The following is a 144,179-nucleotide window of genomic DNA, read 5'->3' on the forward strand; positions in this document are numbered from 1 at the left end:
TTTTCTGCACACGTGGACACATGGATGAGGCCTATCAATCTCCAGCTAGTTGACTACCTGCCACTGTGATGCTCTAAGCACTGGATCTGTCACTCACTTTCCAAGGGGAAGAGAAGCCTCATTCATCCTGAATTATTTATGTATGGCAAATATCCTGGCACCCATCTGGCCAGACAATGAAGTTCAAGATTGGCTGCTCTACAGATCCAATAAGCAGCTTATATTCAGCTGCTGTAATAAAATTTCAAAATGACTGTTGGCCTAGCCCCAATAGGAATCTTTAATCAACTTATTAGAATGTATGAGAGACATATTTTGCTCATTAATCCAAGAGGAGTGGGTGGAATGAATTTGAGCAAAAAAGCAGAAATAGAAATAGAGGCTATTATCCGAAAATGTAGAATTCTGCAGTTCTGGGAAATAAATCTAATAAATAGATCTCATAGATCTGATTCAATTAAAATCAATATTTTTAATTGGACCCAGATTATTGCTTTTTTCCCCAAAAGTTATCACTGACAGTCATCATATACTTGGGGTTTAGATCATATATTACTCCCCAGTAAACCCAGTTTTTCTATAAATAACTGCTCAAATTAATTCTGGCTCTCTTACTACGTTTTTCGTGTGATAAAAATTTTGCAAGCATATTTGCCACACTGCACATTTTTTGTTAACTATCAGAAAAGTTATCTGTGCATCAGTGATGGGATTCAATTTTTTTTTACTACCAGTTCTGTGGGCATGGCTTGGTGGGCATGGCAGGGGAAGGATACTGTAAAATCTCCATCCAGAGGTGGTATTTGCTGGTTCTCCGAACTACTCAAAATTTCTGCTACCGGTTCTCCAGAACTGGTCAGAACCTGCTGAATACCACCTTTGCTGTGAATAGTTACATGCCTCTACAGCAGCTGTCCCTAACCTGAGAACTATTCAGATGGCTGGATTTCAGTTCCCAGCATTCTCCACCATGACTGTGTTATGGTGTTAGTGATAAAATAGGGGGATTTAAAATCCAGAGAGCTGGAGGGTTTCTATGGTGGGAGAACTGCTTTGCAACATCCTCTTCTTCTCTGATTTTCTATTTGATTTGAAATGTAGTAAATTTGAAGGGGAATTGGAATAGAATGCATGTAGTCCTCAATTTACAACAGTTCATATAATGACTGTTTAAAGTTACAACGGTATTGAAAAAAGTGAGTTATGACCATTTTTCACACTTGTGGCCATTGGTCACATGATCAAAATTCGGATGCTTGGCAACTGACTCATATTTATGATGGGTGCAATGTCAAAAGGGGTCATGTGACAAACAAAGTCAATGGGGGAGCCAAATTCACTTAACAATCATATTATTAACTTAACAACTTCAGTGATTCACTTAACAACTGTGGCAAGAAAGGTTGTAAAAAGTCACTTAACAAAGGTTTCACTTAGCAGCATACATTTTGGGCTCAATTGTGGTTGTAACTCGAGGACTACCTGTATGGGAGAACATGAGTATAAAAGAACTCCAAACGGGCACATTGAACTATACAAACTACTCACACTCTGTGGTAAAATATTAAGTTTTCACAATCTTAAGTTTACTGCATTGTGAATGTTTGATTAGCAAGGTACTTGGTCTGAGCCAATCAGGCAAGTTTTTATAGAGGGAGAACAGAAGGACCTTCTGTGTCCCAATAATCCTCCATATAGTGCTTCAAGAAGGTTTTCCTAAGCAAGCTGAAAATTGTTATGTTTGAGAGGTGGGAAAAGAAGGGCAGGTTGAGTATTTATGTTCCTGTCAGGTAGTATGCAAGTCTAAGGCTAGCATGCATCCATTTTAATAACTGTTGGGTGAACAATGTCTATGGAGATTTTCCGTCATCCAGGTCATGATTGTCCTAAAGGTGCTTTTGTCATGAGGCAACTGGACTTGCTGGTTTTTCTTTGAAGACGTTTTGCTTCTCATCCAAGAAGCTTCTTCAGCTCTGTTGGATGAACACAATGCAGTGAGTGGGAGAGACTTCTTATAGCAATAGCACTTAGACATACACTGCTCCACAGTGCTGTACAGTACTCTCTGAGTGGTTTACAAATGTCAGCATTTCCTCCAACAATGTGGGTCCTCATTTTACTGACCTTGGGAGAATGGAAGGCTAAGTCAACCTTGAACCGGTCAGGGTCAAACTCCTGGCTGTGGGCAAATTTAGCCTGCAATATTGCATTGTAACCACCAGGGTTCTTATCTGGGACTCAAGCTTTTTATTCCTGTACAAAAATTGCAATATGCTGATCATTAGGCAAGTATGCCTTTTATAGAACGATCTAGTTCTCCAATAATTGGAAAAGACATGTGTACCACATGTAATCAGCAAAGAGATGACTACCAATGACTACAAAATATCAAGCTATGCTTCCAAGGCCTATTGAGGGCAATGGAAGAAGGTAGTTTATTGGAGGCTACACTGAATAAATATGTATGATATTGCTGTATTATATTGCTGTATTATATTATATTATATTAAATCTGTATTATATATTTGTTTGTTTAATTTCTATAGCTACCCATCTCAATCCAATTCAATTCAAAATTATGTTCAGTCTGAAATACTTAATACTGCATTTTGGATAGACAGGTCATAAGAAGAAGTGAACAGCAGAACTTACATGTCTATATGGAACTTCAAAGGAGGTAGAATATAAATATAGAAAATAAAATAACTTGAATAATGGAAAACTTATTGTGTTAAAAATTTATTTAAAATTGGAAAATCATTTTTTAAACAGTTTCCTCTTTGTCAGTTGCAAAGCTCAAGGGCTTAACATTTAATGCTACAGAATTCTACCTTCTTCAATTCCTTTCAATTGATTTTGGAAGCATCACTTGATATTTTGCAATGGGGAATCTCTCAGGATTTATGTGTGGATGTTCTAATGAAAACTGACTTTGGCATCACAGGGCTACAATGCAATTAAGGATTCATGAGAACTCAACAGAGGGCGAGAGGGAGGAACCTGTTCAAATGTGGAATTAGTCACAAGGGAAACCCAGGCTATGCTTTGAATTTAAAATAAGTAAGATCTTGCTTGCTGAATTTGCCAGTTCTGGATATAAATATATTAAAAAGGTAAAAGTATCAGAGCAAAAAGGCAGTCCTACCCTATAGACCAATATTCTGTTCTGAAACAAAGACACCCTTTAGCTATTTAGCCCAACCATTTCATATACAGATTTTATTTCATTTGCTGTAATTCCAGTTGGTGCTAGCCTAACAATGGGGCTCTGTTTTTTTTAACATTTATACAGCTGCTCATTTGTAGGCTTTAATATTTTGCTTGGAAGAAAGTCTCCAAATAGTCATTACCATTTTTCACCTTAATAACTTTTTGCATTAACATGGTTAATGCAAAAAGCATGCCCTAAGGGGAATGGGGGCCAGGGTGAGGATAAAAGGGTTGCCAGTAAAGCTTTGTTTTATACATGCATGTATATAAATATACACACTAATGTATCACCAGCATTCTCATATTTAAATCTGATGGGCCTGGCAATGTACAATCACCAAGAAAGATGGATAGCCTGATTGGCATAACTGAAAGCTAATAATACCATGTTCTTGCTTAGGACTCTTTTTAGCCAATGGTATATACATTAAACACTGGCATACCTGAACAAACATAACTCATTCATGACAAGCTTGTTAAAATAAATAGCCTGATCTGTCAGGGACAAACGAAAATTGTGTATAGTTTCCTTTAATTCCTCTTGTTCTGCCTTCTCTAAAAGTCAAACAATTGTCCATGCAGAATGCCTAAATGTCTAGCTTTTTGTGAACTATATAACACAACACCTTTAACAAGAGATTCATTTCCCAGTCAGCTGTCACCTAGGAATTTTTCATTTTCTGACAGAAAGTCCATTTTCACTTGCTTTGGCATTTTCTCTAGTGTTCATCATTCACAGTCACTCAACCATTTTACATTGGAAATGAAGCATTAGCTATCTCCTATTACACCTAGCAAAAGTAGTTCTTTTATTACTTTATTGCCCATGTTCTAGCAGGGCATAACAGAAATGAAAGTGCCATCCAAGAATTAGCCTGCTTTTCTAGAAATCATATTATTGTAATAAAATGATTGAGATTACGAACTCAAAATTATTGAGATTAGATACATTCGATATAGCAAAGAAACCTACAGTATATATAGTGGCCATCAACATGATTTTTCTTTTGCTATCTAATCAAATTAGTGCTACTAGTTATTATTTTGTTTATACTGACTGTCAGAAATTGAGAAACTACAATATGAATATTGCTAACATACAATTCCAAAAAAAACCACATCAGTTGTATTCTAAGTCTTGTTACTATTTTACAAATGCTTTGTTAGTAACATTTACATCTTCCAATGTGAGAGATAAATAATAATTATAGGCTTACATCATTATAACTCTCATGGATGGATGGATGGATGGATAAATAGTTAGACAGACAGACAGATAATATGTTCATGCTTACATGGCCTGCCTCCTTTCCCTTCCAAAGTTATGCTTGCAAATTTCTTGGTCATATCATAATGAGCTCAAGATAGTGATGGAATGCAAATAAATCATAGAAGGAAGACACAAACAATTTATCAATTGCAATTTATGTTATCATGAAAGCAGTTGATCTACAGTTCTACTCAAAGCAACAAGTGTATGAGTATAAATGGCCTATAGCCTTTTTTAGATGGCTATCACATGCAGAGTCTTCACAACGGTGTGGCACAAATTCATCAAGCTATGATGCTACTTTTAAAACATTGGCTAAAATCTTTTGATTTAACCAGACTTCGGGGGATATTGCTCTTATTATTTTCAGATGTAACATGTGCTGCCATATTATTGTTTGCTTTTTAACTTTAATGGTTTTTATTCTTTTTTGAGATCCCTATTTTTAAATAATATTGAAAGCTACTTTGTCAACCTGTCATTAACTGAAATATTGTCTATGCATCATTAAAATAAAATATAATAAATCATACATAGGGTGCACTGTGGTAAGGCAAGAGAATGGCAAATATTCTGAATAGTTGAAATAAATGAACCAAGGCATGTCATAGAAGAAAGCAAATGGAATTGAAATGGAACCAGGCTGCTGATGTATAAAAGGTAACATATAAAAGGTGTCAAAGTTTTGAATTGAGAGGGCAGATGCCAAACAACCTCTGGTTCAGAATGGCACACACATTTCAGAATATAGTTTAAGGGCACGTATTGGAAGTGGTTTAACAAAACATCAGAAGATGAATAGGAAATCAGAATGCTGGCAAAACAGAGATAAATTGGGATATAGTCATTTCTGGATGCATATAAAAAGAACAGAGAAGATCAGATTAAGGAAATTGTTATTTTTTTATATCAAGCAGGTTATAAAAAGATGAAATACCAGATTCTTGCATAGTGAATTGCATCATGGGTGAAAGTAGCCTCTGACCACAGTATAAAGTAGATTTAGGAAGTTGTTATATCAATTTTATATCAATTGTGCTACTTTGATCTTGATGAAAAAACAATCAGGGAACATTAGTTAGGGGTAGGTTGACCAAATCAGGAAATCTACTCCTCAGGAAGGCTAATATCATTTGAGCCTTTTTTGCCTAGTTAAGAATTCCTGCATATTTCCATCTATTATTTACCTTACTTTCTACATAGAGACATAAAAATGAGAGTTTGTTGTAATGATAAGGGACTTCAACTACCTTCACTTAAGGCTTATTCTTACTGCTCAATTGCAAGAGAACAGACAAATCACTGCTTCTGGAGTGTAGAAATGAATAATGTCACTCTCTGCTAATCAAAATGACTTTGGGACATGTTTTCCACTTAACTTCCAAAGTACACTTCTACTCTACACATGTTTATTATGAATGTCATTGTCTATATGGGCTAGAGCAGGTGTGTCCAACCATTTGCTTAGCCTGGGATACATTGAATGAAGAGGAATTGTCTTAGGTCTCAGGATGCATATAAAATATATGCTATAGTTAATGTATATAAATAAACTTCTTGTATTTTTTTTATATTTTTATGTGGGACCACATTACTAGCTGTCCAAGGCAACTTATGGCCTGTGGATATGCCTAGCCTAGAACAGCTAAGCTCAATTGTTTATTGTCTATTTTGTAGAGGAACAGCTACTTCTTCAACTAAGTCAATGCTTACAATTATTTGTTAGTGTTTTATCTCACTTTTATTATTTTATGAGTAATACATACTCCTACTTTCTCCTATTTTCCCTACAACAACAAACCTATGAAGTAGGTTGGGCTCATGCTTAAGGTGGAACTAGAACTCTCACTAACCTGATTTCCAGCATCTTAACCTGTACACCAAACTGGCTTTTTGGTTAATTATCTTTTAGACTTCCCTTTACCTGGACTATTGTTAATAGACCATGCAATAACATGAGCTATTTGATTGTTGCCTCAAAAATCAAATGATGCTGGTTCAAAATCCAAGGAATTTTTTAATTACAATTTTACTTCCTTCCTTCCTTCCTCCAAATTTACAGTAACTTGAGATAGAAGGATGGATTTCATTCTTAGCTCCCTGTAAATAGCATACAGTAATCACTGTACATACTTTAATCTGAAATTTAGGAAATGGAAGTACCGGATATGAAGAAGGCTTGAAAAAAAAGAACAAAACAGCGGTACAGTATAGATTTAATTTTGAACCATGGAATTAAGACAAAGCTGGTTGATATTGTCTATCTTTGTTTGACAGCTTGAAGCTAAGTTGGTAAAGATTGATTGAACACAACAATTAAGCTCAGTCATGACGTCTACAAGGAAGGAATATAAACTATAAACTGAGCAAGATTATTGAACAAATTAATCAATAGGAGCTCTCTCAGAAAAACAAAATGTTTTGTGTTCAAATAACTTTAATTTATTTGGTTGCAGTGAAACCATCTGCAGACCATACACAGCACATGGTAACTAACTGAGTTGTTATAATATTTTTATAAAGAGAGACATGTCCTTCATCAAAGACAAAAAAACATATCTTTGAAATGCTTTGTGGTATTTATTCATCCAGTTGTCTACTCATCCAGTTAGATTGGGGCCTTTCCTTTCCTTCTTCCTTACATTTCTGCTCAAGAGGACATCTGATATTCTTAGTTGATATCTGTTTAAATAAAAAAAAATACATTCCCTTATGATGTCTTTTCTGCAGACTGACAAATAAAGTTGAATATATCCCATATTTATTAGTATAATTTATTATTTGCTTTAACATACACTTAGACAGAAACACCCTGATAAAGCATTTGTTCATGTAAATCCCATTATATCTTTGTGTAGCTGTCTAAATGGAATTGAGATTACCAATATCCCCCCTTCTTTAAAAAAATAAAATACGATTGATGAACTGTAATTAAGGTATAAATTATTTAAAGCCCATCTGCTGGTGTAAAACCTGGCAGGCAATTCAATTCTGGACAGACTCTAGGGAGACTTGGCAGAGAGCAGAGAAAGCAAGAATTATATGAAAAACTGAAAACAAGCTGGAGGGCTAAGATGCTGGCAATGTCTGGGTGAAAAGAGGACATTCTCAGCTGAATCATCTTTGCAGAAAGCCAGGTTGCACTGCTGTGAAGTTCTCTTATGATTGATTGTGGGCCATCAAAAGATTTTTGAATCCTAGTGGATAGGTAGATAGAGAAAACATAGATTTTCTCTACTATGATTTATCCCTAATCTGTTCTTCCAAATTCCCCAACAGTGCACTCATCATCACTATAACTAAGTTCATTCACCTTGCTGTTAGTCATTCTCTTCTTCTTTTTCCCAGGATTAGAACTTTTTTCCAGAGTCTTCACATAATATTTCTGAGGTAGGATCATTTCAGCGTGGCTATTTGTGCCTTGGGTGAGAAATCTGGGTTGATTTCTTTAATAATTTATAACATTGTTTTCATAGCTGTCTAAGGTGTTCTCAGGAGTCCCCTCCAACATCAAAGTTCAAAGGAGTCAATCCTCTTCCTATCCTGCTTTTTTAAAGTTCAACTTTCATTTCCATAGAGTATCACAGGAAATATCATGGCTTACACTAGTCTCATCTTTGTAGGGAAAGATATATTGTCTGATTTGAATACCTTTTCCAAGGCCTTCATGGCTGCTATAGCTGGAGGTAAACCCACTGTCCCTGACTGAGGACTGCAAATAGTGATCACATAACAGTCCACATAATTTCATGTAAATATATGAAATATAGGCTACAAAAAAGAGTTCTGCATTAATTATGTGAGAGAATTAAAACAAAACCATGGAAACATATCCTTTGGATTAATTATGTAGGATATCTCACACATTTTTAACAATGGTATTAAATTGATCCTGGTCATTTGTATCTCTGAGCTTTTCCTTTAGTTTTGTTGTTGTTATTATTATTACATGTAATAAATACCACATTGTACAATATTTGTACAATAAATACCACATTGTACAATATATGATTGATTATTACATTAATAGAATATTACCAGCAAGCCACATTTCAGATACAGACAAGTTTGCCATTAGTTAATTAATGAGTTCTACCCAGAAAATCCAGTTTTGCAACTTCTGAGCTTTCAAGAAATTGGAGACCACAAGGTCATTGGCCATTCTTTAATTTCAAGTGAAACCTGGCACCTTAGAAAAGTGTCTGGCTGAACTTACTTTTGAAGTAATTTTTGAACTTAAATTTTGAATTTTTGAAACTTAATTTTTGAAATTAAAGTAATTGAACCAGCACTTTCCACACTGGAGACTTTGAACACCAATATATACTCCTTTCCTCATTCTTATTATTCTTTTACAAAAGTCAGGAAAACATTGAAAACTCTTTCAGGGGTATTCAGAAGAAACTTGCAATGATTAGTGCTCTTTAAAGTATTTATCATCTCTAATATTTTCATCCCTTTCTGCCAAAGAATGCAGCACCTATCATTGTTTTTCCCAATATAGTCCATAAATTACTCATTTTTTTTCCTTTCGAACATCGAAGTGATTGGAATCAATAGCACTCACAAGCATATCAGGTCATTTTCAAATCTTAATCTCCAGAATCCAATCAGAACTGATTCTAATCTGCCACAAGACAATACCATTCTTTCAAGGACCTGCTGCCAGAAGCTATTCATACTCATTGGTTCTCATAACTAATCCTGCCTACAGGGAGTAAATGTTTCCATAATAATTCTACAAATCATGAATGGTCAGAAAAATATACCTTGCTTTATTTGATCATGAAAATATGATTAGTAACTTCAGATTCCTTAGACAATCTTCTAACTCAAGAACTAAGTTCAAGTTCAAGTTCAAACCTTTATTGTCAATGCACAACATGTGTACAATGACATTGAATGAGCCTCCATTGGTACAGCCCACACAAAACACAGAATACATCTCACAAAACACAGACTACATCTCAATAATAAAAGAAAATCCCTAAACCCAAGTAAGTAATAGAACTAGGCGCACATGTAGTAGCAAGTTAAAGATGATAGGAGTTGTAATCAAACATAGATAAGAAAAAGCAAATTTAGAATAATTGAGTTAGATTGCAAACTATTTGTGATGTGAAAAGTGTTCACATGATCAACATCCCTGTTAACACAGGAATTTGCAAAAATAAATAGAGGTCTCCGGTTTTTATATGCTATCAGAATTCATAGACAATTAGATATGAATGCTTGTAAGTTAAATAAGAGTGATGTTTATTATACAGCTTTAAAAATAAGCTATACCAGACTCCCATACAACTGGTTATAATAAAAAAGATAACATAATGAAAAACAGATAAAATGCAAACACAACTTAATATCAGTTGACAATAGTAGACAAAACTTATTTGGAAATAAATTCCAAATTTAACTTGGAATTTGTTCATCCCAAGTTAAACATTATTAAAATAGCTTGGAAAAGATATACATACATACATACATACATACATACATACACACAAATTATGTTAAGTACCAAGGAATGAGCCTGGAGAAAGTCTTCTGTAGATTATAGTGTTGTCTCTGAGGAAAAAGTTTTCACAGTTGCCACTTAAAGCAATTCAGGCAACAGCACACACAGAAAAAAAAAACCTCCAATAGACAAATTGAGGCAACTAACTGATCTATGAAGAGCATGCTTTAAATGTAGAGTGAAAATAATACCACACCTTGAACGAGCCTAGAAATGAATGAAAACGAAACAAAGGTATGCCATCACAATTCTACTTACTCCCATATCCAAAATGCATTTTAAAGATTTTACTTATTTACTTATAAAAGGCTCTAAAATGTTTGTTTGTCCACCATCAAAAATAAGAATTTGCTGTATAAGATGGTTACCCGAAGGAGATTGTCCAATAATATTGTTTTGTCGATTGCAAAATTATACAAACAGTAGTAGAAAACTTTGACCAGTATCATATCAATGTATAATTTTGCAGTATTGATACAGAATTTCTTTAAATGTTGCTTTAAAAAACATCTGAGAGTAATTCTGAATCTAAACTGGAGTAATATGTTAGATGCAGTATTGATCTGAACCAACACAGTCATATTTGCAATTGGGGGAAAATATGAGTAATTTGTGTAGACATCTTGTGAACATACTACTGCCGTGCTTAGTAAATGTCTACATTCTGTTTGAAGGATAAAAAAAAATCAAGCACTAAAGCTGATAATTATTTTGGTTCCTTGGGGAATGTGTATATTGTAATTAAAGTTATTTCTATTTTTAATGGATATCTTTGGATAAGTGATATCGTTAATAGGGTTACAAACCCTACAAATAGGGCTACATATGCTGCACACTCAAATGCAATCTGTTCATCTGAATCATAACAAATTTTCTGTTACTAATATTTTAAATTCTAATTTAAAACCCATATTAAAAATAATTAAGAACAAAATACATGCAGGAGATTTATAATGTTTTCAGGTTTGTGCATATATATTTGGAAATACAGGTTACAATATGAATGTCAGCTGATATATATTTTTGTGTGAAGCCATCCTGTTCTTAGAGTTAATACCCATTAATGTCATGTATAGAAAACAGCATGTGCAAACATTGTACAGTCTACTTTTAAAAAAAATTCTTTGACTACAAATAATTCTTTGTAGTCAGGATTACTTCTAAAAAAAAAACATCTGTTGACTGGAATGTACTATTAGATATGCAGGTGGGAACTTGCAGGTCAAAGTAGAAGGGGTTGTATGTAAAAAAGAAAAGAATCTAGTGATTAATCATATCCAAAAATTAACTTCTGGATTTTGCTCTCCTTAACCCAAATGAGTTGTGGATGCTTTGAATGATTTAAAAGACAGAAAGATATTTTGATAGATGGGCTAATGGTAGGTGAAGTTTAAGTTATCCAGGAAAGATAGTATCTTTATACTATGCTGTGAGGTTGACTTGGTTGAAAGACAGTAACTGTTCAAATTCATCCAGTGAGGTTTATAACTAAGTGGAGATTTGAACTTTATTCACAGATTTAATGAAAGAATCTAGTCACTGTAGTTCATCAGTTTTATTCATCACCACTGGGTCTATTAGTTATAGCTTAGATCAGGGGTGTCAAAACTCACGTCATCACATTGGTGTCACCTGATGTATAGGGACTTTTTTCCCCCTTCACTAAACTGGACATGGGTGTAGCCAGCGTGTGATGCATCCTGGCTGGGAGTTTGACAGCCTTGGCTTAGATCATTGTAACGGTTCCAGCAGCAGTTTTTTAAAGCGCACGTTGTGGTCCGTTTTACTCCCATTGGAAAAGTTGGGCGCAAGTTTTACCATGCCCCGCAATGTGGATGCTGCGTTTCTCGCCTGAGACATGGCAACTACCCCCCCCCTTGCTCCATAGCTTCTGGCTAAAGCTTTATCCTCACAATCCCCGGTTCAGTTCCACCCCAAGTGGTAATAATTGTAATACCTTCCTTTGGTTTTCCGCATGACCACCCTGTCCCCATAACAAACAACCCTTTTTTAGTGACAGTTCTTTTTTGCTTGTTGCGGAATGTACATGCATCATCGCTGTCTTTCTCTGGCCCCCTTCTGGCCACCCAAAGTAATACCCGCGCCAGCCTGTCTTTATTAGCTCTCGGGCAATGTCTGACGCGGTTAGTGGCAGGACCACATGGCCTGGCGCTCCAGAGTGAAATCGGGAAGGATGGCTCACATGCTCAAGGTGAAGGGCCACCAGTAGTTCTTTCCAGGCGACCATGGAGAGGTAGGAAGCAGATACCCCCACGTAGACCTTCCGGTATCCGTGGTTGGGGGGGGGGGGGGGGGGGCCCCCCCCCCCCGCCCCCGCCGCGGGGGGGGGGCCCGGGCGCCCCCCCCCCCCCCCCCCCCCCCGCCCCCCCCCCCCCCGCCCCCCCCCCCCCTCGGCAGACTCGGGGCTGACATCTTGGGAATTCTGAGATTGACATCATTGTGTCTTACGGATCCAAGGTGGCACCCGGCGCAAGCACTGTTTTCTTCCCCAACCCCCGGGCTCGCACCGGGCCCCGGCTGTTTCGGGCGCAGTCGGGGACCCCCCCCCCCCCGGCCGCCCCCCTCCCCCCCCATGGTATCGGTAACCAGGTCCCCGTGGTGTGTGGTGGGTTTCTCACCAGTTCACACCTGTTCACTAGAACCAGTTGTTAACATTCCCTAAGCAGTCTGGAGAACTGGTTGTTCGAAGAAATTACTGGTTTCTCCTAATCCTGTGATGGGAAGGCAGGAAGGAAACAGTGCAGAAACTGCTCTGGCCGACTCAATCCGTGCCGCGCCTTAACCAATCGCGACGCTGGGCTACGCAAGTATGTTAATTGACTTGTACAGAACATTCAGGAATATCAGGACCACATGGCCTGGAGCTCCAGAGTGAAAAGGAAGGATGGTCACATGCTTCAAGGTGAAGGGAGAGATCAAAAAAGGACTGAGGTGCTGAGAGTGCCTGGGTTTTATACCCTCTGTTAGGATTTGAATTTGAGCTTGTATTCTGATTGGTTGTCAGATACCCATGGGGCCATGAAGGGGCTGTCTGTTGGGAACTCTGTAGGCAACTCTGTAGGCTTGGTTGAGCCTTGCTGTATAATTATGCCCTTAAAAGGGCTTTTGGCAATTGTTATAGCTTTACCTGAAGATCTTTGTTATGTAAAGTATTCTGGCCCAGGCCTTAATGGCCCCCACATTAACAAAGGTGGGGGTGAGTTTCTGCTTCTGAGTTTCTAATCTTTTTAGAGGAAATATTCTGCCTTTTTAATATTCCTAAGCTATTTCAATTTTCTAGGAGACGGGTGGATGCAAAGTCAGTCTCCATCAGTGCAGGAACAAAGTACAAGATTTTGCAGTATTTTGGACAAGGAAGCAGATACTTCGTAGTCCTAGACATCAAGGCTGAAATCTAGGGAATTCTGAGAATTGAAATCCATGTGTCTTAAAGATACCAAGGTGGAAAAAACACTGTTTTAAGGTACATAAACAGGGGTGGGATTTTACCAGTTCACACCTATTCACTAGAACCAGTTGTTAACATTCTAAGCAGTTTGGAGAACTGGTTGTTAGAAGAAATTACTGGCCTAATCCTGTGAGGAAGGCAGGAAGGAAACATTCTGGTGTTGCTTACAGAAACTGCCTCTCCATTAACCCTTAATACATTCTTGGCAGGACTAGACTTCCTGTCTCAGGAACTTCTCTGGAGTTTTTTTCTCTTCCTTTGCTGGTACTTTGCTTGTGTGCAGTGACCATTCAAAGTTACAATGGCACTGAAAAAAGTGCCCATTTTTCACACTTACAACTGTTGCAGCATCCCCACAGTCATGAGAGGCCAGGTGAGGAGATGCGTGCCTCGATGTGAGTGATATTGAGTTGGCCATGCCCAGCCAATAACATGACCACCAAGCCACATCCACCCAGTCACATGACCACCAGGCTACACCCACCACTTAAGCCATGTCCACAGAACCAGTTGTTAAAAATTTTGAAACCCACCCCTGTACATAATAATAATACAATATGCAATTGGAAAGAGTGATTTTTTAAAATTCAATATAATGGAGAACTCTAAAGGTTGTGGCGAACCTCCTTTTAAAAAACCATTTTATCACTCAAAATTGATACAGTCTTGCACAGGAAACATTGCACTGAGAAAACAGGCATAGCTTCAGAGGAGGTATTCAGCAGGTTCTGACCAGTTCTGGAGAACCTGTAGCGGAAATTTTGGGTAATTCAGAGAACCAGCAAATACCACCTCTGACTGGAGATTTTACAGTAAAATCTCCAGTCAGAGGTGCCATGCCCACAGAACCAGTAGTAAAAGAAACTGAATCCCATGATTGCATAGCTTGCTATAATATTTTGCTGTTTTTTGAGTTATATTGGATATGCAAAATGTGATCACCACAGCAGTTGTTAACAGTTGAAGGAGAAGTGAAAAATAATTGTGTTGCTCTAATGCATGGAAAATGCACATAAAGCTAGTGAATGTTCAGAAGGTAACCAAATGCCATTAGTTGTGTTACAAGGGGAAAATATTCAAAAGTTGGATGATCCTAACACATTGAGTAATGATTTCCAGGCAAAGAGTCTGATTGCCACTCCCTTTATTCCCTTTCCTGATTTATCAAAAATTGGATATAACATAAAAATCTTATTCCAATTAAATTAAATTATTTGTGTTTCTTGCAGTCCCTTAAAACATGGTTTTGCCAGCTGATCTGGGCATCCTATTACACAGTGGAGCTTGCTAGTTCATATCATGATTACTGGTAGTCCTCAACTTACAACCATAATGGACTGCCTATTATGGTCCTAAGTCATAAAGCAGGACATCAAGTGCTTGAATTTTGCTATGTTTTTTGTGGTTGTTGTTAAGCAAACGTTGCTGTTGTTAAGCCAGCCCATATTTGCTATGGGGTTGGAAACTGGAAAGTAAACTGCTATGAAAACTGGAGGTAAATGCTGGTTTTCAGCAAAAATGTCATAAATCACAGTCACATAACTGTGGGACTTTGCAAATGGCCATAAGTGTGGGCCGTAAATGTGATTGCTCAATATATGTGCCACAAATGTGAATGCTCAAAATGTAGCTACAAGACTGCAGGGAACAGTTGGAACTTTCAAACCTGATCATAAATATGAATGGTCATAGAGCAAACTGTCATAAGTCAAGGACTACCTGTAATTGAAATGCACTCTTTTTATTATTATTATTTTCTCACCATATTGTTTATTTTTTTAAAAAAAATATTCTGGTTAAATTTGTAATGGTTTAAATGTATTTGGATCATTTTAATATGTACATCATCCAGAGTTACTATGTGTTATGGGTGGCTAGATAAATGTGATATATAAATATTTATGTGATATTATAAGCATAGCCACAAATGTGACATATAAATATAGCCACATGGGTGGCTATATCAATGTGATGAATAAATAAAATATGTTACCCAACCTTCTGGCTTAGAAATTGTTAAAAACATTCAAAAGCAAAGAACCATGCAAAAAGACATAAACAATGCAAAACAAAAGAACAAAGATTGCTGCTTAAACTCTATAATTCAAACTTTTCCAACCATTGTTTCCTTGTGTTTTAAGGGATTATAAGAAATCATTAATACATTTGCTTTTCATAATTAGCATTGCTTACATTGCTTACATGCATGTTATAATTAGGTATGTGCACCAGAGTAAAAATCATTACAGAATGTTTTCTGTCACAAGTCAGACAGAAATGGTCATTATTCTGCTAGTTATACTGCAAATAACATTGAATACCCACTGCTAAGTATTGTCCATATGAAATTGGCCAAAATTGAATTCACTCAGGTGACAGTGTCCAGTCAAGATTATTTGACTGAAAGTTCAGAGATGATTCATCTTCAGAAATCAAAATGGAGAACTCTGAGGAGGAAAATTCATTTCAACATGAAACAGCATCCTTCTAGGCATTAGATGTTATTGCAAAGAGAGACATGCTGATGTCTGCCGTCTTGAAATCTTGAGATGGTGCCTTGAGTAGAAAGCAATATTTTTCCTTGGCTGAAACAAAGCCCGAAGCCAAATGAGTCCTGTAATGACTAGGCTGACCTGAACATGCTAGGACTCACCAGGGCTGAATCTGTCACATAATCATGAAAAATATAGTTAATTATTTATATTTCAGACAGGAAGATAAATATCTTGTCTATCTGTTAATCTTTAGAATGGATTCGTCCTTGAATTATTATTTGGAGTCTGATTCCTGATGTTTGTTTTTTTAAAAAAAAACAAACATAAAATGTCTCTTTTTTGCAGGACTTTTATGAAGTTTTCTTTTCAGTGGCAGTATTCAGTTCCAGTTTAAATTATGGTAGCATTGGGATTAGAAAATTATTTAAATTGATTATTCCATTGTTATAATGTTAGCATTGATTTATATCATATTGTGAATTTCATTGTTTCTTTGCATTACAAAACAAGTAAAATACTATGATTAGTACTGTTGCTTATAAATGTGTACATGTGTGCACACATTTATAATTATATTGCTTATAAATTATAAATGTGTACATGTGTGCACACATTTATAATTAAGCCTGATTTACACATAATCATCCACAATATACATTCAACACAGAAAAAGACATATTCAAAATATTGTACAGCTGCTGGAGCCTTAAAGGTTTAGCAGGGCATAAGTAGATTGAATGAAGAGATGAGTGCTGACTGTGTTTCTTGGGCAAAAGACCAGGGTTTAGTCCACAACCTGCTACTGACAAGGAACTAGATGACCTGGCTTTAGAAGCATTCCAGCTAGGGCTACAGAAAAATATTCCTGCCCTCATAATCAAAAATGGATGGGTAGGTGGCTGGATCGGGGAATGACTGAGTGGATGACTAGAATAGTGGATAATAGGTAGATAATAAACCTACCTGAGTCAATATCAGACTAAGAATTCTGAAGTGAAGACCTGTATTATCAATTGACAAAGCCATAAGGCTATGTTATCTTCATTGATACACTCTGATAGAAATATGATAATAATTTATTATAAGACTATATAAAAGAGTCTTCAAATATATGAAGGGCAGGTGTCATCTGGAAGAGAGAATAAATTTATTCTCTATTGATCCAGTAGTCTGAAGGAGAATAGATGGGTTAAAACTATAAGGCAAGAAATTCAGCCTAAGTACAATGAGGAATTTCTTGTTGGTATGAGTTGCCATCTAATAAAACAGGTGGCCATCTGAAGTTGGGTGGTATGGTGGCTCAGTGGTTAAGATCTGGGCTTGTTGGCTGGATAGCTGGCAGCCCAGGTTCAAGACCCAAGCACCAGGTGAAGTGTAAGCTGTTGTCTTGATCCAGCTCCTGCCAACCAAGCAGTTCAAAAGCATCAAATGTGAATGGAAAAATAGGTATCACTTCAGTGGGAAGGCTCTGTGGTGTCAAGGTGACCATATCATTGCATAAATGTTTTTAGACAGTGTTGGCTCAATGGCATTGAAATGGAGATGAGCATTGTGCTTTATAATCAGCAACAATTAGCAGAATAAAATCTGCAGAGACTCCTTTACCTTTTTTAAAAACAAATTCTCCTTCACCGGATTTTTTTTTTTAACATAGGCTGGATGATCTTTTGCCCTGAGCAGGGTGTTGGCCAAGATGACTGCCAAAGTCTCTTCCAACTATATGATTCCACACTTCTCTGATTAGTGACAATAACTAATTAGTGGAACATCAGTAATGTCTGTATGAATTTTATTAATGCACTAATTCTATTAATAAGAGTTTGCCCTAACTTTGCATTTGGTATCATACAAATATTTATTCTATAACATTACTCTTTCTTGCCTGGTACAATTCAATCAACTGGAAATGGAAACAAATATGCATGTACATACACATATTTTCTTCTCTAGTACATTCAAAATAGTTAAATATATAAACATTTCAAACACTGAGTTAAGACCTGAACTGACCATAAAGAATTATATGTAATTATTTGTCCTTTGTTGTATAGTATATAATACTAATTGTGTTGGAAGGTCTATATGTTTATCTCTTCTTTGTGTTGCCATGGAATCTCTAAGAACAGGAAAAATAAGCTAATAAAGAACCAGTAATATATAGAGGAAAAGGATGCAACAGAAAGAGGAGAATCTGTAAATAACCCTTTTGAAATAGCCTAATACATCAACTTTTGCCTAGAAGAATATCCTGAAAAATGTATCTATATTCCAGGAAGATATGTTTTTCTCGTGCTTTCCAGCAGAGGGTGTAAATACATTCATTGCCTATATGCCTATGCATAACCATTAAGATTGTGAATATGAAATTGTTTTGTGATTTTTATCAGTTCTTCATCTGATTAAAGTCTATCTTCTCAGTGTGTAAGAGTGAAGCATTTAACGTGAATGTGCCTTGCCAATCTCATAATAGTCCATTTTTTCTTCCTCTTCCTCCTAAAATAGTAGTGTGTGCCTATGCTTGCATAGTAGTATGTAACCATGCTTGCATTACTTTTAAATGCACTATAATAGTTGTTGATTATTACTGAGAGATTAGACTCTTCTCTGAAAGTTTTAGTCTTACATGTAAACCAAAAATAAAAAAGATTATATTAGCCAGGGAATGCCTATTCTATTTTTTCACCATGGTCCTCAAAGATCTCTAAAGTCTTGTCGAGGTTCTACTTTAGATTGGAAATATGAGATAAGGGAGATATTTTAGTGTTATTTTTCTCTTTCCAAGTACTTATTTTAACAGGAATCATTACTTCTCTTTAGGGCAGATATACATTACCTGTCCTTTCCAGGAACAACTGTAGAAGAATAGTCAATCAAATTTCTCTTAGAGAAAAAAATATATATATATATATATATATATATATATATATATATATATATATATATATATATATATATATATATCATATACATATACATCATATACATATACATATATACATACATACATACATACATACATACATATATATATATATATATATATATATATATATATATATATATATATATATATGGTTAAAGAATCAATATTATCTTTGATCTTTTTTTTTCTCTGACATCTCTTAGCATTTCTATTCTCAAGAAAGCTTAAAATGCATAGCATTTAAAAAAATATAAGCATTCCATTAATATTATAGTGTATTGATTGGCTATTGATTTATTGAAATCCTAATACTGGTATAATATGATAGAATGAGAAAGTATATTGAGAGAGTATAATGAGAGAATATTTGGAGTGGAGGCATGGGTGGTGAGACATCTTATTGAATGGATTAATTTTGAAGGTCGTTCTTTGAAACTAATTGTTTCTCAAGCAACAAGATGAGCAAAAAGGCACAATCCACCTTCCTTTAGGAGTAGTTAACAATAGCAGAGATTTCAGCATCCCGCTGAGTATTGCAGCTATGCTTCTCTACTCCAGGGACTGTCATGTCAACAGCTCAAAGGTGTGTGTGTATTATGTGTGTGTATATATATATGTGTGTGTGTGTGCATATATGTGTGAGTGGATGTACTGTACTTTAATTACAATCAGCCTATTGAATTAAAAAAGTTGTAAGCTTTATGCTATGCATCACCACAAGATGTCTCATCTCTGTTATTACAAGAATGCAGATAAGAGTTTCAACTTCTGCCGCATATGATGGCTTTTTCTGGAAAGATTATTTCCATTTCCTCCTCTCCTTTATCTTTTTCACTACCTGGTCTATGGTTTTAGTAACAGGAAACAGAGGTTGGGGAGGGAGAGAAATTAGACATCTTGTAAACTCATTTACAAAAGGATTGTTATGTAAGCTATGCTACTTTTTACAAACCCTGAAAACTTGGCAGATGAAAAAAAAATGAATGAGATTGCTTTTTAATGAAATCTTTGCCATGAAGTGATAATCACCCTGTAGATTGTGTAGCCTCACGGCAACGGAAACAACACATCCTTGGGCTATTTTCCGTGCTGATGTTATTCCCTGGGAGTGGCTGTTGCCTTTTTTTTTTTAAGGGGAAGAAGACACAGGGTTGTGGTTGTTGTTTTAAAGATGAGCTGCAAATGTATTCCGATCAGTGTCCCAAGTGTAAATCAATAATTCATCCATCTGCATCTTCTCGTACTTTGCAGGCAATCCCTGCTAAATTAATGGTTGCATATGACAGAATGACTTCACCACATCTCTCCCAGGAGACTGGCTACATTGCTCTACAAATGACATATGGTCCCAGGGATGCTGGTGGCAGAAAAGCATTGCAAACTAATATTCAGCAGAGGCAGTACTGCCAAAAGAATGGAATTTTAAAATCTTCCCGATAAGAAGCTTCCTTCAGTGATAGCATGCCAACAGCTCCATGGCATCCACACTGATGGGCAGAAGATGTCCCTGGGCATCATTTCCAGCCTTATCTTCCAGATCCTTCATCTACCTAACAGGATTTCGGTTAAAATCAAGACTTAGGTTCTCCATTTTACCAGAATTCTAGAGTAGAGCTAGAAAATGGCAATATACCAACACTCCGTTTATATTACCCAGTACCAGTTGAGTTCTGCCATTGTCCATCCCAACAATGAACAGGTGTGTGTGCATGTGTGTGTGTGTGTGTGTGTCTGAAATTGGTGGCCCTATATATTTTGTACATACAGTGGAGGGATTCAACATTTTTTACTACCTTGGGACTTCCGGTTTGAGCTTCTTCAGCGACAGACCGAAACCTCGTTTCTCCGAAAAAAATATTTTTAACATTTATACAGATGAATTCATTACTTAAATTTACAGGTTTTTAACCCATTTCTTTGGCTTCATCTTTAAAAAAAGTCAGAAAATGTATCAGTGAAAGAGAGAAAAGAGTTGCATTGTTACAAGTATTGATTGGGAAAAAACCCCCAGCTCTTTATACATTTTAATTTTTAACTCTGTGGGGTGTAATCAATCTCTGAAAATAATTATTGAATTTGACATCTAAAGTTACTGATTTAATAAAAAGGTTAGATTTACAGCTTATTAATGTGGTTTGGAGTTATAAACAGGAAGAGTCTCCAATTTTTTAAGGAATCGGCTTTATTTTAAGGCCATCTTTATTTTCCCTTGGAAAGAGAGGCAAAATGAAGCAAACTGTACCTCAATAGCCACAGTACTATCAGTCACTTACATGTCTCATATATTACCCTGGTTACTGTGAACAATGTGTATTTTAATTCAGTTGTGACTATCTATATAGTTAGATTTAATAATATATAAATTATGGTTTGGACCATGTAATTTTGCAGGGTGATTGGAAAATGATTAGCCCACCATTGAACTACAACTTTTGAAAATTCAATATGATTCAAATTCTCCTGATTATAAAAGGAAAAAAAACTTAACTCAAGCTAACACCCCTCCAAAAAGCAGGGGGAGGAAAAACAGTGTAAAAAAAAGAAGGAACGATATGAAAGAAATCAAAAGATGCAGTGGCAGATTAAGGCTCACTGGTGCCCTAAGCACTGACAAACCTTGGTGTTAGGGCACCAGTGAGCCTCCTTTGTAACATACAAGATTTTTTTTTACAAATCTCCACTGTTTTTTTTTTCTTTCTCAACTTTGTGGTTCCCCCTTTGGGCCTGGTGCCCTAAGCACGTGCTTAGTCTGCTTAATGGTAATACACCAGTCAAAAGAAGCCAAATAAAACTAAAAGCAAACAAAACAGCAAGGTATCCAAGATATAATTAATACTTTACTATTTTTCTTCAATACTGAAATCTTAAATATGTGTGATGAATGTAGTGAGAAGGTCGATTCTGAGGAGGGGTTATGCATTGTGGAAGAGTAAGAAAACAACTCATCCCAGATATCAAGTGTGAAAGAAAGAGAGTAAAGACAGCCCCTCCCTTAATAGTTCATAGAATATATTGTTGATGCAGATAGTAGAGTCTTCATTCTTGCAACATTTTGTCTGTAGGTATAAAATAATAAAGAAATCAGTTTGGAAGAACTGCCATGTATCATTCTTGGACCTGACAATATGCATTTATATGAATATATATTTATACAAATCATTACCATTCAAATTGTAATACTGAGTTAAACCAGAGTTTGCAGAATCAACTTGACTAATCCTACCCTTCCATAAACAGAGTTAATCCAAGCTAATTCAGAGATTTGACAGAATCAACAGTTTCCAATCCTTGGCATGACTTCATTATAGACATAAATTTAGTTTACCAGATGAACTTGTATGAAAAGCGGGGTAGGGAGAGAGAGAGAAGTGAACAGAAGGCGGCAAATGTTTCTTCACATTTGCTTTATCTGATGATAACAGTGGTGAACTTTAATAATAGGGGTAATTCAGTGGTTAAGTCACTGGACTTATGGCTGGAAAGCTGGCAGTCCAGATTCAAGATCTGAGCACCACATGACAGAGTTAGGGTTCCTGTCCTAGCACCAGCTGTGCCAACCCAACAGCTCAAAAGTATGTAAATGAGATTAGATAAATAGGTACCACTTCAGTGTGAAGGTAGCAGCACTTCATGATGCCCCCTATAGTCAGCAATAACAAGGGACTCCTTTGTCCCTTTACCTTTACTTTAAATAATATTTACTCTGAAAATAGCTTTAATATTCTCAATATTTTGTTATTATTTTTTTAATACAATTATAAGGGGTGAAACTAAGTTTTTACGTTCCTCACATTTTTGAACTTACAGCATAACATTCTGCGTGAGTTTTTAGTACAATGAAAACAGTGTCAGTTGTATGAATGTTGGTGTCCTGCCTTCAGAAGCTGAAGACAGTTGATCCCTACAGACTTACTTAAATAACCACACAGAATATATATACATAAATAGACAGTTCTAATGAGGTGACAGTGGAACAAGCAGAAATGAAGATACTGTGATTAAGTTGAAAATTCCTTCCATGCTAATAATGCAAGATTACTTAGGAAATGTTTATACCAGCTTTTTTATAATTATCCAATCAATAGTTGTCGCTGAGAGGGAAAATGAAATTTCAGTTATCTATCCATAAATGATATAAAATTTTATTCTAATCAGATTATATTTTTAGTCTGAAATATTTTGGAGTGGATTAGCTGCTTAGCTTCTAATGAAACATACAATGGTGCAATTTTGTTACAGAGTATTAACATTTTGTTATATCTTGACATAAAATGTAATGAAGCTTCTATTAAGGTGTTAATTTGGTACTTGGATTGGAATGTGAGCTTGATTTTCACATTGCTTCAGAGCTAACACACACACCCCCTCCTTCCCTAAAAAAAGAAAGAAAAAAAACCCATGTTGTTATCTTTCTATGACAGGGCCTGAAATGATGATTTGATCTTTCAAATATAGAAGTTTCCTCTATGGCATTTCTTCTGCTTCCAGTATTTGTTTTCACTCTTTAGATCCCAGAAGAGAATTTCATTTTGATGTATAGATACTTTTCTGTCAGTGTTATTCAGCTGAATAGAAGTTGGTTTTTTAAAGTTTACCCATTGACATTTATTGTATTTTCACAATTCATGAGCCAGGAGGGTGGATATTTATTTATTTATTTTTGAAATGGCAAAGTCCATGCTGAAGGTACATTTGTATGCTGAAAGATATGATTTTGCACCGAAGATGAACAATGCCATGTGAAAAAAATATTACCAGATCATTCATTGTATGAGATGCTTTTTAGATATCACTAATGTTTCAAAACTATGAACTATGAAAGGCAGCACTTTGAATTCTGGCACACATACATAAACACACACACACACACACACACACACACACACCACACACAGAGTATATAAAATATTTGAAACCCTGCAGCCTCTTGGGAGCAAAAATGGGCTGTGGGGGGGGGCTATGCCGTACCCCCCATGCCCCGTTTTGGGCCTAGTAGGCCTCCCTGCAGCCTCCTGGGAGCACAAAAATGGGCCATGGAAGGGTGCGCCCCATTTTGGGCCTAGTTGGCCTCCCTGCACTTACATGGGAGCCAAAACAGGGTACGTGGGGACTCCTAGAAGTGGAGCGGAGGGGCCAGCCAGCAATTTAACAACCAATTCAGTTGAAGTGGTGTGAACCAGTTGAATCCCACCACTGCTTGAAACTTAGCTAATTAAGACCTACCTTTGGATCTAATGTGAAAAAAAATAAGACTAAGATGGACCTATATATCAAAAAAGAAAAATGGTGTGATAGAGGGGTGTCAAACTCACATTGTCACAGTGTCATCACATAATATATTGTGACTTTTTTCCCCTTTGCAAAACCGGGGGTGGCCAGTGCATGATGCATCCAGCCCACAAGTTTGACAGCCCTGGTGTGGTATGTTCCATCTTTCCCAATCTGTTGCCAACAAAGTAGTTTTGATACCCAACAGCTCATAACCCCAGAGGACTGGACCTATCCTGGGATAGGCATTTTTAGTTTTCCCATCACAAAATAAAGTGGGGTGCTTTTATTTCTCTCCCTGGGTTTTTTATTTTGTTTTGTTTTGCTTTTAAATGATTTTAACTCTAAAGATGAAAATACATAAGGAAATCTATGATATCACAATCTTTAGCACCTCCGTGGATAGATTTGAACAGCCAGGCCCTAGCCACCCACCAGATGGCCTTCTGCTTCTTTCCCCTCTCCTGGGTCATCATACCAACTTTCTAATATGTAATTCACACAATATGAAGCAAAGGCAAGGGGATTAGCTTACCAGGAAAAGTTAGTTTATTTCTAGATAACTCTGGACTTGCCTGGGGCATAATCTCACTCACTCTGGGCTATGTAAATGCATCATTTAGAGCAGTGGTTCTCAAAGTTGGTAATTTTCAGGTGTGTGGTCTTCAACTCCCAGAATTCCCAGCCACACATCTTAAAGTTGCCAAGTTTGAGAAACACTGATTTAGAGTTTTACCACATAAGTGGATAATGGAAATAATCAGTTTGGATTAGTGTTGTAGAGCGGCGGTTACAGAAGGGAGACGGAGCCAGGTTAAGCTAACATACTTTATTCAGTGAATAAAGGGTCGCCGCGGCTTCAGAGGCAATCTGACAGCCAGCTGGCGGCGACAGCTGATGCCGTTTGACAGCTCCCTTTTATAGCCAGCTGTCAAACGGCATCAGCCAATGGGAGCGATCGGCGCTCCCGCTCAGACGGCGGACCAGAAGGAGAACTGCAGGCAGGTTCTTAATACACAACACTCCTTCCCCCTGGTCGTGCGCATGCGTAGTCCTGTAGCCATAATGGCGGCCTTCATTCGCGGCTCGATCTCCGTGGCTCTGGAGTCTTGGCGGCTGCAGCACAGTCCCTTTTTTCTCCGGCGGTGCCAGGCGTCTGCGGAGGGTCGACGGCCATCCCGGACCTGCTATCTGGTGGCTGCTCCGGTGAGTTTTCATGCGGTGGACGGTTGGCTGGGAAGTCGGGCCTCTGGTAGACCGGGTAGTTCTGTGGGATGGCTGCGGCAGACGGCGAGTAGACCGGGTAGCTCGGCGGCTGGTTGTCCAGGCCTTCGGCGGCAGGCGAGGTCCAGCGTCTCCTGAGCTGGTCGATATGCCTTCTCCAGGTTCTCCCATCTTCCAGGAGGACTCTGTAAGACCTGGGCCCTGTAATAGAAACTATCCGCCCTGGCAGCCATAACGGGTGCCCTGCATAGTTCCTGGCATAAACCAGGTCTTGCAGTGCAAAGCCCCTGGCATGGCTGTCAGATGCCAGGGGTGTGCTGGGGGAGTAGTGGGGGTGCAACCTGTCCAGGGTGGTCCGGAGTCGCCTGCCCATCAAAAGTTCAGCAGGTGACTTGTTGGTTGCGGGGCATGGCGTGGCATGTTGCGTGAGTAGGTAAGTGGACAGCTTGGAGTGCCAGTCTGCCTGCCTCAGCTTGGCCAGAACTTCTTTGGCCGATCTAACAGCCCTCTCCACCATCCCATTACTAGCGGGGTGAAAGGGGGCTGTGAGGGCGTGTCTGATGCCCAGGTTGGCAGCGAAGATGGCAAATTCATTAGAGCTGAATTGAGGCCCGTTATCTGACACCAAGGTGTCTGGCAGTCCATGAGTAGCAAACAGTCTGGTCAAAACCCTTGTGATGGCTTGAGTTGTGGTGGAAGACAGCATGGCCACTTCAGTCCATTTGGAAAATGAGTCTACTACCACCAAGAATGTCTTCCCCAGCATGGGGCCAGCTAGGTCAATATGTAGCCTGGCCCAGGGTGCCCCCGCATCCTCCCATCTGGTGGGTGTAGCTATGGGTGGAGCTGCCCTTGTCGCCTGGCAGGCCTGGCATGCGTTGACCCAGCTGGCAATTTGGGCATCTAGTCCTGGCCACCAAACGTAGCTGCGGGCCAAAGCCTTCATCCTTACCATGCCCGGATGACCCTCGTGCAGTGCCCTTAGAACTGGTTCTTGCAAGGAGGCAGGAATGACCACCCTTGTCCCCCATAACAGACAGCCCTGAATTGCAGACAACTCCTGCTTGCGGTCCTAAAGGGGATTAAATCAGGGGCAAATTGTATATCAGGCCACCCCCTTCCCACCCAGTCCAGGACCTGGGAAATCAATGGATCTTTTTTTGAGTGCGCAGCAACATCCCCGGCTGAAAGTGGGAGGTCCAGTCCCGTGCACTCGAAGATTGCGTGGATGGGAGCTGGGTCCTCGACTGGTGTAGGCAGGGGGCACCTGCTGAGGGCATCTGCGTGGCTCAGGTTTATCCCAGGACGATGGATCAAGGTGTATGAATAAGCGGCCAAAAAAAGTGTCCATCTGGGGGAAAGTACCTGTGGGGTTTGTTTGTCACCAGCTAACAGTCCTAAGAGAGGTTTGTGGTCTGTTACCAGTTCAAAAAAATGGCCATAGAGAAACTCATGGAACTTTTTTACAGCAGCTACAGGTGCCAAAGCCTCCTTATCGATCTGGCTGTAATTTCTCTCAGCAGCAGAGAATGTTCTTGAAAAATAGGCAATGGGTGCCTCAGATCCATTTGAAAGTCTGTGGCTTAAAACTGCTCCTATCCCAAAAGGTGAGGCATCAGCGGCGAGTACTAGGGGCAAGTCCTTGTTAAATTGAACTAACACTGCGTTTGACGTTAAGAGAGACTTCACTGCCTGGAAAGCGTTGGCTTCTTTATGTCCCCAGTGCCAGGAGACCTCCTTGTCTAGGAGCCTATGTAGGGGCTCAGCTACAGAGGCTTTGTGGGGTAGGAAGGATGCATAAAAATTTAGGAGCCCTAAAAAGGCCTGTAATTCAGTTTTGTTAGAGGGAGTGGGTGCCTCGTGAATGGCCCTGACTTTACTTTCTATGGGGTGAATCCCAGAGGCATCAATTCGATAACCCAGGAAGTCTACTTGATTGGTAGCTATGGTGCATTTGTCTTTTTTCAATTTGAGCCCATTTAGTCTAAATCTGTCAAGAACAGACTTTACTCTGAGTAGCAGTTGTGCCTTGTTAGAGGCCGATACTAAAATGTCATCAAAGTATGGAACCACCCCGGGTAGGCCCTGGAGGATTCTTTCCATGAGTGATTGAAAAATGCCTGGGGCTACACTGACCCCAAACTGTAAACGTTTACATCTGAAAGCGCCCCTGTGTGTTACTATGGTTTGAAGGTCAGCAGTGTGCTGGTCCACAGGGAATTGTTGGTATGCCTGGGACATGTCCAATTTTGCAAAAACTATGCCTGGCTCAAATGTGTGAAGCAGGTGTTGAATAACAGGTACTGGGTATGCGCTAACTTGAAGGAAACGGTTGATGGACGTCTTATAGTCCGCGCAAATTCTCACGCTACCATCCTTTTTTAAAGGGGTGACTATGGGTGTTTCCCACTTTGCAAAATCTACCTGTTCCAAAACTCCTTGATTAATGAGTTTGTCTAGCTCAGCGTCTAATTTGGGCCTAATGGTGAAGGGAACCCTTCGAGGTTTCAAATGGATAGGGGTGGCTTGTGGACCCACATTGAAGGATATGGGAGTGCCCGTATAACAACCCAGGTCACTGCTGAAGACATCAGCGTAGTCATTAAAAAGGGCATCAACTTCAGAGTTTTTGACAGAGTGAATCCCTGTGATGTTAAGACCTAGGGCAGGGAACCAATCCAGTCCTAGCAAGCTAGGCAGGGCACCATCAACAACTACCAGTGGCAAGTAACCTCTAATGTTTTGGAATTGAATAAGGAATCTTCCCTTACCCAGGACTGGGATGGTCTTTCCCTGGTAGTCCCGAAGGTTCAGGTGGCAGGTAGTCAGCTTCCTCCTTGGGAACGATGGTAGAATCTTCTTCAGCGTGGACCATGCAATGATGGAGAGGGTTGACCCGGTGTCCACCTCTATGTGGCAGGGCTTATCTTCTAAAAGAAGAGAAACACTTATTTTGTTAGGGTTAGTGGAGAAACTGCCTGTGTGATAACAGGTGTAGCAGCTTTTTACTTGCCTTTGGGATGAGGCAGAGACTCGAGATCTTTGGAAGGGGGCTTGCTCAGCTTGACAAATTCTGGCTATATGCCCTTTCTTCTGGCAGTTCAGACAAATAGCATTTCTGAACCTGCAATTGGATGGTTAACCCCACAGCTTGTACAAGGGGGCTGTTGTTTGGTGAACTGGCTGTTGTTTCTCCTTGGTGGAGCTAAAGGTGTTCTGGGGCGTGTGAGGTGATTTACTTCTAATGGTTCTTCTATTTCCTCCTGGGATACCTCATCATAATGGACTGTAGCCTGCCCTTGTTTTGTGGTAGCTCCCTGAATCTCAGCTGCAGATATTTCTGATAGCTCAGCAGCCTGAGCTTCTTCAATGGCTAGGGATAGAGTTAGATCTTTCTTTGCTAACAGCCTTCTCTGGAGCTTCAAATCCCTAATTCCACCCACAATTTGGTCTAGTAGCATGTCCTCAAGGTAATCCCTGAACCCGCAGTGTATGGCAGCAGATCTTAGGGCTGCCATATATTGGCTCACGGTTTCCCCTTCAGCTTGAACCCTTCTCCTAAAAGCTAGCCTCCTAGCTATTTGAGAGGGTTTGGGGGAATAGTGATTGGACAAAATTTCTTTCAACTCTTCCCAGGGAATAGCCTTAATGGGTCGTGGGGATACTAGTGCTGAGGCAGTGTCGAAAACGGAAGCCCCACAGAAGCTTAAAAAATAAGACCTTTTCCTCAGGTCTGTAGCCCTAGACAAGTCTATGGCATTTAAAAAACATTCAAATCTGTTAATGTAAGATTCCCAAGTCTCTGTTCCCGGCTGGAAATGTGGGAAAGTCGGCGAAGATGCCATTGGAGTGGCAGAGTAGGTCTGCTAGGTGAGGAAAAATTAGAGGTCGCTTTTAGAAAAGCGTTTCTGGTAGCGCCTGTCAGCGGCGTTCGGCTCCTCAGCTGCGGAGCTTTGAAGTTCGCACTCTTTTGGAGAGTGCCGGCGGCGGTGACTTCAATCAGCACTTAGCGGCTTCAGCTCTTTCTCTGTGTGACTTCGGCTCAATTGTTTCGCCTGGACGTCTTTACTGCATCCCGCCCTCGTCGCCAGTGTTGTAGAGCGGCGGTTATAGAAGGGAGATGGAGCCAGGTTAAGCTAACATACTTTATTCATTGAATAAAGGGTCGCCGCGGCTTCAGAGGCAATCTGACAGCCAGCTGGCGGCGACAGCTGATGCCGTTTGACAGCTCCCTTTTATAGCCGGCTGTCAAACGGCATCAGCCAATGGGAGCGATCGGCGCTCCCGCTCAGACGGCGAACCAGAAGGAGAACTGCAGGCAGGTTCTTAATACACAACAATTAGGGTGGGATAATCAGCAAATAAACAAGGCCAATATATCTGATTCTGCTGTCAGCCATTTTGGAATTATCAAGGAAGCACAAACCTGGGCAGCATTTGGCCTGGTAGGTTACAGTGTGAGAACCAATGATGGGAGAAATGTTGGGAGGTTTCATTTATCAGAGTTCAATGCCTTGATATTCCACTGGAACTTGACATACAATGAATAGTTTGTTAGCATACAGAACACTTGAGAAATATGAATGTCTATTTTCCTTCCTAAAAATAAAACTTGAAAGAAATGGTCCTGGGTATTATCGTCCTGGGTAGTTTATGTGTGGCAATTCAGTTTTTGCAAAATGGTTAAGAACCAAATCATAGAAATCATGCTGAAAGAAAACACACAAATACTTTTTCTTTATATATAAAAGGATAAATAGAGCATTTATTAACACTTTTTTAGCAGCAACAAAAGTGACACAGTCCACATCTTTTCACAGCAAAAGCTATGGCCACATTTTACATCACCTTGAGGCACAAAGCAAAATATGTAATTGACTTTCCCCCCCCTCCAGATAAAAGTAGGGGTAAGTTTAGTACAAGAAGAGAACGAGGGGAGGGGGTAGGAAGAAGGAAGGACAAAGGAGGAAAAGGAGAAGATCCTTGAGTTGTATATTGCAGTAGCAGGGCCTTAAAATACTAGCACAATACAAGGAGCAGATCAAAAAACCCGAAAAGGCTTTTTAACATACAACACTAATCATTTCATTGGAGCTGGGAAATGGATACCTTTTTATAGCATTAAGTGGTCTAGTAGCAGAATGAAAATTTATTGTTGATTAATTTTGTCTGTTTTGCTTTTGTAAAATGTATTAACCCAAACTGTCTCAAGGATCTACTACAAGCTCAGTAGTGACAGTAACAAAGATTAAAAGATCATGCACTTAAAAGTACATGGCACTTATTGCTTGGTACACTAACATTACAATTCTTATTGAAGAACTTTCTAAGAATTACAAGACTTTGATCGGGAGCTCCACATTCCTGGAGCTCATTTACTCGGGCTTCCCTGGTCACTTCAATGGGAATGGCAGGTCCACACGCACACAACAGATGCACATATTCTGACTTGCTCCTCAACTGTAGCAAATATAAGCCTGCACATGCAAAAAGCTTGGTGGGCCTCCTAGAGATCTTTTCTGGTCTTGGGTTTCTGGACAAGACACAAAACTGCAATCCATACCCCACTGAAGCCAGTGCCCAATCTCTGATGGATTTTGAGAAATTAGAATTGCACTGTAAAAGTTACCCTTTTCTTCAACCCAGCCCCCGTGGCTTGCCACTTTGGGCTCATTATGGAAATGGCTGCTCCTACTCTGTGGTCCATTATAGTTCTATTGATTTGCAAGACAAATACATTTTATTTTAAAATTCAGAAATCTTTAAAATAGCACTATTTTCTATAATTATACAACATCTTCAATAAACTATGACTTTATTTATAGAATTGTGGCACAACCTCTGAAAATATGAAAAACTATCCAGAATTAAACAAATAATTATTTTCTTTTCCCTTTCTTGCATTTACTTTAAAAGGCTTTCAAATAAATACTTGTTTGTTTTAGGGCTATGTGTCTGCAGTATATTTTTCTTTGGATTTATCTGGGTGAACATAAGACTTATGGCCAGTAATTTATACAAACAATAACTATAAGAAATACTCTTTCTTCTTGCTTATTTATTCTACATAGAAGGTCAGACTAAATATATATATATATTACTGGTTGATAGCTATCAGGAAGAACTTGACACAAACAACTGATGTATTGGCCTTCAAATAACAAAAATGAAAAGTTTGTGCCTAAATGTTCAATAAAAGCAACCAATTAACAAAAATAAAATAGCCTGATAGTATATAATCACAATAAATAAACATTTTATTTCTAGACTGCTCTGTAAAATCCCAATTTAACTCTCTTTAAAGGACTTGAACTGGGGCTAAAATAGAAGTCTTACTCGATAAGAAATCCTTGATTTTGACCAACCATACATTTCTTACATTGTACCAAGTAAACCTCCACACAATCAATGTTTTATTCTCTTTCAATACAATATGTAAGTGCATTTTTAAATGATCAAGAAGTTTTGGCTTTCTAAGCTGAACATTTGATGTCCCAACTTGGATGGTAGTTGTGCTTTTCCTTAGTTTTGAGTCTTCCACTCATTTTATACTGCAAAGACTTAGTTTCCTGTGTAGTTTTGACCAGATAACCCTTAAAACTCTATAGAATGGAGACACCCAAATGGAAGTGATGAAATGTCACAAACTCATACAGATTGCACTTGAATGGTAGTATTTCTTGATTTTTATAGTAAGACCTTCTTGTCTGATATGTGCTTACATGTTTATGTCACATTTGTGTCCGTGGGTGTGGTGCACGCGTGCGTAAACAATCACAATGAATAAATCACAAACACTACAAAATATACCCAACATAGGCCTGTTATGAATAATCCTCTCCTTCCTTGTAACTATATGAGTCTTGTGCTTCTTCTTGTACAAATTCTTCTCTCTTCTCCCAGCCATCTGGCCAGCCACCATTAACCTGGGTCGTAGCACCATAAGATTTAGTGGTACCATAATTTACATAATTCTGAGTAATGTCCCCTGTTTCTTCATCAAGTTCATCTTCATGAATGAAGCCACATTTTTCTTCACTTGTCTGTTCAGGGTCTGCCCATGTTTGCTTTTCTCCTGAAGCAAATATCCCATAGAATATGACTCCACCATAATGGACCAAAGCAGCAATAAGAAAGACATACTGCCATTCTTCGCGTGTCTAGGACAAAAAAGATGGGGCCATCAGAATAGCATAGGAAGTTCAGGTTGCACTATCAAAATAGCTGTGAGGGATTCTTTTGGCTTATAATGGTTTTTATAGGAAGTATGGAACTGTACTTAATTATTGTACAAAGGAAGAAGAAAATGCACTTTAAAAAGTAAGGGGTAACAGCAACAACTAGCTTGAAAAACTTGAAAAATCTTAAGAGAAAATAAGGATAAAATTGTAGCTATATTTTAAAATAGAATACCCAAGCAATGTTATCCTTATTTCTCATCTTATTCACAGGATGGACTTTAATTAATATCATATGATGAAAAAGCTAGTAAGAATTTGCTTTTATTGTGGAATATAACATATGAACTTACATCATTTATACTTGTGACATGTGATAATGAATTTGATCAGATTGCACATGAATACTATTTTTTTCAAGGCTAATAATAACCAAAACTAATTTTTGAAACTGTAATGTAGCAAAACTTACTTTGTTTTTTGTCATTGCTCCAACAATTATAGGGCATACCATCCCAGACAATGTTCCAACTCCATTTGAAATCCCCATCAAGATACTGGCATACCTTGGAGCAATATCTAAATGATTGACATTGAATCCTGTAATATAAAATCATTCTTGTCAACAGAGTGATAGAAAAATAATACATCGCTAAATATTTGTTTTACTTAACATGGTTAGAACATTATTCATAGTAAACCTTGAGGTAATATTACATTCATTTAGATCCATATTCTTATATTCTTTCCAACTCAGTGAAATGTTGGAAATAAATTATAAGCATGAGCTCAGGATCTGTCTCTTTATCAGTAAGATAACACTGCAAAAATGGAAAGAACAGGACCAAAGCTGGCATAGTAGGAGAAGCTATAAAAAGAAAGATAGTGATGGATCTGGCAGGCAATGCAGAAAGCATCTCAGATACATGTGAATGAGAGACATAGTAAGATAGTGGCTAGAAATGCCATTCCTCCATAAGATCAATTATAAAGCCATTCCTTTATAACATCCAGAGCGGGGTATACACAGCTAACCCTATGCTTCCTGATACAAAATATATCCAGATGCAATATGAGGGTAAAACAGAAATATACACAATACAATGTGTTATTCATAAAGAAATGAAATAAAAAAATACAGATTACTTCCATGGTTAATATCCAGAGTATTCCATAAGTTTTCCCTAATTTGTCCTTTCTTTCTTTGTGTGTGTGTGTATGTGTGTGTGAGAGAGCACAATTACTTTCTGCAGTTGAACTAATTGTTTCATATGATGGAAGAAATTGGCCAAAGAAAATTTTGTCTGAAAGATAGTCCAGGGACAATAGAGAGATTGTGGCTTGAGAATTTGGTGACTGCTTTATTCAATGCCCACTTTATTCCTTCTAGTCAGCCACATGCACCAGAATGAAGTATGTACAGCCCAGCACATGCTTTCCGGCAGACATAGGCAGTAAGAGACACATGATGCATACCATATCCAGTTACAACATGTTTTCCTCATGCAGAGGAAAATACAGGGTTGTTTTCTATAATATTTTCTGTATATACAGGGTAATCTATGGTGATTGCTAGTAAAAGGGTTGGAAGAATTCCACAAGTTGGGCTCTGTATATATTTTTCACTTTATTTTGTATATTATATTACACTGATAAAAAATAACTTACCGGATATAGCAAATCCACTGAACCCCACAGCAAGAACAAGGAAGGAAATGGCCACACCTCTACTATGAGAATATCCAACTACCAAGAGAAGGGTTGCTTCCATTCCAAAGCCTTGGGAGAAATAATAATAACAAAAAGAAATCTTGATTGTTCTTTCAGAGCATTTAGTACAGCTAAGTAGCAGTACCTAGCCAGTCTTAGCTTATTTCGGAAAACTAAGCAGAGTAAATTTGGTTAGCACATAGAGGAGAAACTTCAGTAAATAATAGAGTTGTAGAATAGATTGGAAAGTCAAAAGGTGTTGGAAGAAGACCACGATAAACTACTTTTATATTGCTGCCAGGAAAAGTATATATACAATATATACAACCACTAAAATGAACTTAAAACAGAGAAAATAAAATTCATAGCAGACAAGAAATCATAAAAACCCTACATCTTCATCAAAACTGCCAGGGTAAGCTATCATATATAAACAGGCAGTAAACTCCACCCTTATTCATGCTGATTATGTTATCTAGCTGAGTAAATGAATGAAATGTCTGCAAGCAATTAGCCAAGCTGAAAGAATCCCAAAGATTCCCACCGTTCAGCCCATGAGCTACATATATTCTCTTCTCTCACTTGGTGAACCTCCATCTGTCAGATACTTTACTGAATACTACTACACTGAGCTTGGTTGGATTAAATTATCTTTATGATGTCTTCTAATTCTATGATTCTGTGTCCATGGATTCACCACAAGTGGAGCTTAACTGGAAAGGAATTTTGTTTACCTTAATCTAACTCTAACCCATAACTCTTTCTCCAGGATATTAATGAACAACAGTGGTGACTGACTACCATAGTCCAAGTATTAATCAAGGATTTTTGAAACTGCTTTTCTTGTTGAGTCGCTAGATCATATCCAATTCTTTTCAAGCCCATGGACCACAGCATGCCAACTTCTCCCCTCCCACTCATCCTCCACTGTCTCCCAGAGTTTACCCAAATTTATGTTCAGTGTTTGGTTATTTCAGTTATGCTAGTACTTCTATTTTACAACAGTTAGAAGCAAATCAATTTTGTACTCTATCAAAAACTAAGCAGAGTAAATTTTAGCCTATCAGCCTATTTCACAGGTGTCAAGCTCACTGCATCACATTGCTGTCACATGACATATCATGAGGTTTTTTTTCCCCTTTGCAGAGCTGGGGTGGGCATGGCCTGTATGTGACACATCCAGCCCATGGGCTGCCCTGGGTTATATGAACCTGTGGTAAATTTGATATTTTATACAGTGCAGTACTTGTAGGACATTCTAACAAGGCTTTTTAATAACAAGTAAACTTACCTCCACAGTTCATTATCTTCCTGACAGTTGTGGTTGAAAGAATTTGTTTGCTTCTTAGAAAGTCTGCAATTTGTCCCCCAATAGGCACAATAATGGTCATCACTAAATGTGGCAGTGCAGACAGCATTCCCACCTAAAATCATAAAATTTAATAAAAGAGGTCTAATAGAATAAATTGATTGTTGCGGGGAGGGGGGGAATTAGCAGATGAATAAGCTCGCAATAGTTCATTTAGTGACCGTTCAAAGTTACAACAGCTCTGAAAAATGTGATTTATGACTGTTTTTCACACATATGACAATTGCAGCATCCCCATGGTTGTGTGAACAACCTTTAAACAGTTGGCAACTGACTCATATTTATAAGAGTTGCAATGTCCTGGGATCATGCAACCAACTTTTGCAATCTTCTAACAAGCAAAGTCAAAGGGGAAGCCAGATTCATTTAACAAATGTGTTACTAACTTAACAATTGCATGATTCACTTATCAACTGTGTCAAGAAAGGTTGTAAAATGGGACAAAAACTCTTTTAACAATTGGCTCACTTAACAACAGAAACGTTGGACTCAGTTGTGGTTGTATGTTGAAGACTACCTACTCTATACTGCTAATGTTCAAATGTCTTGGATTATATAGATCATAATTTCCAGTCTGTATGGATCCTGGCACCAGTTTGAGGAAGGCTGGCTTTATAAACTTAAAGAAACTTTTAAAGGTACATTATCTTGATCACTTCTAATAAAATAAATGTCACCAGTATGGATATAAATTAGAAGTGGGTGTTTTGACAGTACAAAATAATATTTATAGCAACTCCAGCTACACATATTTTCTTAACAATAAATAAACAGCACATAATAGTGTCCTAGACCAAATATAAATTAGAACCCTTTCAGAATATCTGAAGTCAGCTTTTCAATGTTGATAAGATTGCAAATTGTTATTTAGGTCTTATCTCCCTGATGATCAATTTAGCAAAATATTTAATATGTACCTCTATCATTGCTATTCCCAGTATGTCCAAAAGATGAATTTGGTGCTGATGGAACTAAAAAAGGATTCATGATAGTAGGCAAGAAATTGAAGAAAAATATTTATGCAAAGAAATTGGAGCTGCCTCTGTTCTGCGTCTTAGCAGACTTTAAGACTACAATAGCAGCATTCTAAATAGCATTAGGCACCTGGATCTAGAGAGTTGACAGTTGAGAAATGATGAGGGAAATTAAATATTCTGCAAAGATTGAAAATGGAGGTAGGAGGTAGCATCATGCAATTGACAAAAGATCCCAGGTGATTATTTAAGGATAGGGTTAAAAGAGCTAAAGTTCAGGGGGATAGCAATAATCCTTGGACTTCTATTCTGATCCATAGTGTTTTACAGCCCTCTCTAAGCAAAGTCAGCAAATTGCACACAACAATATGGGTCCTCATTTTACCAACCATGGAAGGATGGAAGGCTGAGTCAACCTTGAACTGGTCAGAATCGAACTGCTGGCAGTTGGCAGAATTAGCCTGCAATACTGCATTCTAACCACTGCATCATCACAGCTCAGGGAATCAATTAATGTAGGGGTGTCAAACTCAAGGCCCACGGGTGAGATACGGCCCATGGGGTTCTTAGATCTGGCCCAAGGGGCCATGCTGAAAACAGCAAAGGACCAGCCCACAGTGCCTCTGCCATCAAAAATGGAGCTCAAGAGGACTGTGGATGGCCCTCCCAGGCTTTATTTTAGGCCATGAAGGCCTTCTATAGCCCTCTGCCAGTAAAACAGAGCTCAGGGGCTGTGTGTGGCCCCCGGGGCTCCATTTTCACTAGCAGAGGGCTGCAGGAGGCCATTGTGGCAGAAAACGGGACCCAGAGTGGCCATATGGCTCCCTTTTTTATGGAAGAGGGCTAGAAAAACAAACTAAAACTAAACAAAAGGAAAATGTTTCACCATTTGAGCATCCAAGAAGGGATAGGAAAGGAGAATGGGAAAGAGGAAAGAAAAAGATGGGAAGATGGGAAAAGAGCAAGGAAGGAAAAAGAAGGAAAGAGAGGAAGGAAGAAGAAAGGAGAAGGAAGAGAGAAGGAAAAGGAAGAAAAGAAAGTTACAAAGTTCTCAATTTCTGTTTTAATCACTATGATTGGATAATGCATGTTCATACCCATTCATTGTGCTACTCTCTGAGGAAAGCAAAATACACACACACACACACACACACACACACACACACACACACAGCACTACGCTATAGTTACCCACTTTTTTATTTTCTAAGATTTTCTCCGGCACCTATGAGAATCAGAAACACTGCTGAAAATACAGATTATGCTTAAGGATAATACTTTGCTTCACAGAAAGCTATCTTCTTGCTTGTTTATTTTTATTTACAATAATCTTTTTTTAAATGGTGGAATAAGAAGTCTGGTGATATTAAGGAAGATCCATATATTTTACGTTGAGGCCCAAGAACCTTTACATTATGCCAGTTCAAGTTTCTTTTAAAATAACATAAATTACCTTACTTATTTCAAATCCAAACACCTCTTCAAAGTAAGCAGGTTGACTAATTAGGAGCAGATAAAAAGTCCAACTTCTACAGAAATTTGCAACAATGATTGCATAGACAGGCATAGAAGTAAAAAATTTTCTCCATGGAGTCTTGAATTTCTGTAAATGAAGACAGCAGCTGGTTATTTTTTGGACATATTAGAGCAGGGATGTCAAACTGAAGGCCCACAGGCCAAATCTGGCCCATGGGGTACTTAAATCCAGCCACTGGAGCTGGCCTGGAGCTGTCAAAGGACTGGCCTGCAGTGCCTCTGGCAGCTAAAATGGACTGTGTGCACCCCACCCCCCGTCCTGCACCCCATTTTCCCCCTCCATGCCCTCGTGCAGCACTCTGCTGCTCAAAAATGGGCCAGAAACGGGCTGAAAATGGGCCAAAACCAGCCAGAAAACAGGCCAAAAATGGGCTGAATATGGGCCAGCAGAGTCTGCAGGCGGCCGTGGAGAGTGAAAACAAGGTGCAAGGGGGGGTGGACCCCCGCACCCTATTTTGGCCAGCAGGGTGCTGCAGGAGGCATCTGTCCCACCCCCTGTCCCTCACCATCCCTCCCCCCCATTGGCCCATGGAGGAGAACTACAATGCTGATCCAGCCCTCGAAGAAATCCAATTTGACACCCCTGTATTAGAGAATTCAAGCAATTCAAATTATTCTGCATTATTATTCTGCACACTTCCGTATTTGTGCTTTCTCACTTGAATGTGTAGAAAACAAACAGAAACTGTAAATTTGGAGAGACCACAGCTTACAGCACCATGAAGTACAAGTAATACGATAAAACTTGAAAAATTATGTTCCAATTTCCTCCCATTCTTTTTAAAACTAAATTTTGTAGTTTATTGACCCTATTTTTGTCATTCATCAGTGCAATCACATATATGTACACAGCACAAACAATCTGCCATGTTATTGTTAATATAATTTTTATTTATTTATTACATATGTGAATGGAAACACAATGAAAAACAAAAGAAAATCAGGGAAATAAATAGAATACATATTCTATTGTCTTATTTGGACTTTGATCATAATAAAGATTTGATTTGATTTGATCTGATATACATAATCACATATATAGTAGCAGAATCCCTAACTTGTCTATCTTATTATTTAACTTTTAACATTATTCTTGGTGTTATGTGATCTTTACCCTGAAGTGAGTGAGGACTGGAGTGAAAATCCAAAAGATGAGATTTAATATAGCAATTGAATTTAAAAAAAAACTATAACAAGATTAAGCGCTACATAGCTCAGTTAAAGCCATCTTCATTTTTAATAGTCTCTGACTTAGCTGGCAGCTTTTTCTTGAGGTCTGTACAGAAACAAACACAGTAGGTAAAATCCTTACTTCCATTGCTCCTAGAAGATTAGCACTCTCTCCAATACTTTCTTCTATGTATCTGCGCTCCTCATCTGTAATTGTAGGATGCGTTGCAGGGCTCTCATATGACACCAAAAGCCAAAACATGTACCAGACAATGCCAAAACTTCCTGTTGGATATAATAAGATGACAAATTGAAATGGAATTGAAATGGAAACCTCCTACACATGAAGCAAACATTGTTTTTTTTTTAAATCACCTGCTTGAAATGTTACCTTGGTTTTATCTAAACAGACCCTCTCTAAGTTTATGAATATATTTTAATTCTAGTTCAAATAGTATTTACCCCCCAAGGGACTAACCCTAAGAAAGTATGCAATTCCCAATGATTCTACTACTCTGCTAGAATGGGGTACAGTTGCAAAGTCTGATGTAGCCCTATAAAAGCAGTGATGTAAATCCTTCCTGATCACAGCTTTTTAAACAATAAATAAATAAAATAACCCTCTTCTTCTGTTAAGTTAAGCAAATGTGTCATATGTTCATTTCCTCACCATCACTTCCCAACATAAGTTCAATAGTTTTAGGCCTTTTCAGAAGATTCCATGAAATCTTCTGAGCCCAGCTGAAAAAAAATACCACCTTAAAAAGCTGAATAAAAATCCCTATCCAATTTGACGGATTCCTTGCACAAAATGAAAGGGAATACATAAAATAAAGGACAATGGGGTAAGCGCTGTCTTTCAGGTCTTATCTGTTTTGTCCTGACTCTTGAATCTTATAGTGAAGATGGAGAAGAATAAGAATTGTGGCCAAACCATGGGAGAAAAGGCAAAGAGCAGGTAAAAATAAATCTGATCCTTGGCATATCATCCACGTATGGAGGGAATTAGTTTGGAGGATTTTTTTTCATCTCTAGTTTCATTCTTCAAATCCACGTTTCATATCATTGCCCCTCTTAAAACAATATTAATTTAAAAATGGTCAAAACTTTGCAAAACCGAACATCTCTGAAAACACTTGGAACATTACTGGACTCTCAAGAGAACTTAGGAAATATTGCATGAAAGACATTTGGGAGGGAATGTTCAAATTACTGTAAAACATTCTTATGACTTCTAAAATGGATCATTCTTCATCTGGATTTATCTCAAATTTATAATAGTTAACCCTAACCCTAATCCTAGATGAAATGTTCCACCTACCAATTTTTTTTCCTAAATGCAATTGCTATCACAATTTTTCAGTTAAAAACCCACTTGACAGAAAACAGAAAAAGGACATTACAGAAAGGTCCTTTGTGCTCCCCTGCAGTTTGTTACTGAGAATTTTCTATGCCTTTTACAATAATTAACTTCATTTCCATAAAAATTATTCTAAACGAAGATCAGATTCGTGGATGGCAATTCAACCTGCCCTGAATTAAGTGCAACATGATTGAGTCACTGTCCTCATTTAGGTCAAATTTGACATTCTGAATAATTCCACTGTTTGGGGAATTGTATTTCTAGGCAATCTAATTTGTCCATTTTGAATGTTCTTTCAGTCTAAATTCTCCCAGAGCTTTTCTCCTCCTGTTTCTAATATATTTATATATAGTATTAGAACACAGCCATATTCTGAGTCATAATCTGGGGTCCCAAAACTGCTTTCAGCTGTCAAGCCTATCCTCCCCCAGTTTGTTCCAGGAAAAAATCAGAAGAACATTGAGGATGATGGACCCATAAGTAAGGGGTTGCCAAAAATCACCTTTCCTTGTTTCCCTGAATTTCAGAATATTGTTGGGTAGAGTGACATTGTTGGATAAGAACCTGAATGTATGCTTTATCCTTCCTCTAAAACAGTTGGATTATATTTATGATTTTTAACTTCCCTACATTTCTTTTCAAAAGCAAGATGGGAAGAGAAGATCATACCATACACATAGAACACAGAAGACCATCCTGTATATTGGACTAAAATCCCAGCCAATGGCATTGCAATGACTGCACCTGCATAGGATCCTAGAGAATAATAAAAACCATGAGTAAATTATAAACATCTATTGAAATGGCATCAAGTCTGAAATTTAATTTCCATCGGCATCTTGGATTTCTTCAGGGGACAGTGGCATCTCATATCTCATGATGTCATTATGCAAAACCATGAATTATGTGGTGTCATTGTGACTCCTATTGGGTGCCTTTGAAAGACATTTTTTCTAGTTTCTAAGAAAACTGTTCACTAATATCTTCTGGTCAAAATGACCACATGAATTATTTAGGTCATTCTTTCCTAATCAGTTTCCTTTCAAGCGTAAAAGAAGTTGAAAATAGATGAAATAACCTCTACAAATAATCTCACAATCTTCTTGTAATGTTACCAGATAATTAATTCATATAACCATGCTATAAATCCAGAAAAAAATGTAACCCAATAAACAGTAGCCATGAATACTTAACAAATTCTTTGGGGTCCACGTCTTTATTTGTTGAGTTGGAAACTGATGCAGTATTTTAATTATTATTGTTGTTGTTAATCAACCTCAATCCCATCTACTGAATGGAAGTGTCTTCATTAAAACTTATAGACCATAAAATATCATGGTTACCCGGTGCAAATTGATAGATAAATATATTTTTTTCCATTTAGGGCTTAGACTGATGGCCTCAAGGCACTCAGTTGTTTCTGTGACTAAAGGAAGAATATAACCTGCATCTTTCTGCATCTTAGCTACATACCACACCATCTTCAATGTGTTAATATGGTTGTCTATATGCTACACTTTGATCCTTTAATTTAATCTCACAGCTACAATGGTTTAACTTAATGTCATTTCCAGATCTGTAAATTAATGCTCACAAACTGGGAAAACACATTATTTTTCCACAATTCAGACTGATAAATCCAAACGTCCTCACCTGAATAAGATGTCTAACATTCAAGAATAAGTTTTCAAGTTCTTAACTTTTGTTCACACAACCAGAATGAGTCTACTCTAAATTGTCCTCTGTGGAAACAAAACTTACTCCACTCACTATGTCTGAATATTGATGATGAGCCACAGAAAGTTTATTTCAGTATATGTTAGAAAAAAGAGAATACAAAACAAGCGAAATAATGGAGATGTCACTTACCACAGAAAGATGTAGTGGCTAGTCTACTTCTCTCTAAAGGAGGAGCCCACTTGCTCCATATTCCATGGCAAGCTGGATAAGTTACACCCTGTGAAACAGGTTATTTAGTTTACAGATGCTACAACTGACATACAAATAAAAGGGTAAAACAAAAGGAGGAAATGTATTTATTGTTTATTTATTTATTTAACTTCTAGGCCACCCATTTCACCAAGTGGCTTACAATCTTTCAATAAAAATATCATATAAAACATTAAAATAATAAAGACCATAAATGCAGTTAATATTCAATTGACCAAGATGAAGAGAAAGGGAGCAAAGTGTGGATGAGGAGCAGGTGGGGTCTGTCTAATCTATTAACCATCCCCAAAATATACCCCCATCCCCATTGGAGCCCCAGGCTAGTTGGCAGAGTCAGATCTTCAAGCCCTTTTTCAAGGCCCAAAGGGTGAGTGCAGAAACGATAAGGCATAAAATCTGAGAGTATTTGTAGGTAGATCATACACTGAAAAAGATGGAAGAGTGAGGAATGTTGATTATGTGTGACATACGATATCCTGGAAATGTATAAATCCTTTTACAGTGATTTTCTGGAACTTGAGTCAATGTTCTTTGGGAGTTTTTTTCTCTTCTGATTCATTAATTTTATGCATTGCCCTGGCAATTCTTATAATAACATTTTTAACTTTAATCACTGTTTTTTATCTTCTTCTTTGATTGGTCACATGGATAAGGACAATCAATCAAAAACAATATACAAAATTAGATTATTAATACATGGTGATGTGCAAGGTGTGTCTCTTCTCTCTTTATCTTTTCACGCTGGCAAGAAGGGAGGTGAGAGCAAAAACAGGAAGAGAGCAGACAGCAATGGTAGCTAGGGGAACCAATAAGGCCTCTGACACCTCCACTTCCTGTGCAGAGGGCTGCTACATCTTTTTTGCAGAGAGGAGAAGTAATCAGAAACAAGAGTTCACCTTGCTTCTGTACAGCTCTTCTTGAGGCTCCATGCCCTGGCTACCAAATCCAGATGTCCACTAGACATGGCACCAAAGAGCTACAGAAAATTCCAACTCTTTGTTGCTATCTAGTGGTCGTACAGATTTGTGCAGTCCAGATAAAGCTGCCTCATTCTATGGGCCCACAGAATGAAAGAGTAGGAATGGACCTTAAAAGTAATATAATCCAGTCTGAATATCACATTGGCTTCTTAACTTCCCGTTCCTAGTTCATGGGTAACTTTTTGTTGCTATTTGCTGTGTTTTCTTGTAATCATTTACTTTTTACTTTTTCTCCTGCCTCCAGATTTTAAACAAACAAAAAGTCTTAAAAAGAGAGTCCATATTTGCACATCCCATTTATGCATCAAATACCTGACTATGCCAGGTAAATGCTTTCTATAGCTTTTGGGATATTTTAACTTTGGAAAAACATGTTTGGGGTTATTTTTCAATGTGAGTAAGGCTATAAAGCAGAGAGAAGAGACACACCTAAAGTAAGAGAGGCTGTGGCCAAAGTAAATTGGCTTGTGCATGTTCAGTAGCTCATCACATCCCACAGAAGCAGCACTCCCCTAAATGCCACTATTTTGGACACTTAATTTGAAGCTGCCCCTTTAAGATACTTGAAGATTCCAAGCTGAATAGGAAAGGCAGACAGAAGATAAAAGATACAGATAGTGTTGAGTTGGAGGCAGTCTGGGACCAGTTGCCCAGGGCAACGGGACTCCTGAAGTGTCTATAGGCATGGTTTCATTCATTCTTTTTATGCCATTGATAACCTCTCCCCCCACTTCAATAGGCAAGATGTTGGAACAAAGTATCACACTGAGGGACATAATAAAGAGAACCTGACTGGCAAAACAAGATGTCCATAGAAGAGTTTGCACTTCAGTTCCATACCTCAACCAAACCTTGCAGGATTCTAACAAAGATGACAAATCCAAAATGCACCCGAGCAGCAGATGGTATTAGCATATTGAGGGTAGATGTCAGTAGTATCGCTGCACCAAAGACCCTGAAAGAAATTAATGGAATTACTGAGAACTATCCATGAACGTTAGTAATCATGTTTACCTGGTATATAGATCTAACACAGGTAGTTCTTGTCTTATGACCACAATTGACCCTAACATTTCTGTTGCAAGAGTGAGAGAGTTGTTAAGTGAAGCAAATATTAAATATTTGCAAATATTAAAATATTTAAGCAAACTCAATTTTATGACTTTCCTTGCCACAGTCGTTAAGTGAATCTGACTTCCCCATTTGTTTGTCAGAAGGTGATCACTTGACTCCAGGACACTGCATCCATCATAAATATGACTCAATTGTCAAACATCTGAACTTTGATCACATGACTGTGAGGATGCTGCAACTGTCTTAAGTGTGAAAAATGGTCATAAGTAACATTTTTCAGTACTATTATAAATTTGAATGTTGGAAGTCAAGGACTACCTCTAGTTGATTCATGTTTATGTTCTCCGTAAGACATAGATGTTGGAACTGATCCAGGTTCAGTTCCAAACTTATCTCTAGAAATTGGGTGCATTTCTCAGCCTAATTTACTTCACAGCTTATTTGTGGATAAAATTAAAAATATGTTTTCCTGTGCACCAGGTGAAAAGAAAAGAATTTAAATTGGAAAAAAAAATACAATGCCCAAATTCAATTTCAAGCTGAAAATAATTGTTTCTTAAATAGATACAGAATAATTTGATATTAAATATTTAATATTTTCTGATGATCCCAGTTCCATCTTTATAGGAAACAAGTGTCTTCATAATTTAAAAAAAAAACCTGCAATAAGATTTTGAGTGGTAAGATCAATTACAGTACTAATGATTAGTTGGATTTTCTCTCAGTGAGAACATATAGATGACTTACAATAACTTTGTAATATTTTCTAGATTTACAATATATTCATATATACAACTGCTACAAAAGGCCCATTATATTCAGTTGGATTTCCTGTCCAGTCCAAAGCTATCAGAGGTGGTATACAGCAGGTTCTGACCAATTCTAGAGAACCAGTAGCAGAAATTTTGAGTAGTTCAGAGAACTGGCGAATACCACCTCTGACTGGCCCCACCCCCATCTATTCTCTGCCTCCTGAGTCCCAGCTGATTGGTGGGGCCTTCTTTTGTTGCTCTGCACAAGAGAACGGAACTAGAAAGCAGGTTAGTGGGGTGGGGAGGGAATGGGATTTTGCAGTAACCTTCCCCTGGAGTGGGGTGGGAATGGAGATTTTACAGTATCCTTCCCCTGCCATGCCCACCAAGCCAAGCCACGCCCACCAAGCCATGCCCACAGAACCGGTAGTAAAAATATTTGAATACCACCACTTAAAGTTTTGCCTTCTGGACCCCTACAGACAAATTAGCACACTCTATGAACCAAGAAGTTTCTATTCCTCTAATTTATAGCTCTTCCCAAAAATTATACCCACCAAATATATCTTCAGAGTGACTAAAAAACCATCAAAGCATTCCTTTTAGACATCAGTCTCTCCAGATAGATTAGACTGTCTATAGAGAAAAATATTTTTATTTTATTTTATTTGGTTTGTCAATTGCTTACAAGATAATAGGTATAAGTAAAAACATAGTTATGAATACATGGATACATATAAGAAAAATAAAAGAAATAATAGGACAGGGACGGTAGCCACGTTGGTGCACTTATGCATGCCCCCTACAGACCTCTTAGGAAAGGGGTGACATCAATAGTAGAAAGTCTAAGGTTAAAGTTTTTGGAGTTTGGGGAAGAAACCACAGAGTCAGGTTGAGTATTCCAGACATTGATCACTCTGTTGCTGAAGTTGTATTTCCTGCAATCAAGTTTGGTGCGATTAACCTTGAGTTTGTATCTATTGTTTGCTCTTGTGTTGCTATGGTTGAAGCTGAAGTATTCATTGACAGGTAGGACATTGCAATGTATGGTTTTATATACTATACTTAGATCGGACCGAAGGCGGAGTAGGTTTTCTAGGTCTAGAATTTCAAGTCTGGTGGCATAAGGTATTCTGCAACGAGTAGAGGAGTGGAGAACTCTTCTTGTGAAAATTTCTGGACTTTCTCAACTGTGTTAATATCAGATACGTAATGTGGGTTCCAGACTGATGAGCTGTATTCAAGTATTGGTCTAGCAAATGTTTTGTATGCTCTAGTTATTAGTGTAATATTACCAGAGAAAAAGCTACGTAAGATTAGGTTAACAACACTTCACGCCTTTTTGGCTATGTAGTTACAGTGGACACATAGATCATTAGAGATGAGTACTCCAAGATCCTTGACAGAGTTTGGATCATCAACAAGGTCTTGACTATTCAGCCTGTATTTTATTTTCTGTTTTTTTTTTGCCAATATGTAAGACAGAGCAGTTATTTGTTGAGATTTGAAGTTGCCATTTGTTTGACCATTCTGATACATAGTCGAGGTCTTTTTGAAGGGTAGCAGTATTGTCTGTGGTGTTGAATAGCTTTACATCATGAGCGAAAAGAACACAGTTGCTCTTAATATGATCACAGAGGTCATTTATGTAGAGTATGAAGAGAGTTGGTCCTAGAACACTGCTTTGGGGGACACCACTGTTGACAGGTACAGAATTTGATAGGACGCTCCCAATTTTGACCATTTGTTGTCTGTTTGACAGGAATGCTTCTATCCAGTTATGCAGGTGTCTCGATATACCATAAGATTTTAGTTTTAGGAGTAGTTTGTTCTGTACCACTGAATCAAAGGCTTTACAGAAGTCTATGTAGATTGCATCTATTGCTTTGCCCTGATCAAGTTGTGTAGTCCATATGTTTTTGCAGTGTAAGAGTTGCAGATTGCAGGATAGTTTTTTTCTGAAACCAAATTGTTTATTAGAGAGTAGGTTGTTTGTCTCTAAGTGGAGGGTAATGGATTGGTTAATAATTGATTCCATGACTTTACAGGTGACGCAGCATAAAGAGATTGGTCTGTAATTTTCAACTAGGCTGGGGTCTCCCTTTTTGAAGATGGGGATGACTGTGGCTTGTGACCATAGGTTAAGCAAACAGCTGGTCCTGAAAGATTTTTCGAAGATTATGCTTAGAGGTTCTGCTATGGCAGTGGATAGCTTTTTTAAGAAGTAGGCACATATTCCATCCAGTCCAAAAGATAGAGATGGTTTTAGATTGCGTAGTGCTTTTTCAACAATGTCTTCTGTAAAATCAATATGTATTAGATCATTGTAGTTGTCTATGGTTCAACTAGGAAATACTGGGCATGATCCATTGCTGTTTACAAATACTGAGCCAAAGAATGTGTTAAAGAGGTTGGCTTTAATAGTGTCGTCCTTTCAGGGGTGGGATGGACCATGAGTCTTTTAGTTTGTTGTTTACAAAATTGTAGTAAGTGCGGGTGGAATTGGTGCATAGAAGGTTTTCCTCTTGTTTAATGTGATAATTGGTGCATTCAGTCTTTATCTGGTGGCATAAATTTTTGTATCAGCTTTTGAAGTTGGCAACATGACCAGATTTGTTTTTCCACCAAAGTGATCTCTTTTTGGATTGAAGCTTCCTTATTGTTATGGGTATTCTGTTTTTTTCTGGTTTTTGGAGTTGTTTTTGGTACATATAGTTTGATGACTCTTTTGACTTCAAGTAAAAATATGTTGTAATGGTCTTCAACAGTATTGCATCCAGTGAATAGAAATTGCCAATCAAGGGATGAGAGGTTGTTGTCTATAAGATCATAGTTGCCTTTTTTGAAGTTATAATTGGGGATCACATCATTGTGTTGATTTTTGTGTGGATGTATGTTGAGAGAAAAGTCAATCATGTTGTGGTCACTGTTGGAAAAGGGTTCTTTAATTTGTATTCCGTAAATTGAATTCAAACTATTGCAGAAGATGAGATCAAGGCAGTTATTAAGTCTAGTATTGTTGGTTACTAGTTGTTCCAGTCCCAGGTTTGTTACAGCATAGTAGAAGGTTGCATGTATGGGTTCAGTTTTACATTCATTTAGGGTCCAGTTAATGTGAGGTAGTTTGAAGTCACCAAGAAAAATAAAAGTGTGTGGGCAGGATGTTGCCCATGTTAGTAGTGAATTTAGCTTGTTTACATGTTCGATGTTATAATCAGGTGTTCTGTAACATAGTAAGAATCGAAATGTGATATTTAAGGATAGTTCACAGATCATGGTCTCAGGAAGAGCAAGCTCCTGGGTAACTTAGATTTTTTTTAGATGTAAGGACTTTTTATAGAAGATAACAACACCACCTCCTCTATGGATTTCACGATCTGATCGGTAAACATGATAGTCTCTTACTGTGGTAATGGAGTCAGGGAGAGATGCATTGAGCCATGTTTCACAGACAAATATGATGTCGAATTTAGCCATATTTAGTAAGAGGAGAAATTCAGGTATTTTATTCACAAGGCTTCTTGCATTGAGTAGTTGGAATTGAAGTAGTTAGGGACATGCATGCCTAGTTTTGACTGATGGTGGGTTGGATGAGGTAGGGTTGGATGGGGAGTTGTGGGTTGTGTGACTTACTTTTGATACAATCAGCACAGTAGGCAATGTAGAGATCCTTCTCTCCATTGTCTAGACATCTTTTGAGTTCCTTGCGGAGTTCACAGGAGTAGATTTTTTGCAGTATGGATAAGTCTGGTCTTGAGCAAAGTTTTTTGTGGTTGGGATTGGTTTTTGCAATGGCGTTTATTGTATGAATGAATATGCATTTCTGGACTCATTTTTGTAAACAACTCTACAAAATTTTGAGGCCACCGAGCCATCATTGTATTTGGACTTAGGGCCATCTCTGGTTACTTTAATGATATCTTCAGGAGAGATGTTTGTTGTATTTGAGCTTATGATATTACGAACTTTGGTGATGTCATTTGATTCGTTGATGTCTTCAAGACCAAATAAGATGGCATTTGGACGTTTCTGATCATGTTCAATTACTAATCTACTAATCATTACCTTGATCAAATATCCTGAAGTATTTTAAAATCATCAGTTATAGAAAGGATGATAATTCATAATAATATTTTGGGAGCATGTGTTTAATCACTCATCATATAATTGTTCATTTGAGATTTATAGTTGAACACATCAAATTAAGATACATTGTATATATATATATAATCCAATATAAAAGTTTTGTCTATTGATGCTTGATCTCTAATGCTGACTTTGTATGTGGATGTCATCATCTAATCTTATCAGGCAGTGAAAATCTGAATGTGAAAATACCTTTCAAAAAGTGATTAGGAAAAAAAGTTGTGGACATGTTGTTTTGGAACAGGAAGCCATTTATTTCAAATCTGTTTTCCAGTGGAGAAAGTAAAAAGTTGCTACACAACCTTGAAAGATTCATCTATTTTGCTCAGCTGCTGTAATAAATGAATAAAAGAAGGAAAATGTTTTGCCTTCAGTAGGAAACACTAATCAGAGGATGCTGGCCACCAGAACAGATATTGCCACTTTGAGACTAAAATGGTGGTTTGTTTTAAATGATTAAGATTAAGGCAGGAAATAAGGACACATCACTAAGCATAGAGCACACCCTTCAGCACATGGCTTCCATGCATCTGTTATATACGTGAGAGGAGAGAGAAATGTCTGGTCTGAAAATAGAATTGATATTGTTTGAAAAAGACAGACAAATAATTCAAGGCAGCTGTGCGGGAAAAGGTCAGTTGGTCTATGGAGGATGATCCACTTGAATGGAACTCCGTTTTACTCTCTTATTATTAATACATCCCAGCAAACCTCTTTCTATATAAACAATCTCTCTTCCCACCCACCCCTCTCTTTCTCTTCTCTCTCTCTCTCAAGAAAAAGAAAAGGGAAAAAACACACAAAGGAGTGTGTGACAGACTGCATATACCTATGTTTAACACTTCCTCCTCAAATGTTTCCTGCATTTTTGTCCCTAGTCTGGCCTGAATACAATGTTTACTTTAATATATAGATCATATTTCCTGGACAATAAACTCTCCCTAAAATGTATGAGTGGCTGGTTTCCAAGTATTCTATTCTTAATACATTCATCCATATTCTTAAGAGCCTAAGAAACTGTCTTTGCATATATCTACTATTGACCTCACCCCTTTCCTAAGAGGTCTGTAGGGGCGTGCATAAGCGCACCATTGTGCCTACCGTCCCTGTCCTATTGTTTCTCTTATTCTTTTATTTTTCTTATATGTACCCATTTCATGTATTCACAACTATGTATACACTTATACTTATTATCTTGTAAACAATTGGCAAATCAAATAAATAAATAAATAAAACTATCAATATCACAATTGGGCTGAGTGTTAAAACATACACAGTCCTGCAGATATGCAAACACACCACTTATTTTAATAAGCAATTGTATAATCATAAAGGGAACATCAAAATTCAGTCAAGGATGCTTAAAATATCCTTGTTTTATTTTACGTGTTCCAGTTACTGGGGAAATAACACCCTTCATTTCATTTTCTTTCACTTTTCCATTTCACAGGTTTTTCACCTAAAAATCTGCCCAAACCACAAGCTTTGGTTCAGATTTCAACTCAGTGATTTAGAAAAACAGATCAGACTGGGTTTTGACTCCCACTTTCATTTTATTTAAGATCAAAGTCCAAAACTTGGTTTATTTGGTTTATTTAATTATTTTAAAGATTTATATGACCCTCCCCATTTAAAACAACCTTGAGCAGTTTACAACAGTGGTAAAACCCAAGAACTATAAAACTATAAAACTATAAAATAAAAAATAAAGCCATAAAATGATAAAAAAAAAAAAAAAAAAAACAGTGCCTTAAATTTCTCTCCAGGAAATTTCTAATGAACTCCAAAGTGTGGAGATACAATCCCTATAAAACATCATGCCATAAAGCAAAACTCCACAGTACTGACCTTCATGTGCTGAAAATAGGTAATGTAAAATTTAGATCAACTCCCAAGAAGAAGAAAAAGTTTAAAAAACATTTTAATAATTATTTTAAAATTGTATTCGACTTTCTCTTTTTTCATTGACTTTCCCAGGCTTTTTTTGTTTGGGGACTTCTTCAACAAAGAACAAAGATTTTTCTTGTTACAAACATTTTCACACAGAAGGGGAGGGGGAATTCACTTCAAATTATAACCTTTGCACCAACCTCTTACAAGTCATTCTGCAAACATTTTCATTTTTCCCAAAATGATACACAAGAATTTCAACAAGACAATCTTATTCATGTTAAAGCAAAATTCAACTTCATTAGATTCAGTGTTGGCTTCTTCTTATCAGTATGATGACAATCAATGCAGTTGTGGGACAGAATCCAAAAAAGAACATATGTAGCATTTAGAAAGCAGCAGAAAAATTCAATATCTTAGGAACATTTAAAGAGCCTTGCATAAATTATTGGTCAGCAGATGGAGCAATTGTTTAACTAAATTCTACTTTCAGAATATGTCCCTATCCTAACTAAAGGATTTACTTATCCTAAGCAAGTAACACTTTTAATTTAACTATTAAGTGGAATTTCCAATTTCCAACAGAAAAATATTTTTTCCTATTATGAAAGAATAATCAAGAAGAATTAATAATAATAATACAGGTAAATCTTGATTTATAACCACAATAAAGCCCAAAATTTCTGTTACTAAGGTAGACATTTGTTAAGTGAGCTTTGCCCTATTTAACAACCTTTCTAGCCACAGTTGTTAAGTGAATTACTCCAGTTTTTAAGTTAGTAAGTTAAAGGAATCTGGCTTCCCCATTGATTTTGCACGACCCAGGACACTGCAACCATCATTAATATGAGTCAGTTACCAAATGTCTGAATTTTGATCACATGACCATGGGGATGCCGCAACGGTCGTAAGTATGAAAAATGGTTATCAGTCACTTTTTTCAGTGCAGTTGTAACATTGAACACTCACTAAGTGAATTGTTGTAAGTCGAGGACTACCTATACCCGTGATGGTGAACCTATGCCACATGTGCCACAAGTGGCACGGAGAGACATTTGTGTCAGCATGCGAGCCACAGGCAAACTTACCTCACTGTGCATGTGCACGCCTCACAGGTGATTTTTCTGCTGATTTGAGGCTTTTTCAGCCTCCCAGAGGCTTGGAAAAAGCCTCTGCAAGGCTTTTCAGGACAAATAGGCCCGTTTCGTCACTTCCTGTATTACCGGAAATGACAAAACGGGCATATTATTCAGCCCGAAAAGCCTTGCAGAGGCTTTTTCCAAGCCTCTGGGAAGCCAAAAAAGGCCTCAAACCAGCAGAAAAATCAGCTGTGAGGCACAGTGCAGGTAAGGGGGTGGTTGAGGGGGGATTGCATGTGCATGTGCAGGGGGCGTGCACATTGCATTCTGGGTGCTAGCACACGAGCCCAAAAAGGTTAGCCACCACTGACCTATACAGTGAGAAACTGAAACCTCAGGATGGGAAGGCAACCTTTGACTCAGTATTGATTCTTGTTGGCTGCCTGGAGAAGTCTCTGCAGTCTTATTGGCCTGTTTTCAGAAGTGATTTGCTAGGGCTCCTTGCTAGAGCTGGAAGAAAGTGACTGGGCCAAGTTAGCTTTGTGCCTAAGGTAGGATTAAAACCCATTATTTCCTGGTTTCTAGCCTGATGCCTTACTACACCAAACTGACTCTTAAAACCTCAACAGTGCTAACAAAATGCAGAAAGTGGGTGGAAGTAAGTTATTAGATAAAGTCTAAACCATGCTTATAGTGTCCGTCTGTTATGTCAACTCAACCTTCTTCAGGAGTTAGTCACCTACTAAGTCTTCTTGTAGAGATAACTTACTTGGAAGCAATAGCTCTGAAAGATTTTAGGAAATAAAAAGTAGCGTCCATTGTTGTTTCCTTATTCTGGCATGTCAGATCTCCCTTGACCAGAGATGTTTTGAAAAATTAAGTGTTACATCATGTACATTTACTTAAAGATAAAGCCTCTGAGATCAACAGGAAAAAAAAAAATCCAAAAAGGTGTACTTAGTACCAAAATCTTATCTTCATGTGTGATAGGCAAGTTCCATTTATTTTATTCAAAGTTCCATCAAACTGGAAACAATTGTGATCTATCTGACAAGAATGTTAGGAGAATAACTATTATAACTATTAATAACTATATAATCACTATTTTTATATTATAGAATAATGGCTTCTGCATTATTATTATTCACAAAAATGTGAAATCCCAGCCAATTCTGCAGCTGATGTTGGCCTTTATAAGCACTGTGTTCTCTCCAACAACCTAGGATATCATAATGTATTAGCAGAGTATAAGTATGCATCCAAGCAGTGTGGCCTTTTGTAATTGGCAGATGGAAATTTAAAAAAAAATATTTATTTATTATACCTCATTATAACTACTCCTAATTATATTCCTTAAAGCATTGTATACCCTTCCTTGACTGAGGTCAGAATGCATATGCCTTGATTTGGATGGGCTACAAGTCCATAGTAAAGTTTCACATGATGCTGTAACAGTAAAGAACAGCTACTATATCAGGGGGTCCCAAAAACTAGGGAAGAAGCATCCTGTTAAGCCTGAATTTGGTTAGGTGGTGGATTCATATGAATTCAGTTTGAGTTCCTAATAAATTTGTTCTTTGAGGAATCGAAATGCCTTGGAGTTTATTTTATAATGTTTGCATTACTTGGAATCTGACACAGCCATGATTCTAAGACGGAATAGACACTGCCATGAGTGAGTATATCAACATTATATCCAGTAGTATTTGTGACATCCTTGCAGCTTTATGAGCTTGCAGACATTTCATTACCTGACTAGGTAACATCATGCCATGAGTGTGATTAAGAAAATACCAAGGAGGAAAACACCCCCACCCACCCACCCAAATTGGCAGGGCAAGCCAGTGTTTATAATCAGGGAGCAAACTCCACATTCATTCACATTGATGATGTTATATCTAGTTGGCTTATGAGAAATTTGCAATCAAGCTCAGAGATCAGTAAGGACTCCATAGTTCAGTCCTGAACTACATATATCCCCTTCTGTTAGAACGCTAATATTTACTGTAGGATACAATCCACAATAACAAAATCCCTACAGTACTTCACTTGGTAACTAAGATCCCTATGCTGACCCAATAATTTTAGAACCTGCTCACAACTACCCATCATTTTTCTAAATGCATTAAAGGGAAAGGACAGCCAAAAGGTTTTAGAAATGGATGTTTTGGGACTGACCCCATTAAATTTCATTCTCCCCCCCCTATTTTATATGTATGCAATCTATTGTCTGTCTGTCTATCTGTCTGTCTATCTATCTATCTATCATCTATCTATCTATCTATCTATCTATCTATCTATCTATCTATCTATCTATCTATCTATCTATCTATCTATCTATCATCTATCTATCATCTATTCTACTTATCTAATCTATTTATCTAGGGGGTTGTGGCTATAACTCAGAGATAAATCCCTGCAGATGAATATATATCCATCCCTCCCTCCCTCCCTCCCTCCCTCCCTTTCTCCATTACACATTTTATGAAGAAGAAAACCACTTTCTACATGCCATTGGGGAGGGATGGAGACATCTGGGTGCTTGTTCCTCTGATTAAAGCTTCTTTTAAACCGTTTTTCAAAGGATTAATATAGATTAACTGATTCCGTGGCTCTTGCTTTTAATCTAATAAAGGCTTGAATACATTATTATTTTTTGCAACACATCTGAGGCCTGCTTTTGTCAAACAAATCCCCCTCCATCCTAATCCCTTAGTGCATCATTAAGCTGTGAAAATGACTTCATCACCCATGACAGAAAATTGAAGCCCCCTCCCACACACAAGCCATATGGCAAGTGAGAGTTTTCAGCCCCCTCTGCCAGGAAGCTGAGGCACTGCTGGACCCAGGAACATCCTTTGGGCCTCACTTTTACAGCACTAGCCAAGGGCTGTGAAAAACCAAGCAACATATTTTGAAATCACTTCCCAAGCCAAGTCCATCAGCACCAGCCAAGCAGGGGCTTCAGAAGCCCATTTCCATGTACCACTAGCACCTTATCAGATAATACAGGCATCTCAAATGTGAACTGATCTACTGGATCCAAAGAAATGATTGATAGGTTTTTCTAGCCACTTTGTCATTGGGTCTGTTCTAATTTACAATTACAGTCAACACAAATAGCACTGATGTTTCTATCTCCTTGGATCAAATGCCAGGGAAAGAGAGTGTAGGTGATTTCTGTATAGGGCAGGAGAAGGCAATGTGATTCTCAGTCCAATCTTTCTAGCCTAATTTTCAAAACCTTTCCAGACATTTTGGAACAGAATTGAATCTAAGAATTTTAATTCTATTTAATTTTGACAATTTTTCTATTTAGCCATGGTAGAGCAGTGGTTAGAATGTAGTATTGCAGTCTAACGCTGCTTACTGCCAGGAGTTTGATCCTGACCAGCTCAAGGTCGACTCAGCCTTTCATCCTTCCAAAGTCAGTCAGATGAAAACCCAGATTGCTGGGAGCAATATGCTGACTCTGTCGACCGCTTATAAAGGGCTGTAAAGCACTGTGAAGCGGTGTATAAGTCTAAGTGCTATTGCTACTGCTAACCAAAAGTTTAACCTTCAAAACTTTATGCAGTCCAATGTTCTGGTAGGGGCCCTTTCATCCAGAGGCTAATATTGGTGCATTATTATGCTAGCACAGCAGCACAGAGTCAATGTCACAGGATAGAAACCATGGCAGATATAAAGATTAATTTTGCAATCCCAGCTTCAGCAAATGCAAGGTATCATAAAAGGGCAAGGACAGACTGATTGTCTGTCCTTGCCCTTTTATGATACCTTGCCATTACCCATACAAAGGAGGCACTAGTCAATACAAGAGGAACATATAATGTCACTCAGAACAAGGCACATATCACTCTATTTATAGCCAGACCATAACAAAGAGCCCAAATGCTTATACGTGTTCATAATGCAAAGGATGGCAAGCCAGCACAGAGTCTAACTACTGCTGTGACTTGAAATTCACAATTTTTGTGTATTATTTATCTAACTTGTTTCTATACTAAAAGGCATCCAATAACATGGCAATTTACAATACTAGTAACAATCAAATCATCATCATCATTGTTGTCGTCATCAATATATTTTACTTAACAGTATTCACCCATAATAAGCATGCAAACAAGAATACAAAACAACATATTGAAGTGTGGTATCAATACTGAAAGGTCAAAACAGTAGATTAGAACAGGACTTTGTGTGGGGAAAGCTAAAATGTAGGGAAAATAGTTCTTTTTAAGCAACATTTATTGAAGAAGGTGTTAGAACGTCTGGGAAAGAAAAAATGTATTGGATCAAGAGTTATTTTATTTGGAAATGTTCTCACTCTTTGTGACTTGGAGTTAGCATATTAAAACTATTACATATTGTGCCCTGGGGGGATATAGCTACAATTCCCACTATGACTCCACAAAACCAATTCCATCATCTTTGAATTCCTAAATATAGTATCATTGCTTTAATAGGAGAAAAATGACCCAGAAAATTCTAGAAACAACATGAAAATTGCATAGCCACAAAGAAGAAAATAAACACTGCGGTCCAAATTAGGTGATGACAAGCCCCTTTGCTTCCTTCCAGCCTCCTATTGACAATAGGACAATTCATAACCACTTCCTTGCCAAACATTGCCAATTTTCTGTTCATAAATTGGTTTGTTTATAAGATATAAATTAATGTCAGCCTCTCAAAATGGATCAGACTAGGACGCCAATGTCATGTGGGTCAGAACTATTTTCACAGTAAAGTTATAGTAACAGAATCTTGCAAGGCTAATATATCATTTCCTACCTCCCACCCCAACATATTTAATAAGGAGGAGCTTTTTAAAATATTTACACTACTTTCTTGGCCTAAACTCAGCTCCTTTAATCTGACCATCACCTTTATACTTGTCTCTTCACAGGCCTTGAATACTTTGTCCTTCAAGGCTGTTCTCTCTGTCCTTTCTACTAAATCAGCATCAATAGAATTAAATTCTCAATACAAAACCAAGCATTACATTAACAGTTAAAAGCTAAAAGCTTTGTGGAAGAACGTCTTTATTAACTTGCTAAATATTGGGAGAATAGGAAACAAAGGGTCAGGCCCAAGCTCAGAGTTGAGACAGCGAGATTCAATTAAGCTCAATGCTTTATTAGTTTACACCTAATGGATAAAATCTTGCCAAACTAAAGGTATAACTTTCTAACCTTACTTGATATATCCTGAGAGATTCTAGGATATGGTTACCCTAACTTCTGCCCCTTCCCCCAGCTCCATCCAGCTCAGGATTGTGCAGTCTCTTAATCTGGGCCTCTTTCTGGGAAAACTCTGTGTGGCCAAAGTCTCCCCCACTGCTCCTGCAGATGCACACTCCATCAAGCAAGGGCAGTTCCCTAGGGGAGAGCTTCTCACAGCCTGGGAGCCACACAGGAGAACGCTGTTTCTCACCTATTAGACAGCTTAAACTCTTGTAGCACATAAATCCACAGATGGTCCTCCCTTGTTCTCCTTTTTAACCAGAAAGATTCATAGCTGGAAAGGCAATCCTGCAGCTAATCAGGCTCGAGGCTATTTAGGATTTTCAATGATAGCCCCAAATACATCACATTGCAATAATCAAGGTAACCAAATATGTGGATAAATATTACTAAGTATAGCCTACTCACCAAGGGTCAGCTTGCACATTGGCATTCCTTGCCAAAGCCAGCTTTTGCAAATCTAATGACATTTGAGTTTTCAGGAATACTGTGAACCTGAAGCACATCAAAGATCACTCACCTAGATAGTCACCTATAGTCCCCTTTGCACCATATATTGGTTACCTCCTGATTGCAAGAACCAGAATTATTGTCCTCAAAGCCTAGTCCCATCAGATGGTCTAGTCCCATCAGATGTCTAGATCGAGTGTCAAACTTGATTTCACTGAGGGCTGCATTAGAGTTGTGTTTGACCTTGGGGGGGCAGGGAGCATGGCCAAGGTAGGCATGGCCAGCTCAATGTCACTCATGTTGGGGGTGCCTGTGGTGGCAGCCCGAGCACTCTACCAACAAAAACGGGCTCCTGAGCTCCATTTTCGGCTGCGATGGCCTCCTGCACCCCTCTGCCAGCAAAAATGGAGCTTTGGAGGGCCACACATTTTTGTTGGCAGAGGCACCATGGGCCAGTCCTTTGCTGTTTCCAGGGTGGCCCTGTGGGCCAGATCTAAGGACCCATGGGCTGGATCCGGGCCCTGGGCCTTGAGTTTGACACTGCTAGTCTAGATTCTAGAAGAACATCATGCCATTGATACTGAAAGGCACAGAAAGTTTCAAGAGAACTAGCAGGGCCACATTGCCTATAACTAGCTTCCAGTTTAGACCAGGCAGTCTCAGTACCAGAGCTCTGGGGAACGCCTGATCAAAATGGATCCAGAAAAAATCTATTTCTTTCAGTCTGGGTCTTGATTTCACTTCTGTTACTCAATACTATATAGAAGTAACAGTGCATATTCATATTCATTTTAAACCAAGAGGTCTAACCAATATATGGTAACTTGTGATAAAGCTGGAAGATATTGGTATTTGATTTTTTAAAAAGTTGTTCCAATATTTAAAAACACATACTAAATAATTATAATTTCAGTGGAAAGGGGAATTTAAGAAGACAATGAGCAGCTGAAGCAACACCTCTTTTAAAGTAGTCTCTATACAAGAGCAATTTCGCACTTGATGTAGTTTTTGAAAATCTGATTCAACAGTATGATAAATTCCACCATGATCCTAGAAGATGCCAGAAATATCAGAAACTGTTAAGTAGAGACTTTCACTGAAAACATTATACTTCTCAATATATTGTTTTAGGATTGTAATTTTAATCAGAAACTTACATTGATCCCAGAGTAAAGGAAGGAGAAATCAGTGTATGTAAGTGTTGGCAAACACATCAAAAGGACAATTTGGATGTCAATAACAAATAATAATACAGTAAAAGATTAATCCAACAGAAAATAAAATGTCCAAGCTACTGTAAATCACAACAAAATGAAAACAAACCAAAAGTAGAATATCCTCTCCCTTAATTACTTTTAACTCATCTTAACAAGCCAAAGTTAATTTATCTATATTCCTTAAACCCATTCATAAAATATCTAATAATGATTTTGGTTTTTGTGTATTCTTACTCGGAAAGGGTAGTGGTGCTATTTTATATGCCATTTTTGTCAGTTTCTTCCAAAAATTGCCCAGAAACAATAGCTGAAGACATTGCTGCTTTAAGAAACAAAACAAAAAAACAGAATAAACAGGGACCTGTAGCTTTATACACATAGGTATGTGAGGTATTGTCATTTTAAATACCACTAAAATGCATTTGTTGAAATTGTATTCATGGTCAAATCATGTTTCCCTTTCTGATTCAAGCTCATGAATTAGAAGAATCATCTAGGATACAGGCTTGAATCTGAACCTGCATTATTATTTGGGGACCCTCTTCTTTATAATGAAAATGCTCACACTTTCTTCCTCTTACTCGTCTCCTTTTAATGTATCTCCGAGTGGGCGTATTTGTGCTTTCTCATTTTGCCCTTTATTAGAATAGGTGGAGTCTGACTACCTACACAATCATGTCCTAACAATCTAGCAATAGCAAATACTGCCTACTACCAGCCAACTCTTGATGGTCCAGGACTTGCCTGTGCAATTATTATCTGACTTTTCAAATCCAAATCAAACCTTATTTAAACGCCAAGCTCTTCTGCTCATCAACCGATTCACGAAGTTTCAAATTATGCATCAACCCCCAACAATTTATTAAATGAAAATAATTCAACAATTATTATTTTAACTATTAATACTACAAAACCATGACCCCTTGGTCAGACTTATTGGTATTTGGGGGTGGATATATAGACTATTTGGGGGAACCCTGATTTAAATATATGAATCTCCATTTTTTCTATTGGTGTGCATTTGTTGCTGTGCCCTATTCTTCTCATTAGTATTCTGTGTTTTTCTTATAAAAACTAAAGTAATTCCAGATTAGAATTTGATTAATTTCTCCAAAATAAATGTTTTAATTACAGAAGGAAGGGAGGGAGGAATTGATTATTCTCACATGTTTTATGCAAAGTAAAAGATTCTATATTTTTGGAGAAAATATTTATGAATGTTGAATGAGTAAATTCACTAAGAGAACTTGAAAAAAAAAACCTTGGTGAATTAGTATTAGACTAATTAGTTCAGGACATATGTCTGAACTAATATGGTAATACTGTGGGATTTGCTCCCCTCTCCCTATTATTATTATGATTAAATGCAAAATTTTAGTCCTACTAATGGTTATTGTGTCTGTACTCAATGTGCTATGAGTGCACACACAGTAAGAAAAATAGATATAATTTTTCATATGCTAACCCTCATAAGAAAAAAGGCACAGCTTAAAAAGACACCAAGATTTATTAAACAGCTGCTGTTATACTCAATTAACATCACAGAAAAATGTGATCATTTATCTTTTTTGTACCCTTCTGCTTTTAAAAGTTTCACAACAATCAAGATTGGAATACTTCTTTAATAACTTATTTATTAACAATATGGTGCCTACTGAAACCACATGGGAACAAAGTAAGTTCATTGTCTTTGGGTCATGGCTGATTCTATAGATCTCAGCTGTGATCTGCATGGTCTTGGACAATGAGAATCATCTTTTCATGAATGGCTACTTGGCTGCATATGGAAGGACAAGAGAAACTTCTGATATATAGAAGATTGCAGCTGCAATAAATTGTTCATACATCTGGGTGCTCATAAGGGATCTCTGTAAAAGTAAAACAGCTATTTCTGGTTATTCTTTCTTTTTAGTTTCCATTCTTTCATTACTAGTCTATCTGGAGAGTCAATGTAGTTCATACAGCTGGGTGCTCTTTAGCCATCTCTGAGAAGATCCCTAGGAGAGGAAATGTAGTCAAACATAGTATTCACCTATACAGAGTTGCTGTGGAGTTTTTCCTGGATCTTCCATTAGTTCAGTCACAAATGTATTATTCTTTAATTTGAAAGAGAAATATATCATAGTTTTTTAACCAACAATAACAATGAATTAAACAGAGATCCAGGAAACCACTCATTAAAGTGAGAGGCCCCTCATCCTATTTTCTGATGTAGCATGTGAGTAACTACATTTCAGGTTTATGGGCTAACAGGATCCTTTCTCTAGAGTCTAGACCAGGGGTCTCCAAACTTGGCAACTTTAAGATTTGTGGACTTCAACTTCCAGAATTCCTCAACTAGTCATGCTGGCTGGGCAATTCTGGGAATTGAAGTCCACAAGTCTTAAAGTTGTCAAGTTTGAAGACTCCTGGTCTAGACTCTACACCTTCAACTACGGAAAATTTTCTGGGAATAAAACAGATGTTAAAGAGTTATTTCTGATATTAAGAACAAGACCTTATGTGGCCTTCTCAGTATTGTCTGTTCAGCATCTCTACTTCTTTTGTTGGTCAAGTGACTAACAGATGGAAGAGATGCAATATTTTTTGCTTTGCATAATGGTTTTCCCTCCCTAATGAGGAAAGATCTGTGTAGGAGATTTTGTTCTTGCAATCAAGAAATTGAAGTTTCTTGAGAATATCAATGTCTGGAGGCCTAAAGGATATCTGCAAGAATTCTAGGAAGAGAAATGTTAATCTACATCATTTTTCCCTGCCTGATTGACTGCTATACACAGGCAGTACATGTAAAATGTCTGATCACTGATGTTTTTATCATCAAATCCCAGTTTGTCTTTTCCACATAGCTTAACATAGGTGATCCATATACTTTGGCTAAGGTTTATATACATCTGCAAAGTACCATAAATTAACTGCAAAGGTAGCTGGAATTCTTTTCTCTACTGAAGTATTAGAAAGTCAGAAGAGACTGGAATTTCTCACAGGACTGCTTTAAAATTTATTTATTTTTTAAAAAAATTGGTATATTATTTTTGGTAGGCAAAATATTGCCTCAGGAGACCATCCCTTTCCTCACATGTCCCCAATCCCATTCAGTTCTCCCAACAGCACCAGGACTGACTGCATAACAAAATAATCATATTAATAATTATCTGCACAATAATGCTATTTTATTTCATATGTATTCCATTAGTACTTCTAGGTCTTTCTTAACTTTTTTTAAGAATAGAAACCTATACATACATTTTAAATAGGATTTATGCAGCCACTAAATTCACAAAATGTGACTCTAAGCAGCTAATGTAAGATCAGGAACAAGAGGGTTGAAACCAAACACTCATACATATATTAAACTCATTAAAATAACTGAAAATCAAGTTGGTAAATAATCTTGGGGAAGTTATGCAGAGAACCTTGGTAAAGTCTGAGGAAAAAAAGGCTGTGTGTGTGTGGGGGGGAGCAGGTTTAAACTTATCCTGTCTTAATTCCCTTTGGTATCTGAAGGAGGGAAGGAAAAATGCTCTCAGACTTTCAAGGTTCTTGAAAGTAGAGTTCTAATAGTTCTAATAGTAAAATCATTTTACTGTGATTCCAGTAGAGAGAAGTTCCCTGAGGACAGGCTCTAGCATGAGTCTGAAAGCTTGGAAGACTAAAACCCTGGTCCTGGTGGTCAACCCAAATTGGATCTTGCAATATTATCCTGGGACTTGTATATTTGCTTTCATTTGTCTAATAGTTCTCATTATGTCTAATTCCTGACCTGGCCTACCTTGAATGTGACAGCAAGTCACTGCAGGAGAAAGTCCCAAGCTGACCTTAGTTCAGGGGTGTCAAACTTGGGTCGTCATGGCATCATCATGTGATGTATCAGGACTTTTTTCCCCTTTGCTAAACCGGGCGCGGGTGGGGCCAGCACAGGATGCAACCGGGCTGTGGGCCACGAATTTGACAGCCCTGCCTTAGTTGATCTCAAAAAAGTTAAACAGATCACCTGGTTGATACTCAGTTAACAAGCTACTAGGAACTTCTAGGACTATAAGCTATAGGTATCCCACAACAATGAAACAAGATATAAATATCTTTTTCATAAAAACTATATGGATGTGTCCACCTATACCAGTAATCGAATTCAGTTTGAGAAGACTTTTCCTTCAACAAAAGCCTAGCTTCATCAAAATCTCATTTACATCTGAAAACCTACCTCTGAGATCCACACAAGAAAAAACTTAATTTGTAAAACTAAATTATAGTGGAATTAGAGTCGTACATATCCACAGCACAAAGATTTGAGATGTTTTTAAAGATATGCTTTATGTGCAAGCCATATTATTAGGAACTAATATTAAATTTTCTATTCCATTCCAACAGTATGAATGATTCATGGCCAATCATTCATACTGTTGTTCATAAAACACAATTACATATTCTGTAGTTGTGCTGATAATACAAAAGGATGGATATTTTACCTGGCAGTATAAGTTGTCCCCCCCCTCAAATACAGTGTTTACCTTTAAACTCAAAGGATGCTTAGGTAATAGAAGTTGGTAATCTTTTTTAGGTGGCAGAGCATCTTAAAAATTTTATTTTTTAAATATAATATATGAGCAGTTCATTTTAGGGAGTCCCCTCTTGTCCTTTGTCTACTGTATATGTAACTGAACCTGTAAATTGTACTATGATTTGCCATCATACTAGAGCCAAATTATCCATATCTTTAAATTTTGATATTGAATATTCCCTAGACAGTCTGCAAATATTTACTAAATAGTCCATATCTGTACTTAACAGCTACTATTTTACTTTTAAGATGGCTTTCAAAAGAGATTAGATAATATCAAACATATATTTCTCATAACATAGTACCTAATTTTTGGCATGGAATGGCATTTCATGTTTAAGTGTATGTGCAAATGATATGTTGCAACTGAAATCCAATGGCTTACAAAATAGTTTAGGCTTCAAACATATCATAAACTAAGAAAATCCAAAGTTCTTAAATATCATCCAAACTAAAGAAAAGACAAAATTTTGATTCCAAACTAATAGGATATAAGAAATTTTTGAATAGACTTTTATATGTGGTTAAATTGTTCCAGCTCTAAGCAGGGACATCTATATTCCCTTCTCAACAACATTATTTTTACGTTTTGTAGTTCAAGATTGCAGAACATTTTGCTGCCTTTTAAAAATGAAGGAAAATTATTTTTCTGGAATTTGTTAAGTGTTTTATTCCATCTTTCTTTCAAGAGCCCAAAGTGACACAAATAATTATGCTTTCTCCCATTTTTTTCTGCACAACAACCCTGTGAGACACATTTAGCTGAAAGAGGCCCAGTGTCAACCAGGAAGCTTTTGTGAATGTGGGTATCGATTTGTCTTCAATGCATGTATGGTTCTACTGGAGAAATATTTAATAGGGTCAAGATGTTGAGATCTCTTTAATTACAAATCTCAACAGAGATATGGCAAAGAAGGATTAAGGTAATCTTGGTTTTTGACATACTAGATAGATTGTTAAATTTGAGCTCAATGACCTTTATTTATATTACAAGCATGATCTCTGAACATACTGAATAAAGTGCAAAGAGACATAGAGTAGATCCTTATATGGTATACATATACTTACAGAGATCTTGCTGTCCGAGGCAGGGGTCTCCAAACTTGGCAACTTGAAGATTTGTAGACTTCAACTCCCAGAATTCTCCAGCTAGCTATGATAAAGTTGCCAAGTTTGGAGACCTCTGGTCTAAGGTTTTAGCTTGCTAATCCAATGGTATCTCCAAAATGCAAACCTGAAATGGCATCACTCACAATGCTATGAGCAAGAACTAGGAATGCATATTTAGTTCTTTTTTTCTAATAGGAATGACAACCTGTCAAAGACTCTCACATGGTTAATGCAAAGCAATGCAATAAATAGCACTTCAAAATGGGAACTAGCATATGGCTCTACTCTGTCTTCAGAGCTTTTCTTTATCTGCATGAAACTAGTGGGAAAGATCATCAGAAGAGCTGAACAGTATTATCATATGATATCCAAACCATAAGTCTATTACATCTTCAGTAATTATATGCCTTCCCTGGCTTGCAGTGGGCAAAGAATAACAATGTCTTATTAAAGGATGATACATTGAAACCCAGTTCAGATAAAACTAAGTTGCTTATTGTGAAGGTCACACACAGAGAGAACTGTTTGTTATGGATGAGATCATGGTCATGAAGGAGCAGGTATATATCCAAATCTTCAGCTTTCCCAAATGGAACTTTGATTGATTGGCCAACATTATCCCTTCTTGGAAGAAACCAGTTTTAAAACCATAATGCATTCATTAGAAACCACTACAAAGAACCTATATACAAAACTGAGCTTGTGCCAAATTTGGAAATGTATTTAATAAAAAACTTAACATCCCAGCTGGTTGTATTGGCTGACAACATCTTTTCAGATAGAAATAGAAATGCTTCCTTATTTTTAGAGCCTACTACCAGTACCTTCCCTGCTCTCCATCTTATTCACTGAAATAATTTGAGAAGGAAAGGTTGTGTCTACCCTCCATTCTTTTGAAATCATTTCCCAGTTGAGCTGGGAAGCATAATCTCTTTATTAAGTTTCTAAGGCTGCTAAAGCTATACTTCGCTTTTTTTAAGCTTTACAGAAGTAAATTCAAACTTGAAATGAGGAATGTACTGACTGTGAGAGCTATTAAACAGTGGAAGGACTTGTCTACAGGATTCATGGATGATCAGTCACTGGAGCTTTTCAAGCAAATGTTGGACAGTCTGGGATAATCTGAGATTTCTGTACAGTGCATTGAGTTGGACTAGAAGACCTCAACAATGCTGTCCAATCCTATGGTTCTATGACACATTTTTAAATGGACTTCTGCCTTTTTAAAAATTATTTTATTGCTGCTTTATATAGAATTTTTGATATTGCATGTTTAACTTTTGAATGTGATTTATTTTAAGCCCTCGAACAATATCAGAAATTGGCAGTATAATGTAACACTTGAAATGATTAAAAATAAATAGCAAAAAAAATTCATCCCCCTGAAGCATATTTCTCAGCAGATTCTATCCCTAAAGGAACTAATTTTATGATTTGGAAACTGTCAGAGAATGGATGAATCAGAGAAAAATCACCTTCTACAAACATGTTTCCAAACATACAGATATTCTGTGGTAGGATATGCATTGCAACTGTAAATCAACAGCATGGGTGATGATTTTCATGTCAGTTAGAATATGACTATGAAATACAATCTTATGAAAAGTTAAAAGCACTGATACTTAAATCCAAAACCTGCTTGCCAATAACTTGGGAATAATACAGTCAAACTAAATGTTCTCCAACATATGGATTAGAGTATGGAAAGTCTTGATGAAGATTATCTACTAGATGAGGTATATACTTCAATGAAGTATACTAATATTTTTAAAAATCTATTTTGAACAATGCTTAATTTTAAAGGAAAGACCTTAATTTCATTCTTGCACACAAATGCAATCCTTGTTGAACAAACAGGAGTTCTTACATTTGCACAGATGTGAATATGTTCTAACAAGCCATTCTCATTTTAATGAGATGTTAATATAGCAATAGTACTTGATATCAGACAATATGAGGTCCCTAAAATGTACACATTTCTAAAAATGTGTCATAATGTAATTAACTCTTCTTTTTGTAGCCCCAAAATATACTTATAGACAACTCACATAATAGTTGTCTTCTTTCAAGTGTTCAATTATTTATGAGGCAAAGCTTTTATAAATCTGGGGCTTTCACTACAGCAAGGCAGCTCTTCACTTATCTGTCAATAAAATGAATATTTTCAGGGCTCCTTCTTTGTCAAAAGCCCCAGAGAGAAATACCATGGTGAGAACAATTCAACACTACTAAACATATTTAAATGGATGCAGAATACAGAATAAAAGAGTTGGAAGGGACCTTGTAGATCATCTAGTCCAAATCCTGCTCAAGCAGGAGACCCTATACCATTTCTGACAAGTGGCTGTCCAGTCTCTTTTTGGAAACCTCCAGTGATGAAGCACCCACAACTTCGGAACTCAAGCTGTTCCATTGATCGATTGTTCTCACAATCAGAAAATGTCTCCTTATTTCTTGGTTGAATCTCTTGATCAGTTTCCATCCATTGCTCCTTATCTGGTCTTTGGGTGCTTTGAAAAATAGATTGTCCCCCTCCTCTCTGTGACAACCCCTCAAATATTGGAACACTGCTATCATGCCACCACTGGTGCTTCTCTTCACTAAACTAGACATGCCCAGTTCTTGCAACTGTTCTTCATATGTTTTAGCCTCCGGACCCCTGATAATCTTTTCTGCTCTTCTCTGCACTCTTTCTAGAGACTCAACATCTTTTTTATAGTGTGGTGACCAGAACTGGATGCACTTTCTAGGTGTGATCTTACTAAAGCTTTGTAGAGTGATACAACAAAGTTATTCATAACCATAATGTTATATTAAAAATATTATTATTCCTACTGAGTCAATATGCCTCAAGTTAATTAAATTTATATATAGATATTGCAACCATTCACTGGTCATTGCCAGTGTCAGCTGACCATACATCTGTGTTATGCAAACTAAAAAGAACAATTGGGTGACAAGACAGACAGTGATTCCCGAACAATAGGAGGATAAAAAGAATGTTCTATCATGCAGGGTATCCCAACCATTGTGTCAAAATGAAAACTCAGCCTAGTGAACCCTGCTATAAAGTACACAAAATAATATAGAATCTGTTGCTAGCTTTGGAATTATAGAATTAGACTTTTCTAGAATTAGAAAGAAAATGAATTAGAAAAATTGTACAGCTTGATTTAGAATGGCAGAATATTGACCAGTTCACAATGCTTTAAGGGACTGGAATAGCCCTTCCACAAACAACAGAAATTGGTGGATGGAATGGACTAAGATTAATGAGACCTCTCTCTGGAAAAAGAGGGGGATCATTTTCACTAATTTCTTCTTCCTGCAGTCAACCAGACCCCCTTTCTAGAAAGTTCCCTAACTCACAGAAACAACATGGAGTTACAGGCAGATGAAAGATGAAATAGAATATGTTTTTGTTTCTTTTCCTCCCCTATAATCCATTGAAAAATAGTGATTTGTAAAGTATTCTACTAAAACTTATTTATATCCTGTCCATCGTGGCTTATAGTTTGTGTTGCAAGCATTAGCTTGATGCCATTTGCCCACTAGCAATTTATGTCATCTCCTAGAATCATCTTATCATTATCATCCCAAAATATATCTTCAATTGTATTGAAAACAGGGTTTATTTCACCTCACTCTCAGCTGGATTATGCTATGAAAATTCTTTTATCATTTATGAGGGGAGAAAAATATCCTGAGACAAAAAAAAGACAATATATAAATAAATATATCTATTGGGGATTCTTCAGCAGAGTAGATATAATTGTATCGGGGGCTGAAGGCTACAAAGGGGAGAAATCAATACTGATAGAAGAAAATATGTGTAGCTCACGGTTGAACTGTGGAGAATTTTGTGCTCTCTGAATTTGGTTATTTTCTTGAAAATGTTTCATTATTAAGATAGATGACACCATCCATGCTACCTTGTCAGTGTTCGTAGGATTGCTCTTGGTGGTTCTTTGATTAGGCTGTTGTTTAGCTTGTTTTTCTGAGTTAGCGGTTCCTATATTGATGTACTGTTTACTTCATGATTGATGGTACAGTATTAATCTTGGTGTTAATATATGATCATCTGAGTATTGATTGCTGCTGAGGAGATATTTTGGTCTTTTTGTTTCCTTTTTGGCTTTTTGACTATCTCTTTCAAATGATATGCAGATGTTGTTTACCTCTATGTATCTGTTGATGGCTGATTTGTCTACATGGCAGGCTTCCAGAAATCCTCTAGTGCTTGGCTTGCTTGGCTTGGCATAGGTTACTCTCAGTTTTCCTGATGAAACTATAGCTAAGTCTGTCCATGTGTTGTGAAGTTGAGTTTTCATCAGTATTCTGTGATATTAGTATGTGTTCATGGATGCACTCTGCTAGACATTTGCTTGTTTGTCCAACATAGTGGCTGTTTCAGTCTTTACTTTGTATGTTGTAGAAGATGACTCTTATTTTTCCTTTGGGGCTGCTGGATCTTTTGCTTTACTTAGGATGTTTTGCGGGGCTTTAGTTACTGTGTGTGTTATGGTGATGCCATGTGGTTGTAATAGTCTGTTGGTGGTTTCTTAAATGTTTTTGATATATGGTAGCATTATTCTTTTCACAGCTTGGGTGGTTGTCTTGCAGTGGGCTGAGTGATCAGGCATTTTTTGATGAGGTTGTATAAAATGGGTATCCATTTTATTGGAAGATGTTGTATATGATCGGTTTCCTTTCCCTGGTGTCCAGGGTTGCTGCAATTTGTTTGTGCTCATCTAAATAGTTTGGTAATGAAACAGCTGTAAGAAAACAACTCACTCAGAGAACACCAAGCATTTCAGAAAAATCAGTGAAAATCACAACCTATATCCTCTCTCCATCGAGAGGATTCCAATTCTCTTTAATGAAAGAAGTAAGCATGGTATATAAAATCATACATTGCAATGTCCTACCTGTCAATGAATACTTCAGCTTCAACCATAACAACACAAGAGCACACAATAGATACAAACTCAAAGTAAACCGCACCAAACTTAATTGCAGGAAATACGACTTCAGCAATAGAGTGGTCAATGTCTGGAATACTCTACCCGACTCTGTAGTTTCTTCCCCAAACCCCAAAAACTTTAACCTTAGACTGTCTACTATTGACCTCACCCCTTTCCTAAGAGGTCTGTAGGGGGCGTGCATAAGCGCACCAACGTGCCTACTGTCCCTGTCCTATTGTTTCTCTTATTCTTTTATTTTTCTTATATGTACTCATTTCATGTATTCACAACTATGTATACATTTATACTTATTATCTTGTAAACAATTGGCAAATCAAATAAATAAATAAATAAATAAAAGTTGATCAATCGAGAGCCAACTCTGGATTCAACTCACTGCATGATTCATAGTATTCTTTAATTATTACATTTCACAGTCTTCTCAAGGATTCTTAAGACTGCTTACTGCCCTTTGTCCATCTTATGATCTGAGATGACCCAGTGAGGTTTCTAGTGAAAAGGGGATCTTAAACTGAATAACAGAGCCCTCCTGTAACTTTTGCTACTCATTGAGTTTGTTTTAATACTCCTGTTTTGTAAAATGTATAGCTGCTCTGAACATTATTTGTAAGTAGGATATAAATACAAACTCTGAGCATCCATCATGATAATTCTTCAAAGTTACAAAGAATGTTTTTTTTATATTTTAGACTTTTAATTTAGACTTTTAATTTAAACATTTTAAATTAAAGCAATGTACATTTAAGATGGTAGCTATAATTACACAGAAACAATAATAATAGCAGAACAGCCTTCTTAAACATAGGGGTTAGGCAAGAAAAAATACACATCTTATTTTTTAATTGAATTTAAACTATATATTCAATTAAAAATAAGAGAACCTTGCAAATTTCATTTGAAATAAACAATGAACTTTAAAGGCTTTAAAAGATGCATAGTTTTGTACAATTTCTGAAGCTGGTATTTCACTTCTGAGACTATTCTCACTTCTTCTTCAACATTCATCTTGGATCGGAATTTCCTCATCTAGCATCTGCCTTGAATGTTCCTGCTTATAGTGTGGGTGTAGTGTTCCATGCACCTTGGCATATTGTCATGCTCGCCACCTGAACATGGAAATGTCTTCAGACAATGTTGGCTCTGTTGGCCAAGAAAAGGAGATGAGCACCACCCCCTAGAGTCAGAAATGACTGGACAGGACAAACTTTTACCTACTGTGGGTAAATACAGTTATTACCCTGTAAATCCATGTTCCAGATTCTCCTATTTGCTTATCCAAGCAGAGTAGGAATTTGTTCTGCCAGAGTTGTCCAAGTCTAATGGTTTTGGTATGCAAACCAAAATCACTATCAAAACTTGTTTGTGGCTTTCTGCCTTGTTTGGACAAGCTAGCTTTGGTAAGAGCTTACAAACTGAGTGTAAATGATGACAAAGCAAAAGTAGAAACAGGACTACTAATAGTTGGGAACATATCAGCAAGAAGAAAATTCAGCTGCTCAAAATTCACCTTTTTATTTCATCTACCAACAATAATCTGGCCCTAATTTCATTTTAAATGGTGCAGTGGAGGTTTCTGATTGCTTTATAAAGTTGTTAAGTCTTCAACCCTTTGGATATTCCTCCCCATCTTGACTTTATTTATTACGTGCAATAAATATTGACTGGGTGGGTTGGCATTCCAATTTGTACAGCCAGGAATGGTGATGGATGTACTATATAACAGCAGTTACTGTACTATTCAGAAGCCAAGTAGAGTAAAAATGTTTTGAGAAGGGGATTCAGGAGTTCTAAAATATGAAATGAACATTGTCATTTCTGCAAGGCTATTAAAGCATCATTTTTGCTCCTTAAAGCCTCTTAAACTCTAAAAAAAAAAGTCCAGATTTTTTTATCCCATCCACTCTGATGACCCAAATGGATATTGTATATGGCCCCAACCTCTACTTTAACGTGCCCCCAATAAAAGCACTAAGCTCAAGGAGAGCAGCAATAAAGTTTGCTGTAGCATCCAAGCTTAACCTCTCCTGAAAAATGCCATCTTTATTATTTGTTCAAAGAGCTATATCCAACTCTCACTTTGAAGGAACAACCTGCCTTCCTCTCTATCCAGATACCATAGAAAGTTTCCAAGCTACAATGTATTCTTTTTCATCAAGACAGGTTCCCTATTGACTCCTTCCATACCATAGTGTTGTGTACCATGTGCAACCAAACACTTGTACGCGGTTCCAGAAGTTTATCCCTCTATATCCATGACTGGTGGAGGGAAGGATTCAAAAGAGGCAATGAGGCAAATGAGCATGCAATTAGTATTGAAGATGGGGGCTGGGATAAATGGATTGAGCATTACCCCATCAGATTAATGTTCTTGCTCTGCCTGGACAAATACTTATCTAGGCAGAATGGGAGCATATTCTGGCAAAGATCCTGGTTTGCGCATGCAAACCCTCTTGCCCATCAAATTTGCTTGTGAATACAGGAATCACAATCCAGTTTCAGAAATTTTACAACAGCCTTCTCCAACTTTACTTACTACCTTTCTTTGAAGTAAGAAAAAATTATATCTCTAATCTATCATCTATCTATCTATCTATCATCTATCTATCTATCTATCTATCTATCTATCTATCTATCTATCTATCTATCTATCTATCTATCTATCTATCTATCTATCTATCTATCTATCTATCTATCTATCTATCTATCTATCTATCTATCTATCTATCTATCTATCTATCTATCTATCTATCTATCTATCTATCTATCTATCTATCTATCTATATCATTTCTGTTATCTCTAGCTAGCTAGCTAGCTAGCTATTCCTATTTCTTAACTGCCCATTTTCCTTAGAGAGGGGCTCTGGGCAGTGTACAATATGTTTTTTGTAAAAGTTTTTTTTTTTTTTAAAAGACAAACACTAACAAACATAAAACATCAACATAAAACCATCTTCCAAAATACAGCATGTTGGTTGGTAAATTTCTTTTGTGCAATGTCATAATATCAACAGTCTTCCCCTTCCAAACTTATACTCATATTACATAAGTGAACTATACATATTATATTGTATTGTATTATTATTATATCATTATTAGACTCAATTATAAATTCACATATTTCTTACTGAGCAAATCTAAGTTTTAACAAATCTGAGAACATACAATTCATTTCATTATGTTCAGTTATATAATATCATTACATCATATTATCTTACATGTTATACTATTCCTTTTTATAATATAATTTACTTCTCTATTTTCTTGTCTAACCATTGATAAAATAAATCCCAAATTTTATAATATTCTTTATCTTCTCACTCTCTAATTGCTAGTGTCTGCAGTGTACAATATTTTGTTTGCTTGTTAAATTTATTGGCTGCCATAGTATCACAGGGTAACAATATATATGCATTATTTCAGCACTAGCACACATTAACTTCTCCATGTTGGATCTGAGATTTGCCTGTTCATGGGAATAAACATAGGAACCAATGTAATTGAGCCTACATTCCACAGTATAAGTGAATGACTGGAAAATAATTCAAAATAACAGAACTGAAATGGCCTTGAAAATCACCTAGCCCAGCTGTCTGGGCACCATCCTGATCTCAATTGTCAAAATTCCCCAAACTATATAATATGTGTTATGAGCTTTGCCATGTAGCTGAAAATTGAATAAGGCTGACCTACTCCAACATGGTGGTGAGGCTGGAACTAATCATAATACTGGATATATGAAATGTCCACAGTGCCAAATAACATATCTGTTAAGAGCGGGACTTCCAGGTATGACCTGGAAAGTCTCTTAAAACAACATATAATACAAAAGACCTTTTATTATTAGAAATTTTCACCTGGAATGCAGCCCTTCTTTCCATAAACTGTAAATTCTGGTAAATCCATTCATATGGGATTGTAATAGTGAGGAGCAAAAAAAAATACTTATTTTATTTAAAAGCATTTTTAATGCTGTAATCTAAAACATATATTAAAATGTGAATGCTTGGGGATTTTGCTAGGAAAATTTGGTGGACCTCCGCCTTTTCCTTATAGTTTTTTTCCTTTATAGTTACTCCATTTATCCATATCACATGGATAAATGTATCTTACATACTAAAATGCTTCCTTGTTTAGTCTTCTTATATGATACAATCAGAGAGGCTAGAAAGTCTGTCAAAATTTATTTTATATAGGAAATCATTGAAAAGAAAGAAACCTTACAGTATTCACCAGAACATGTATGTTTGAAGACACATATGCTTTTAGTAGTCAAATAACTGCCAAGAAAAACTACAGAAATAAAATATTAGGATTAGTGAGTATTTCATCAATGGAAGGTTGGTCTCCAGCTTGCAACCTTTCAAGAATTCAGAAAGTAGCAACTGAATCAAATTATATTCTTGCAACTGCACAAAAAAACTCTCATCAGGCCTTAATGCATTTATACAGGGTGGATGCTCCTCCAATTATATGGCTTTTTTTCCACCTTGTAATAAATGCGTCTAGATTGTAAGGAAATCCTTTTCAGATGTCATGTGGAGAAACCCGTATCTCAATTAATTTTTTTCTCACAAAGAGCATGTTATAGTAATTTTATTTCTGGCTCTAGGATTTGAAGCATAATAATAAAATGTGTAAATGTACAGGACAAAAGAAAAACTCTGAAAAACTTTTGAGAATAACACTCTTGGAAGTCGAAACATTGATTGCCATAGATCATGCATCCTAAGATATCTAAGATGAGAATATTATACCCTAAATTTGTCCTTAAAAGTATGTGTCATGATTATCAATAAATCTACTTTCCAGGAAAGATACTTAAATTTGACAACACTGTGGCATATTAGTACATGAAATAGTTGTTACTTTCAGGATGTATTGGGCATTCAAAGAGCTTTGATATTTAGGCATCATATATACTGTTATTCTATTTTACAGCACATAGATTTGAAAACAAGCCCCATTAATGCAGAAGCAGGACCTATTTCTCAAAAGCCATAGAATACATCCCCAGGGAAATATTTCTTTTTGTTTATTTGAAGAGTGACAAGTAAATTTGAATCAGTATAGACTTAAAACCAGTTCTGAGGCTGCATATAAAAGAATTGCTATAGAACACCAGTCTTATATATATTTATGTGTGTGTTTTTTCCCTGTCATACATACATACATACATACACATACAGAGAGAGAGAGAGAGACAGAGAGAGAGGGAGAAAGAGAGAAAGAGAGAGAGAGAGAAATGTGATTTAAATATGTCAATACATGATTTAAAATGCATGGATTCCTGAGTATTTTTTTTAATTAAATAAAAATAAACTAAATAAAAGATAGTACAATGACCAGCTTTAATCATGTGAATCCCACTCTAGCTGTCAAGTGCATTATTTATTACACTGTGTATTAGCTGTCATTTTCTGGTTATTTGTGGAGCAGCTGCTCCATGCTTTTCGTTGATTCCCCCAATCCCTAGTATTTACACATGAACACCATGGATCAGCCCCTTCCTGTGGTTCAATAATAGACCGCATGTTTGGCATGAAAATTGATTCCCAATATCTTCACTAGAATTAAGAATCAACGTGGTTGGAAATCTCTAGCAAGTAAGAATGTGGTCTGGCCAACGGTCTGTTTTTACATATGGAAGCTGTAAGCCTGTGGTGAGCTCTCTGGGGGAGTATAGTGCAATTACAGGGATGGGTCAGTCCATAACACCAATGTTAAAGCCCAAGTGCTGCTACCAAATAAGCCTGTGATACACAGTGAAAATTGTATAATCCTTGGAACTTAAAGAATACCAAAACAAGCGGTGCTATGCATCAGACCTACCTTTACAAGGCCAAGCAAACCAAGATTTTTTAATCTGTTCAGCACAGACTACAAATCAGCCGATAGGACAGAAACATAACAGAATTGTGAGCTGTATGTCTGGATGCATAAAATCCCCATAGAATCCCTTCCTCTTTACCTCCAAACTCTGATTTAATACAGTGTTTTTGTGTATCATACAGGAAACACAAAAGAATGGTGCAGTGGCCTAGAGGTGGAACTCTCGCCTCACAATCCAGTTCGATCCTAGGTAGTTCGATCCTAGGTAGAGGCAGATATTTATCTCTCTGGTCATGATGAGAATATATCTGCTGAATATAACTCTGCATTGGTGAAAGGAAGGGCATCCGGCCAGTAAATTCTCAGCTCCATTTAGTTGCCCACTCCAAGGAAAGGGTTTATGGGGTTGTTAAAAGAAGAGGATGATACAGGAAACACAAAACATTCAAGATGGTTTTCATATTCAGTTGCAAATATTAGCCAGACACAGTGTGCCTAGAGATGTATCGCTGAGGAATGTGCACTAGAATCAGCAAAATAGGAAAAGCTGAAGACCTTTCTAAAATAAACCCACATATGCAAAAGTATTGCTATTTTCCCACATGAAAGTTCCATATGCTCAGAATCATAGTGTTAAATGATCAGACAAGCTTAAGTAAATTTCAGATTTAAAAACTGCCATGTTGCATCGGAGCAATGCCTCATCAAATCCACTATTCTATTTTCACCAAAATTCTCATTGCAAACCTAGAAGCAGGACAAGACATTCTGTTCTCCTGCTTATATGTTCCAATAACTGACTTGAGAGCAACTTGCTTCAACTGCTGGATATAACACATATGTTTTCCAGTAGCCTTATTATCCTGCATTGATTTGTGTCTTTTAAAGCTATCCACATTCGGATGCCCAAGACCATCATCATTTATTCATTCTTCCAGACAGCCAATCAGTGCAAGAGACTGTGGGAGATTTGATTTTGCACTTGCCATCCTTCACCTTGGAACAAAAACAACATTTAAAAAAAATGCCATTGTGGTGTGGAAAGCAGCATCACCCACACACATTCCTTTATGCCTCCTTTTCACCTTACCCATGTATGAGGGGAGGTAGAAATTTATCTTTGCTGCAGATGTCAGTTTAAATACTTAACTATCTGATTATCTACCTTGGAGATACTTGGAAATAAATGTAACCCTCATAGGGTTTGCTGGCTGGGGCAACCAATGTTATCTATTGACACAAGATCCCTTCCCTGATCGGTGACTCTTGGCTCACACCCGATAAGCATATATGATATGTGAAGTTATATTTGCTGTGGTTATTTTAATACTTGACAATGCTTCACAGGTCAAATACTTACATTTAGCTACATTTTCTATTCAATGATCATTGTCTTAATTTGGAAGTAGCTATTTATATTTATAACATGTCATTAAGTATCATGGAGTCTTTGGCTAATATATTTATTTCTCTGCCCATCCATAGGTATTTATTATTGTGAAGAAGCATAAAAGCAGATGCTGGTCCTGGATTGGGGGTGGGTGGGTGAGGGATCCTGTTGTTTCCTGTCTTCCTTTGTAAGAATTTTGTTTTTATTATCCTTTTTAAAAAGCAATGAACAACAAACAATGAACATTTGTTGGATCAGAGGTTGTGCGTGCTGGCTGCAGGGAAGCTAATCTAGCAAAGATAAATTTCCAAATGTGGGGTCCCACATTACAGTCACAAACTGTTTTTGTAATAATATTTACATAAGTATTGCATTTCCCTGGCATCTAAATGCAAAACATGCACTGGAAGAATATGCATCCAGTTTGAAGGTCTTCAGTTTCTGTCCACATTATTCTCAATGAACAAATTTTAAATCTACATGTAATCATAGCTAAGTGTCACATTACTATGCAGTGATTTGCTCTCTATTGCTTTCATGTATTTATTCACTCATCAGCTGTCTGAACAGAAATCCACAGAAATGTATTTGGGCACGCCAACAACATGCCTTTGCATGCACAACATTAATATAAAAATACAAGGTTTTCATATTGACATGACTTATTTCTAGTAATACATAAGTATTAAATAAAAATATGAAAACCTAATAAGAATAAGAATGGACATTATTAAATTTTAAAGATTACTATGAGTGTCCGTAATTAAACTGATCATTTACATTTTCTACTACTTCTGTAATATTCTGTTCTAGCATAAATGCTCGTCTATGTATAACTCATACATGAATAATATTTAATTCCCATCACAATCACCATATAACCCTTTTCAATAAAACTGAGAAACAAGGGCACTGCAGCTCATTAATGGCATAATTGATTTCAAATGATTTAACTGATTTATTTATGCATCATAGATTAAATATTTGCATATCTAAACAGGTTTTAATCAAAGCTGCCCATTGTGATAAAGTATTTATTTTTGTAAGAGAAATTTGCTTACATAACTTTCAGCTTTCTATAATAGATTTCTATTTTTTTTAATTCAGTCAAACCTGTTACATAGTACTGTATTTTTTAAAAAATTAGATGCTATTATCTTTTTTGGATATTGTCCATTTTATTGAATTTCTATCAACTACTATATTGTTTAAAAAAGGTAAGTTGGGAAATCTATGAATTATGGTGCTGAGCCGGAGATCTTGAGTGACACTGGATTTAAATATTTTGCAGTCCTTACAAATAAAAGGCTTATCCTCTTTTTCTGATCAATGAGAAGAAGAAAAAAAAACCTCCCATCCAAATTGTGTATGTTCTTCACTTGGATGTGCTCATTAAAAAAAAAAATTACATAAGATACAAAACTGCTTTGATTCTGCCCAAGCTGATGTAAGAGCCGCATTGGCCCAACAATGACAGACTGTAGGTGCCTTGAATGACTCTGCTAGGATTTTATTGCCCTCAAAGACATAATTATCATTATTTTCCTATTAACCCCGAGACTGAACGGGCTAATAAGAGAGAAATCCTCAGACAGGTTCCGGAATGTATCTTACCCCATTGTGTTGGGTAAATAACATGGCATTATCCAAAAAGGCTGCAATTAGAGTAGAATTGAAAACCCTCTTGTGGCGGTTTTTCTAGCCGTGAAAACGAGCTCTTTTGAAATCAGCCTGAGGAAGAAAATAGCCACCACAGTCTGGCTTCGTCTGAAACAGAGCTGCTACCCGGCTGCCTCCCAAGCAGATCCTTTCTCTACTTCAGCCTCATCTGCCTTGCCCAGGGAAGGTCTCTGGTATTTGCACACTGCACATTGTAGTGTAAAGGTGTCCCTACAGTTCTTTGTTCATTGCACATCTACCTCAGAAAAATGCCCCCATGACGCCACTATTTTTGCTGTGTAGGAACTCCTCCACTTACTATAATAATTATAATAATTGTAATAATTGATAATAATAATAATTGAGCCCAAAATTTATGTTGCTAAGTGGAACATTTGTCAATAGCACTTAGCAATAGCACTTAGATTTATGCACCGCTTTACAGCCCTCTCTAAGCCGTTTTACAAAGTCAGCCTATTTCCCCCAACAATCTAAAATGGTAAACAATCTTTACCATTTAAACTCATTTTAAGTGAGTTTGGCCCCCATTTTATGATCTTTCTTCCCAGACCTGTTAAGTAAACCATTACAGTTGTTCAGTTAGTAATGAGTTTAGATAGATTCAGATTCAGATTAACAGAGTTGGAAGGGACCTTGGAGGTCATCTAGTCCAATCCCCTGACCAAGCAGGAGACCCTACACCATTTCTGACAGGTGGCAGTCCCATCTCTTCTTGAAAGCCTCCAGTGATGAAGCTCCCACAACTTCTGAAGGCAAAAGCTGTCCCATTGGTTGGTTGTTCTCACTCATTCTCAATGGAAGGATTTAAAGCAGGAGAAAGTTACCAAGTCATCATGTCTAGGGCAGGAACCTTGGGTGAGAGTGACCATGTCATACTAGAATTCAACATAACACAAACACAAGCAACAGAACATAATGACACCAGAGTCTTGGATTTTAAAAGAGCTGATTTCAATAAACTCAGAGAGACCTTGGAAAAGATTCCATGGATGAAAATCCTAAAGGGGAAAACAACTCAAGAATCTTGGGAAACTCTAAAAAGTATGATCATAGAAGCCCAGACCAGCACAATACCACTGAGAAAGAAAAACAAGAAATCCAAGAAGAAACCAGCATGGCTACACAAAGATCTCTTTGGCAAATTGAAAGGAAAAAAGGACAAGTACAAAAAATGGAAAGAAGGACATACAACTAAGGCAGAATATCAGCAGATAGCCAGAATCTGCAAAAACGAAGTCAGGATAGCAAAGGCTCAGAACGAACAAAGACTTGCAACAAAAGTCAAAGATAATAAAAAAAAAGTTTCTTCCAACATATAAATAACAAGAAAAAAAATCAAGGAAACAGTCGGTCCACTAAAGAGAGAAGATGGCAAGGAAGTAACAGGCAACAGAGAGAAAGCAGAACTGCTTAACTCATTCTTTGCATCTGTCTTCATGCAAAAAGAAACTATAGCTCAATCCACCAAAAACAAAACTGTAAAAGACAGACCAGAAATAAAAGTTAAAATAAGCAAAAAAATAGTAAGAGAACACCTGTCTGATCTTGATGAAAACAAATCACCGGGGCCTGATGGATTACATCCCAGAGTTTTAAAGGAACTGGCAGAGGTCATCTCAGAACCACTGCACCATATCTTTCAAAAATCCTGGAGCACCAGGGAACTACCAGAGGACTGGAAAAGAGCTGATGTGGTTCCCATCTTCAAAAAAAAAAGCGCGGGGGGTGGGGGGGAAACAGACCTAGGAAACTATAGACCAATCAGCCTAACATCAATACCCGGGAAGATACTGGAAAAGATAATAAAAAAACAGATCTGCCAACATCTAGAAACAAGTAAAGTAATAGCTAGCAGTCAGCATGGGTTTGTTAAAAACAGATCATGCCAAACCAATCTTATTTCATTTTTCAATATAGTGACTAAATTAGTAGACCAGCAAAATACTATGGACATAATATATTTAGATTTCAGCAAGGCATTTGATAAAGTAGACCACAACCTACTTCTTAGTAAGCTAGAAAAAAGTGGAGTAGATAGCACCACCACTAGATGGATTCGCAACTGGCTGGCAAACCGTACTCAACGAGTAGTCCTTAATGGGTCTAAGTCTACATGGAGGGAAGTAAGCAGTGGGGTGCCACAAGGTTCCATCTTAGGTCCAGTACTCTTCAATATCTTCATTAATGACTTAGATGAGGGAATAGAAGGGGAACTTACCAAATCTGCAGATGATACTAAGCTGGCAGGAATAGCTAACACCCAAGAAGATAGGCTCAAGATCCAGATGGATCTTGGCAGACTAGAACACTGGGCTGTATCTAATAAAATGAAATTCAATATAGAGAAAAGTAAAGTCCTACACTTAGGCAAGAAAAACCAAAAGTACACATATAGACTGGGTGAAACCAGGCTCAATAGCAGTAACTGTGAGAGGGATCTTGGAGTCTTAGTGGACAACCAGCTAAATATGAGCCAGCAGTGTGCAGCAGCAGCCAAAAAAGCTAATGCAATCCCAAATTGTATTAACAGAGGGATACAATCAAGATCAAGAGAAGTATTAATACCACTCTATAAAGCCTTAGTAAGACCACACCTAGAGTACTGCATCCAGTTTTGGTCACCACATTATAAAAAAGATGTTGAGTCTCTAGAAAAAGTACAGAGAAGAGCAACCAGGATGATTAGGGGACTGGAGGCTAAAACACACAATGAACAGTTGCAGGAACTGGGCTTAGATAGTCTAGTAAAGAGAAGGACCAGGGGAGACATGATAGCGGTCTTCCAATATTTGAGGGCTGCCACAGGGAGGAAGGGGTCAAACTATTTTCTAAAGCGCCTGTAGGCCAGACAAGGAATAATGGATGGAAACTGAACAAGGAGAGATTTAACCTGGAAATAAGGAGAAACTTTCTGACAGTGAAAACAATCAACCAATGGAACAGCTTGCCCTTGGAAGTTGTGGGAGCACCATCACTTGAGACCTTCAAGAAGAGATTGGACTGCCATTTGTCAGAAATGGTGTAGGGTCTCCCGCTTGGGTGGGGGGTTGGACTAGATGACCTACAAGATCCCTTCCAACTCTGATTATCTGTATCTGTATTATCTGTAGGGCTGGTGATCTTCCCCGCACCCCAACTGGGGGAAGGGGGACCGGGGGGGGATTTGGGGGAGAGAAAGTTAGTTAAAGCAAATCTGGTTTCTCCTATTGACTTTGCTTGTCAGAAGGTCACATAAGCTGATCACATGACCCTGGGACACTGCAACTCTCATAAATATAAACTAATTCCCAAGTTAATTTGACCATGTGACCAAAGGGATGCGGCCACGGTTGGCTGCAAGTGTGAAAAATGGTCATCAGTCCATTTTTTTCCAGCACTGTTGTAATATTGGTCACTCAATGAACCATGGTAAGTCAAGGACTACCTGTACGAAGTTCCTACTGTTTAAAAGGATGGTCCTCTCTACCAACTACAGGTAGTCTGTGGCTTAGCAACCATTCAAAGTTACAACAGGACTTTAAAAGGTGACTGATGACCATTTTTCACACTTACGACCATGGCAGCATCCCCTTGATCACGTGATTTACATTTGGATGCTTGACAACTGATGCACAGACGGTTGCAGTGTCTCCGGAGTTGTCACCTTCTGACAAGCAAAGTCAAGGAGGAAAACCAGATTCGCTCAACGACTGTGTTAGTAATTTAACAACTGCAGTCATTCACTTAAGAAACGTGGCAAGAAAAGGGGCAAAACAGGGGCAAAACTAAACAAATTTCCCACTTGGGGGCTCAATTGTGAGCACAAGTTGAGGGCTGCTTGTATCAGCTCTTTTCCTTACAAAGGGTCCCATTCAGAGCCTCGGTGGCGCAGTGGTTCGAGTGCAGTACTGCAAGCTACTCCTACTGCAATTTGGCAGATCAAATCTCCCCAGGTTCAAGGTTGACTCAGCCTTCCAACCTTCCGAGGTGGGTAAAATGAGGACCCAGATCATTGAGGGAAATATGCTGACTCTGTAAACCGCCTAGGGAGGGCTATAAAGCGGTATATAAGTCTAAGTGCTATTGCTATTCACTGAAAGAGCAGAGAAAAGCAGAAGCTGGATACCCAAGCTTGCTGCCACTTTAAGAGTACTGACCTCTTGCCTACAGCTGCCTACTCAGTCGGCAGATGCTGTTATTACTACTGCTCTTCAGGGCCCTCTTAACAGCATTATGGGCCCTGGGCAAAGCAGCGTACTGGGGCCCTTACAACAACGAAGCCATACAGTTGTTGTATTTATATGATACAAAGTGCATTGAAAGGTTAACAACATACACAGATTAGTACGGCCCCCTATGCTCGTGGGGCCTGTGGACAAGTTTCCATCAGGCCCAATGCTGCTCTTCCATCCCCCCGCTGAAGATTTAAACGAAAGAGGAGAATTACACATTAAAGGAAAACAAAAAACAAAAAAACAGGCCACCGGGGCTCTCCCCGCTTTAAGCTTTCCTGAACCAGGCGAGAACACGGTCGATTGAAAGCCCTTCCTAGAAACATACACATATACTGCTGCGGCCAGGAGGAACGTCGATACGATGCGATTCTCAGCTACCCTCAGCGTCTTAGCAGGACTGCTGGGCAGCTCCTTTTCTCTCCCCTCCCCACGTCCGTACTGCGCCACCAAAAGGCAGCCAAGGAAGCGCTCCATCCCTGATCGCGTGCCAATCACGCAGGCTTGGCCCCCAAAGTTTTAATTCCTCCTCAGAGGAGCGAAGGGACCATCCAATTGGAGAACCCACCAATAGGACGAGCGTTTTCCCCGCCCAGCTTCCCAACGAGGGAGGGCGGCAAATAAGGTGTTCTCCTTAGCAAACAGACGGTGGAGGGAAACCTCATTTCGACGGCGAAATAGACTTCAGCACCGATTAACCAAGAATGTTGGTTCAGTGACAGGCGATGCTATTATGTCTGAACTGCAAAAAAAAAAAAAAAAAAATACCCGGAAGCTTTCTTTCTTTCTTTTTTATTGTGTACACTATGGTATTGGGAAATAGCTCAGATCTGGGAACCTAATTAAACCATAGATAAATTCACCAGACACACGCTTGTCTTTTGAATACAGTATCGTTCTCAATGTGGAAGGCACAGGCTGCTGAGTGATGGCTCTCGTCGGGGAAATTAATAGAGAAGAATGCTATTCTCAAATCAAAATTTCCCGTAGATAAGCTCGTCCGGCCATCCTGGTGTTTTCTTGCCAAAATAAGGGGCTCGAGCTATGAGCACAGACACCCCCGCGCTTAGAAAGACACCAATGAGTTATTTTAGATAATATGTCTCTCTCCATCGTAAGAAATTGCAATGTTTAAGTTCGTCTGTCTTAGAAATTCAGTCGGAGCATTGGATCACTTTAGCAAAACAACTTACATTGTAATTTCTGAATAGCTTGCAAGAACAAATGGGCTTCTGCTTTGCAGGCATATATATATACATACACACACACACACATACACACGTGTGTGTGTGTGTGTATGTATATATATGTATATGTATGTATATATATTAACCTTATCGTTACTTGGAGATTCACACTTACATCAGATTTCGGATACAAATTACAGATTATTTGCTCTAAAACATTATCGTTGCATGGCTCAATCATCCAGGTCATGGTTTTCCCAAGTATTTTTTTCCCCTTTCCAAAAAGCAATTGGACTTTCTTGATGTTTTCTTCGAAAAACGTTTCGCTTCTTATCCAAGAACTGAAGCAGCTTCCTGGATGGAAAGTGAAACATTTTCAAAGAAAACACCAAGAAAGTCCTGCTGCCTCCCTAATATATATATTTTTATTTATTATATATGTATGTATGTATGTATGTATGTATGTATGTATGTATGTATGTATGTATGTATGTATGTATATAATCTTTGATTTATCACTGTACGTCGCAGTGCGTCCGTTTCTACCTCGTCACACCTCCTCCTTCGCCACGCTCCTTCAACCCATCGTGTTTTCCTCTTTCCAATTAACAATTTGCACCACTTAGAATGTGTTCTCGTAGCACGCTTCCCTACAAGTTTTGCTTGTTTAGGATTTTTTTTTCACCTACCCAATTTTCTAGGGTGGCGCGACGTAGTGAAGGATGAATTCATCACGAGTTCGGTCTGTGAGTCAGGGCGTCGTGATAACGCCACGTATGAAACCTCCCACCCGAGTGTATGACCTTAGTAGACGTACCCACGAAAGGGGTAAAATGCAGCTGGCGAAGCTTCGGCGTGGGCAGCGGCGGATTAAGGCTCACTGGTGCCCCTAAGCACTGACCAATCTTGGCGCCCCCCTCCCTCCTTCGTACATACTGTACAAAGGAAGCCATGTTCTCAACTTTGTGGTGCCCCCTTTGGGCCTGGTGCCCTAAGCAAGTGCTTAGTCTGCTTAACGGTTAAAGACACCACTGGGCGTGGGTGTCAAGGAAACCACGACAGGATCAGCTGACAATGGCGGGTTTCGCTTTGCAAGTTGAAGTGGTTTCCTTGTTAATGAAGTTCCCGGGCCTCAAGAGGGCCGCCTGCCCTTCAGTCTTACGGGAGGAGACTTCTTTCTTTCTTTTGCTTTAGGAAAAGCCCGGTCCCTCAAGGCAGAGCCTTTTCGAGACTCCCTCCCTCTTGGCCGTCCTCTACCGCGGGCACTGAGGCTGGCGAAAGAGCGGCGCTAGGACCTCTGACTTCCTTCCTTCCTTCCTTCCTTAATGAGCAGCGGGCAAGCGCGGCTCGACAGCGGCTGAGCACGTTCTGCGCCCAGAATCCTCGCAGGATCTAATTAACAGGTAGCTTCGCTCCCTGGGTGCCTGAAACCTCTTGCCAGACACCATAGAAACGAAGCCTTAAGACCCCCGCGCCATCTGCACGCTTTCCTTTCTTTCTGCAAAAACCCTCGGAAGTCACTTTCTCTTCCTCCTGGCTCGTACAGAAAAGCGGCCCATTCACTCTTTTTCGCTTGGCCACTAAATAATACCGTGGCTGCTTTTTAATGGGAGAGAGAGAGAAAGAGAGTCTCTTTTGTTCTTGTTGTTTTGAAAGCGGAGATAATTAACAATAAAAACACTCGAGCCGGCCTCAGTGATAGTCAGAAAGATCTACTACTAGGGTAATAACCTGTGATTTAAAAAAAATAAAATAAAAATAGAATCATCCCTCTCTAAGCAACTTATGATCAAGAGAAAATCCAGGTAGAGAGACAGGTGAAATGGTCCAACAAGCAGAGAGGGGTTAAACATAAAAGCCTATTCGATAATCAGCTACAAAAAGCAGCGATAATATGCCATTTTAGAAGCACAACAATAGATTTTATATTTGGATTATACATCTGTATTCGGATAATAGTAATAGCAGCAACATTTAAGAAGAGCAGCAAAAGCCTAATGGTTTGAAAACAAGGCTTTGTTAATCAAAACCAAGCCAGCCCATTCTGGGCTGGCCACTCCAGAGACGATCGATACCGCGGTATTTTAAGTCCCGCCCTCTCTCTCTCTCTCTCTCTCTGTGTGTGTGTGTGTGTGTGTGTGTGTGTGTGTGGTTGGTGTGGAGCGGCTTAGAGAACGGGCCACAGAGAACCCCTGGATTAAAATGCGGGAACACCGTAACGGTGACCTTTCGAGAACAAAACTAAAGGCCGACCAGTGACTTGAAGCAGAGCCAACGTCCAAACTAACGGGCTCAGAAGTGGAAACGTACTGGCATATAGCTTACTTGGGAACGATCCCATCGAATAAAATGGTACTTTTGGCCAGCCGACATTAAAGACCAAAGAACGGAATTCCTGCCCTTTGAATTAATTGTTCAACAGAAGAGGGGATTTCAAAACAGTGGCCGACTGGCCCGAGCAATTTATTATTGTTATTGTTATTGTTATTGTTATTGTTATTGTTATTGTTGTTAGTTATTGTTGTTATTGTTGTTATTATTAATTGTTATTAATTTTTTAGTAGTAGTAGTAGTAGTAGTAGTAGTAGTAGTAGTAGTAGTAGAAGTAGAAGTAGAAGTAGAAGTAGAAGTAGTAGTATTCAGAGGGCAGAAGTCCCGCCCTTGTTTCGTACTGGTTCCCTGGTTGCTCTTAACAGCGTACAGCCAGGGAGAAGCGATGGTCCTTCAGGAAAAAATGAAAACTCAACTTGTTTGCTTCTCTCTTCTCGTAAGGAACGCGGCGATTCTAAGGCAATCATTTTGCTCCGCCCCCTGTGCGCAAAGCAGAACCGGCAAATAAGCTCAAGTTGGCACCCTGTGGGATTGCGCACCCGTCGGGGGCGAGGAGGGGGAGCTGGCTAGCCACCACCACCACCACCAAAACGCACGCACACACACACACACACACAGTGTAGTGTGAGCAAGACTACATTGACTTCCACACCGCACCCGGAGAAGAGAGAGATGTTGGCTGCTGCGCTTACCTGTTAGCTGCCAGCCTGGATGAGATATAGCCCCCGGGGATCTGCGTGATTATATACCCCCAGAAGAAGGAGCCGTGGATCAATCCAACTGTTTCTGGGTCCCAGTTGAACTTCGCTTTCTTCCGAAGCGATAAAAGGAAAGAGAGGGAAGAGAGAAAGAGGGTTGGTGGTGAAAAATAACAACCAACGGGCTAAATCAAAGCATTTCTAAAGAGAGGTCGGGGCGAGGCGGGGAATCCACCTCCGCGGAACTATCCGCGGCTGTCTGCCGTAACCACATATAAGCTGTTGTCCCTTTATTCTGCTATGTTTGAACAAATATCCCAAGTCGTTTGTCTCTTTTTATTAATGGACGGGTTGTACCAGAAATAGAGTCGTCAGGATAGGATACTAAGAGCCCCCGCGACTGTGATAATTGTAATTGATTCCTGTCTGTTGACTTATTTATTTGGTAACCTTCCGGGAGGTGTGTGTGTGTGGGGGGGGGAGAGACGGGTCTTTATGACACATCCAATTCTGACTAGGCTGACCGATCAACAGACCAATATATATACACCGAATCGGCTGTGATCCTCCGCTGAAAGCAAAGACCACACAAGGTTACACCAGCTGAGCAATCGCTCGGCCTGAGCCAAAACCAAACGACGGAGACTTGTCTTGCCATTTATCGACTCGGTTCTCTTCTTGACGGATCGGGAGAGATCATTGGAGAATCTCAGATATTTATACTCAACATAATTATTCCTGCCTTCCTGGAGAAAATGTTTGCTTGAGGTCAAGATTGTACCTTGATTGTACCTCTATCCCTGGGCTTTTCCTTCTACCACCCCAACGCTCTGAGGTTAAGGACCTCTTGCTGTAGGTTATCTGGAATTCACCATATCTTAATAAAGGTTCCCTCCCCGCCCCCGATTCTATGTGTGTGTGTGTGTGTGTGTGTGTGTGTGTATCTCGAGAAATCTTTAAGATTTCCCAACATTTTCCAGGCCTTTTCGATGTTTCGTTTTTTTAGGTGAATGAGTTTTCGTAATCATTATTATCGACCTGATAGAGTAGATGGGCCGAGATAATAGGTACATCCTTGTCCCACATCGATTTTAGAGCGAGGTAGGTCCATAAGATATCCAGGCGTCAGGTTTAGCACCTGGGGCGCCTCTAATTCAAGTAAGTATGGCGTGGTGGTGGTGGTGGCGATTGCTAGAGCGAGGCCGCCCCTTTTACAAGGATACGGTCTACCTTTCAATCCACAAGCGGTGCAATCCTGCGGAATACACACACACACACAAAACCTCGATGGAAGTACCATTTTAACCACTGGAACTTCAATCAACACTCCCTGAATGGGGGAAAGAGCTGAATTTTCATTTTAGGGGAGAAGACTGAGGTCTCCTTTGGATCGCGCTCGACTCCTGATGGCTTCATGGACCCGGCCGTGCAGATTGAATGGCAACGGCGGAAATGGCGATTTGTCATTATCTTCTCCCAGATGATTCGGTTGCCTTTTTGTATTCTAGCCTACAGTCCTGGGAATTCCGGCTCTTTCCCCTCCTCTCACTCAGCACCTGCGATTCCATTCCAGGCAGTCTATTCCAAGCTTGGAAAATGGATCGCTATCCTTGAAGAAGAGAAAGGGCCTTTGGACTGTGGCCAAAACGCCGGGTCCACGAGGCCATCAGAAGCCGACTTGAGTTCGAGGGACGTTTTCACTTTTTCGTTTTCTTTATTTTGGTCTTCTGCGGTAGAATTTGCAGGCTTAGTGGAGTGTCAGGGGGCGAAGATGGAGGTCTCAACAGTTACTTAAGATTGGGGCGATCTTGGGTGAAGTCCAAACAGTCCTCTGGGAGGCTTTGTGAAAATAATAGAGAAAGGGGAGGACTCCTGTATTTGGAGCTCCTCGGGAGGACAAAGAACGACGAGGATGGTCAGTGTTTATTTAATTCGGACCTGGGACCAGGCTGTCATGAACAAGAAAATCAACAACAAAAGACAACTGATGTGAGGAAAACTCACTCACTGCTATGGGAAACGGCAGAGGGGCGGGAAGAAGGGGTGGGAAGTAAGAGCAAGAAGAGAGAAAAACCCCTTTCCCTCGCCATTCCGAAGACATCCTTGTTTGACCTCTACTTTGTAATGCTTTGCATCTTGTTCTAAGGACCCGCCTCTTTTCCTCCAACATGGGAATAATTCAAACCACAACCTAAGGGGCGATAGGTAGGGCCTTGGCTTCCCAACATGGATGTCGGGAATCATTCCTGATTTCTCTGTGCGCAGAGGGCAGGATTCTTCCTGGAACTCGCTCACCTCTTTGATGATTTTCCCTCCTCGGTGGATGGTGCTGTTGTTGACCATGTCCACAATGGCTACTCCAAGGTTACAGCGGATTCCAAAGGAAATGCAGAAACCCAGTCCGCTCATGATGGCGATGATATATCGCCGAGGTAACCCGAAGCAGGTGCAGTCGCACAAAGGTGCTTTCTTCCCGGGCAAGTCCAGGGGTTTCCCATCTTCCGTCAACTCGATGTTGTCCTCGGGCTTCTGCTTTTTCTCTAGGACTCTGTCAAATCAGAGAAGAGAGCTCAGTCAAGGGATCTACTTGCTTACCGGGAGGAGGTGGGAGGGATTGTAATACTCTCTTTGAATTGGGTGCGGATATGTTGTTAAAAAAGTGCTGTGGATTTAGAGCTTGACGCAAAACCAAATAGTTCTGATCACTATTGGTAATTCTAGGGTTTTGTTTTTTTTTAAAGGCTTCCAAATATGTACAAAGAGTACTTTCCTACTTGATGGATAAGCGATCAGTCCCTACATCCTAGAAATGTAATGAGGTGGGATTAAAATAAATCCGATTTTCTTTACTACTTCTTGAAGGACATCGGAGTGGGTGGGATGAAAATGCTAAACCTGGCTAAGATTTCCCAAACAATTGGTAGCATTTCCAAGGGAGAAATTAAGGGCCTTAGAGAAGCAGGACAGCCACTGGTCCCATCCTCAACAGCTAGGCTAACTCCATAGTTTTCCCATCAGATTAGAAAACCCAGAATCACACCTGTCTAACTGTATATACTTCAAAGAAAACCAGTCAATGGCTTTTTAAAAAAATAATAATTCTAATTTACTATTCCACGTTGTAGGGGAGGTGCTAAGGGGCACCCACTTCTTCCACAGCTACAGATATGCTCTTTGTTACCAAGCTCCAAGAAGACTTGGTCTTGCAGCTTCAATCATTCTATAAATTGCATGGCAAACAAGAGAGGGAAGCACGCAAGTTTAGGTAATGGTATTTCCAGTGGGGAATCTTACTCGCGAGGGAGCTAATCTAGACAATTGGCAGGTGTGTGGTTGTCTTTCACAGATCTCAAAATGGCTGTCGGCCACTTTTCCATTGGAGAAAATCTTGCGCGGGGCATTATTCTGCAAATTACCCTGTCTGCCATTAGAATAAGATAGAAAGCTATCCAGTCTATTAATCAGAAAAGCTTCATCCTTTGAGTGAGTCTTCTTGCCAATAAACCCCTTTGAGTTGAGCGAGACTTCCTCCAGGTGAGGGTGTATTTATAGGATTGCAGCCTTAAGCAGGCTGGATATTGTTTTACTTCCATATTAGTGCTAAACTAAAAATAAATGGATGCTTTTAAATTTCTCTGGCTTTCACAGGCAAAGTTTATTACTCTGTATATATGGCAGTGACCCAAATACACAGTTGACACCCTTTCAAATTGCGTGCCTTTTAAAATTTTTGTGATCTTCCCAACAAAGGCAAACAATACCCTTTCAAGAAGAGGAAAACCATAGACATCTGATGGAAGCATTTCTCCCGACCCATCTTTCGTTTTGTGCAGCTGACCTTCTATGGCTGACATCAGTGTCTTTTAATAATTCAGAATAAGAGAGTAACAACAATGCCTGGGAGAATTAGAACACTGAAGATGGGCAGAGTAGAAGTTGTGAGTTTTCCTTTGCAGCTTTTTATTCAGCTAAGATTCGCAGTCCAATAGTTAGCGCAAGACTCCCCCCATCCCGAATCTATGATAAAAATCGAATTTCACAAAGTATTCTGCCTTGGATTACAGTACTAGAACACAATAATCAAATAAACCACTCTAATTTAAACATCAATATCGGACAATATTCGGGTTTTTTTCATTGTCTCCCCCCATTGACAAATAAAACCCCTCCCAGTTGAGTTCTTGTGGGAGAAAGCAAAGCAAAAATCTGTTTAAAAAAAGAGAGATAGCCTTATTAGAATTAAGGGAAGAAAGAATCTCCTTTTCCAAGGATGAATAGTTTCTATTCCAAATATGAAATTAAATATCCCAGGATAGTGTCATATGATTGAAAGGTAGTCGTGCTTGTATAGGTTTGCCATTTAAAAATGTATAAATAAAAGCTCACACCTGTTAAAGATGACAGCAGAATATTAAAATGGAATAATAATAATTAATATAAATACATCTTATTCTCTTTTGTTATTTAAAGCAACTTAAATAATTGGCTACAGATGTGATAAATGTGTGATGAGACCCTACTTCCCTCCTGGACTGATACCTCCCACAGAAATTGTTACGTGCCTCCTGGATTTTATACCACTGAAACTCTGGATAGATAATAAGAGTATTTTCAGTGTTGTAACAAAGGTTAGAATTGCTGCAATGGAAGCTTTGCTGATTAAATGCTAACAGCTGACCTTTTGCTGCAGGTTTACCCCGCCATTTTGACCATCAAGAAGTTTTTTTTTAAAGATATTTTGCTCTGGAAAGATTAAGACCATAATGAGGTATATTCACACATAACGATATGACTTCGTGTTGAAATTGCATTGATTTGTTTAATAGTCATAGATATCATTAATTGTGCTACAAAAGATTGGCCTCCTCTGCAAATAGATTTACATGTATGCATCATTATTTTTCTGACATTTTTCTTTGCATTTCTTTATGTACACACATACAGAGAGGCTTCTCAAAAAAGGATATGCAGATCTTTGATGTGATTCTTTTTCCTAGTCTCTCTTTTGAGTATGCTTAAATTAACTAGAGAAAAGGCATTCATTTATCAATTATTTATGATCTCCATGTTTTTTCTCATATAAAAAGATCGTTCATGGGGGATTGAGCATTGAAGATCAAAACTCTTATTTCTACATCTTTTATGGGGGAAGAGGAACAGAAAAGATGGGGAAAAGGATTTCCTATTAGTTGTTATCTTTTTTCAAAGAAACTATTTTCCATTTCAAAGCATAAATTACCCCTCTCCCATATACATTTGTCTGAATAACATCTGGCATCTCAGTATTGAATCACCCGATTTTTAAGATTGGGGTTCTAAGAACACATCTCTTACTCAAACTAAATTTCTCCTCTTACAAACAAGTATGTTTAGGAGAAAGTGTTACATATCCAAAACATCCTTCCTTCCTTCCTTCCTTCCTTCCTTCCTTCCTTCCTTCCTTCCTTCCTTCCTTCCTTCCTTCCTTCCTTCCTTCCTTCCTTCCTTCCTTCCTTCCTTCCTTCCTTCCTTTGAATTCAGAGTCCTCATTAACAATATCCAAGCAGCACAATGAAAATAAACACATAGCTTTAGATATAGATCTTGAATACAATATTTATCCTCTATAATAAGAAGTGGAAATAAGAACCTCACTAAGCATCACATTAGTGTCATTTTTTAAAGAAAAAAAAAACACACATACACACAACATTCCTTACCTATAGATCTGACCGAGTGACTTCCCAGCAAGATTTTTCAGTTTCTCCTTCCCAGGATTCAGAATCCTTTGTTTTACCGACTCCATTCCTGTAAAGATTTCAACTGTCTTTCACCGGGTTAACAAGGATGCCCTTACAAGCCTCGAAGATGGATCATATCGGTTCCATATTAAACTTTTTTCCATAAAAGAATGTTGTTCATCCAGATAAAAGGATGAGTCAAAGTCTTCGTGCGGGTGTTTGTGTGTGTGAATGTGTGTAAGAGAAAGTGTGTGTGTGAGAGAGGAGAGAGACACTGTAGATGGATATCTGTGGGTGAGGCGGAAAGAAACAGCCAGAAAAAAAAAGAAGAGAAGATTGAGTGTCTACCTGAAGCCCATGGGTTTTTTAAAAGAACAGAAGTTGTGAGACTGAACTAAAAGGTCCTCTTAAAGATGAAGAATCCATTAGCAAAATGACAAGCAAAACCATTGGTACTTTGAAGGAGCTTTGATTGAAAGTCTAATGTAAATATAATCCTGATCTGGTGTGGATTATTTTGCTGTGGTTGTGTATATAGAGGTAGAGAGTCGTCAAAGACAATAAATCCCATATGCATAGAATCCTTACCAGTGCTCACCTCACACCAGTTTGGGTGAATCCCTGATAACTGTGCTACATACTCTGGCACAGAGACAGCACTAGCATTTCATTATTGTGTGCAATACATCAGCTACTTCCTTCAGGGCTGGAAAGAGTAAATTAAAGTCAATGTGGGAGGATCACACTTAGCGCAAAGGGTGACTCTTCTCTACTGTACGTCCTCTTCAATGTTCCTCCCTGCCCCCAGAGATTTCAGCACCATCAATAGCGCCGTGTCAATACAGTGTCCTCTAGATTGTTTTCAGCACCACGGAGAGCGCAATAGGAAGCTTTCCTCCACCATCAACGTTCTAGGGGAATTGGGCGGACTCATTACAGTGAAGTCAATGAAGAGTGGGTGCCATGGAAACCAAAAGGAGCCAGTCAAGATTCGCCATCTCCAGGTTTTCCAAGAGCAATGCACTTTGCAAAGAAAATAGGGTTTTACAAGACGTTTACAATTAATTTTAGGATTTCCATGTCTGACTCCATTTTTTGACGCATAGACTGACCCAGTTGCGCAGTGCAAACACCACCTAACATTCCCATAGCTTGCTGCAGTAAAACAAAACTGTCAGAATACTTCTTGCTAAGAGAATATGCCCCTTTAAGTTATGAAGTGGGACATCTAGGTAATCAAATCAGCAAAATCAACCAAAGCTTAGCAAATGGGGCTGCATCTAATTTCTTTGTATAATAGGACAGGAACGTGTCACAATATAGACATTATATTATACAAACAATATATTATATTATTAAACAATATCTGCTTATTGCTGGAAACACAGAGTCCACAGCTGTGCCAAATCTATTTCAGAGGGTTAGGAGAGGAATGTAATCTCAGGAAGGTTTGAAGAGCATGGTGGTGTGTCAAGTAGGAAATAAAAACTTAGGTATTATTAATGCAGCTTGGCTGGCAAGCACATGGAGCACAATCTAACAATTATTAAATGTGAAGTTTTGGTTAACACCTGTTTCTTTCTTCACACAGCTTATCAGCTTGAATAACTGGCAGGTTTATATTAAATATCTTCCACTCTTATCTTCCCATTTGTTTTCTGGTATTCAAATGTAGCCTGGTAAAATATTTTACAATTAATAAAAATATTATCATTCCTCTTAATTTGTTGAATTCAAATATGGGTGAAATAAAAAATCTACTCACAGTGACAGTTATACTCTTGAAGGCTCAGCTTTATTTCTTATTCATCCAACAATGGTTTTCTCTAATGTTTTCTTATAACAGTGATATAAAGGATTAGGCCTATCAGTTTGAAAATTTTGTTTGGGGCTGTGATAAATGTAATTGGTCTTCTTGATGAGGTTTAAAGATTTTTTTTTCTGTGACAGAAAGATTTTACTAAGGATGCCCTCTGGTGGAAGGACAATGGTGTTTGGCAGCATTCTCTGTCAATAATTTACAACAATGTCTTTGATTCTGACAATTTTACCCTGTCTTTCTAAAATGGCATACACAATTACACTGAAATGGGAACTGTTTAATTAAAAGCAGTAGGAAAAGCTTTAAAGTTGTATGTATTATAGCTTGCAAGCAAGTGATTTGTTTAATCTTATTTATTATCAGGTGTTTGCAACTTTAGATATTTCCTTAATTTGTATTTCCATCCCCCTCACTTAATTTGTACTTAAGTGCCTGAATTTGGGGCCCTTTTGCCAAACCTATTAACAAATCTCTGGATTCTATAATGTAATTTTTTTTAAAAAAATGTGTAGTGCGGTTGCTCAGTCAAGAGGATATAAACTACTGTAATAGAACACGATGGTTGGGAAAACAGGATAATTCCTGTCACTTAGTGCATGCCAGCAAATTTATTTTTACATGCTCATATTTTTAAAAATGAACCATTGTCAGAATTACCATATGATTAATTAAGTGGTTATTAAGATTTTAGTAAATTCCTACACAACCAGTGACCCAATAGGTCATCCTTTCAGAGATATTTCCTTAACTAGATAGAGGAAGAATGACCACAGGCACATTGCTATTGTTTTGGTTTTAAGATTAAAAAAAGACAAGATCATTTTATTAAAGGAAGAACATGCATAGCAAGGCAAATATAGATGCTTTTCATTTAACAAAAGACATTTTTGATGATATCATTGGGGTTGATATACCATTCTTTAAAAAATACTATTTTCTTTTTCCTCAGCTTAAAGTGACCATGCTGGAATTCCTGTTTCTCCAGATGAATCAGCACACTTTCCATAGTTTGTCCTTGCACTTTATGTATAGTGAGAGCAAAGAATGATTACCTGCTGAAGATGGACATCTTCGTCCTATGATAAATTGAGTGACAATCAATTTATGAATGTGCTAATGATTATCATCTGTGCACTGCTGGCATCACCAGCCAGCCCTCTTTGGTCAGCAGGCATCACAGGTGCCTCTTCATTCTTTCCACATATTATAAGCTTGCGCCATTACCTCTTCCTCTTCCTTCTCCTTGGCTGACCTGTGGAACTGCCTGCCACTTTGTTATGGGGAGGGGGAACAAAAGAAACTATGGATCACAAGGAAAACTGCACCTCCACTTCCCATTCTGCCTTGTTCCTATTCTTTCTCCAGGGAGAAAGAGAGCTCATATGTTGACTGATGGCACCCTCTAGCCCTCTCACACCAGCAGTCATCCAAGTTGCTTCCTCACATGACTAATGAAATAGGATGTGCAGGGACTAAATTACAATGAGTGTATTTGACTGACATCAGAGAGATCCAATTAAATGTATAGCCACAGCAGCTCACTTGGTGACTTTCAGCCTACCTGACAGGGTTGTGAAGAAATATTGAAAGTGAATATGTATGTATGTGCCTTGAATTCCTGAAAAAAGATGGAATATAGATATATGTGCATGTTTGTGCATCAGAGTTCACACAAAGCAATAAAAATATCAAGGCTTTTCTTTGTACACCTTAAAGTTAATGCTTCTTTAAGAATCATATGGTGAGTAGATTCCCAGTTGCTGGGTGAGGGAGGAGCAAGGGATTGTGGGACTGACAGAAACTGTCACAGAAAGTTGAAAATGAAGATCATATGAAGCAGCAGCAGCAGCAGCAATGCAACAGAGTCAGTAGCACAGAAGCAACTACAATTCCCCACGTTTTATTCCCTTGGGAGTCATGGATGCTGGATTTTGGACACTTTCTGTAAGAAATCCATTTGAGGTATCTTGGTTCAAAAATTGAGTCAGTCTAGTTCAGAGGTGTCAAACTGGCAGCCCACGGGCCAGATGCATCACACACAGGCCATGCCCACCAGCTCCGTGAAGGGAAAAAATGTTATGAAACATCATATAATTGCAATGTGACGCCAGAATTTGACCCCTGTGATCTAATTGATTAGAAGTACTCCAATATATTTTATATCCTGCAATATTCTCTCTACTCTCTTTTATTATTTATTTAATCCTGAAATATTTGGGACATTATATATTTTATAAGTTACTGTAAATAAATAGATGCTCTGTTTCATTGGGAGAAGACGACTAGACAACAGATATCACTGACAGGCATCATCTGCACATATTTGATTCCAGTCATTCATAATGTAATAATAAAAAAATCATTTGTTTCAAGATGCTTGTTGCTTGTACTGCTAGTGTTCCTGCCCTTGTGTCAACAGCACTCTGATTCTGACTGCAGAAGCAACGATGCAAAATCCCCATTCATGATAAGAATATCTATGAGTTCCCAGACAGCATGATTCCAGATTCTGCTTAATTCATGGACTTTTTTTGGAAGCAATTAAGCTGTGGGGGGATGGGGGAGGAGAGAAATTTCAGAGAATAAGATCCATTGAATGTGTTTCTGAATAGGACAGATGGAGAAGGAATTTTCCCTTATGTTAATTAATCAAGCTACTGTTTTTGCTGATTCCTTGTTACCAATAGACCTGTCCCTATACTTCTAGCAAAAGTCCATTTTTGAAGTATATGGGGATAGTCTATGTTTATTTATATATACATAATAATTCAAAATGTCTCATTTATTCCATGACAGGTTCCATGGAAAAGAATAAGTATAATAGATAAGTAGTCCATTGCATAGAAAATGCAACACCAGGATCAATTTCTGGAAAGGCAAGTCTTCACAAGGACAAACACTTCAATTAATTCAGCCAACAATACAGCTCATTTCTTTCTTTGGGATTTTTTTTAATGATCTGATTTTGTAATCCAATAATTTCTCTGTGTGATGATCAGTCATGGAAGAACTTGGAAGTCTCCTGTTCATTAGCCTTTTCAAGAAACCATGTCTTGTCTATTCAGAAATGCAGCTTATCATGCATACCTGGTGAAGACAATTCTTTGTCCCTTCACCACTAAAAAAGATTATGCTAAATGGGGTTCATGCTGCAGGACTAATTTGTTTTTCTAGCCTGCTCATCAGTCTTGTCTACGCATTCAATGTGATTGCAGAAACTGAAGACTCTTGAGATGCTAAATATGTATATGGGATTTACTGACTAATTCTTGTGGATGGAGCATCAAGAAAAACAACCTTAATAATAAAAAAAATAAAATATTTAATTCTGCTACCCTGCACCCAACAGTGAAGTTTCTGGTTGTGCTCCACAGAAGATGCAACAGTTTTTCCTAGATTCCATCATGGTAATTTTCAGTGAAGATGGTAAATCTCAGTGAAGTCCTTTAACCAATTCAGTTCAGAATAAAGCTGGAAAGGACCTTGGAGGTTTTCTAGTCCAATTCCCCTGCTCAAGCAGGAGACCCTATACTATTTCAGACAAGTGGCTGTCCAGTCTCTTAAAAACCTCCAGTGATGAAGCACCCACATCTGCAGAAAAGCCATTCCATTGGTTAATTGTTCTCACTGTTAGAAAATTTCTCCTTAATTCCAGATTGCTTCTCTCCTTAATTAGTTTCCCTCCATTGTTTCTTGTCTTGCCTTCTGGTGCTTTGGAAATTAAGTTGATTCCCCTCTCCTTCGTTGCAGCCCCTCAAATACTGGAATACTGCTATCATGTCACCCCAGTCCTTCTCTTCGCTAAACTAGTCATACCCAAATCCTGCAGCCATTCATGTTTTAGTCTCTAGGCCCTTAATCATCTTAGTTGCTCTTCTCTGCACTTTCCCCAAGTCTCAACATCTTTTTTGTAATGTGGTAACCAAAACTGGCTGCAGTATTCGAGGTGTGGTCTTACTAAAGTTTTATAAAGCAGTACTAATACTTCAGATGGTTTTGATTCAATACCTCTGTTTATACAACCATGCCCAAATAACAGTGGACTTAACATTAAAAACAACAGTGAATTTTTGATTTCATGTTTTTTTTAAAAAAAATATAAACAAAAAATAATTACCAGCTACCAAAAAACATTTGCTGTCTCTGTTTTATCTTATCATTAGATGAAACTTAAAAATTTAGAATTCATGCCCTCCATATAATTGGGAAATTTTCCACATCTCCAACATTTTATTTCTTGGTGAGTCAGTGCTAAAGTGGGTCAATGCTAAAACACATATTTCTAGAGAAAAGATTTCATAACCCAAAGAAACAAAATGAGTCACACTATAAAGCACCAAAAATGATGTTTTAAATGGTTTGGAGAGAGTTTGCATTTAATTGATTATGTATGCTGCTTTCTTGCATATGTACCCAGTATTCCTCTTCTCTTCCCAAGGACAGGGGTTTAAACAATGTAGTTAGAAGAGTGTTCTTGATTTTTGAAGGTCACCAGTAATGAATGCAGCAAGGTTTTGTATAATAGTACAAAATACCAGGGTGCCAGAGATTTGCCAGTTTCTAGATAGGGCAGAGCAAATTGAATGGCAAGAATTGCTGAAGCACTAATTGCTTATCCAAGCAGCCCAATCACTGATCAGATTACTATCTATTAACTTGTTCTATCTGAAATGGGGGATTTTGAAATGTGTGTGAGAGATTAAGGCAACACACAAAGCAAATATATAATCTGAATCATGGAATGATAATTACCCAGATTTTGTCAAGGGGCTTCATCGGAAGAAGAGTTGGAGAAGAAAGAAACAAGTGATTTTTTTTTCTTTTGAACTGTCTTCATATTGAGAATCCAGGTGTTTGAAGGAAAGCAAATGATTTTTTTGCCTGATATCTTCAATCAACAGATCAATTTGTTCAGATTCCATAAGGAATGGCATAGCAATATACCTACATTATGGTCATTTGCTAATTATGACTATTTGCACTTTTTTGATTGCATTATGTCTACTATAAGTAATAAATCATTATCTTCACATCAGCTGCTAGCAATTATATTCCAAGAATCAAATATTCCTCATCACTTAGCTCCATGGTAACAGCAAATTTGTTGGCTAGAATAGACGTAGAGACAGACTCGCAGCCAACTAGATATAATGTAAAGGATGTTTCAAGGCCACATGCAATTGGTGACAATATCTGGAACTGTCCGACCCCCAAAATAAGCTAAACAGACAGTTTCTTTCCTACATGTATTACATGTATAAAGTCATTGTCATCCTGACTTTGGGGGGGTTTGTAATATAACTGATTCTTCTCCCTCTTTTCTTCCAGAGTTCCATTAGAGCAGGGGTGTCAAACTCGTGGCCCATGGGTCGGATGCATCACATGCTGGCCCCTCCCCCACCTGGTTTAGCGAAGGGGGGAAAAAGTCCCAATACATCATGGGACACCGCCATGACGCTGCAAATTTGACACCCCTGCAGTAGAGAATTATTAGAAACTTGCTTGCTTTAAATAGGTTTTGTGGATAGAATATGATAATTTGGGTACTCTGAGAGACATAACCAATGCATAGTCAGTTATGTGGGAGTCTAATGACCTTGCTTGTTTAGTTGATCAGTACTGATTATCTGCTATGAAGTTCGTGCCTACCCTTAGTGGCGACATAAGAATAGTTCTTCTCAGAATGATCTATTCCCAATTTGGTCCTTCAGGTGTTCCGCTCAGTCACTCATTATTGCTATACTTGCATCCATCCAACTTGCTGTTGATTGTCTGTTTTCTTTCCACCTTTTCAAGCATTATAGACTTCTCAAGAGGCTTGTAGAGTTAGACTGGATGGATTTCAATTTGTGACACCCAAGCTGTGGACAACTTCCTTGAAACATCTCTCTCTTACACACACACACACACACACTTACATAAATACATACAATCTTGTAAATTCTTACCCTTTTTGACTTGTAGCCTCTGTCCAGAAGATTATTAGAGATACCTCAATTATCATCATTAATCTCTCTTGAGGAGAGGATACAAACATCTCCTTGCTTAAAGATGCCTTTATTGGATCTCTCAGTTATGGGCAACTATAGATTATAAGCCATTGTTCAATCTTCTGTAATTATTGTATATTCAGAAATCTTTAGCTAAAACATTTAACCAGACGCATTTATCACCTATGAAGTATGCTGTCAGGCTTCTCTTGAGACATTCTTGGACATACATACATACATACATACATGCATGCATGTATGTATGTATGTATGTATGTATATGTGTATATGTTAAATTATCTTTAAATCTTTTATCTAGGGCTATATTTTTCATTCTTACAAAACAAAGTCACTACAGATTAAAACAGTCTAATGTAGCAAAAAAAATAAATCTGCCATACCTTCTGCTATCCATGACCTTGTGATGTTCCTACCTATCTTCCTTAACCCCCACTCTACTCTTACATTTCACTCGCTCTTCTCAGGCCATGGTGCACATGTCCAGTCACATTGCCTCACCCCCAATAATACCCTGACAAGCACTCTCCTCCCCCTTCCCTGCTCCACAAGTGATCCAACTCCACACCCATCCAAGTACTTGGTGGTGTCAAATCAAAGCCAGAGGGGTAAGGAGAAAAAAAAAAATATAATTGTTAATGTTACACTAATTTGAATTAGACTAGCAAAAAAGCATCTTATACTAAAATGAACTTTTTCTACATCTTCTCCCAGGTGTTTTTATTCAGCACTTATTCAAAACATTGTTTTCCCTCATGAAGACACTTCTAAGAAGATGACATGTTGCAAGATAAACATTTGTCATTTCTGAACTGCACATAATATACATGTTGAGATTATTTAACAATAAAAAACCCAGCACTATATGCATCTCTGGAAAAAAAATAACTTTGTTCCTTCATTTTAGTTTGGACACCAAGATTAGTATCTGGGAGAACTCTTTCAGGCATCGTTTGTCAGAATTCCATTTATCTTCTTCCCACCAACCAAAATGACATCCATATGTGGAGAGCAGATTCACATTTTATGCAGCAGTTCTGTCTACTGCAACTATGTACTGCAGATACATAACGCACAGAATTTCTAAACACCCAGTGGATACGTGCAGAGCTGGAGGGAAGTTGCTTAGCTTACTCAGAGCTGCTTGCAGTTAAAGAAGCCACGTCACCTTAAAAAGACAAGTCCACAATAACACTGCAGAAAACTCTCACCTCTCTGTGGTCGATAATGCTAAAAGCAGAGGTAGATAGATGTCTCTTCCTTCTCTCCATTATTGCCATCATTCATTGTAGATGAAGCTGGATGAGAAACTAGACAGCAATAGGTAGATTTGATAGAATCATTGGATAGATCCGAGGATCAAGAACAACTTACGAGGGAATGGGTAAGAAATAAATAGGATTGGACTTCCGGGTTGAGCCTCCTCACTGATGGACCGTAGATCACGACTCTCTGCGGCTATGGTCCGTGCTCTTTCGTTGGAGAGCCCCGATCATCACGATTAGGGGCTGAAGCTGCCTTGGAGGGGTGGTGGAGTAAGGGGAAGCTGCAAGCCAGGTTGAGGGGAGCTGCATCTCCTCTCCTGGGCTTGGTCTTTTTCCCTGCAAAGATGACTGCAGCGGTGGTTTAAAATGGCCACCCTGAAGAGGAGGACTCAGCTGGACTAAGATTTGTGCAGGAGGGAAGAAAGAGGTGGATAACATCTGAACCGGGACAACTGGGTGATACAACTAAACAAAAGTACCCCGGGATTAAGGTAACATGGAATTTTTAAGAAAAGAAAAGTGAGCAGCGAAATTACAAAGGGACAGGAAAAAAAATAAGAAAATATTTTTGACAACTAAGTGGGGCTTCAAACCGGGAAAGGAAGAAGCCGGAACTAAAGATTTAACTAAATTGGACTAAAATATTTTGGCAATAAACAGGCATAAAACAAAGCTGGACTTAAGATTGTCAAAAAATAATAATAATAAAGTTTACAAATTGGAGACTGGACTGTGCTGGAATATTGAGGTTCGAAAAACCCTAAATAAAAAAATAGGGGGGAAAGGTGAAGACTTTGTACAATGGAGAGTGCCACCTTCTGACAAAAACTTGAGCTCAGACAAAAGGGAAAGCATCCTGTTTCTGAATGAACTTGTGTGGATATAACGTTAAAGAAATATTGAAACAAAGTAAGAATCTTAGAAAGTGAAAGCAGAACCAGAATAAAGAAAAAAGCAAGGAAAGACTGACTGTGGGATTGATTGATGTTTTTGGTATAGACCCTGGGCTGGAATAACTGAGAACTTTAGAAAATCGAAAGAAGAAAGAAGGAAAGTAAAAGTGTTTTTTGTGGACTTTAATGATCATAAAATACAAGAGTGTGTAATGATGATATCTCTTCGGGAATTAAAAATGGAACTTAAAAATATGAGAGAATTACTACAGGAAAGAGGCAAATCACTTTGTTCTGTGTTAGAAAAAATGGAAATGGCGATTGAAGAACAAGAAGAGCTTCAGAGGAGGAGGAGTCGACTCAAGGAGAACACATCTTAAATAGACAATTAACACAAAGAACGCTACAAAGACGTGGGGAAAGAAGGAAGGTTAAAAAGTTGAGATTTAAGAAGGCAATCAAAAGGGGGAATACCTGTGAAGTTGGGAAAGGCAGAAAGACCCAGCAGAAAAGGGGAAAGGAAGATATTAAGAAAGAGAGGGATATAAACTGGAATGAGAAAAGATATGGGGAAAAGAGGGGGAGAAGCAGGTGTATGATATAAAGAAATACGGAAATAGTAAAATGTTGAAAAGAAATTGTTTTTTTTAGAGATAATGGTTGATGAATTAAAAAGGGGATTCTGCAGGGTGACAAGGAGTAATAAGAATATTTCTGCAATTAAAAATATTTAGAAAATCGGGTAATATAGATACTGATAACTCTTATTAAAAATTAAGGGGGGGAATATGCTGCGGAATCCAAATGAAAAGATGTAATGATTATTATTGTAACTTCTTAAAAATAATGGTTTATTGGGAATCAAAATGAGGGAATAAAGGTATATTTTAACCATTGAGGTGTCACACTCAAAGCAGTAAAAGGGGGGAAACCTATACTTGGTTTTTTTTTCCTTTAGTGTTGAAACTTGTATTAATCTAGAATTTATAAAAAGAATGTGTAATGGAAAGGGAATATGACAGACTAAAGAACCAACTGAATTAATAAGTTAATATAGACTATTAAAAGCAAGGAGAGACATTGGTAACATTTTTTTATCATCATTATCATCATCATTATTATTATTATGCAAACACATATTGTTTATCTTTATTTTTAAAATAAATATTAAAGGATTATACTTGAAATAATTGAAATGAAACAAAAAGATGTTTCGATTGAGATTAATGAAAGAGGCTAGAATTAATGTGTTTATTTCTCTCCTTACTGAAAATTTGGAATGGAAAAGGTAATAATAGAATTAAGTATGCATATATGAATGTATAATTGCTGTCATATTTGTATGTAAAAGTGATGACCCGGAAATATGTTGTCCACTAAAAAGAGATTTTTGTTTTTATGTGAAAAACTGTTAAAATTTGTTTTTGTTTTTTTTAAAAAAAGAAATAAATAGGATTGTAATTCTGTGGCATTGCTTCTTCCATTGTCACAGATCCAGAATTTGGGATTTAAGGCAGAAATAGAATGAAGAAATAACACAGCCCTAAAACATATATTGTAAGAATCCTATTACTTTTATAAGTAGACAATAAAGAACACTATCCAGAAATAGCTTCTACAATGTGAACAGAATCACTTCTGTACCATGTAAAATTTCACTACTTTGCTGCAAGTTAGATTTGTAGTTCTCATTAACCACAATATATCTAATTTATTTCCCTAATTGGGGGGGATCATTAGGTTAATTTGTCTAATACTAATTCATTAACTCCTAAAGTGTATCAACTTCACCTACATGTCTTGCATATTTCTTTGGAGAATTTCATTAACATACATTACTGTGCAGTACTATAAAATCCTTTATGTATTTTGCATTTTTTCTGGTATTTTTTGAATCATGGAATCTTAATATGTCTTATTATATTAAGTCAGTATTCATAGGAATCTGATATCATTCCCCATGTAGTTATTTGAACATATCTATTATTCCTGAAACAAATTAGCACTGAGCAAATCTTTCAATAGATGCTTTGTTCATGCTCTTTTATGTTCTAAAAGTTCTTTTGAAGGATTTGCACAACTTTTATCCACATATAATCTAGCAGATTAAAATATTATTGGTGTTTCCTAAGGTATTCCTTAACTATGCCTAGCAACTGCCCTTCTAATTATGTTAAAATTATGCTTTGTATTAGAAATACTATAAACAGAAAAGTGTTATCAGTCAGATAAATAGAGCACAGTATCTTCCCTCTGTAATTGGCAGAGAAACAAAGGAAATACCATTTTAGCTATTTTCCTTCATTATTCTCTTGGGCATGGATTGATTTTCTCTGTTTTATAATGAAAGAACCAAGAGAACAGCATTCAGAGTAATGCAAGTGTAGATTAATATCGTCTTGAGTACTTATTGCCCTGACCAACAGCTATCAGACCAATGGTCTGGTGATATAGCTAGTTGAGATATTTTAGATCATTTTTCCTTTAATTCCAGTCATCATGAAAGCTCACTGCTTTTTCAAGGATGGGCAGAAATGCCTCACAACTAGGAATAGGGAAAAGGATTACTGAATCATAGGCAGGAGTCCATCAAAAGTTGGGATGATAGCTGCAACCACATGTATTACACACATTGAGTTGGGCAGGGCTCTGGACAATGGCAGCTGCCATCTTGATGTTTACCTCCCCTGCAAGGGCCCTGATCTTAGTTATCTCTAGTTCTTCATTACCTAGAAGGATCATCGTAAGGACGCTTTTGCAAAGATTAACATTTAAAATACACCTACCTATTTAGAACATGACTGCAGTGCACAACATTCAGCTCTGAGTACCGTGCTAAAGCCCTTTCTAAAGTTGCCGCAGAGCTATAATAGCAAAAACTATAGATTTAGTTTCTCACTGTCACAGAATAAGCTGAACTTATTTGCCATTGGGGGAAATGGCAAATCCTCCCTACCCCCCAAAAAAACTTACCGATAACTGAATTACATTTTGAATCCATTGTTAGCAAGAAATTCCACAGGCTGTATTGCAGATCTTATCATGATAACAACTTACGTATATATTAGATGATTTATATGAAAGCAATCTCTTCAGCTAAAAAGCAAATATATCTGGAATCTATATATCATGTCCTGTATATTATTTATTCAAGGAAAGGAACATACCACATTAATATGAAATATGTGGTAGTATCTTTAACTTTACGTGGATTTTACCTGAAATTTACCCACACTTAAGAATTGTGAAATGTAGCATTTTTCTGAGAAATAGCAATTGTTTTAAGAGATACATGGATTTACAAAAGATGTATGTGTATTATTTATGACTGGGTCAAGATTAGGTCCAACATACACTAAAGAATATCCATATGTATTCTGCTTAAATGTGGCATGAGCTCAATGCAGTTTGGATAGGATATCAAATCTAAGCCACAAAAAACCTGACTGATCATTAGTGGACAGCAAAAGCAGTACTTGAAAGTTAACTTTGCAGAACAAAATTGAGATATTTTCAACCTATCATAAAATAGTATTTGCACAGTATGGTGTATGAGCCATGGGACAGTATGCATTAACAACAAACACAAGATGGAGGTAGGAAATTTGTCTACCACAATCTATACTAAAATTGTGTTAGTAGATGATAAAAAATATTTAACTGGTAATAAGACACTGACAAAAGTGTACTATGAATGCATGTTTAAGGCTACATAAATATGGATGACACTAGAAGGAAGCAGAAAGATATAAGCAAGTTGAATTCTGGTGCTAAGATAATCCAATCAATTGAATTTTTACAACCTGGCTCTGGCTCTGGTAGCCCTAAAATTGGCACCTTACTCTTTTCATTCTTTTAATTTTTGGAAAATTCATGCTTCTCATTGAATCAGCATATAGCTGACTTCTGTAGTCCAGAATTCTGGAAGAGATGCCTCTAGTTGCAATTCCATACACACAAGAAAGCGACTGTCGGTGAACATAACGGGACTTATTATAGACAATAATGTATAGATTCAAGGAATAAAGTCATAGCACTTATGTACAAATTAAAAACCAATTACTTTTTTTTCCCAAATGAGCCAAGGAAATAATTGTTCAAAAATATGGTGCACTATATAGATACTGCTCTGGCTTTGGTACACACTTATGACTCAAACAGCAACAGCAAGCCATGCAATAAACATTTTAAGAATAAATTTATTTTAAACATTGTTTACCCATTCCCCTGCTTTCAGTGACCCTGGACAGAGAAACAATAAGAGTCTGCTTCTATGAAAATGATCTGAACTTGTGAAATAACAACATATGGTGGAATATGACACAACCACATACTATTTCATTCTTCCTCTTTGCATCTCATTCCTTTAAAAAAACCTCAGTGTAATACAAAATGTTTAGAATGACACATTAAAAAGTCAAACAAATCCTACAAACGTTTCACACCTGAAATACAAAGAGAGTTTTTAATAATTCATGAAACCAGGATAGTGTTAAATGTACTGTTTGCTCCATAAAGTATTATGACAAGGATTTAGATATGGCATTGATACAAATAGTGCATATTGTCCATTTTGTTTTATAAGAACTTTTATAAAGAAAGAAGCAGTGATGTTCAGTTATAAAGTGGGTAAGTTCATGGCTACATATATAGACATTTGGTGATTGCAATGCATTCTTTGGCAAACTGAAATTCACATTATGTATTTTTATCTTAGCCATGCATATATATTTTTTGCATTAAAATGGTATTCTTTAGCACATTAAACTAATCATAAATAGTAACAAAAACAAGGCTGTTTAAGGATGATAAAAATTTGATTCAAAATCTGTGAAAGATGGTAAGGTTAGTTCTCGGTACAATTCAAAAGACAATAATTATTGTCACACTATTTTCCCAAACATACATCCAACACCATAAGTTATGCACTGATTCAATGACCTATGCATAAATAAGATACTGGATGAGAGGATGATGATTACTGACATCCAATCTTAGGCAACTGGTTATCCTGAACAAACAAGTTATAGCATAAGCCAAAGATTTTATGTATTTGCATATGAAAAAAGATGGAAGAGTCTGCAATATATTGATACCAATTTTGAAATCTGTTTTGAAATCCAAATATTTTGCTCTGAGGCTATGTTAATATTATTCGAAACCTATAAAATGATTCGATTCAGAAAAACTTGAGTGAAGAAAATTAAATGACATCCAGTATCATTGTGCATAGTCATTTTTGGATTTTGTACAGTTTATGCAGCACTGTATGCATAAAACTGGGAATAATGTTACGTTTATTAATCAAAAATAACGTTTTCATTGATTAAACATTTTCCATTTAGTATTTTGAAGGTATATTTTACTATCAGAAATAGAAATTCTGATTCACATGCGGACTGTCATTTCCAATATTTAACAGCTGATTAATACAAATACTTCATCATGATGAAATATGATGTCCAACATGCTTCATTTTGACTGACAAATCCAGTAATGTTTATACACCTTGATTACAATTCAATTGCATTATAAAGAATTAACTCAACTGGAAGTTTGCAAAACTTGCTCCTGTCTGGATAAGTTACTGATTGACATGATTGAATATAAAAGCTGTTAACCAAGTGATACCTGTGAACTGATTTGTATATCACATTATGCTATATGATTAAGAGAACTAGCACTTTCACATCCATTCTTTGTTACTTAAGTGAAAATACACAAGGCACTGGCAATAATAGCAATAAGCAATGGCAGAATAGATTTGGCTATAAAATTGTAGTGAATTTACAAAAATAGTTGCAATTCTTTAAAAGTATATAACAAAACAAGGAAACCAAATGTAAAAGGCTTATAATTATTTTCACATACATAAGACACATAAAACTGATAAATAAGACAATAAATCTGCAAAGTTGTTTTAACATACCCTTCTAAGGAAACATTCCTTTACAATATTTAAACAATTATGATTTCTTAGAATTGGGACTCTGACTACAACAATGTGCATAATTTTTCATTCATTAATTACTAAGGATACATACTCTTTACAAAGAAACAGATCAACTTTTAAGGCAGAGTCACAAGAAATGGCTTTGCTGATAGCCCTTCTTTAGGTATCTAAAAATATGCTATTTTAATATTCAATTATGTTAAAATAGCATATTAGTGGACAAAAATCATATCAATTCAGTGGTTTGGGTTTTTATCAAATAATTTCCAACTAAATTTCACATTAATTTTAGTTTTAAGTTTTGATTTAGAAGGTAATCAAATTCTAATTGTACCCTACTGAAAAATAATCTATAATGTAATTATTTGAGCCTTTAAAAGCAGGCAAATAGATTGTCCACCTCAAAAAGGCATTTAAAGGTGCATAGTCGTGCAACAGAAATGTATTCATGATATGTGTAAGATTTTCCAAGTATTAAATGCTTCAATACTTAATGAAGACCAAAGCTTAAAAAGAACACAATAGCTCCTATGGGAAAGGAGAGAATTACAGAATAGTACTTCTTTAATACTGAGCAAGGCATCTGATTTTCTAACATTATGTTTAATCTACCTCTTGGAAGAAACTTTCCCAAAAAGCTTCTCTAATATATATGTACTTGCTTTGCTAAATCGTCTCAATTCTCAAAGCTAATGGTTATTAATAGGCTGATTATGACTTTAAATTTAGGAAGAGGTATATTAAAATGAGTAAGGGCAACCATAATATGTGATGTTCTTTAAAATCCCAAGACATTGATAAAATAACACAATTTCCTTTCCATCTATAGCACCATGCAATAAGTGGAAGACCTCACATCAGACTCTTGGCCTTATCATCTGATTTATACATGCATTCATAAAAATCCGGGTTGGAAGAATTTTGTATCTTTCTTGGCAACTCTCCAAACCTAATGAGGGGAAGTCCTTTTCAGTCTTGGCAGTTTGATTGACTTTGAATTCCTGCTTACAGCACAGAAATCTGGGAACTATTCATCACAAAAACACTTAAGATAATAGTATTTCAAAGAAAGCATAATCACACAAAGACAAGGCAGTGGAAGAGAGAATGCCATGCCTTAAACTGAAGCCTTCAAAGTTAAAGAGCCCAAATAAAGGGGGGAAAGGATCTGTTGACTGCCCAACAGTCAAACCATATTGTCTCCTTCCTAAATATTTTTAGGAAGTAGATTGGTTACAAATACCAGAAAACTTTCAAGGCATACTATGGATAGAGCTCATTGGATATTCTGGACAACAAACTTTCACAGGCTGGGATTCCAGGCAAAGTGTCACTCTTAGAGTTCCATGGCTTCTGATAACTCCACTATTCCTTCACTAGCTAGAACTTCCTTTTCCATGCTGGCACAGGTCCTACTTTCACATAACTTCTGTTTCAATTTATTGAGTTCATACTCATGTAAGATTCTTTGTGTTAAGTACTTCTCACGTTTTATTTTGGCCTTCACCTCAGATGGGACATCTGGAATCATCCAGGCCACAAAAAATTTTACAATGAAAACAACATGCTGGAAGAGAACACAAAAGAGAAAAACACATAAAAAGAGGTTATGGAAACATGGCGTCACTTCTCCATCATTGTTTTGAATGTTTGCAATGTGCGCTTGGAAAAGTGAAGTTTAGCACCTCTCCAACATGAAACAAATATTCATGCTTTTGCCATTGCCAATTTTAATGCACCAATTTTAATGTACCAGTGAATTGGTAGAATGTGGTACAGTGATTTATAAAAGAAAAGTTCATACTGCCATTGCAATTTACCTTGAATCAGTAAAACTTAAATGGACTCTCTCATTTAAAAGCACTTCTTACAGAGATCTTCACTCACAAAATAGAAGATACAAGTTTCGAGGTCCAAGTTCAATGTAACAATAAAGTGCCATGTTACATATGCTAAGAGCAAATTTAGTTGTCTAAATACCAATCTTTATGTAGTAAAATAATCATGAATAAATGAAAAAAGATTGTGGAGAACCCATGAGCTTGCAGAACAATGCATCTGTAAGTGCATACATGGTAGCTGTTTATAGATTTACCTATGTTTCATATATTAATGGAGGACTCTAAAAGAGTTCACATGTTTGGTGACTTTAACATTTTGACCAACTGATGAGAGAAGTCAGAACAAAGGAGGCATAGAATTGTGGGTGCCAAAATGACATATACAGTGATGTCATCATGCAAATTCTGCCTTTATGTATTTGCATTCAAACATAATCATGCATATTTTGTTTCCTTTGTCCTTTTTCCTTATTGCCTCCACTAATGAAAAACACTATGATAGCCCATAAATTGCATGGTTAGATAGTTAGAAGCCTGTGCAAAAATAATCCAAATGTAACTTTTTGTCACAAGTTTCATTTCAAATACATTATCTACCAAGCGCCTGAAATATTTTGTAGTATGCATGTGTGTGTGTGTGTGTGCGCGCGCGCACATACAACATTTATACAGTATATATATTAGTATGTGTGTGGGTTTGTGCATACAACATTTTTTGGAAATGGTTTGCCATGCTGCTTCCTAAAGCTGAGATATAATGACTGGTCCAAAGTCATCTAGTTGACTTCCAGGACTAGAAATCTAGCTTCCCCATTATTAGTCTGGTACCTTAACCACTAAACCAAACTGTCTGTCTATTTATTTATTTAACTACTTTCTTACTATTCATACATATACACATGCAAGTTCTTGTTTGATTCATGCATCATTGATGCTGTACAAGTTGCACTAGTTACCAGTCAGCTTCTGGATGCAATTCAGGATGCTGGTAATCACCTATAAATCCCTTCATGGAGTAATGCCATGTTATTTAAGGGACCACCTAACTCCAGTTATTTCTTTCTATCTGGCATATCTGGGAAGCATGAGTGCATTCCAGGCCACCTCTGTTAAACATGATCATCTTGTGGGACCAAGAAATGTGCCCTTTTTGTTGCAGCCCCTCTGAAATAACACCCAACAACACTCTGGAACAACACCCAAATCCCACACCCAAGATATATATGGCTTGCCACTACGCAAGTGTTCTGAAACTCTCTTAAAATGTAGCTCTGTTCTCAAGAGGTTTTGTGATGCCTATTGAATTTTGTTTTTATATTTTATATAAGATGTTTTATTTAAGATGTTAGGAAGTCTTATTTCTTAAATTAAGTATTTTAAATATTGTTAAGCCACCAGGGTGTTTTTGGAGTTGGGAGGCTGCAAAATCCAGTACAGACCTAGCTTTTGTAGGTGCTTAGAAAGTAATAGTATATAATTTAGCAATAATTAGTAAGTGGTTAATAGTAATGAACAAGAAGTAAAAATGAAATATTACTTTTGTAATTTATTGACTTATAATTTCCAGGTTTTACAATCACCCATTCATAACTGGGCAGTTTTAAGTAACTGATTACTTCATAATTAAGGATCAAGTTGTACCAAGATTTCAATTCACATATTATCAAAATGCAGCCTTCCACTGATCTGGGCTTTATTGCAGAGTGACTACATCAGGGGTCTTCAAACTTGACAGCTTTAAGATTTGTGGACTTCAACTCCCAGAATTCCTCCTCCAGTCATGTTAGTTCAGGAATTCTGGGAGTTGAACTCCACAAGTCTTAAACTTGCCAAGTTTGAAGACCCTTGGGCTAGATGGAAGCCTTTCCTCAGTGAAAAACAGGTGAAAGCCCACTTAGAGTTTGTTCCTCACAGTCTGAGAGTCCTTCAGGTGCTTTTTCTGCAAACTCCTGGGCTTTCATGTATTTTGCACTGATGAGAGGCTTCCATATAGCCACTCTTCCATAAAGCCCAGATCAGTGGATGGTTGCAGTGATGGTTGTCCTTCTGGAATTCTGTCCCATCTTTGTACAAGTTCTCTAGACCTCAGTCAGACTGATCATTGGGTTCTGGGTCACTGCTCATACTAAGGCTCTTCTCCCCCAATTGCTCAGTTTGACCAGGTGACCAGCTCTTGGAAGAGTCCTGGTTGAGCCAAACTTCTTCCATTTGAGAATTATGGAGGCCACTGTGCTCTTAGAAACCTTCAACGCAGCAGAAATTTTTTTGTAGCCTTCTGCAGATCTGTGTCTTTCAATAATCTTATCTCTGAATTCTGCAGGCAATTCTTTTCACCTCATGGCTTTTGCTCTGCTACAGTACTCACTGTCAGCTGTGAGGCTTTCTATAGAGAGGTGTGTGCCTTTCCAAATCACATCCAGTCAATTTAATTTACCACAGGTCAACTCTATTCAAGGGGTAGAAACATGTCAATAACAATCAAGAGAAATGGAAGGCACCAGAGCTAATTTTCATGTGTTGTTTCAAAGGGTCTGAATACTTATGCCAATGCGATATTTCAGTTTTTTCTTTTTAATAAATTTGCAGACATTTCTAAAATTATGTTTTCACTTTGTCATTATGGAGTACTGAATGTAGATTAATGAGGAAAAAATGAATTTCAACAACTGTAGAATCAGGCTGCAGCATAACAAAATTGACAAAAGTGAAGGGGATCTGAATACTTTATGAATGCACTGTATATAACATACATACCTTTCACTATAATTCAGCATTGATACTCTAGCACAGGGATGTCAAACTCATGTTGTCACGGCTGCGTCACATGACATATCAGAACTTTTTTCCCCTTTGCTAAACCGGGCGTGGGAATGGCCACGTGATGCATCCAGCACGCGGATTGGAAGTTTGATAGCCCTGCTCTAGCATATTGATTTTAGGAGAGGAACAGAAGAACTTAATAATAATTATAAAAACCATTTTACCTCCATAATAATTATAAAAGCCATTTTTGCAGCCAGGATGTGCCAGAATTGCATTGTATGCATGTACTGCTTCTCATGGTCTGGTGGATATCGATAGTCCCTGTACCTGTTGAATATAAACATCTAAAGGTGAGCGGCTACCCTGAAACACAGAAGATTACAATGGTTGTGGCATTTACATTCACATAAAGCTGTCAGTTAGGAGGACTTTTGATCCCAATTTTATTGTTTTGTTTTTTCAGTACAAAATCTGACTCATGTTTCTCATTTGTTCAGGCATAGCAAAAGCCAAATGTGAAAATATATTTACAGGGGGAAAAAAACTACAGATATTAAAAGAGAGCATGGAAGAGTGAACTGGATAAAACAGTATGAAACATGGGGTGGCATAAACGAACAATAGAATACAAGATGAGTAGTAGTAGGCTCTACTGTACAAACTGAAAAGAAAAAAATTGCTAAAAGACAATCAAATGTATTGCACAGGACAAATGCATGACCAGGAAAGAAATAGAGATGGCGGTCATAGAAAGCTACACTCACAAACATGGCAACCCTTTCATGTTACACTAAAATCCATTGGGAAAAACCACGAAAAAAATCATATAATTACTGAAATGCTATCTTCTACCACACATAATGAGGCATCTGTTGGACAAGAATGCTGGAGAGAAAGGAAACTGAGACCACAAGGGAATATCTATGCTTAAAAATAGTACACCTATAAATTATCGTTGCTTAGACTCTGGAAAAATGCACTGTGCAACAATCATCCATCTCATGTGCATTTCTTCTTAGAGCAGCTTGAAATTATAGAAGAATAATCAAGATAGTTCCATTAAAAAGTACAAAATGCATCGGGAATGTATTTCCTTACATTTTCTGTACTATACTAGAAAAAAATGAAGTTTTGTTTTGACTACACTTAATGGTATAAGCTAGAATCAGTCTGGCAGTTCAGTAAACTTGTTTGCAGAGAGGGAGGGAGGAGAGGAGAGAGAGAGAGGAGAGGGAGGAGGGAGGGGGAGAGAGAGAATAAAGAATTGATGTGTATGATTTGATTGATTTGTATGGTTGTGTGTTGTTTTTTTTTTTTTTACTGATGGGTGGGATATCTGCAGAACAGACCTGCAGTGTGCAATGTTTAGATTTTAGGAGGGGGGGTTGTTATTATTTTGTAATAGATTTTTAAAATATGCTTTAATTTTTAAAGGAAGGATGTCTTTAAAATATAATAATTTTCTCATATATAAAAGCATAAGGATGTATCATTATTATCATTAGATTGATTTATGATGATATAATGAATGTTATAATAAATATATGGGTAAAATGTTGTATTTCTCTCATAAAATGAAAGAATAATAGTTATAGTCAAAAATAATGATTACCAATGATAAATAGCATAGATAGAAAGACAGACAGATATGTAATAATTTTCTTAATTCAGTATACACCAACTCTATGTATTTTGTTGTAGTTTACGAGAGCAAATATGTTGTTTTGACTTCTGGAGGAAGAAGAACAACAAACTGTAGAGATTAGCTTGAGGAGATATAACCTTTTTATCAATATTTGTCTTCTGGCTGTGGAGACTGACATGAGTTACAAATTCAAGCCAGGAATAAACATAAATCATGGTTTGTAAACTAAGTTTAAACTCTGTGGTCATCAAACTAATGTCTATTATCTAAGATGAATTCAGATAATTAAGTGGAACAAGTTGTATCTTAACTTTACAACTGAATTAAATTAATTAAAGATTCAAATAATTACATTTCCCTATTCCCATAATTGATATCTCTTATATTAATTACTATAAATGCATCATGTGTGCAATAATCTCCACTGTCACACTTCTGATGGCTTGGACAGTTCATAAAGGTGTCAACAGAATACATGTATAAAGATCAGAAAATCACAAGTGATATTACAACAGGTGTAATTATTATTATATTTATATCAATATAAAGCATAAAATGGAAGAATTGCAACTAACCTGCAACTGGTAAATTTGCCTGTATTCTGTTCAGGTTTGTGTTTTTCAGGAAAATCTGAGATTTGGAATACTGAAAGGCTATTATTAATGTATCCAGACATGGGTAAGTCAGGATCCGCAAAATAGGCATAATAGTATACCAATCGAGGAATCATATCAGATGTGAAGGCTACAATAAATGCCTGCAGAAACAATTGGTTATTTATGTTAATTTAGATATATCTTTGTATGTCCTATGCATGTTATCTGATTAACTACTGGGTGACAAAAGATAAAGTGGTTTACAATTAGATATACTGCGTGTCATATCTACATTAATGTCTCAAATTGGCCACAACTACCCTGTTTCTCCAACAATATGGCCTCCCCCAATAGGAAGTCCCAGCATGTTTTATAGGCATGAATGAAATTAAGCCCCTCCCCCAAATTAAGGCCTATATTAAAACATGCAAAATGGGGGGAATGGTGGGGGGCTTGCCGTTAGGAAGTACTTTTGTTGCACACCCAGATATGGTGCTGCCTGCATTGACCCTGATACGAAGTGCCCCACCAATGCTGAGGTCAACATCCAAGCTGTCGCCGCCCGCCCGAAGATGCAAGGGGAGGGAATTAAGTCACCCGAAAAGACAGCCTAGCCATTTTTTCGGGGCTCAAAAAAAAATAAGACCCAGCCTTATTATATGAGAAACACGGTATTGGCTTTGAAGATTTAACAGCTTTTTGTCCACATGTACCCATGTTTACCATTAGTGACTTAAAGTAATTACACCAGGAACAGAACAGAAACAATAACTTCACAAACATGAAATAAATCTAATCTAATTTTAAAGCCTAAGAAAACACAAAAACTTGTTTCCAGCTTCAAGGACATTAAGAGTAGGAGATTGATGAGCTCCTTCCTCAAGTGATTTTTACCAGATTGGTTGGAGAGATAACTCTTGTTTACTAACAGTGTTGGCATTAATTTTAACTTTGTGTCTCGGTATTTGGAAAGTTGTATTTTACTTCTGTTATTTCCCTGAGCATCTAGCTGAACATAAAAGTAGATACAAACTGAATTAATCAATCTGTGATCATAGTTCTGAGTCATTAAAATCAGAAGCAAGGGCTTGGAACTTCAGTTCTAAAAAAATAATGAGATATGATTTATTCACGAATAAATAAAGTGTAGTTGAAGTTAAATTCATCTAGATGGAAACCTCAAAACATTTGTTTCTGTACAGAAATCTAATTTCTTTGGAATATGCTTATTAGTCAAAGAATTGCTGCCTGTGACCTTCTGGATGTCAGACATCAACCCCTATTTTGCCTTTTCTCAGGGAGGTCTTATATTGGACCAGTAGCATCAGAAAACCCACAGATTGTTTATCTCAAGATTAATCACTTTTTACAACTATAATGAGGAATTATTAAAATAATAAATTAATAAGGAAGCACACTATTTTAAAGATCTAGTTGTTCTAAGTGCTTTCTCTTATTAATAATTTTGGCTATTGTTTGGCTTCATTTACTTACATTTGTAACAACAGACAAAATAGCCATCCCATTTAAGATTTCTTGCCAAATTCCTATGCTATGAGCTTTGGCTGCCACCGGCCTTCGAAACTGAGTGGTAAGTTTCCAAGAATCAACTCTAATCTCCAAGATGTTGTTCATCAGAGCAAGTAGGGGTGCCAAAGGAAAAGAGGCCACAAACAGAGTAATAAACCCGAACTGAATAACTGTATGGATAGAAAATAGCAGATAAACAATTGAATGAAACCCATGAAAACTTATATTTGAGAATCATATATTTAATACTATTAGAAATATTCATGAATAATCAATAAATTTAAGTGCAAGAAATATTCACTATGTGAAAAGCAATTATTTGAGATGTGCAAAATGTTTTGATCTCAAAGCAGAACTCATTGTTCTGACCTCATCAAAATATTTCATCTTCAAAGTATCCTGTTAAATGTTGAACCACTTCTCAAGGCTCCAGAAAATATGTGTTCTTATTAAAATAGATGAAGTTAAGTTAGCAACAGTTATTTATGAATAAAATGTATAATGATTGGAACATCAAACTTATATACTATACACTGAAATTTTGATTTATTTATCTAATCCATTAGCATTCCAATATTCATGGGGCTCCCATAAAGATGAAGGGATCAAACAATTTTCCAAACACCAAAAGGCAAGACATGAAACAATGAATGGAAACTAACCAAGGAGAGAAGCAATCTAGAAGTAAAGTGGAAATTCCTAATGGTTACAGCAATCAACCAATGGAATAGCTTGTTTTCATAAGTTGTGGGCTCTATGTTCTGTTATGTGCCATCCAACTCTCTATCTAAAGCATCTTCAGATAGGTAAACTATATTTGATTTCAATGCAGTTTAAAATTTGTTCTATAAAAAAAACTTTTGGATGAAAAGCATCATTAGCATAATTACCCAGGACATCTCTTACCACTAAGCCAAAACCCATTACATGAGGAGAAACGTGTTCAGTTTCTCCAGTCATATATGCACCCACATATTCACCCTTTATTAAGGTTCCTTATATTAGATTGTAGATTGTAAAATTTCTTAGGGCAGAATTTAAAAATATTTAAAAACTCTATTTAAAAACTATAAAGTCTATATAATTATATAATTATATATATATATATATATATATATATATATATATATATATATATATATATATATAATATATATATATATAATATATATATATAATTATATATATATAATTATATAGACTTCTGTTTTCTTAACTCTGAGTGCCTCTTTGTGGCCAATCTTGGCATTATAGAAATAATATTCCATTAACAAGGACATTTTTCTTTATTGTGAAAGGTTCTTTTTTTTAAAAAAAATTGCATATTTTAATGGACTAGTTTGAAAATATTTTAGATGCTTTGCTTTCTGCTTTCAACTTCTAAAGAGCTTACAAATAAGGAACAATACAATGGCCAATATTTTTTAAAACACTTGTACGGGCAATCCAATATTTTTTAAAACACTTGTACGGGCAAAAATACAATGCAAATTCAATTTCCTTTTTAACACTCCTCCTTCTGAACAAACTGCATCCTTGAACTGCTTTATTTCAAAGCATGAGGAATCATCTCAGCAGATTTCATTTATACCTATAAAATTGTATTTGCCTCCCTGTAATTAGAATTCAAACTCAACCTATTTATTTTCAGTGGCAGTTTTAATGAAAGAGCTGTGAAATATATAAGTCAGTGTCCTGATTGTTCATTGAGCAATTTAAATAAGACCTGGTATAGTTATTCTCCTACTCACTCTTGCAGTGCACAGGTTTTTATTCGATGTTATTATTTTATTAATCTGTATTAATGTACCAGCACTTCATCATCCAGATTATGCAGACTATGCTCCCAGAGACCAAATCTCTTCCATGAACAACACTCAGGTAACTAGACATTCATTTGGAATGTTAATTCCCTTTCCAAAGTCTCTCAATTGATTGGATGAACCCCATTTCATCTCCTAAATTCTTCAGCTTTCTTCCTAGAACTTCACAGTCTTTTGTCCCCTTGTGGATGAGTAGGTGTAGGTACCTTCCAGTTGGCTTTATGAGTCTTGGATCTATCTATCTGTCGTTCATTCTATCTATCTTATGTCAAACTTATATAGCCGCCCATCTTACAACAAGTGACTCTGGGTGGCATACAGCAAAGTAATGTTTCTCCAATGCTATTTCTTAATGTATATGTTTTTTCACCATTTCCCCCTAAAATACTTAATTTTTTTGAAAGCTAGAGCTCTGTATTACTTTTCGTTAGAATCTTTGAGTCTTTAAAACATGAAGATGAGCATCCATGTTTGCAGTAATGCTTGCGTGAGAGGAGCCGTGAACGCAGGAGGGGGCCATGAGTGATTGCAATGATGCTCGCATGAGTTGGGCTGCATGCGATTCGGCCAGCCACTTACGCAGCCCAGTGGTGTTTAGCCCGTGGCCCTGTAGTGGACCACACACCACAGATTGGGGACCTCTGCACTACACAGTGGTACTTGTCATTGTCTTTTCTGCTTACCCATTTCAAGGTATTCATAGAAGAGACCCAATGCTCCAAAGCTCTGTAAATCATGATCCTGCTCCCATCGACTGTATAAATTCTCTGGGTTGCTCCTTGCCTTCCGACGACCCCACCAATTATAGATCCAGCTAAACAGTGGAAAAACAGAAATCACTGTTGTAGTAGGTTTTTTTTTTTTAAAGCAAAATGATATTATTCTATGAATTGACACCACATATATTTTCAGGGTTTTTTCCTCGTTCAACTGTATCCGATTCTTGGCATCCTTCCTGTAACATATTTCCCAATATATCTGGTATAAAAATTACTACGGGATCAATTTCTCATATCGATTAGAGAGTTCCAGTCTAAATCCCATGATTACATCTACAGTAAGTAGAACAGCAGAGCTGTGTCAATTGATCCGTTCCCTGTCCTCAAGCACATGCCAGCTTTATTCTTAATGTCTGGGGTGGAGGAAGGTACTGCACACCAGCAGGGTTGTATCTGAAAACCTGATAATATAGTAGTGTCAAGATACCTGTAAAGATTACGTTGATACTGATTCATTAAACTTAAGCTGAAGGAGATGGCAGAATTCATCAAATATTGAATTAATGAACTGACTTTCTTTTAAACATACAAATAACTCAGTATTAAGATATTACTTACGGGACTATAGCTTCTTGAATATTACCCCAGATCTGTTTGCCAGCCATGATGATGGTGAGCTGGGTTGTCAGTTCTATCAAGCATCCTGCAGGATCACACTGGTAAAGAAATAAAACAAAATGCAGTTTGGTATGCCTCAACAGTGATGGTGAGATATATAAGGCAGAAGTTATTTCAAAAACCAGTAAGAGTGTCGGCAGCTTGCTTTCTTCTTTTAACGACATGAAGAAAACTATTCCCCATGGTTTATCTGTCAAATATTAGCTGTTAGTCTTCCATAAAGCTTTAAAGACCTAGCTATGCTCCCAAGCCTGGGATGCTACATCTTCCAAGGGCCCTGCATCCTGGCTATGTTGCTAACAGCCAGATGTCTTGCTTTGTATGTACTCAAATTAGATGTTTTAGTGTTTTTTTAGTGTTTCAATGGTTTTTACTGTTTTTATTCTTTCAATATGTTTACAAGATTTAAATTGTAGTGTATGTTTCTGGATTGTGAGCTACCCAGAATCAGTTGCCGAGATGGGTGGCTACAGGGGTGGGATGCTACCGGTTCTGCCCAGCTCTATAGAACCGGTAGCTCTGAAGAGCAGCAGACACCGAACCAGTTCTGTGTTTGCTGCTGTTTGGCCCACCTGCCTGCCTGGGCTCTTACCTGTCCTTTATTTCCTGCTTTTTCAACCTCAGCTGCTTTGCGCGGCACAGCTGTTGAAAAAGCAGGAAAAAAGAGGCTTTTCAAACACTGCGCACCTGCGTGCAGCGCTTTTCAGCTATCCCAGCGGTACAGCTTAATGTTTTTTACACGTGCACATAGCAAAATGTAGTCACTGAACCGGTAGTAACACCGGTTGAATCCCACCCCTGGGTGGTTATAGAACTCAAATCAATCGAGACTTCCGGTTTGTCGGCTTCGCTAGCGGCAGGGATTTGTGATCCTGCGCGATCCCTGCCGCGCTAGTCGCTTTGGTGCCTCCGATCCACGGATCTGGAGGCTAAGGCTGCCACGAAGAGGCAGCCGAAGATAGGAGGATCCGGACAGGGGTTGGGGTTTCGCAGACCCCTTCCCCACCCGGCTTAACCCTCTTTTCTCAAGGCGGTGGAGCGGCGGTCAGCAATGGCCGCCACAAAGAAGCTGACAGCTGGACAAGATTGTGCTGGAGGAAGAATGAGAAAGTTTTGAAGCGAAAGTTTTTGGCTGAACTGGGACTATAAGATACAAGTAACATCCTGAAAATTCTGATTTTTGAAAGATACTTTGTTTCCAGAAGAGATTTACAAGCGGCGAGTGAAAGTGTTTAAAGAGAAAGTTTACTCTCCTTCCACATGGATTTAACAAATGGATATTGAAAATCCTGCTATTTTACAGAAGGTAAAAATTTAAAGCTTTCTGTTATAAGTGGGAAGGGAGAGGACAAAGGAAAATTTTCATTAAGATTTTGTTGGAGGAGATGCCTGGAAGATTTTGAGATTGGAAGTTAATTGTAATAAGACTTTAAAATACAGATTGGTTTTTTTTCCCCTTGCCAATTGATATTACCCCAGGAAGAAAAAGTATGAAGAACTTTGTGTTCTGTTTGGATTGTTTGATGACTTTGGGATTTTGGGGAATTGTTTCAAGCTTTGAATTATCTTGGTTGTTTTAAGAAGAAGAAGAAGAAAAGGTTTATAATGGCTTTATCTGTTGATGAACTGAGAGAGGAATATGGTAAAAAAAAAAGAAGGTAAAGACGGTGTGAGAGAAATTTTTGCTTTTTAGAAATGGCGCTTGCCACTTATCAACAAACACAACAATTAATGGAGGATGAAGAAGAAGAAGAAGAAGAAGAAGAAGAAGAAGAAGAAGAAGAAGAAGAAGAAGAAGAAGAAGAAGAAGAAGAAGAAGAAGAAGAAGAAGAAGAAGAAGAAGAAGAAGAAGAAGAAGAAGAAGAAGAAGAAGAAGAAGAAGAAGAAGCCATCTTTAATGAGTCTACAAAGTTGATCAAGAAAGGAAGGAAAAAGAGAGGAAGGAAAAAGGACATAAGACTTAAAAAAACATCCAAGAAAGAGAAAAATAAGATGCAAAACCAATACAATGTTAGAAAGCAAAAGAAAAAGAAATACAACAGAGGGGGAAGCGAAGGGGGTAAAAAGACCAGATGGGACAAGATAGGAAGGAAGAAGGGGGAAAAAAGCCACAAAGGTATGAAACAAGATGTGGAAAAGAAATCTTTTTAGGGATAATGGGTAATGCATAACTTTGTTCCAAAATGTTTCTGCAAGGTACATGATAGTATTGTAGTATTTGTATTAGAAATAGAAAATTAGAATTTAATAAGGCTTAAGTAAAGATTAAAACATTAAAGGTTTAATAATGATAGATTTTAAGATTTAATAAAATATTAAAAGGAATGTTTAAAATATTTAGTTTAAGTATAGAGTTTAATTGACTATTGTGTGGATGTTTGTATGAACTTATTATTATGGTATTTGTTTTTGAAATAGATAATTGGAATGCTATGAGATTTAATGTTTAATTATATATTTAATTACTTTATGGATTTACTATTTTAGTAAATAGAATGTACTAAGCAGAATTAGATAGGGAATTAGGTGTTACCTTAAATGTTAATTTAGGGAGCGATGGAAAGGCATCATACTTCGATTAGTGATTTCAGGAGAAATATTTTTCTCTAATATGAATGAGATAAATGGATAATTGGAAAAGAATGGACAAAAGATACAAATATAATGATTTAAATTAAGATGAAATAAATAAAATAGAATTAAGAAGAGTGGAAAGCGGGGAGAAGTTATAATGAAGATATAGAAGGGTAATAAGATAGGTAATGGCATATAAGCTGAACACGAATCTAATTGAAGTCCATATAAAGAGAGGTAATCCGGAGGCCAAGCCACTTTTAAAAAGAAGTTTTATGTTTTTGTGTTTTGTGTCTGTATGTTTGATTGAGATTTAATAAAACCTTGGGAGAAAGCGAGAGGAATATTTGTAAACAAGGCAGAGGGAAATATGAATATGATGAGTATAAAATGGATAAATATAGAAGAAATGTAATTGAATAAGAGCAAAGAGAAATAATGAGAAATCTGCTAAAAAATATTTAAGTGGAAATGGGATATATTAGAATTATATTGTATACAACAATGTTTTATCTGCCTTGTAAAAATTTATAATGGAAAGAGGTTTAATGTCTTTAATGTCTAATGATGCTTTGTTTGTCTGTAAAATTAATAAAATTTGTTTCAAAAAAAAAAAAAAGAACTCAAATCAATCAATCAATCAATCAATCAATAAGAAAGACTTATCAGTGGAGAGATTTCACAACTACTTGCTACTGCATTCATAATGTGCCTTAACCTCACCACTAGTTAATTGTATGCAGTCATCAAAACATAAATATTTTGGCAATTCTTCTTTTAAAAAAATGAGGACATATAAATATGATAGAGCCAGGTCAGAGGGTATGCATGCTACACCAATAACACATACACAAATATGTGTTATATTTGCTTGTCTATTTGCTTGCCTGTATAGATAATTTTCCATTTCTGCCCTCACTGTACTTTTCCTATTTTATCTTTTAATTTTCTTCCCCGTGCAAATCTTCTGAGATTCTATTCTTGTCCTGATTAATGCAGATTTCTAATTCAGAAAATAAACTTGTTCCCAAAACTTTTTGTCAATCTTGCAGATGTTGCCTTTAAACTTCTTTTGGATCATCTTGAATTTAGACAAATTCAAGTGTCACAGGCACTTGGGGCCTCGCTCATAAGAGCATCACGGGAACTTGGGCCTTTTCACGTGAGCGTCATGGGCGCCCATAGCATCACTCACATGACTGTCACAGGCACTCTCGGCCCCACTCGTGTGAGCATTGCAAACACTCTTGGCCCTACTCGCATGACTAATGGGTGCTTGCTCATGTGCACATGCCTTTCCCTCCCACAAAACCACCCATTCTTTCTCTTTGCTCTCCAGACCAGTGGTGGGATTCAAATTTTTTTACTACCATTTCTGTGGACATGGCTTGGTGGGCATGGCAGGGGAAGGATATTGTAAAATCTCCAGTCAAAGGTGATATTTGCCAGTTCTCCAAACTACTCAAAATTTCCACTACTGGTTCTCCAGAACTGGTCAGAACCTGCTGAATACCACCTCTGCTCCGGACCAGCTACCCAGAAAGGTTGGGGAACTTTGTACTATACTTCAAAGCAAGATATTTAGAAGGATAGTCAATTTTTTCTCAAAATTCACTTTCAAAGTTATTACATACCTCTTCATTTCTCCAGCGATTGAACATGTATGTATAAGAACCAGGGTATCCTACAAATTTCCCTTTGAAAAAAGCTACATAGAAGCATGAAGAGTAGTAGTTGACAAACTGAAAGAGGAACATCTTCATGGTAAGTCTGTTTTCATACTCATAGTGGGTTCTTGGTATTTCTGCAAGATAAAATAAACAAGGATTTAATTCTCTTTATATCATATAGTGCATCAAAGTTTATGAAGCCTCACGAATATGATAATAGATTTCAATATTACAACATTTACTTCTCTAAGAGAGCATTGGTAGAGCTATGAATCTACTTAGAGTCACCATGTATGAATCGGGTAGCCATATAAATTTGGTTGATGAATAAAATGAATTATCTTTTGCCCACAGAGTGTATGTACAGAACAAAGTTGCTATCATTCCTGAGTAATTTAACTAGCACTGAATCAATTTTTGGAAATAAATATTTGTTATCATGTTTATTTTATACATAATATAAATATAAATGGAGCTCTCACTTATTCAAGCAAAATAATATTTGAGAGGCATCTCGTGAAGAATTTCCTTGTCTTTTGTCAAGAGGCAGATATTGTAATCATGAGAAAACAGAAGCAGTTTTGCCCAAGTAATCTCCTGAGAGCTCCACTTACAGTCAGGTAAAATTATTATTAACAGTGTTGACCCCACATCTCTTAGGAAGGTATAGTACAAGCTAAGAATTAGCAATCACATAGCTGGAAAGCAAGTCAGATAATCTAAGAGCAAAGCCATAAGGGATAAAATATCCTTCCTCAAACTGCCGTTCTCCAGATAAGTCGGATTATAAATTCCATCATTCTCTGAAAGCAAGGCTAATAGGACGCAAGGGTAGGGATATCTGACATAAAGCAAGATCCCCAAAGAATTTTAGGCTGACAGAAAAGGTTATGCATGTTCTATTTTCATGTGCTGATGATTTCAACCTATGCAGCAGAGAAAACATATTGGTGTAAGCTTAGCCCATCATGCAACATACCTACCCATATCTGTGATCCAGATGGCTATCCTCTCATATAGGAAATTCAGTATCATAATGATGACAAAATTGAGGAATGATGCAGTGACTGACGTTGCCAGTTGTGGTGTCAACAAACCTCGAATGGGTTGCAGGGTTTCTGTGTTCTCCATGATGCTGGCAAAAGCAGCATAGACTGCAAGGCGGTAAACTATTACAGCTATCATGCTCGCTATGATTAAAGAGATCTGAGATAACCACATAAATTAAGACTACTTAGGATTTGAAAACAGAGAAATTAGTGTCTCATGCAAACTGCACATTGTGAATAAATGTTTAGAAAGTTCTATCAAGATTGCAGAATGCAAGTGGAAGAAAACTTTATCTGAATACTTCTCCAGTGCATGTATCTGCTTCCATAATGGAAGTAAATTGCTTGTTTTTCCTTTTATTTTTTTAAGTAAAAAAAAAACTGATTTCTGTTATCGTCTCCTTTCTATTCAGAGAAGAACTAAGCATGCAGTTCTTCATAGGAGCTCTAGTCCCAATGGAACTCTAGTCCCAATAGAGCTATAACATTTATTTATTTTTATTCATTTTAAATGTGCCATGCATGTTCATGTAAAGCATACCAATGCAACTCTATCACATAATCCACCAACAAGAGTTGGAAATTGTGTAGGTATAGTAGCAACTGTATATGACTGTTTGAACACATTTCAGGTAAGTGAAATGAAGGAAGTGTCATCAATAATTACACAATAGGAAAGTGTTATTTAAAAAGGGGTGGGAAGGAGGTGCTTAGCCCACATATTATGTACTCATTGTGTACTTTGCATGCAGAGGAAAATAAAACTGGAAACCGTTAGTTAGAAATCTTTGAAGCCGCAAGCATGAGTGAAAGAGATCCAAAGCAAAGAGAGCCATTCTTGCATGCTAAAAATCCAAGCTTAAAAAGTGATCAGTATAATGTTAGAGTGATGAATCAAAAAGAGCTCACCCAGAACAACACGGTAGTTCCTGAGATGCAGAACCGTATAGCCTGGCTAGTTAGAGGTAAATAAGGCTCCAGCTCCTGAAACAGTCAAGCAAGCACAGCACTTTTCACCACCCGCAGTCACAGTTGTATGTAGACCACTGCAGAAAGCAACCTCAAACATTATGAGAAAGCAAATCCCGTATCCCCCTCCCTCACAAAGGCACATTTCTTCTTTTGGGAGAAAAGCAGGAGTGGCACACTGAATGAGAGGTTGCCCATTTACCAGGTCATCCTATTATTTGTTTATTTATTTAATTAATTTTAGGCTTTACGAACAAAATGTTGCTACTTGAAAGTTGAGAGCAGATTTCTTTTCAGTTGTCAATATTCATTGCTCAGCAAATTTGTTCAGTTAGGCACTCCCATTCACCACTCCATATTCTGATGCTTTTCTTTTGACCCATTTGAGAAATGTCTTGTTTTATTAGTTTTGCCACTCTTAAGCTGCAGCAATTGGTGCAGCCCTCTCTTACCCAAAACAATATTCCAAAGTATAACAAGCTCAGTTTTCCATAGTCATGAATGGTCTTCCTCTTAATCAGTTCTAACTCCTAAAACATCAGTTGAAAAAGGAATAATTAAAGAATGAAAAGGGTTCTGCTGAATATCAGTTGATTTTAAGAGGGATTTTGGACTTCAAGTAATCGTTGCTTGGTTTGCAAAGAAATGCACAAACCTCTTGCCTGTATATACAATCCTTCACAAATTTTATTTTTGGAAGAGAATGATTCCAAAGGGTGGATGAAAAGGTGAATTCTGTATGCCCTTGTCATGTTTGCTCACAGAGATCCAATGTGTATACATACACAAATCAACAGAGGCGTATATATTTCATTTCCCAAATAGGCCTTTGTCATTGGCAAATTATAAACACCTTTTAATTAGCAGACTATAAATACATACTGTAAAAATATTAGAGAGGGGGAGAGAGAGAGAGAGGAGGGAGGGAGGGCGAGAACTTGAGACAGATAAACAGACACAGAAAGAGAGAGACAGACAGACAGAGACAGAGAGACAGACAGAGACAAAGACAGAGAGATAGAGACAGAGAGAGACATGGGGAGAGAGAGAGAGAGAAGACAAACAGACAGACAGATAGACGGGCTAAAATTCTGTGGGACTGCCTTAGAAACAGGCAGGCACTGGCCAATCAAGCAAACATTATTATATGGACAAGGACCAGAAGAAAGAGGTGGGATAGATTTAGCAGTGCCAAATGACAGCAATCTCAGGAAGAAAGAGTATGAGAAGCTGGAGAAGTACCAGGCCTGAAGGAAGAATTAGAGAAGATATGGAAAGTAAAGACCAAAGCAATCCCAGTGGTAGCTAGCAGCTAATGGGACTGTAACAGATCCTAGGAATGAAAATGCTCTCTCTATCCAGAAAAGTGCAGTTTTAGAACAGCTAAAATACTGTACAGAACTCTAAAACTTCCAGGCCTCTAGTAGATGACCTGAGATTGAGGAAGACACATATCATCCATAGGGGTGTGAAGTGGATTTTATAAATAATGGATCAGGATGCAAACACAAAACTTCTAATTTACCATGATTGTTTTAATTTCCTGACTGAGTAGGAAAAAAATGATTGGGGCGGGGGGACCTGACTTGGCAGGAATATTTGTGACAAGGATCTATATTCTTGCTCACACCAAGTTAAACATGAGCAATCAATGTTACACAACTACTAAAAATGGTAAATGGTATCTTGTGGTGGGCATTATCTTGAAGAGGGAAGTTATTGTTTCACTCTTCTGTCCCCTGATTTCAATATTGTATCCATTCCTGGACATCACACTTCAACAAGGACATTGATGAATAGAGTTCAAGACAGGGCTTCCAATATGGCAATCATCTTGGAAAACAAGACCTATGAAAAACAGTTTAGAAATCATTGTCTCACAAGGGGAATTCTTTATTGCCTCTGAGAACAGAACAATGGGTTAATATTATAAGAAAGTAGGTTCAGAATAGATGTAAAGAGGACCTAACAAGCCTCAAATGAAATGATGAGCATTTTCTTATTGGGTATCTTTGGAGAAAGAAGAACTGAGAAAAAAAACAAGATAGCTAATGTAATAATGCATTTATTTCAGGCAGAACTGAACCCCACAAGTCAACTGCATCCACTTAACCATGATCTACAGAGATTGAAAATGAATATTCATCTTCTTAGCTGGCAAAAAATATACCCAAATTCTTGGACTGCATCAATAATACCTATCTCACACAAAAAAGCAGTGCTCCTTCGTTGGTGCCAATGATAACTCTATAGCAGAACTTCTTTAGATTTAGAAAGCTAGCAAATCAGGGAAAACATTAAATAGACACTTTCTTCCTAATATTTTATCTCCCTGAATTAAAGCTTTACTTTATTAGCAGCAAAGTAGCACCAAAATAGGAAGTAAATCTGCATATTTCTTTCTGAATAGCTGAACAAATGTCAAGATCACAATAAATTAAGTAAACATGCTAATGCATATTCCCAGTAAAATGCTATATGATCACCTATGGGGAAAGCCTAATAAATCTAGGTGACCCTGTTATCAGAGTCTCAGATAATAATCTAAGTGCTGATGTTTAAAATGAATTTGCATTTTAACAACATGTTAAAGCAATACACAACTATCATATTCTGGAACAAATGAGTATTCTTAGTTGGCATATTTAACTAAACTAGCATAGTAGGTCTTGAGACCAAACTCATCTAAGGGTTCTCCAAAAAAGCTACCTAAACCTTATTAATTCCACAAGCTGCAAATTATTTTTATCTTCTAAATAAGCAGAACAAAATCACCTGAGTCACTGGATTCTTCCTCTTTTGTGTACATTTTGCTTCATACTCTGGTCTAAGTTGGAGTTGTTGCTGTTCTTCCTCAAAATCAACTAAATCCCACTCATATTCAAGTCGAGCTTGTCGTCGCTTCCAAAATTCCAAGAAAAGTGTAACTACAATCAGAGAGGGTTAAGCAACATAGAATTACCCTAAACATACTTTGAGACAGCATGAGACCGTAATCTTAAATAGTTTCTACTGTTTTAGTAACAAAATAACATGTTGGAAGGGACCTTGGAGGACTTCTAATCCAACCCCCTGCTCAAGCAGGAGACTCTAAAGCAGTGGTCACCAACTAGTGGGCTGAGGACCACTGGTGGTCCGTGAGAAAATTTTGGTGGTCTGCAGAGAAAGGGCGTTGGTACTTACCTGATATGCCTGTTCTCTGTGAGCTGTGAAGAGCATCCAGAAGTGGGAGGTGCTTCAGTCTCTTCTGGAAAGGCTGGGCTTAAAACTCTGGGACGCTCCTCCTCCTCCATGGGACACCTCCCCAGCGTCCCCCAGTTTTGCGAAGACTGAGTGCCAAAGTCCGGAACTCATCACCTAATCTGGATCCCTGACTGGAACGGAACCCCCCAGATGGAAAGAAATGGGTGGGGCTGGATGCTCTTCACAGCTCACAGAGAACGGGTGTATCAGGTAAGTACCAACGCCCTTTCTCTCATGAGCTGTTCAGAGCATCCAGAAGTAGGACATACCAAAGCTTGGCCTGTCCTTAGGGAAGGACTCCGTCTGGATCGAAATCCACTCCTAAATTCTGTGGACCCTCTGCAGGACTCTTCTGCCAAATGAAGCATCCGCTGAGGCATAGACATCAATTTTATAATTTCTCGACAAAGGGAGATGGTGAAGCCCAAGTTGCCGCTCTGCAAATTTCATCTATGGAAGCCCGTGTGGCCCATGCTGCTGATGTTGCCGCACTCCTTGTTGAGTGGGCTGTAATGCCCTTAGGAACTGAGATGGACTGGTATTTGTAACTTTTAGCTATGGTGGCTTTCAACCATCTACTGATGGTTGTCGATGACACCTTTTGTCCTAAAGTGGATGGGTTGAAGGATAGGAATGGAGCCTCCGATTTTTGAAATGCTGCCATGCGGTCTAGATAGATGCTTAAGGCCCTTCGAACGTCAAATCGATGCCATTGATGCTCCAGTCTATGAGATGGTTTCAGACAAAAATTTGGAAGCACCAACTCCTGCACTCTGTGGAAGGCTGAATTTACTTTAGGAGTGAACGATGGATCCAATCGGAGAATCACTCTGTCCACATGAAACACGCACAGGTCCTTTCTCATTGACAATGCCGCCAATTCGGAAATCCTCCTTGCTGATATGATTGCAATTAGGAAGGCCACCTTATATGTCAGGAATTTAAGACTAGCGGTTGTTAAAGGCTCGAACGGGCCAGTTGTAAGTGTGGTTAACACCTTGTTGAGGTCCCAGGTGGGATAGCGGTGAATTACAGGAGGTCGTAAGTTTGCAGCACCCTTAAGAAAGCTGCGGACATGTGGATGGTGCACTATGGAACGGAGGTCACCCCAGGTTATCACCGAGGCTAAAGCCTCCACCTGTCTGCATAAAGTATTTGGAGATAGGCCCTTGGTCAACCCCTCCTGTAAAAAGTCCAATAATTGTCCTATTGATGGGGCAGTTGGGTCGATCTTAGAGCCCTGGCACCAGCAACAGAAAGCGGACCACGTGGCCTCGTATATATGATTTGTTGAGGACCGTCTGGATGCTTGAATGGTGGCAATAGCATCCTCTGAAATCTGTTGGGCCGTTAAACGGCTCCGCTCAACCTCCATATGGCTAGACTGAGCCATTGTGGTTTCGGGTGAAGTATCGGCCCTTGGGAGAGGAAAACCTTCGATGGTGGAATTTTCCAAGGTTGTTCTCTCGACAAGTCCTGTAAGTCTGCGAACCACGTTCGCCTGGGCCAGTAAGGGGCGACCAATATCAATTCCGCTCGTTCCTCCAATAACTTCTGGATCAACCTGGGTATTACTGGGAGTGGAGGAAACACATATAGAAGTCCGGGAGGCCACTGACATCGCAGAGCATTGACGGCCTCCGCCCCCTGAGTCGGGTACCTTGAAATAAACTGGGGCAATTGGGTGTTGAGAGGAGAGGCAAATAGATTGATCACCGGTTGCCCAAACCTCCACACTGCTTCCTGGAAGACAGACGGGTGTAGGTGCCACTCTGCCTGATCTATCGTGGCCCTGCTGAGCCAGTCCACTTGTGTGTTTAAGGCCCCTGCTATGTCTTCTGCCTTGAGCGAAAACAGATTGGCCTCGGCCCATTTGAACAACTTGGCCATCTCCAGCATCAGAAGTTTGGAATGGGTACCCCCCCTGTCTGTTTACGTGGGCCTTGTTTGTGATATTGTCTGTCAAGACCAGAACGTGGCATGATTGGAAAAGGGGTAGAAAACTGCGTAAGGCCAGGTGAACTGCTCACAGTTCCAACAGGTTGATGCTTTGTGATTGTTTGGAAATAGTCCAAATTCCCTGCGCAGTGTGGGATTGGAAGTGAGCTCCCCATCCTACCAGGCTGGCATCGGTTGTGATTGTTGCCCTGTAAGGTTCCTTGAAAGGACACCCCTTGTTTATTGTTTTTTCCGACCACCAGCGGAGCGATCGGAGAACATTGTGTGGTACCTTTATCCGGACGTTGGAAGTGGCTCTTCCAGATTGCTGGAAAGGTAGCAGGAACCATTGCAGCTCTCTAGAATGGAATCGTGCCCAAGGCAATGGAAATCAAGAAAACCCTAACAGTTGAGGCTCTGAAACCTCTTTCTGGCCAAAGACTGGATACTGTTTAACCTGTCCTGAGAGAGAAAGACCTTGCCCTCCACGGTATCTATCACTGCCCCTAAATGAACTAACCTAGTTGAGGGGATCTAACCTAGTTGGGCTTTTATCCCAATTTATGGAAAAGCCATGACCCTGAAGGGTCTCCAGAGTAATCTTGGTATCCAATTTTGCTTGATGTCTGGAAGATGACAAAATTAAAATATCATCCAGATAACATTGTAAGCGAATAGATTTGATCCTGAGTGAGGCAGCCAAAGCCGCTAGGACCTTGGTAAAAGTCCTAGGGGCCGAAGCCAGACCGAATGGTAGGGTGCTATATTCGTAGTGCCAATCACAATAGCAAAATCTAAGATATTTGTAGTGAGCAGGTCTAATTGGTATATGTATATAAGCCTCTGTGAGATCTATAGAGGTCAGGACATCGTTCTCTCTGATGCTGAGAAGAATGGACTGGAGAGTAGTCATCTTGAATTTTCGATAAACCAATGATCTGTTCAGACATTTGAGGTCCAGAATTGCCCTCCAGCCCCCCGAACTCTTTGGGACCACAAACAATAGAGAGTAACAGCCTTGACCCCGCTGTTCAGATGGGACCTCTCTAATGGCCCAAATATGTAGAAGATGATTGATAGCCTCCTGCATCAACTGCATTAATGGGGTCCGTGGATCTAGGGCTCCTAATGAAAAAGTTTGGGGGGGAGGATTGAAACTCTAGCGCCAAACCAAACCTAATAGTGTCCTTGACCCACGCATCAGAGGTGGAGCTGTCCCATTGATCAGCAAACAATTTTAGCCGCCCTCCAATGGGAACTGCTATCAAGGACTCACTTGGGGCGATGAAAAAATCGGCCCCCGGTGCCTCTGGACTTTCTTCTGTTTTGGCCTCCCTGCTGACCTCTATCGGAAGATTCAGACCTATCCTGTCTAAAACTGGGCCTGTAGCCTGATGTTCTCTGAGATCTGGGAACGTATGGGCCTTGATAGTAGGGCCGAAAGGAACCCCTTCAAAACGACTGGGGCATTCTGTTTTCAGACCTCCGAAAAAGAGGGGGAAGCACTTTTTTCTTGTTTCTATTCTCTATAAGGAGGGGCTCCAAGACACTGCCAAATAATTTATCCCCCGATATTGGGGCTGATGCCAACTTGCATTTATGCTTGGTATCCACCTGCCAATGCCTGAGCCATAGCAGTCTCCGTGCTGATACGTGATATGCTATGGCCCTAGACGAGAATTTGACTGCATTAAATGTGGTATCGGTGGAGAATTCTGCTGCTGCAATAATTTTAGCTATGTCCTGGTGGGCTCTGACATTTGATGCTGGCAATATATCCCTCAAGTGGAAGAGCCATCGTAGGGAGGACCGTGTAAAAAAGGACGCCACTGTAGCTGCCCTAATGGCCCAGGCGTCAGAAACGTGCGCCCTACGAAGTGCCAACTCTTCTCTCTTTTCTTCCGGTCTCAGGGCTTCCTCGGCCTCGTTGGGAAAGGTTGAAGAAGAGGCCAGTGCCACAATGGGCTCATCCACCTCCAGTGTTTTGAGAAAATTTGAAAACTCTGGTGCCAAATTATAATATCGTTTATCGTACCCTGTTTGGGCTGGGTATGATGCTGCTGATGCCCACTGATTTTGTACTAATTCAGCAAACATACGAGGGACAGGAATAGCTTCCGCCTCATTAGCCGGTTGTGAGAATATTAGATCCTCGGATTCATCCTGAGACCCTGTTGACAATGGATGAGGGTTTGATGTGCCTAGTTTAGCGGTGTTCTTTGCCTTGAACAGTAAGGATTTAAAGAGGTGTGGGCGAAAAAGGCCAGAAAAGGTAGGTTGGTCCGGAATGAGGCCTTCGTCGTCCGACATTCCCCGTTCTAGTGGGTCAGCCTCTGACAACCCCAAGTCCATCTGATGGATCGACCCCACCTCCATGGGAACATCCTGATCCTCAAATTCCACCTCCTCCCAAAGACCCTGGGTTGGTATGTTGGAATATTGGGGAATACCTGAGTTTGATGTTGTCCCATATGAGCAAAGGATCGAGCGGACAGGGATCCCGCATCCGAAGCAGCCAAGAAGTGTCTGGTCCTGATGGATTGCTGAACTCCAGCCGCAATGCCCCTTTGAATCGCCATCTCCATCCATTGCCTCATTTCGATGGGGATAGTCTCAGGTAATCCCTCCTCCTGTCTTAGGCCGGTGACCGTAGGGGTGAAGGTTGCCTCTGGGATTAGCCGGGCAGTGATCATTGGAGGAGATGTGCCTATGGGAGGTTGTCCAGAGACAGCCTGCCTGGGCTGGGTAGATAAGTCCAAGGGCCCCAACAATGGACTTGGGTCCTGATCAGATTGTTGTGTCATAGCCAGCTTGTCTGCCTCCCTGGCTCGTTTCTGCAATTGCCTTTCCAAAGCTAGGTGCCATCTATGGGCATCCTTATCCGCCACCTTAGAGGCCTTTTGGGGGCCCACTGGCTTATCTCGGGACTTATTTGTCTTGGAGCAGAAAGCGTTGTCACCTTCCATTGTGGATGACTGATTCTCTTGCCTCTGACTTTAATTTTTAATTATTATTTTTTAAAAATTATTATTATTATTATTATTATTATTATTATTATTATTATTATTATTATTATTATTATTATTATTTGTACTTTGGGGTGATGCCTTCCCCTGTGGTTGAAAGTAGAACACTCCTCCAGGAGAGTGTATGTGTGTGTGTGTGTGTGTGTGTGTGTGTGTGTATGTATGTATGTATACACACACACACACACACACACACACACACACATATATACCCATATACATATAAATATGCCTATATCTATATGTAAAACTGTGCATATGGTAAACAGTATCTAAGGGTCCCCAACAAGGGAAACCCCCCAAGCGCTCCAAGCGAGAACTTTCTGGATTCCTGGTCCCCAACAAGGGAAACCAGCTATACAGGATCTGAGGTGGATTCTTTCCTGTCAAAACAAAGCGTCCTGCTGTTTAAAATGGCTTGCGGCTTCACTCCAAAGAAATGAACCAAAGGCAATTGCAAGGAAATTCCTGTTTAATGACTAGTCTGCTTATCCAACGTCAGCCAGACAAGGGAGAGCAAAACCCAGGGAGAACGAAGTGGGAAGGTACTGCCCCAGTCCCCCAAAAGGGAAACCAGCGGGGAATGGCGCCTGTGATATTTAGGCACAAACTTGAGCCAGCCATTGAAAAAGGCGGGAAGCCAGAATCTCCGCTGCTAATGTCTGAGAAGTCTAATGAGCCGCTGCTACTGAGGCTCTAACTTGCGAGTTAAATGCTCCTGTCAGACGAAACGGCAAGGCGAAGTGAGCCGCGGCTGCGAGCGCTCCGCTACGATTGCAGAGAAGACGATCGGAAAGTTAGATAAGGTAATTGCCTGAGGCAGTTGCCTCAGGCTGCCCGCGGAGTGGCAAGCTCCGCTAGTTACAAAGAAACTGTTTTTAAACTGGTCGAGACAACCTAATAGAGGCACAAGCCTGAAAAAAGCCAAATTAAATGGGGAAGATTTTTACAAGCCAAAATAACCCAAGAGCAAACCTGAATCAGAAAACCGTTCCAGTCAGGGAGTGCACAACCTTTTACCACGAAGGCTGAGCTAAAACTGGGGGACGCTGGGGAGGTGTCCCGTGGAGGAGGAGGAGTGTCCCGGAGTTTTAAGCCCAGCCTTTCCAGAAGAGACTGAAGCACCTCCCACTTCTGGATGCTCTGAACAGCTCATGGGAGAATGGTTCTCCCCAAAGCACCCCCCCAAAGCAATTAATCCAGGCTATGTGGAAACACAAGGCTGTGCTGCCCACCCACTGGCCCCCACCCTTTGGCCGAGCGCAAACCTTACCCTGAGTAAAGCCACGCAAGCTGGAACTGGAAGGTAAGACGAACAGCGGGGGAGGGAAATCCATCCCGGGGTGGCTTGCTGACGTTGGTGGGAAAGTCAGTTCCATATTTCAGAGCTGCAGTAGTCACAAGACTGACCCTTTGGTCATCCCGGACCAGTTCTTCCAGTCCATAGCAGGCCGGTGCACCCGGGTGGAGGAGGAGCTGCTCCGGGATGACCAAAGGGCCAGTCCTGTGACTACTGCAGCTCTGGAATGTGGGACCAACTTTCCCACCAATGTCAGCAAGCCACTGTCAGTCAAAATTCATATTAGTGGTCTGCGGGAGTTAAAATTATGAGTTTGGTGGTCCCTGGGGTCCAAAAGTTTGGCGAGCCCTGCCCTAAAGCATTCCAGGCAACTGATTATCCAGCTCTTCTTAATAACCTTCAGTGATAGAACACCCACAACTCCAGGATGCAAGCAAGAAGTAAAAGTTACTTATACAAATATTTATTTACAAAAAATATGTTAATTATGCTGTAGAAATTATTTTTATTATAAATGTGGATATTATTATGTCAACAGTACTTCAACTGGTCAGAATTAACCAGCTGCATTAAAGCACAACTAAAATTTTACTTATCTAGGTCGCTGAATTTCAGTTAATAAATATATTTAGGGAAAGTTTGCAGTATTATAGAAGATGTTCAGCATGAAGGGAAGAATATCATGCCTGAAACTTTGTCCTTATCAATCAACTATCCAGTTTTCTTTCAGATTAATGATGTTTACAATTTGTCATAGTAATTCAACAAAGCTTTGTATCCTGAACAGCTTCTCTATAAATGGAATGGAGTCTGATCAAGCACAGAATATTTACTTATCTCTTATTTATTTTGTGGAATTTTTGTAACACCCATTTAAATGTGAGAAGTGTACAAATCAAAACATAAAATCATCTCTGAATAAATAACACCCAACTCCTTAAAATTAATTCTGAAAACATTAATAATGAAACAAGTACACTTACCCCAGATGCCCATAAATATTGCAAAAAAGAGGGTTGCCACATTGTCAAACAAATGGGAATACTAGAATTGAAAAACAGGCATTATCCATTGAGTAATACATGAAACAGTATGTATTTTTGAAAATACAAATGTTGTAATTGTTACAAACCTGTGAAGACTCACAAGTTGAATTAAGCCTCCAGTAATCACATTTTCGATCACATAATGGACACATGATAATTTCTCCACCAATATCGGGATTACATATTTCTTTGCTAAAGAGGATGGACATAGATGTGGAATATTTAATAAAATGGATTAAAGGAATAATAGTGCTTGTTCACAATCAGAATTAATCTCTGTCTTTCAGTACATAGTAAGAAGCTATATCTGAGCTATTATTATGGTTGAAAACTATATCTGAGCCATTATTATGGCATAGATTACAGTTCTGCCACTGGGTCATAGATCTTTGCTGAAATATATTCAAATCAGCTCATCAGGTTAGGCCAGAATCTTTATATAAAACCATACATCTAGAAAGAAAGAAAGAAAGAAAGAAAGAAAGAAAGAAAGAAAGAAAGAAAGAAAGAAAGAAAGAAGGAAGGAAGGAAGGAAGGAAGGAAGGAAGGAAGGAAGGAAGGAAGGAAGGAAGGAAGGAAGGAAGGAAAGAAAGAAAGAAAGAAAGAAAGAAGGCAGGCTTCATCATTAACTGATCAATGTAACTTAACTAATGTTGCTATGTCAATTACACTTACCTGCTCATATTTTCATTCATTGTGAACAAACCATACAGAAAACAAATGAAACCAACAACAGCTGCAAAGAACAGCATCTCAGTATAAAAACCCAACCAGGCAAAATAAATCCCAATCTTCTCTCCGTAATACTTCCTGCAAGAAAATAATTCAAGAAAAACAAAGGCAAAGCTCAAAATAACAATAAAGGATAAAATTTTGATATAATGTTCTAAGACATATCCCAAAGGAACTTACTATAAAATAATCCTCAGCTTATTCACCCCTGAAAGTTCTAATACTGGCTATCTACTATATATCTAAAATATATTGAATTATTGTCAAGCCAGTTCTATCTACTTTATTATGTATTTCCTTGGTCTTCTATATATTAGCACTCTGCATGCTTCAAAATATTCTGAAAAGGGGGCAGCACAGAAACTTTTTGCTAACGATTAAAGTAGCCATTTTTTCCAGACTTCTATATGAGAGTGAAAAGATATGGAATTTCTTTAAGTTGTTAACTCTGTATTTCTTTCTCAATCTTGGCAAATTTAAGATATGTAGACTTAAAAACTCAGAATTCTCCAACCAGCAATGATACTGTTCTATATTACTCTTAAAGAAACTGCAGTTGGGTTTTTTTTTTTCAGACTTGTGTGGAAGCTGGGAAAAAGATGGATAGAAAGGTACTGTGCTCATATATGGTCACAAGCATGTCTTCCAAATTATTTTTCAAGCATACACTGCTTATTTTTACATTATATTCAACATATAAACATATTGTTTAGAAAAAGAAATATAGGCAGGTAATATAGCATACATTAGAGCCATGATGGCACAGTGGTTAGAATGCAGTAGTGCAGACTGACTCTGCCCACAGCTAGGAGTTCAATCCTGATCAGCTCAAGGTTGACTCAGCTCTGCATGTTTCCAAGGTAGGTAAAATATTTGGGGACAATATGCTAACACTGCAAACTGCTCAAAGATTGCTATAAAGCTATTGCTATATTTCTGGAATGACCCAATGGCCATTAATATATCAGGGATGATCAATTTACCTGATAAGATCCAAGGGCTGTTCCTTGTAAAACCTAGGAAAACGGGCCCACTCCCTATATAAGGTATATCTTTCATTTTCACACTTTGGGTCATTTGACTTCTTCCAGTACTGACACTGAATCAGTGTGGAAAAATAAAATAAAGAAGAAACAAAATACAACAATAAATAGCAACACAATTTCTCCAACAATACTATTGCAAAATACAAAATAAATCTATAGGTGTTTCCATGTTTAATAGACAGACATTTTTACACCTACACAGAAACAGAATGTATTCCTTTTCAACTTTTCTGGGAGAATATCAGAATCAATAAGACTGTTCTCCAAGTTAATTATATGTATGGATTTTGTGTGTCCAGCAAGTGTTCATTGCTTGCCACCAGAGGGCAATATAACACTAATCTCTAATCTTCTAATGCTCTTTTGTTCATTCTACAACTATAAATGGATACTGTTCTTTCTCTCCTTCCAATTTCATTTTTTTTCTGAGATATTTAGAGTTGTTTTAGCATATGTTATATGCATTCACATACCTTTAATATAAACAATTCCATTATACTATTCACAATTACAAAAAACATAGAAACTGGCCTATTAAGAAAGCACAGACAAATGTATTCAAATACAATTTACAGAGAAAGACAGGTTTTCTTCAGAATATAATGCAAATACTGGAAAATAAATGAAAGACTAAAATGCCTACATCATGAAGAGGGTAAGCAGCAGAGTAGGTGCCATTATTTAGAAGTCTTTTGATTCCAAACTTCTTTTTCCCTTCTTCTGTTCCATATGGGCACCTTGTTAAAATATAAAAAACCTAGAAGAGAGGGGGATAGAACTCCATATTTAAAATTATTGCCATATTATTTAAACTATGAGAATGTATTTTTTTTCCTCTGTGAAATTTGACATGTTATTTTTGATTAGTTACATATACTAATTATGGCATTAATCTTTGAGGCCCTTTCTAAATACTTCTTGCAGTTTATAAAAGGAAGCAAGTTTTTCCGAGGATAAATTTTATTGTTCTTCCTGTTTCAGTCTTCTAGTTAGGAATCTCACCGCCTTATGTTTTTCAATATCTTTGTGAAAAAATAGAAAAACAGTATGACTCTTCTATTAGGGATATATAGATAGTCCTCGACTTACAATCTTAACTGAGCTCAAAATTTCTGCTGCTAATAGAGATATCCGTTAAGTGAATTTTGCCCCATTTTACAACCTTTCTTGCCACGGTTGTTAAATGAATCACTGCAGTTAAATTAGTAACATGGTTGTTAAGTGAACCAAGCTCCCCCACTGAAAGAAGGTCAGAAGGTCGCAAAAGCTCCAGTACATTGCAACCGTCATGAGTACAAGTCAGTTGCCAAGCATATGAATTTTGATCACATGACCACGGGGAAGCTCCAATGGTCGTAAGTGTGGAAAATGGTCATGTCACTTTTTCAGTGCCTTTGTAACTGTGAATGGTCACTAAATGAACTGTTGTAAGCTACCTGTATTCATTTCACCATGTAAAATTGTGTGTCTGTTATAACTCTGCAAACTTTCAATTTAAGTTTTATTAATTTTCTACTCGATTCTGCAAACTTTCAGAGATCTGGTTTGTTTAATGATGCTTCCTCCTTTGACACTGCTTGGAACAGCAATGCTCCTCCACACTTCTGAAGGGCCAAGCTTCTTTCCCTTCCATTCCAATAATGAGAGAAGACAGGAAACACCTCTATGAAATAAATTGGCAAAGAACACCATCCTTGGGGGAAAAAATTGCCTTGACAACACAATAAGACAGGCATTCAGCTGAGGAGCCTTTGCTTGACCCTGCTGAATTCTCCCATATTTGGGCCTTCTGCAATTGCTGAGTCATCCTTTGTGCTGTAATTCAGGGTGAGTCATATCATTTAAATACAAAAGAAAGGCCTTTTCTGGCTGGAATAACCAAGGAAAGTAAAGCATATGCCATTTTATGCTCAGGGTGCTTTTTTCTCAAATGATTCTGTATGGCAAACCCAACCAACCTTAAGTCAACAACACTAGAGCATTAAGGACAATTTCACAGCGGTCCCCATAGGCATGTTGTGGTAGGCAACATGTTGCCATCTAATCCACAAGCTGACTGTTGTTGTATTACACTATCACTGAATTGGTAAATGAAGTACTCACTATTCTGTTTCTGACAGATGGCAAGAAAAACGTATTCTCATCATCAATGAGGTACAATTCCTGTCTTTCTTTGCTAAATGGTGCTGTAAAGTAGTCAGGTTCAGGGTGCATCACAATCTCAGGTAGCCTAAATGGCGCGAATATGCAGTCCAATGGGTTCTCCACTGGGCAGGGAATATCATTCTCTTTGATGGGCATTTTGATGTTGAGTACTTCGGCGTAAGTGATCAGAATTTCCCACGGGGCGTGAATCTTCACAAAATATGTTTTGTCATTTTCAGACTCCTGCAAGTGAAACAAAAAAGAGTTGATCATAAACTAAGCAATTTGCCCTCCAAAGGTATGGTAATAACTACAAAGTCTACGAAGTTGGACAACTACCCTTTTCATCCCCATGTATAATTGGGAAGGACAATGTCCTTTGAATATTTTCAGTGTTCAAAAAGCTGTATTTTTCTTCCAGCATGCACTGATCTTGCTATTCTTCTAGGATTTATTTATCCATACTCGGATGAGGTTTATAGCATTTCAGAAAAAGTCCATAATGAACAATCTCTGGAGCAGCCAGGCTGAAATCTTCCTGGGTTTTTTGGGGGGGAGGGAGTGGGGAGGGAGAGCAATCTAAAACATTCTGAGACTAAAAATAAAAAAATTCAGACAATTAGTGCTGAAGGTCTCTTGCAACTTTTAAGTGTATGGACGTAAAATACACATATGAGAAACAAGGACACCTCAATTCTAATAGGGTATAAGTGGCTTCTAAAACATTTGTAAGAATCACCTCTAGGTTTGACATTTACTGCATTGTACTTTTGTAGTTTCCTTTTTAGAATCTGAGGCAAAAAACGTTAGTCACACTTAAATCATTAGTTATCACTAATTTCATTAGTATTATGGAAAATGGGGGGAAATAACAAAGACTAATTTTCAGCTATCCTAACAAGTGCTGGCTAAGGAGATTGTGTGTGTGTGTGTGTTTGTATCTATGTACATGTATACACACACACACACACACACACACACACAAGATTTAAGATTTGTAATTATTTCCTTTTGATTGCACCCACAATCTGAACATAAGTTCAGAGCCAGTTATTTGGGGACTACTAGGGGAAAATTACCGATACATGATATATTAAATATTTTATTGTATTTATTTAGTTAGTTACAGAATTTGCATGGCCGCCCACTCACTTTCAGTGACTCTGGGCAGTTTACCAAAAATAAGATATTGAGAATTGAGAACATTAAATTGGAGCAAGTTGGCTATTAGCTAATAAGGGGTTGGAGGAAGAGAGAAAAAGCAATCAGTTAGATTTTTTTAAAAATCAATTTTCAGTTTCCACCCTTCACACAAAAGCCAGAAAACATTTAAAAATGCCAGTTTTTGAAACTTCGTAATGTTCAACATTCCACTTCTTTCATGAAACCTTCTCTTTATGTCCAAATCTTTTTTTCCATGCAGTTGCTAGTTATGTTTATCAGTTCCAATGCTGCATAGAATTACCTATAATCCAGGATAGACATAAAAGTATGATATAAAATCATGCAATCTCCCTTTAACAAAAAAAAAAAAAAAAGGGCAGAATATTAATGCAATGTCTTACAAAACTGCAAAAGACACAGATCAATTGTGGAGTACCCTTATAATACTACAGTTGCTTCAGAAACTTGTCAGTATTATTTTCTGATTACCATCTTTTATATATAATGATGGTAGTACAAACAAACAAGTTAAACATGGTGTTCAGGGAGCAAAGATCCCACTTCCAACTATTTCTAGCGATTTTCATTGCCCCAATACTTCTAATCATTTATTTTAATCACTAACAACCCACAGTAATTCCTACCTTCTTATCTTCCGTTTCTAGTTCCAGACCTGTTTTTACTAGATTGTTCTCAAACATTCGCCTTCGATCCTGAAAAAAAGAAACACCAGAGAGCTTTTTTATTCAACCAACATGAGATTTTAATATACACCAACTTCTAAACATAGTTCTTTTTGCATCATCTTTATGAATTAAGAGTTACCTTTTTCCAGATCAAACCTTGAAGGAAGCTCATTCATATTATGGCCCCCAAAGTATAAAAACAAGTAAAATATTAAACACATTGCTAACATTTTTATTTTTCTTACAATAAATTACTGCAATAGGAATGAAGAAATGGGAATTCTTATGAATGGATTTGCATCAGGAACAATATTTTTCTTCTTTGTTCCTTTAATGAGAGTCCGGGTGTGGCTGACCTGCTGTTGGACTATAGATATTGGCTTACAATGGTACATTATGTTTTCCAAATGAAGGCTGTTGGATTTACATTGTGTACGTTGTTTGTTTGTGTGCATGCATGCATGCCTTAGTCAGTTTTGACTCTTAGCAATTTCCTGGACTAGCCCCTGCAGGGTTTTTTTGGCAAGATTTTTGGAAGTGATTTCCTAGGGCTGAGAGAAAGTGACCCAGCTGGCTTTGTGCTGAAGGTGAATGGTCCCAATCTCCTGGTTTCTAGGTTGGTGACTTAATGCTCTTTCAGGATAGCCCCATGTAGAGAGCATTGCAGAAGTCCAAGTATGAGATTACCAGAGTGTATACGACTGAGTGGACTCCTGATCCAGGAGAAGCAGCAACTGGCACACAACCTGAAGTTGTGTAAAGGCTCTCATAGCTACGACCGTCACCTGCTCTTCAAGCAGGAGCTGTGAGTTCACCCCTATGTTGTTGATGGTCTGTCTTGGGTAGTGCCACCCCATCTGTGAGATATTATCATCCCCAACCACCCCCAAATTTCCAA

The 144,179-nt window shown here is 37.9% G+C and overlaps 2 protein-coding genes across 11 annotated transcripts in view; both read right to left on the reverse strand.

The window, feature by feature from the left end:
* Positions 1–30,117: 30,117 nt before the first annotated feature.
* SLC17A6 (solute carrier family 17 member 6) lies at positions 30,118–94,077 on the reverse strand. Its single transcript, XM_026664624.2, has 12 exons — positions 93,137–94,077; positions 89,733–89,985; positions 87,432–87,550; positions 44,445–44,559; positions 42,544–42,631; positions 41,344–41,430; positions 39,454–39,596; positions 38,059–38,208; positions 35,554–35,686; positions 34,221–34,331; positions 33,025–33,152; positions 30,118–32,534 (listed from the first exon to the last, which is right to left on the reverse strand). Exons 1-12 carry the CDS (start codon positions 93,220–93,222, stop codon positions 32,199–32,201), a joined length of 1,749 nt encoding a protein of 582 aa, XP_026520409.2. The 5' UTR covers positions 93,223–94,077; the 3' UTR covers positions 30,118–32,198.
* A 13,247-nt stretch (positions 94,078–107,324) lies between these two features.
* Positions 107,325–144,179, reverse strand: part of ANO5 (anoctamin 5) — a 71,782-nt gene continuing 34,927 nt past the window's right edge. For 4 of the 10 annotated variants that reach the window (XM_087951098.1, XM_087951093.1, XM_087951095.1 and 1 more), the window contains 18 exons: positions 143,240–143,308; positions 141,390–141,674; positions 139,930–140,043; positions 139,224–139,339; positions 138,184–138,318; positions 137,595–137,700; positions 137,446–137,506; positions 129,731–129,882; positions 127,408–127,485; positions 126,896–126,970; positions 125,921–126,143; positions 124,902–125,071; positions 120,634–120,731; positions 119,980–120,110; positions 117,438–117,643; positions 115,923–116,104; positions 113,924–114,029; positions 107,325–110,665 (listed from right to left, as the gene is read on the reverse strand). In XM_087951098.1, coding sequence (XP_087807224.1) covers positions 110,435–110,665; positions 113,924–114,029; positions 115,923–116,104; positions 117,438–117,643; positions 119,980–120,110; positions 120,634–120,731; positions 124,902–125,071; positions 125,921–126,143; positions 126,896–126,970; positions 127,408–127,485; positions 129,731–129,882; positions 137,446–137,506; positions 137,595–137,700; positions 138,184–138,318; positions 139,224–139,339; positions 139,930–140,043; positions 141,390–141,674; positions 143,240–143,308 — 2,538 coding nt within the window. In that variant the 3' untranslated portion in view covers positions 107,325–110,434. The remainder of the gene's footprint in view (positions 110,666–113,923; positions 114,030–115,922; positions 116,105–117,437; positions 117,644–119,979; positions 120,111–120,633; positions 120,732–124,901; positions 125,072–125,920; positions 126,144–126,895; positions 126,971–127,407; positions 127,486–129,730; positions 129,883–137,445; positions 137,507–137,594; positions 137,701–138,183; positions 138,319–139,223; positions 139,340–139,929; positions 140,044–141,389; positions 141,675–143,239; positions 143,309–144,179) is intronic. The other 6 variants (XM_087951102.1, XM_087951097.1, XM_087951100.1 and 3 more) reach the window with 2 other exon arrangements.

This window comes from Notechis scutatus, chromosome 1, assembly GCF_049901735.1.
Source record: "Notechis scutatus isolate UNSWTSFEM ecotype Mainland chromosome 1, rNotScu1.2, whole genome shotgun sequence".
Lineage (NCBI taxonomy): Eukaryota > Metazoa > Chordata > Lepidosauria > Squamata > Elapidae > Notechis > Notechis scutatus.

Coding starts and splice junctions, on each gene's coding strand:
- SLC17A6 (XM_026664624.2), bottom strand. CDS start 93,222: ATGGAGTCGGTAAAACAAAGGATTCTGAATCCTGGGAAGGAGAAACTG. Junction 87,551..89,732: donor GAGGGAAAATCATCAAAGAG/GTGAGCGAGTTC, acceptor TCGCTTCGGAAG/AAAGCGAAGTTCAACTGGGA. Junction 35,687..38,058: donor TTGGATTTGAAATAAGTAAG/GTAATTTATGTT, acceptor TTATGATTTTAG/GTGGGAATGCTGTCTGCACT.